Genomic DNA, 144,179 nt, shown 5'->3' with positions numbered 1-144,179 from the left:
CCTGGGCAGAAGGCTGTATTGGTACAGCCAGGTCCTGAACTTACCGGGAAGTCCGGATCTGTCAATCTTCTTCAGCCATTCGTCTGTCTACTTCACAGCACTGGTGGCATTGGCCCCATCTGTCAGTGTCACATTAAACCACTTCCCCAAGCATTTTATCGGGTTATCTTCGATGGAAGAGATGACCTCACCCTGAACTTGGAGGCTAAACAAATAATTGGAATGGTCAAGGAGTCTTTAAAAAATACAGCCTTGGAAACAGACCCTTCAGCCCATCTAGTCCCTGCAAAACTATTTAAACTGCCTACTCCCATTAACGCGCACTCGGACCATTGCCCTCCATACCCCTACCATCCATGTACAAATCCAAACTTCTCTTAAACACTGAAATCAAATGTGCTTGCACCACTGGCAGCTCATTCCACACTCTCATAACCTTCTGAGTGGAGAAGTTTCCCCTCATGTTTCCATAAAACTTTTCACTTTTCATCCTTAACCCATGACCACGGGGTGTAGTCCCAGCCAATCTCAGTGGAAAATGCTCTTTGTATTTACCCTCATAATTTTGTATACCTCTAACAAATTTCCCCTCAATTCTCTACACTCCAAAGAATAAAGTCCTGACATACTTAGACTTCCTTTGTAACTCAGTCCTCCAGCCCTAGCAGCAATCTTGAGTCTTTTTCTGTATGCTTTCAACCTTACTAACTTCCTTCCTGAAGGTAGGTGTCCAAAACTGCACACAGTTTTAGTCACTTGCAAATTAGTCACACTCCAAATTAGGTCTAATCAACTTCAACATAATATCCCATCTCATATATTCAATACTTGATTTACGTAGGCCAATGTGCCAAAAGCTTTCTTCATCTATCGTGTTGACGAAGGGCAAGTTTTACTTAGCGTGTACGTTATTGGTCATTGAAGAGAATGCATGACTGGATGCACATTAGCAATCACATAGGTTTCAAAGGTTCAAAGGTTCATTACCAAAGTAGAAAACTTGGAGATTCACCTTCTCCAGACAGCCATGAAACGAAGAAAGAACATGAAAGTCATTCAGAGAGAAACAACAAACCCCCACACCCGCATCAAAAAAGTATGACATTCCGATCATCAACTCTCAAAGTCCCCCCCATACAGAATAGACCAAGAACATCAACCTCCAAATCCCATCCCGACACAGAAAGACCAAAAATATCAACCCCCAAATCCCCTCCCCACACAGAAACATCATCCCCCCAAATCTCCTCCCCACACAGTATGGACCAATGACATCAACCCCAAATCCCCTCCCCACACAGAATGGACCAATGACATCAACCCCAAATCCCCTCCCCACACAGAATGGACCAAAAACATCAACCCCCAAATCCCCTCCCCACACAGAATGGACCAATGACATCAACCCCAAATCCCCTCCCCACACAGAATGGACCAAAAACATCAACCCCCAAATCCCCTCCCCACACAGAATGGACCAATGACATCAACCCCAAATCCCCTCCCCACACAGAATGGACCAAAAACATCAACCCCCAAATCCCCTCCCCACACAGAATAGACCAAGAACATCAACCCCCAAATCCCCTCCCCACACAGAATGACCAAAAATATCAACCCCCAAATCCCCTCCCCACACAGAATGGACCAAGAACATCAACCCCCCCCAATCTCCTTCCCATTCAGAATGGACCAAGAACATCACCCCCCCAAATCACCTCCCCACACAGAATGGATTAACATCACCCCCCCCCAAATATATATATATATAGTTTTTTTCCAGTTTTTGTCTTGTTTCGAGGTAATTATATATATATATAGCCACCCTCAGACTAAACACAAAAGAAAACGGTGCAGGACCTCAACTCCAATACTACTTAAAAAATATTTCAACACCCTCTTTAAAAAAACTATGACCTATGTAATGTATAGATCTATTTCTTTTAGAACAATGACTCCCCTTAGCACTACATGTAATCTGTTGTCTATGTTAGTGCATCTCTCTCTCTCTCTTTCTCTCTCTCTCTCTCTCTCTCTCTCTCTCTCTCTCTCTCTCTCTCTCTCGCTCTCTCCCCCCCCATTTAATTTATATGTAGTTGCGCATAAACACAATAAGTTGGCAATGAGTACAAACCTGTATGTCAGGAAATATCATGAACTGCACAGACATTTACGAGACAAAACAGCAAGAAAAAAGGGTTAAACAGTATGGAAGACTGTCTTGGACACTGACAAGGTGATGCTTAAGTACACTGCATAGTACACAGTGAAAGACACACAACTAGCAAAGTTAAGGTGAAATTAACATGTCGATGGCTTTAGTCAGGAAAGCTGATGAATTTGATAGTGTTAATGAAGCTGGGAGTTGTATATCGAGAGAGTTGAACGATGTAAGGCGAACAACGTGGCTAAGCAAAAGAATGCCCCCAAGCTTCTTAGCTTAATGGGTGCAAGGACACAGTCTCTTACACAACTTAATAACCCCTGAAAAGCCAGCATGCAAGATGTTCAATGTAATTGTTACAATTTTGCAAAATCACTTGAGCCCTAAACCACTGGTAATAGCTGAGAGAATTGATTTTAAAAAAGGAACGAGTCAAAGGATGAAAACATTTCTGAATACATTGCAGAACAGCACAAATTTTCCCAGTACTGTGACTTTAGAAGTGGACTTTCTACTGCATTGAGGAACAGACTTGTATGTGGCATACATAGCCAAAGCGCTCAGAAGATGCCCCTTTCGGACCTCAACACAGAATGGTATTGATCATTGCAATATCATTAGGGATGGCAGCAAAGGACTCAGCAGAACTACAGAAAAAGAGTTTAGAATGTGTATCACCCAAAATGTCCCTGAATGGTGTAAAAATCCAAAAATATTCTTGATGTGGCAATCCTTCCACGACGTAAATGACTGTTAGTTCAAAGAAGAAGTTTGCAGAAAGTGTCACAGCCAAGGTCACATAGAGAGAGTGTGCAAATTTCACTCACAAAACTAATCAAGTGCAAATAAAGTGACCGAATGTCAAACAGAATCAAACAACACAGAGTCTGATAAAGGGGAGCTATCATGCCTAGAACTGCGTAGTATAACTGAAGCAGATCACAACATCAAATGGATCACAATAGATGTGTCTGGCATAAAACTGAAAATGAAGCTGGACGCAGGGAAGAAACAAGAGAAAATCTGCAGATGCTGGAAATCCAAGCAACACACACAAAATGCTGGAGGAACTCAGTAGGTCAGGCAGCATCTATGGAAAAAAATACCATGGATGTTTTTGGCTTCGGCAGGACTGGAGAAAAAAAGATGAGGAGTAGATTTAAAAGGTGGGGGAGGAGAGACAGAAAGTCTAGGTCAAACCAGGAGGGAGGGGGCTGAAGTACATAGCTGGGAAGTTGATAGGTGAAAGAGCTGAATGAATACTTAATGAATACTTTGCTTCAGTATTCACTACGGAAAAGGATCTTGGTGATTGTAGGGATGACTTACAGTGGACTGTAAAGCTTGAGTGTATAGACATTAAAAAAGGGGATGTACTGGATCTTTGGAAAGCATCAAGTTGCATAAATCACCAGGACCAGATGAGATGTACCCCAGGCTACTGTGGGAGAGGAGGAAGGAGATTGTTGAGCCTCTGGCAATGATCTTTGCGTCATCAGTGGGGACAGGAGAGGTTCCGGAGGATTGGAGGGTTGCAGATGTTGTTCCCTTATTCAAGAAAGGGAGCAGAGATAGCCCAGGAAATTATAGACCAGTGAGTCTTATTTTAGTGGTTGGTAAGTTGATGGAGAAGATCCTGAGAGGCAGAATTTATGAATATTTGAAAAGGCATAATATGATTAGGAATAGTCAACATGGCTTTGTCAAAGGCGGATTGTGCCTTAGAAGCATGACTGAATTTTTTGAGGATGTGACTAAACACATTGATGAAGGTAGAGCAGTAGATGTAATGTATATGGATTTCAGCAAGGCATTTGATAAGGTACCCCATGCAAGGCTCATTGAGAAAGTAAGGAAGGATAGGATCCAAGGGGACCTTGCTTTGTGGATCCAGAATTGGCTTGCCCATAGAAAGTAAAGAGTAATTGTAGATGGGTCATATTCTGCATGGAGTTCGATGACCAGTGGTGTGCCTCAGGGATCTGTTCTGGGACACCTTCTCTTCATGATGTTTATAAATGACCTGTATGAGGAAGTGGAGGGATATTAGTAAATTTGCTGATGACACAAAGGTTGGGAGTGTTGTGGATAGTGTGCAGGGCTGTCAACAGTTACAGCGGGACATTGATAGCATGCAAAACTGGGCTGAGAAGTGGCAGATGGAGCTCAACCCAGATAAGTGTGAGATGGTTTATTTTGGTAGGTCAAATATGATGGCAGAATATAGTATTAATAGATGATAGTGTGCAGTGTGGAGCATCAGAGGGCTCTTGGGGTCCGAGTCCAGAGGACACTCAAAGCTGCTGCACAGGTTGACTGTGTGGTTAAGAAGGCATATGATGCATTGGCCTTCATCAACTGTGGGATTGAGTTCAAGAGCCAAGAAGTAATGGTCAGACCCCACTTGGAGTACTGTGCTCAGTTCTGGTCACCTCACTACAGGAAGGATGTGGAAACTATAGAAAGGGTGCAGAGGAGATTTACAAGGATGTTGCCTGAATTGGGGAGCGTGCCTTATGAGAATAGGTTGAGTGAACTTGGCCTTTTCTCCTTGGAGCGACAGAGGATGAGAAGTGAATTGATAGAGGTGTATAAGATGATGAGAGGCATTGATCGTATGGATAGTCAGAGGCTTTTTCTCAGGGCTGAAATGGCTAACATGAGAGGGCACAGTTTTATAGTGCTTGGAAGTAGGTACAGGGGTGATGTCAGGAGTAAGTATTTTACGCAGAGAATGGTGAGTGCGTGGAATGGGCTGCTGGCGATGGTGGTGGAGGTGGTTACGATAGGGTCTTTTAAGAGACTCCTGGATAGGTACATGGAGCTTAGAAAAATAGAGGACTATCGGAAACCTGAGGTAATTTCTAAAGTAAGTACATGTTCAGCACAGCATTGTGCACCAAAGGGCCTGTATTGTGCTGTAGGTTTTCTATGTTTCTATGTTTCTAGATACAGGGCTGGAGAAGGAGGAAGTCTGATAGAAGAGGACAGAAGACCATGGAAGAAAGAAAAGGGGGGAGGAGCACCAGAGGGAGGCGACGGGCAGACAAGAAGATAAGGTAAGAAAGGGAAAAGGAACTGCGGTCTGTTGAAGGAGAGGGCAGGGGAGGGGTCATTGCTGGAAGTTTGAGAAATCGATGTTCATGCCATCAGGTTGGAGGCTACCCAGACGGAATATAAGGAGCTGTTCTTCCAACCCGAGTGTGGCCTCATCGCGACAGTAGAGGAGGTCATGGACTGACATATTGGAATGGGAATGGAAAGTGGAATTAAAATGTTTGGCTACTGGGAGATCCGGCTTCTGGTGGATGGAAGGTTGGTGCTCGGCAAAACCGTCTGCCAATCTACGTTGGGTCTCATTGATATACAGGAAGCCACACCGGGAGCACCGGACACAGTATATGACCCCAACAGACTCACAGATGAAGTGTCGCCTCACTTGGAGGGACTGTTCGGAGCCCTGAATGGTAGTGAGGGAGGAGGTATAAGGGCAGGTGTAGCACTTGTTCTGCTTGCAAAGATAAGTGCCAGGAGGGAGATCAGTAGGGAGAGAAACGAGTTAGCTTTTCTATAATTTCAGAGGCTGACAACAATAGACTGTTTTTTAAGATACCATTAGAGAAGACCTCAGTGATGCTTAAGACCTGCACAGTGAAAAAGTGTCTCCCAAATGCAAACAAAGTGAATGTGATGTATAAAGGCCAAGCACAACAGTTAGAGCCAGCACTTTTCAGACATGAATGGTAGAGAAAAATCCAACTTGAATGGCACTCAATCAAAGCTCTCAATGTGGCATTAATTGTTTGTACTTGTGCAGACAAAGCTATTTGGCTTCCACAATCTTACAGGGTAGATAATTCCAGAGATTCCGTACCCTCTGTGAGAAAAAAATGCTATGCACCTCAATTTTAAAGAAGTATTTTTTTTGCACTTGTTTGATACTGTGAAATTGGGTATAATAAAAACCTATTTTTAGAAAATTTGAAAAATAAATTTGCGTGCAGTAACCTGAAAGTTCCACTGTATCTAACGGACACCACCTTCTAGAGCTAATCAAGTCCTCTTTTCTGGAAATAAATGAAATGTGGCGAAGAACACTGGTAGCTCCATTATCTGTGCATGGAACATCATTGCCAAAAACTGAATGAGGATTAAGGCTGGAAAGGTGGCAAGAAAGGTAAATGTCACTGGTTGTATTTTGAGCTATTTGCTCACCACAACAGATCCATTGTTTGCAATGTTTGGACTGATGATTCCATCACTAATTAATTATAGGAGAAATGACCCTCTTATCCATAGCAAATTGTAGGAGAGATGGCCCTCCTGTCCATAGGAAATTGTAGGAAAGATGGCCCTCCTGTCCATAGGAAATCATAGGAGAGATGACCCTCCTATCCACAGCAAATAGTAGGAGTGATGGCCCTCCCATCCATAGCAAATCATTGGAGAGATGGCCCTCCCATCCATAGCAAATCATTGGAGAGATGATCCTCCTATCCATAGCAAATTGTAGGAGAGGTGGCTCTCCTGTCCATGGCAAATTAATCATAAGATACAAGAAGATATCTGGATGGAAATGAAATGGGAAAAATAAGCAAATTAAATCCATGGTGACAAAAGAAATGGAGAACCATATCACGCAACCTAGTACTTCTGGACTTCTATGGTTGCGCAGATGCCTGGTCACACAGTAACTCCCATGCACGTAGCCTTTAGTGTCACACATGGAACTTTCTTTTATGTAATGCTAATATAATTTTGAAAGTTATGTTAACATAATTGTGAAATCAGAATCAGAATCAGGTTTATTATCACTGGCATGTGTCATGAAACTTGTTAACTTAGCAGCAGCACTTCAATGCAATACATAATATAGAAGAAGAAAAAAAAGTAATAATAATAATAAATCAATCAATTACAGTTTATGTATATTGAATAGATTAAAAAATGTGCAAAATGAGAAATAATATATTTAAAAATTGAGGTAGTGTTCACGAGTTCAATGTCCATTTAGGAATCGGATGGCAGAAGAGAAGAAGCTGTTCTTGAATCACTGAGTGTGTGCCTTCAGGCTTCTGTACCTCCTACCTAATGGTAACAGTGAGAAAAGGGCATACTCTGGGTGCTGGAGGTCCTTAATAATGGACTCTGCCTTTTTGAGACAATGCTCCTTGAAGGTGTCTTGTGCACCTTGTAGGCTAGTGCCCAAGATGGAGCTGATTATATTTACAACCCTCTGCAGCTTCTTCCGGTCCTGTGCAGTAGCCACCTGCCCCTCCCCCAATACCAGACAGTGATGCAGCCTGTCAGAATGTTCTTCATGGTACATCTATAGAAGTTTTTGAATGTATTTGTTAACATACCAAAATCTTTTCAAACTCCTAATGAAGTATAGTTGCTGTCTTGCCTTCATTATTGCTGCATCAATGTGTTGGGACCAGGTTAGGTCCTCAGAGATCTTGACACCCAGGAGCTTGAAACTGCTCACTCTCTCCACTTCTGATCTCTCTATGAGGATTGGTATGTGTTCTTTCATCTTATCCTTCCTGAAGTCCACAACCAGCTCTTGATAACAAATGCCCTGATAATTATATTAATGAATATTATCTATAAGTTTTCTAAATAATGAATGTACCACAGCCTTTATTTTGAAACATTTTAGAGCTTCTATCCACTTACATTGTCAGTGTTTCAAGTTATAACACTGTTACAAATTGTAAAAATAAACCCAGAATGGAAGTCCGTAGCTCATTGCTTATAAACTCTGGCCCACTGAACACAGCAGGACGGTGTCGGCATAACAGATTGCTGTTAGTTACAGTAAAAATTAATAAATAGTTTACATAGGACATAGAACAGTACAGCACAGTACAGGCCCTTCGGCCCATAATGTTGTGCTGACCCTTAAACTCTGCCTCCTATATAACCCCCCACCTTAAATTCCTCCATATACTTGTCTAGTATTCTCTTAAACTTTACGAGTGTATCTGCCTCCACCATTGACTCAGGCACCAACCACTCTTTGAGTAAAAAACATTTCTCTAATATCCCCCTTGGACTTCCCACCCCTTACTTTAAAGCCATGTCCTCTTGTATTGAACAGTGGTGCCCTGGGGAAGAGGCGCTGGCTGTCCACTCTATCTACTCCTCTCAATATCTTGTATACTTCTATCGTCCTCTTTCTCTCCAGAGAGTAAAGGCCTAGCTCCCTTAATCTCTGATCATAATGCATACTCTCTAAACCAGGCAGCTTCCTGGTAAATCTCCTCTGTACCCTTTCCAATGCTTCCACATCCTTCCTAGAGTGAGGCGACAAGAACTGGACACAGTACTCCAAGTGTGGCCTAACCAGAGTTTTATAGAGCCGCATCATTACTCCACAACTCTTGAACTCTATCCCTCGACTTATGAAATCTAACACTTCATAAGCTTTCTTAGCTACCCTATCTACCTGTGAGGCAACTTTCACTGATCTGTGGACATGAACCCCAAGTTCCTTCTGCTTCTCCACACTTCCAAGTATCCTGCCATTTACTTTGTACTCTGCCTTGGAGTTTGTCCTTCCAAAGTGTACCACCTCACACTTCTCCGGGTTGAACTCCACCTGCCACTTCTCAACCTATTCTGCATCCTATCAATGTCTCTCTGCAATCTTCGACAATCCTCTACACTATCTACAACACCACCAACCTTTGTGTCACCTGAAAACTTGCCAACCCACCCTTCTACCCCCACATCCAGGTCGTTAATAAAAATCACAAAAAGTAGAGGTCCCAGAGCCAATCCTTGTGGGACACTACTAGTCACAACCCTCCAATCCGAATGTACTCCCTCCACCACGACCCTCTGCTTTCTGCAGGCAAGCCAATTCTGAGTCCTCCTTGCCCAACTTCCCTGGATCCCATGCCTTCTGAATTTCTGAATAAGCCTACCATGTGGAGCCTTGTCAAATGCCGAAGTAATAAAAGACGAATATTGAGGTGATGTTTGTGGGCTCATGGACCATTCAGAAATCTGTAGGTAGCGGGGAAGATGCTGTTCTTAAAATGTTATGTGTGGACCTTCAGACTCCTGAACCTCCTCCCTAAAGATTATTACAAGAAGAGGGCTTGTTCCAGATTGTGAGGGTCCTTAATTACGGATGCTGTCAACTTGAGTCACCACCTTTTGGAAGATGTCCTCGATGGTAGGGAGGCTTATGCCGGTGATTGTCATGGTCCAGTCTGTGGTCCACTTTCCGGTTCATGGTCCGATCCATTGATCCTTGTTCCGCGTTTTCCTGGTTTCTCCCTTGTTCTGTTGGGTGCCTTAATTGAGGCACCTGATTCTCATTTCAGTCTGGCACATAAATACCTCTGCAAACCAGGGATTGTTTGCTGGACTGTTCCCTTCCCTTCCCCTTCCCCTTCCTTCTGAAGTCTTGCCTGCATCCCTGTCAAGTTCAACTGCCGGAGTGAGACTGGAGCTTTCTATCGTTCAGTTTGGAACTGTCTCTTTGTGTCCCCGTGTTTAGTGTCTGTGTCAATGAAGACTCCTGGCCCTAGGTCCTGTTCCCTAGGAGGGGTCCCGACTCTGCGTAAAGCCCCGGCCCTAAGTCCTGTTCCCAAGGAGGGGTCCCGGCTCTGTGTTCTGTGTTCCTGTGTTCCAAGTTCTAGGTGCCACGTTCCAGTCCTGTCCAAGTCAAGGCTTCATGTTCTCATCCAGTCCAGGAGGCCCTCGGCAGTTCCCCTGGCAAGTGTCCCCAGCAGTCATCCTGGCCCTGCACTCCTAGGAGGAGTCCCGGCTCCATACTCAAGAGTCTAACAAAGCCGAATCCAAGAGCTGAGCCAAACCGAGTCCAAGAGTCTTGTCCTGCGCTGGAGTACCTCGTCCAGTGCAAGTCCAAGGCTCTGAGCGTCCAGTCCAAGTCCAAGGCTCTGTGTTTCTGTGTTCCTGTGTTCCAAGACCAAGTCCAGACGCTGTGATCCAGCCCTGTCCAAATCTGAGCTTCATGTCCTCATCTAGTTCCGGTGCCTCGCCCAGCCCAGGAGTTCCTCACCCAGCCCGCTGCTGGAGATTCCTCGTCCTGTCCTTGCCAAGATCCTAGTCCCGGGTCCTTGTTCCTAATTCTATGTCCAGGTCCCGTGCTTCTAGCCCAAGTCCTAGCCCAGGCCCTGAATCCTAGTCTGGTCCAGGGCCTGTGTCAATATGCAGCGTCATTTCTTCCTGACTCCCCTTGCTTCCTTGATAAATTCATTGCCCAGTTCCTAGTACTTCAATGTCTGTGTCTTGTGTTTGGGTCCGCTCCCAACACCCCCTTGTAACAGTGATGGAGCTGGCTGACTCTGAAGCCTATTGCAACTCTGTGCATTAGTGTCCTATATCAGATGGTGCCGCAACCAGTCAGAATGCTCTCCACAGTACATCTATAGAAATTTGCTGAAGTCTTTGGTGAACTACCAAATCTCCTCCAATCCCTAATGAAGTATAGCCACTGCATGTCTTCATCATGATTGCATTAATCTGGTGGGTCCAGGATTGATGCTCAGAGTTGTTGACACCCAGGAACTTGAAACTGCTCACCCTTTCCTCTGCTGACCTCTCTATAACTATTAGTATGTGTTTGCCTGACTTCCCCTTCCTGAAGTTCACAATCATTGTTCCTACTGACATAGAGTGCGAGGTCATTGTTGTGACATCAGTCAACCTGCTGATCTGTTCCACTCCTCATTGCCACATGAGATTCTGTCAATGCAGAGTACCCTCCACCCATCAAGCAAGCAATAGCAAAGCCCCCAATAAAGACGATGATCTGCAGTACAACAGAAACTAATCATTCACTCAACAATTCAACATGCCACAGGCTCTCTCTTTCTCTTCCCTAATGAAGGGAAAAAGAGGAGTCCCTTTCACAGTGAGAAGGGAGATATAACAAAACAAGGCATCTATGTAAGTTACTTCCATATCCCTATATTAGGTCCACCTAATAGGTGGAAATAGCAATCTCTTTATATTCGATCTATCGAACTAATGGAATCATTTGACTATCAATAAAAAAATAGTCAATCCTGGTATAAGAATGATGAACATGAGAGAAAAAAGAATACTCCCTGTTAGTCGGATGGAGAAAATGCCAAGCATCAACTATGCCACACTTAGTTAGAAAGGATTGGATAAACAAAGCTGATTTATTAAGTGTGGCTAGTTTAATAGATGAGCAACCTAATACTGGATCTAGCCAGCAGTTAAAATCTCCTCCCATCACAAGGGAGTAAGCACATAAATCTGGCAAAAATGAAAATAGACATTCAAAAAATCCTGGATTATCTATGTTGGGGGCATATACATTAGCAAAAACAATCAACTTACTGTCTAAACTCCCTGATACAATAACAAATTAACCATTAAGGTCCGAAACAACTTTATGCTGAACAAAGAAAACTGTACTATCTACAAAAATTGAAACTCCACGTGATTTTGCATTAAACAAAGAGTGGAATTGTATATCCTTCCACCAAGTTAAAAAACGTAAGCTATCACAACTACGTATGTGTGTTTCTTGTAAGAAAATAATGGGTGCTTAATATAAGCAAACACTTGGTTCCTTTTGATGGGGTGATTCAGCCGTTTCACATTCAAACTAAATAAGTTAATATTTTGGACCACTTTAAATACCTATCAACATGTAATTAAAAGATCTGGCCATAAGTTATTAAAACTAGAAAGCAAACCATAAGGTAAGGTATTCAAACAGACAATCATATATTCAACCCAACACAGCTCCCAGAGAAAAATAGGTCCTACCCCCTCCCCCAACCAAAGCGAGAAAGCTGACCAATAGACAGTCAGCGAGCTAAGAACTAAGTTCCCTCCCCAAAAAATCCTGTTGACAGAAAAAACTCCAAGTCCTGTAAGGTCATTATGTCCCTACCAAGACACAACATAAAAAGAAAAATATCTCAGTATTCAAAAATATGAAAGGATCAGTTTAAACAAATTCAAAGAAAGCTGTATTAAAATAAAGCCTCAAAAAGGGATAAAATAAAGAAGTATCAAAAAATATATAACAAAAGACAATATATGAACAGCTAGAACATAAGCTTAATGAAACCTTATTTCAAATTCATATAACAGAAGAAAAAAAATTGATCAAATAAGAAATGTAACAGTTTTAGACTTCATTCTTCAGAAACTCTTTTGCTTCTTCAACCGACTTTATTCTTTTTCACAATCTGTTCTTCAAAACAATACTTAGATGGGCAGGGAACGGAAGGGATGGTTTATATCCTTTATTGTAAAATTCCAACATAACTTCTTTATACTTCATGCGATCAGCCATAACTTCAGGCGAATAGTCTTCCACAAATCTAAACTTGTAATTTTGGAAATCGATCATTCCTTGTTAACGGGTATGGTGAATTAAAAGGTCCTTAATACGAAATTCATGAAAGTTTAGTATGACCGACCTGGGCCTCGCCGCCGACGACAATGGCTTCGAAGTCAGAGAGCGATATGCTCGATCAAGCTTCAGTTCAGAAGTGAGTTAAGCAGGGAAAAGCTGCTTCAGAAAGTTTGCAAAAAACTTCACAGGGTCAGCGCCTTCAATTGATTCTTCAAGACCCAGAACTCACAAGTTATTTCTCCTGTTTCTATTTTTGAGATTGATGATCCTTTTCAGCATTTCATCATTCGATAATGATAACTCTTTGCAGAGTTTAATTGTATCATCAACGTCCTCTTCAAGTGTCATCAACTTTGCAGTATTTTTCTGAATTGGGTTCTCATGCTCAGATAAAGTTTGTTGAATTGTATCCAATTTGCCATTAAGTCGTTGAAACTCCTCAGAAAATTCGGATGTTTGCCATTTAAGAAAGTCACTGATTGGATCCAAAGTGACTGGGGATTCATCTTCTGTATCTCTTTCTTTTGCAGATGCTTTGGTTCTTTTCCCAGCCATAGTAAAGCAGTATTAAAGCATCATAATAAGGTTTCAAAAAAAAGACTGGTAGGAGACAATTAAGTAAACAGAGTAGGAGCAATCTAAAAATGATGTTACTCCATCAGCTGCCAACAGGGCTCTGATTTCTTCACCACAGAGTCAACCTGTGCAACAGCATTGAGTGATCTATGGATTCGGACCCCAAGATCCCTCTGATTCTCCACACTGCCAAGAGTCTTACCATTAGTATTATATTCTGCTATCATATTTGACCTACCAAAATGAACCATCTCACACTTATCTGCAGGTCTTTTAGAGTATGCAGGCCTCTCCTTCACATGTTCTACCAGTCTGTTGTCACCAGTACAATCTTCTATGCGTGGTGTGCTGGGCAATGGGATCAGCACGGGTAATGCCAACAGGCTCAATAAACTGATAAGAAAGGCTGGCTCTGTTATAGGAGTCAAATTGGACACAATGGAGACAGTGATAGAACAAGGTACCCTACAGAAAATCCTGGCAATTCTGGACAATGTTTCTCACCCTCTGCATGCCACCTTGGCTGAAAAGAGGAACACTTTTAGTTTTAGACTCAGGCAACTGCACTGCTCCAAAGAGCGCTGTACATAGTCATTCTTACCCTCGCCCATTAGGCTCTATAATGATTCAACCTATACCCAGGGAAGTGATGACCCTTCCTGTTAGACTGTTTGAGGTAGCTTATTTTTTATTCTCTTCTAATATCTGTATATTTGTATATCTGTGCACTTGTAATGCTACTGTGACACTGTAATTTCCTTTGGGATCAATAAAGTATCTATTTATCTATCTACACACATCAAAGTTGCTGGTGAACGCAGCAGGCCAGGCAGCATCTCTGGAAAGAGGTACAGTCGACGTTTCAGGCCGAGACCCTTCGTCAGGACTAACTGAAGGAAGAGTTAGTAAGAGATTTGAAAGATAGATTTTATCTATCTATCTGTCTTCAGGTTAGTACAATTGACTTTGTTTTGAATGCAAGCCTTGAATGGTAATCTCATTTACTGACTTATGCTTCACCTTCATTGAGTAGTACCAGTAAACTAGCCTATGAAAATGCTTTTCCCACTGCCCAATTTGGAATTGCTTTGTATCTTATTTCTTGAAAGAGAAAAAGTTCTTCTTCCCCTGAAGCAATATTAAATTGTCAGGTTTCATGACTCAAGTTCCAACCGTGATTTTTGACATGTACCTTACAAAAGCAAATAGAATTTTAAGCACATCGAGTTTAAATATGCCCATTGTCACTCACTCATCACAATGCAACAAGCCATATTTTGGAATTGAACTAAAGGTACTGACAAAAGATGAATGCTTTATAAAATTCTGCTGTTATCTATTTCTCCCTCTCTTTTCACTTCTCCCCTTCCCTTTAAATGTTGAGTTCTTTATTCTGCCATATAAAAAGACAAAAAATACTCTCATGAAAATGAAAATTATGTGCTGACAGAAAGCTCAGAAGCCATACTCACTAAATGCCGCAAGAACTTCACCAATCATGGCAAAGGTAAAAACGACAGTAAGAGACTGAAGTCACTGTGATCTGAGCATTAGGAGTTGCCATGTAGCAGACAATTAAGTAAATTTTCAGACGATAACTGAAATGATCAGACACCAATTATAATACCAGCTGGTGAAGAAGGACAGAGCAGCAGCAAATTTAAAAAAAGCATTATTACCAAAGATCCCAGAGAAAATTTCTGGTAGCATTTTCCCATAATGTCAGTGGTCTAGGAAACTCTCAACAACTTGTGATGTATACACATACAAAAGTCAGTCAGTGGGTGCCGTCCCAAATCTGGGGTCGGTGGCTATGCACCTCCATCTTCTTCGATCTTGCGCTCTTTTTGTGGCCTCAGCATAACTCAACCCAGTCCATGGCCTCACATTATCGTACCAAGTGGTTCAATGCCTTCCTCTTTCCCTCTTTCCTTCTATCATCCCTTCCAATAACAATTTCTGCAGTCCACCACCTCTTAACAAGTGCCCGGCATATTCCAGCTTCCGTTTCTGCACATTCTTCAGCTACTCCTTTTCTCCCCTCGTTCTCTTCAACACTTCCATATTACTGACCTTCATCACCCATCTAATTTCCTGCATTCTCCTTAAACACCACATTTCAAATGCCTCCAGTCGTTGTTGTGCTTCCTTGCATAAGGTCCACGATTCGACTCTATACAACAGACTGCTCCAAACGTAGCATTTCCAAATTCTACAATGCTGCCCAAAGTCCAGCCTCTTGCCACACAGCACGTCACTCAGGCTCCAGAACGTTGATCTTGTAATCTCAATTCTTCGTCTAATTTCTGTATCACATTTCCCATCCTCTGTGACCATCCGTCCCAAGTACACAAACTTCTTGACTTGCTCTATGCCTATGCCATTAATTTTGATACTGATTTTGGGGACTTCTCTCTTCCATGATACTACCATCATCTTCGTCTTTGCAGCATTTATTTTCGTTCCAAATCGTTCTCCTTCAGCATTTATCTTATCTACTATTCTGAGTAACTCGTCCTCAGTCTTGGCTAACAACACTGAATCATCTGCATACCTCAAGTTGGTCACCATCACTCCACCAATTTGGACACCAGCTTCATCATTCAACACCCTGAAGATTACCTCTGAGTAAATGTTAAACACATATAGCAGGTTTAAAAATGGAAACCCTTGAAGATACAGTCAGTGATTCCTGTTCCTTCACACCACGTGTCCTTTGCAGTGTAGTCTTCAAAAGTCACTGGTTTGACAGTGGGACGATTACAACTGGAGATAGAAAAGTCATGTAAAAAGGGCACTGTTATGATGTTAATGGGGGATTTAAATATGCAAGTAAGGTTGATGCTGTATCCCAGGAGAAGGAGATTATGGAATGCCAATGAGAAACCTGTTTTGAGCAGCTTATGGTCAAGCCAACTAGTGAAATGACAATTCTGGGTGTTCCATAGTGAACCAGATTTCATTAGCAAGCTGAAGTTGAAGGAATACTTAGGAGGCAGTAATCATAATATAATAAAATTCACCCTGCAGGTTGAAAGGGAGACTAAAAATCAGTATTAGAATTGAGTAAAGATATCTAAAGAGGTATGAGAGAAGAGCTGGCTAAAGTTTATTGAAAGTGGGCACTAGAAGGGATGACAGTAGAGCAGCCATGGCTAGAGTTTCTGGAAGTAATTAAAAAGATGCAGGATCAGCTTATCTCAAAGAAGAAGAAGCATTCTAATGGAGAAATAAGGCAACCATGGTTGACAAGGGAAGTCAAAGGCAGCATAAAAGTAAAAGAGAAGACATGCAATATAGCAAAAAACAGAGAGAAAATGGAAGATTGCAAAGCTTTTACGAACCAATGGAAGGCAACTAAAAAGCAATAAGGAGACGAGATGAAAAATGAAAGTAACCAATTCAATAATATAAAAGTGGATATCAAAGTTCTTTTTTCAGGTATATAATGAGTAAAAGAGAGGCAAGAGTGGATATTGGAATGCTGGAGAATAACACTGGAGAGGTAGTAATGGGGAACAAAGAAATCACAGACAATCAGTTTAAGTACTTTGCACCAGTCTTCACTATGGAAGATACAACTAGCATGCCAGAAATTCTAAAGTGCCAGGGTACAGAACTGATATTATGAAAGAGAAGGTGCTTGAGAAGCCAGAAGGTCTGAACGTAGGTAAGTCACCTGGACCAGAACGACTACACCCCAGGGTTCTGAAGGAAGTAGCTGAAGAAGGTGTGGAGACGACAGTAGTGATCTTTCAGATATCATTAGATTCCACACCCTCTGCAGCTACCTATTTCAAAACCCTGGGTGTAGTCAGTCTGGTCCTGGTGATTAGTCCCGGAAGGCTGGAAATTTGTAAACGTCACTCCACTCTTTAGGAAGGGAGGGAGGAAAAAGCCAGGAAATTAAAGGCCAATTATCCTGACTTCAGTGGTTGGCAAGATGTTACAGTCCATTATGAAGAATGAGGTTTCAGCAGTACAGACAGACACGGTAAAATAGACTGAAGTCACCCTGGAGTCCTTAAGAGGAAATGCTGTATGACAAAGCTTTTGGAATTCTTTGAGGAAATAACAGACAGGATAGACAAAGGAGAGTCTGACCTTTGTTGCTTATTTAGATTTTGATGCCCTGGTTAAGAAACAAAGGAGGTGTATAGCAGATATAGGGAGGTTGATGCACCTTCAATTACTCCAAAAGACTGAAGTAGGGTAAATACTGAAAGGCTTTTATTCGCAGTAAAATATGACTTCCATGCTGAGTGTCTGCCCCTGGACTGAGGAGGAGGAGCAAGGCAAAATCACCTTTATTCAGGGGTCTGTGGGAGGAGCCACAGGGGCAGTCAGCAGAGGGGTGTGTCCAGACAGTTAACCCAGTTACAACATATATATATATATATGGTTTACCACAGAGGTAGAAACAAATGAAGTACTTATGGAGTATAAGAAATGCAGGAGAACACTTAAGAAAGAAATCAGGAGAGCTAAAAGAAGGCATGAGGTTGCCTTAGAAGACAAGGTGAAGGAGAATCCTAAGGGATTCTACAGATATGTTCATAGCAAAAGGATTAGTAAATTGGTTCTCTGGAAGACAAAAACAGTAATCTATGTGTGGAGCCAAAAGAGATGGGGAGATCGTGAATGGATTTTTTGTATCTGTATTTACTTGGGAGACAGACACAGAATCTATAGAAGTGAGGCAAAGCAGTAGTGAGGTCATGGACATTATACAGGTTACAGAGGAGGAGGTGTTTGCTACCTTGAGGCAAAGTAGGATGGATAAATCCCCATAGACTGACGAGGAATAAATGCATAGACTATTTTCTCAACAGTGAACAAATTCAGATATTGAAGGTACAAAGGGATTTGAGAGTCCTATTGCAGGATTCCCTAAAGGCTAACTTGGCAACTAAGTTGGCCAACTTGACTAAAAGCACAGCAATATTTACACTCCCTGCTTGTCTTCATCCTTGTTTGGGAAAGAAGACAAACATTTTGACAGATGCTATAAAGGAGCGATATTAATTTAGCTTTTTGTTATTTCTTCCAGCCACAGTGTTGGCATTTAACTCTCAGTTTGAGAATTTTGTTAACAGCCCTGTTGGCCTAGCATTTATTGTTTTTCTTTTCCTTTAAATTCTGCAGCAGTACTCATTAGAGTCAGTGAACTTTGACCCACGTCAGTGTCTCTCTCTCTCTGCACTTAGGACATATCCTATTGCTTTGATAAGACACTGGGGTTGAAAGAGAAAATAAATCAGCCATGATTGAGTGGTGGAACAGACTCAATGGGCTGAATGGCCTAATTCTGGTCCTGTGTCTTGTGGTCTTATGACACAAACTTCAGATACCAGCAAACCATTTGCATTGCAAAGAAAACCTGAAAATGTTACTCTTTGCTGCCTGAGGTGCAGGTGAATTTTAACTGTCTTTCACATTCATAATAACCTCCCTGGCCCCAAGTAATTAATTCAATATGTCTTGACTTTTATTCCCATCAATCAAAATATTATTATATCTTCTGTTTTTTTCAACGTTTTCTGACATTTCAGTATCTGCCTTAATACGTTCTTTTTTTCAAAGCTGATGCATCTTTTTAATCTCCAGTGTACCATAGACAACAATTCTTCCCATTAATTGGTGACTTAGTCTGGATGTTGCTATCATTGTTTCTGAACACCACACATCTTCTAGCACTCATGCCCAACACCAATGGGTATCAAAGGAACTTTATTCCAGTTTAGTGGTGATTGCTATTGTATGCTGTTGACTACAGAATCTGAGCCATTCTATCAGCCTTCCAGCTCAGACACTCCATGTGCAATGATTGTCCTTTTGCCTTTCCATCATGTGGAGCTATTTGGCTTTTTTTTTTTGCTGCCTACATAAATAATCCACCATTATGTTCTGCAACAGATTCAATTCCAAAAAGCTGCAGATGCTGGAAACCTGAAATAAAATCAGAAGATTCTAGAAACCTTTAGCAGGTTAGGCAAAATATGTAGGAAGAGAAACAGAGTGAATATTTCAGTTCAATGAGCCTTCATCAGAATCTGGACAGAGAGAAAACATATTAATTTGAAGCTACAGAGAAAATTAGGGATGCATAGTTTGAAAAGTTTGTTTCTGAAATAGTGAGGCCCAAGTTGCTCTGATCATAAATTGCAATGATCATCAAATTAATAGAGCTAATTTGGGAGAACGAAACTGAACAAAAGCTCAGAGCTGAGAGCTGTGGAGAGTGAATGAGTAGCTGAGCTCCACCATTGAGGGAAGCCTTCCCAGCAGAAATGGCCTGTCATATACAGACAGAGAAAGCCATTCATCCAAAATTGTAGAGCTTGACAGAGAATCGAGAGGGCAGCAAATTATCCAGATGGCACATGAATTGCAGCTCCTCAAAGCTTCATATAATCGCGCTGGAGACCATAGTGATCCAGAGATCAGAGCAGGACTGGCGTGGGGACGTAAAGTGCTACAGTTCCAGTGATGTTTATATTACTCAGCAAAGCCCATGAGTGGGTTTACAGTCAATGCCGGTGGATATTGTATCTCCTGAAATGGAGACTGAGATCTAGAAAAGGGAGAGTAGTGTCACAGACAGTTCACATGAGTTTGAGAGCGGGGTGGAAGTTGGTGATGAAGGTGATTAAATTGATTATTTCTGCATGGGTGTAAAAAGCAGCACCAATACAGTCATCAGTGCAGTGAAAAAGAGTTGGGGAGTGGTACAGGAAGTTTGGAACAGTGACTTCTGTGCATAGCCAGCAAAAAGACAGGCATGGATGAAGCCCATGCTGGTGCCCATGGCTACACCTTTGATTTTTAGAAAGTGAGAGGAGTCAAAAGAGAAGATGTTTAAGGTAAGTACAAGGCCAGCCAGGCAGAAGAGTGTGTTGCCGAAGTGGTACTTGCTAGATCTTTGTGGTAGAAAGAAGCAGAAGGCTTTTAGACCTTCCTGATGGAGGATGAAAATTACAAAGATGATGAAGACTGGCGATCATAGAGAAAATGAAGTTTTGGGGGCCAGGGAATTGGGAGTTTTCCAGCTGGTGGTGGACATGCGAGGTGTCCCGGATGTAGATGTGAAGGGACCAAACAAGGGGAGACAGGATGCCAGGGGCCCAGTAAAGCATGTGCTGTTACAGTGAATTGTAACAGAAAAAAACTAGCTGTAATTATACTTTTTATGGCTTGTGTTTACCGACAATTAGAAAACAGACAGTGGATAGCCTGAATAGAGTTGCCATCATGTATGAGATCTGGTAGAGGATAAATGGTCTTGAAACGACGTGTTTTTCCTTGAAATTTCAAATCCTTTACCCAGTGATAATATTTGCGATCTTTGACAGGTCCCTGCATCACTGTTGGTTGAAGAACTCCTTAAAATCCTGAGGGGCGTTGGTGTACAAGTCACATCCTGCACAGTACTCAATTCTCCAGTCCTGCAGCAGCAACAGAAGGCAAAGCCACCAGTCTTCACCTGCAGAGCACATCTTAACATCAGTTTTCGTTTATTGTCATTTAGAAATGCATGCATTAAAAATGATACAACGTTCCTCCAGAATGATATCACAAGAAAGACACAGGACAAACCAAGACTAAAGCTGACAAAACCACATAATTATAACATATAGCTACAACAGCGCAAAGCAATACCATAATTTGATAAAGAGCAGACCATGGGCACGGTAAAAAAAAAGTCTCAAAGTCCTGATAGACTCTTCATCTCACGCAGGCGGCAGAAGTGAGGAACTCTCCCTGCCATGAACCTCCAAGTGCTGTCAACTTGCCGATGCAGCACCATTGGAAGCACCCAACCGCAGCAGACCCTGAGTCCGTCCAAAAACGTCGAGCCTCTGTTCAGCCCCTGCGACACAGCCTTTCCGAGCACCATCCTCTGCTGAGCGCTTCAACTCTGCCCTGGCCGCCGAGCAACAAGCAAAGTCAAGGACTCGGGGCCTTCTCCTCCGGAGATTCTGGACCACAGAGTAGCAGCAGTGGCGAAGCAGGCATTTCAGAAGTTTCACCAGATGTTCCTCCGTGTTCTCACATCCGTCTCCATAAAATCAGGATTGTGCACAGCACCCTACTTGACAAATAACAGACATCACCACCGGAGTGGCCACTGCGATCTGCGTCGTGCCGCCATCTTCCGCCTTCCTTCAAAGGGGAGCAGTATGCACTATCTGCACACTTACCCTGACACACCTGCAGAGCACATCTTAACATCACTCCATAACCAGTGAGCACTATGCACTATCTGCACACTTACCCTGACACACCTGCAGAGCACATCTTAACATCACTCCATAACCAGTGAGCACTATGCACTATCTGCACACTTACCCTGACACACCTGCAGAGCACATCTTAACATCACTCTACAACCAGTGAGTATTATGCAGTATCTGCACACCTACCCTGACACAAAATCTTCCAAAAGAATCTGTGCCGGGGAATCAACTATCCACCAAGTTTATGAGTGACTTGGATAATGAGATAAAATGCCATATAATCAAGTTTATTGATCATGTGATAAGCAATATTAGATGTAGCATAAAGTTTCAAATGTATATTAATAGATAAAGCAAATGACCAAGATTGTGATATATGGATTTTGCAACAAGTCATTTACTTTGTTCCCTGAAAGATTAGGACAGAAAACAGTACCCTTCCCAAATGTCAGGAGCAATTTTTCAGCGAAAGCAGTCATTGATGGAATCCACCTCTACTTTCGATGCACCAGCACAACCTTTAGTTGAATGAGAAAAAGGAATGCTGGATGAACAAGCGCTCAGATTTAGCACACAAGTTGAAGTCTACACACAGCAGTAATCCCTGCCTTCCAATATGTTCCAGGACCTGAGCAAACAACTGCAGGCACTCACCTCACTGGTAAAATACCACAGATGTTATCTGCAAGATCCTCCAAATTTAATGGAGTGTGCCTTTCCTGACCAATGTCCCTATTTTTGAGGCCTGAATTACACTCAGTTGACTACATAAGGTGGGTCATTTTGTTCACATGGATGACAACAAACTCCAAGAAAAATCATTCTGTTCTGAGCTCTAATTTGGATAGAGATAATCAAGCAAATGGAAGATTCAAGGATGTACTCAGAGCTTGCATTCAATGCAACAACTCCACTGACTCGTGAGAATTCCTGGACCACCCTCACTCTGCGTGGAGAAAGAATATTCAGAATGGATTATCTCAAGAACATGTAGCAGGAATGCAAGAAGTCCTCTGTAAGCAGCACAAGTAGTGAGCACCTCAGAAACCTTCTAATCTGCCTGTTGAGTTAGGCAGTTCTTGCCCTATCTGTATAAGAGCATGTGGTTCCCCTGTGGCCTCATCAATTGCTCAAAACTCACCAAACTAGAGTGGAAGCAGGTCATCCTCAACTTGAAGGACTACTGGAGAAGGGAGACCTTCTAAAGTCAGAAACTGTGTGGATCCAAAGAGACACAGGGATTCAAATGTATCGGATATTACATTGTCATGTACAGTATAGAAAATAATCTAATCAAAGAGTGGCAGTTTTTATATCTGTCCATCTGGAATCCAGGAGGGTGGAGGTTGTGGTACAACATGGAAAATAATCAGGAAGCTATGAATGCCAGCATTTATATCTGAAGGGTGAATGTTGTCCTATATCTCTGATTAAACCTCACCACAGCCTTGGGAGATGCATTGGTCTTAAAGAATCACTGTGGGGATTTACTGCAGAGACACTTGGACTTTATGTGTTACACCAGACATCGATCTTCTCACCCAAGTGCGCTTAGCAGATTCTATTGCCACTACAGAAAAGAGTTGGGACCTGCTGCTCAGGGTGTTCAGTGACAGAATTTGCTGGATTTGTGCAATACAGCTTCAGGTGAAAGCAGAGAAGTGATTGCAATGCATTCCAGTCTAGTGTTATTTACAGTTGGCGTGAATTTTTTGGACAAGAGTAACCAGGCTTTCTGACCAAGCATTCTTCTATGGTGTAACTGTAGCCATTCTGGAGATCATCAGTAACAGCCTCACCAAGTGAAGTCTGCTTTGATCTTCCATTTTCCAGTAAGGGCCAATGTTCAAAAGGGAAGGTTCTCCCTTCGTGGCATTTCAATTAGAATGACATTTGTTTTCATATGTTTAGCTTTCCATTAAAGTATCCAACCTCTGATATTGCTATCAACTCTGAAGATAATAGAAAACCTCTACACCTATTGTATAATCGTTGGCTTCAGAGGACAGATGGACATTAAAAGATTTATCCAAGTTTTAGAAAAATACTGTCAATATTTTTGGTCAAGTTTATAATTAAAGTCTGTGCCCCTCAGCTGTGCACTTCCAAGGCTTTGAAAATACTCCTACTAAGACTTTGCCTGCCCTGCGGAGTATTTCCTATGGTTAGAGTCCTCTCTCCAGCGCTCCCGTCCCTGTGGTTGCACAGGGTACACTGAGTGGGAAGTTCACATACATTTACTTTGGTCATACTGTAGGTCAGCTTTTCTCAAACCTTTTGGCCTGGAGGAACCCTCAAACTAACTTTCAGGTCTCAGGGAACCCCTGCGTAAAAATTATTATATCTACAGCTCACAGTACGTTAGCGTGGTCAGTAAGTTGTAGATACAATAATCCAAAAATAATTGTCAATGCCCTTTTGAGTAGAGAATGAAATTTTAGCCAATCTTTCTTCAAAAAAGACAGATAGAAAACCTTTCCTGAAATTAATCCTTTCTTTCCCTTTCATAAATTTTAAAAACTCATAAGGCAAACATAATAAATTTCCATTAAATAGCTGGCTTAAGCCAAAATGAGATATATTTTTTAAAAAAAGGTCAGCTCAGTAGATTTAATTTAAATAAAGGTTGTAAATTGATTTTAATTAATGCTATTTACAATATGAAAATGTATTGACAATGTTGAATAATGATGATGATGGCTGGTTCTTTGCTTGTGAAGATCACAAGGGAAAACTCCATCACTGTTGGGCTTCTCTTCCCACGTGTGCTGTGTAGGATTATAGTGAGGATTGGTGCATGTGGACCAATTCCACTCTTTAGGTTGGGGGACATTCCACAATGGCACAGCGAGCTGTGACGACTGTGGCGACCACAAGGCTATAGATTGAGTATCAGAGTTTTCCTTCTCCTACCTGGCAAGGCTAACAAGCCTCATCTACCCACGTTTGGAATCAGAGTTGTCCTTTTCCTAGGCTGGCTGCCAACCAAAGCTGTTGAGCCCAGCACGCCTGCCCATTTATTCCGCTGGACACTTGCTCACTCCATGACATAGCAAACTCAGTAAGAACAGGGGTGCCACATGAAGGTGTTGCTATGGGCACAGTAGTGTAGGAGAGGCCATATGCGAGTGACCTCCTGTATGGTCCTGTGGCAATCACTACACCTGGAAAGGAGAGGCTCTGGGAAATGCTCCACCTTCCTTAAGTGAGCAGGGCATCCAGCCCAGGATACACCTGGCCCCAATGTTGAATAGTATTGTTACTAAAAGCCAAAGCAAGATAAATAAAAATACAGCCTCAGACCCAATTTTATACAAGACTTTGAAAAAAGCATTTTCTTACTAAGTGACATAATCAGGCTCAAGTATAAACCTAGCATATGAAACTTGTGCTTGTTTTATTGCAGCACAAATACTCAATTCTGGGTCGAACTTGAGATAAGCAGACATAGATTCCACCTTCAACTGAAATGAGACGATTTCTATCCTTGCTCTTCATGCTTGTTAAACAAGAAAAAGCCTGCTCATACATGTAAGAAGTTGAAAACTGCAGCAAAATGTTCATTGCTTTCAATGAATGGCAGGATACTTGTCTTTCACAGAAATCCAGAACTTGTCTTAAAGTCAAATTCTCAGGCTGAGCAAAAGATTCAGAGAAAGGGTCATTCACTCAGTCATACACTTGTGTCGAAAAGAAGGAAAAATATTCTTCAATTTTGTTTTGCCCATCTTCCAGGTGGTTTTCAATAAGACTCAAGACTTTCTGATATCCTTCCTCACTCTCAACCTGAAGCATCATGCAGAACTTTTTTCATTACATCTCCAAGAGTTTTTGATGTTAGTACCTTTCTGAGAAGATCCCTCCAATTTTCTACTACACCAGTAGAGTTTGTTCGCTCCCCTAAGTCAGTCGGTGGCGCGCAAGGGGAAGTTGGGGAAGATAATTCTGGAGGAAAAGGCTGACATCACAGCTCAAGTTGAATAAGTCCATTCAATGCTCGGAAAACACACTTCACACTCCTTATAAGTCTACTGTCCTCCCCTCTGTACAATGGAGCGCTCACCAGTTATCAGTCTACTGTCCTCCCCTTTGTGCAATACAGCGCTCACTAATTATTAACAGCCTCCCTATCTCACACCAAAAACTGAGAATGGACACAACCAAATAAACCCATTTCTACTGTGCACTGCCACACTGGGCTGAGAGATCTCTAGTGAGATTACAGATTTTTTTTATCATAGTCATAGTCATACTTTATTGATCCCAGGGGAAATTGGTTTTCGTTACAGTTGCGCCATAAATAATAAATAGTAATAGAACCATAAATAGTTAAATAGTAATATGTAAATTATGCCAGTAAATTATGAAATAAGTCCAGGACCAGCCTATTGGCTCAGGGTGTCTGACCCTCCAAGGGAGGAGTTGTAAAGTTTGACGGCCACAGGCAGGAATGACTTCCTATGACGCTCCGTGCTGCATCTCGGTGGAATAAGTTTCTGGCTGAATGTACTCCTGTGCCCAACCAGTACATTATGTAGTGGATGGGAGACATTGACCAAGATGGCATGCAACTTAGACAGCATCCTCTTTTCAGACACCACCGTGAGAGAGTCCAGTTCTAACCCCACAACATCACTGGCCTTACGAATGAGTTTGTTGATTCTGTCGGTGTCTGCTACCCACAGCCTGCTGCCCCAGCACACAACAGCAAACATGATAGCACTGGTCACCACAGACTCATAGAACATCCTCAGCATCGTCCGGCAGATGATAAAGGACCTCAGTCTCCTCAGGAAATAGAGACAGCTCTGACCCTTCTTGTAGATAGCCTCAGAGTTCTTTGACTAGTCCAGTTCATTGTCAATTCGTATCCTCGGGTATTTGTAATCCTCCACCATGTCCACACTGACCCCCTGGATGGAAAAAGGGGTCACCGGTACCTTAGCTCTCCTCAGGTCTACCACCAGCTCCTTAGTCTTTTTCACATTAAGCTGCAGATAATTCTGCTCACACCATGTGACAAAGTTTCCTACCGTAGCCCTGTACTCAGCCTCATCTCCCTTGCTGATGCATCCAACTATGGCAGAGTCATCCGAAAACTTCTGAAGATGACAAGACCTCTTGTCATCTTGTCATCATGATCTCTTGTAGAAACCCTAGTAATCTCTCGTAGAACCCCAGTTAAGAACCCCTGCTGTAGGTGTTCCACTGCAGTCATTGGATATTTTTTCAGTACACTGTCATCCGTTAGAGCCGTTGCCATGTCTCCTGCTACACACCCTAGGCCCTAGAGTACAGGAAATATTTTGTAAACCTGTAACTGTACAAATTGAATGATATATGTGTGCATTTGATTAATTGATTGCACAAGTGTCATTCAGTGACAGTTCAGACAGCAGCACGTGTAACTATAACAGGAGTTTCCTCTTTCTTTTTCAAAAAAACTCACTTTTACTGTTTTTAATGGTCTTCTCATGTTAATAATACAGTCTTAGAATATTCAATGGTAAAAATGAAATTTGTTAGATCTGTCATTGGTAATTAAAGTGCAAAATCCCACAGGTAATTAACTTTGAAGTGAAAACAGAAGAAGTTGGAAATGTTCATTAGTTCTGTGATTGCAGACCCAGTTTCAGTGGCTGAACAGGTGATATATTGACAAGCCCAGCTCCTTTCCTGTTTCCTCCACCTTTTCTGAGACTGGCCTGAATTTTAACCCTCCTGGACAGGTGATTAGTGTGAGATAGCTTTAAATCAAACCACTGCAAATAGACCTGGGGAATTTACCTTCTACAAGCTGATTTATCCCTTCAGACAACCACACAGCCACAAAGCAGGCATAACTATTACATGCCAACCAAGATATCCATCTAAGTTTGACCCATCTACCTGCTTTTGACGCATATCCCTCTGAACCATGTATCCTTCTAAATGTGTCTTCTAAACTATACCAAGAATGGTTCTCACCCGATGTTGAAGTGTACTCTACCTATTGATGCCATAGGTAAAATTTGGTATGAGTAAGAGGGAGAAATGAGGTGGCCAAACCCGCCCCCCCCCCCCAAGATCCTTCTGCCATTCAATTGCATCTTATTTGATCTTTGCTTTAATTTGTTTGGCACTCAGTTATCGTTTATATGGAAGGATAGTGGGACAAGAAAACTCTTGAAAGCTCAAGAAATTTCTTGCAATTATTTCCAGTGTTTTAGACAAAATCATTTGGTAGGCAAGGTAACTTCTATGAATTAATCTTTGTTTATCAGCATGTGGAGCACTTATGAAACCCAGCTGGTATTCGCCCACAAGCAAACATAACTTCGGAGTACCTCCTGAGTCTGTCACTCAGTAGGGTTACAGCAAACAGCTGGAATTCCATGTCCCATCCAGAGTCAAAATATACATGTTCTTTTTCTCTGTCTGTAAAGCAGGCAGTTTAGTTACATCCAGAATTATTTCTCCAGTCTGCTCAACAGGTCTACTAATCATTCACTTCCTACTCACTTCCAACCTTTCAAGAAGTTTAGTTCCATCCTCTGGATGTAGATTTTGACATATAAATTGCTTCCTATACAGTCTCCAGCCCAGCAGGTAGTATATACACATCACCTGGACAGAAAATACTGGTTAAAGATTTGGGAGAAGGACAGACTGGAACAGAAAAATGAATCAGTTGCCACTTTGTCCATCATTACTTGAAAGGCTTGCAAAGGCTGCAGATGGCCTGAACACAATGCTCTTCCTCAGCATAGGGAAACTCCATTTCTTTAATATTATCTCATAGACTTCATCTGGGGCAGAGACCACCACCAAGCATGAAATCAGAGCCACAAATTCAGATGTGTAGTGCTCTTTGTGTGAGTTCTACACCTCTGAAAATTTAATCACCACAGAACGAGAAGTGATAATGACCATTCACAGTTAATTCCACATGCTGCAAATATGACCAGTGTTTGTTGCATTTGTGGCCATCTAATTAGCTGATACCTCTACAATGCTTCTTTTGGCAGAGTAGGATCCCATTATATCTCACTTCCCTTCTATCCTTGAACTTCACTACTACATTTTCATAGTATAGTACCTAAACCCCCAGCTTCCTCCCACTAATCTCCAACCCTTGACCTCTGATTCAAGCTCAAATGACACAACCACCAATCTTCCTTATAACCTTTCATTTTCTCAGGCCTCAAACCACTCCTCGTTTCCTACTACCATCTTCTGATGTTCAAAGGCATTACCATAATTAAGTCCATCGCTGTCAACATCCTGAGAATCAAAATTGACCAAAAAATACAAGACCAGCAAAACAAATATCCTGACAATAAGAGCAGGCCTATGTATCCTGTGGTGACTGACTCATCCCTGACATCCCTAGGCCTTTCTCACCAAGTTAAATGCTGAATGTTTAATCACAGCAAACCAACTTTTCCATTAAACCCGTGACTATTTTTTATGGCTTTGGTCACATTGTATGTCGACCATTTTACAAGGCTAGGTGTAAGAGAGTTTTCATCCATAGGGAGTGGAGATCACTTTTGTTCCTGAAGTGTCATTTTCACCTTCACCCAAAGAGTGCATGGAAAAATGTGCCTGAAATATTCTAAAACACAGAGGATAAACTAATCACACCCCTTTCTTGTTTATAAAGTGATGTGTGCATGAACACAGACCTGCAGAAGCTATTTCAGTTTCTGCAGAACAAGAGTTCACTTTCTCTCCAGCTGCCATTACAGCATTTAAATTACATCCCATTTTCTGTGACACAGCAAAGTGGCGGGGGGGGGGTGTTGTGGGGGGAGTCCAAAGGGACTACTGGTGAGAGCCAGGTTGTGATAAATACAAGTTGAGCTGATTCACCTCAAGAAACAGCATGTCCAGCCTCCTCAGCCTGGTTTGTATGGTCCTAGTTCAAATCCACAAACCTGTGTATAGGGCAGTTCATTACCAGGCAGGGGATCATGCTGGAATCATCAGCTAGCTGTGCAAGGGAAGAGTCACAAGCCGAGTGTGCAAGAAGTCCACAAGTAACAGACGGTGCTTGTCTTGAATGGGTGGTGATGAGTAAGAAGGACTGGTGCCCTCATGTTTGCTTCTTGTATCAGAAATCAATTTAAGACGGTATGCTTTCAGTCAAAATCATCCTGGTCTTTCATCAATGCTGGATCTAAACCCCTGCCTATCATCTCTGTGGGAGTCTCTCCATCAGGTCAGCAAGGTGGCCCACCATCTTTTCCATGTCAGTTTGGGATGGGAGATAGCAATGTCCAGACCCCAAAATAAATAAACTAACTAATATGGATTTTTTTCTCTTTTTCTAAAGACAAGTTTTCTGCAAGTCAAACTCAGGAGAGAAGAATCATTTCCATACCTATAGTTTCCATCTGGTGCCCTGATGAGTGAATCCACATGCTCATTGATAGCTCCTGGTGCCCACCCCTTTATCAGTAACATTCTTGAAAGCATCATCGAACATTACCGTCAAAGCTGTCCAAAGCCTTCTATCACTTTTCCCTGAATCTGTCCAACTTGTTGGTAAGTATGCAAATAGTGTCACAAAATGTCACCAACATCAGGCCCATTGAAAGGAGAAATGATGGTTAAATGTGGAAAGAGCATGCGTCCAGAGCCTGATCATTAAAGATGTAGTACTGACCAAATCTACAGCATTTAGATGCAGCCCACTGTATCCTACCCAGGGAAGCACATGATTAACACAGCTTGCTATTCACTCTTTAGCTCTTTTGGGGACTATCATACTCACAGAGTGATAAATCACACAACGGTCATGTCTATAGAACTAAGAAACTACCCAGAGCTCAGCTCCTAAGAATCACAGCACATGAAGTGAAATAAAATTAAACAGCAGTGTGGCTCATAGCCGGACTAAAAGGAACTGTGACAAGCTATCTCTGCTCCAGGCATGAACGTTGTTATCTGTGAGAGCGGTGACACCCAGCTGAATGCAGCAAGACAACACTTGTTGTCATGCTGCTACTATTCGTGTTTTTCCACCAGCTGTACATTTATTCTGCCCTGAGTGGGTGAGAAAAACATTAACCTCAGCAGGCAGTGGACCTTAATATCATCACATGAGACTGAGCTTGCCTCCTGGCAGAAGTCAATTAATTCAGCTCCAAGGCTGGACCTTTTGAATCTGTGTGATCTGTTTGACAAAATCTGTGAGAAGATCAGCCCGTGCACAGGGTATAGTTGTGTTATATTATGTTACATAGTAAAGTAGAAGCCTTGCCCAATTAGTTAATTAGATAAATTAATATTAAAAGGTTATCAGTGATGGTGATCATGCAGCATGAAATTGTGCTGTAACCTGCCTGGTTTATTAATATCCTATAGGCAAGGAGATCATATTCACATTGTCTGGCCTATACGTGACTGCAGATTTACAATAATGTACTCGGTTCTTCCTGCACCAATGAAATAACCCAGTGTCCCACTAAATTGGTGTATGTTCCTGAAGTAAGTAGGGATCTATGAGCTTGGTGAGCAGCTCAAGGAAGTTCTTAGAATATTATTCCAAGAAGACTGACATGAAGATCTCCTTCAGAAAATGACAAAAACTTGGAAATTGCAACCACAATTGAAAATTGATTAGTGTTTTGGTGATGTGGTGACATTCTCTGTAAAATCATTTTCTTCAAGAAGTGCTTATATAGAATATCTACAAACAACCTGAATCTGTGAGCAAGTCTAAAGGTTAAAGGTTAAAGGTGACGGGGCATGTAGAAAATATGATTAAGACAACCTAATGAAAGGTAGCTACTGTTGTATTATCTTTATAATTACATCAATATGTTGGACCCAGAATAGATCTTCAGAGATGTTGACACTCAGGAACTTGAAATTGCTAACTCTTTCCATTTTTGCTACCTCAGTGAAGATTTATGTGTGTTCCCTTCACTTACCTTTCCTGAAGTTCACAATTAATTGCTTGGTCTTACTGAGGTCGAGTGCAAGGTTGTTGTTGCGACACCACTCAAACAGCTAATCTGTCTTACCCCTGTACTCATCATCGTCTGAAATTCTGCCAGCAATAGTAGTGTCATTAGCAAAGTTACAGATGTCATTTGAGCCGTGCCTAGTCACGGGTGTAGAGCGAGTAGAACAATGGGCTAAGTACACATCCTTGAGGTGCACTGGTATAGATTGTTAGTGAGGAGGAGCTGTTATATTTCCCAACTGCACTGACTGCTGTCTCCTGGTGAAGAAGTCAAGGATCCAATTACAGAAGGAGGTACAGAGGGCAAAGGCCCAGATTCTGCAAACTTATTGATTTGTAATAAGGGCATGGTGGAGCTGAACTCTGAGTTGTAATCAACATACAGCAGCCTAATATAGGTATTAGTATTCTCCAGGTGATCCAAGGCCAGGTGGAGAGCCAGTGAGATTGCTTCTGCTATAGGCCTACTGTAGCAATAGGCAAATTGCAGCAGGTCCAGGTCATTGCTAAGGCAGGAGCTGATTCTGGCTAACCACCCAAAGCACTTCCTCACAGTAGATGTGAGTACAACTGGGCGATATTTGTTGAGGGAGCTGATCTTGCTCTTCTTGGGCACTGGTATGATCTTCACCCTTTCGAAGCAGGTGGGAACCTCCGACTGCAGCAGTGAGAGATTGAAGTTTTGCTTGCACACTTCCGCCAGTTTGTTGGTACAGATTTTCAGTGCCCTACTAGGTACACCATCAGGGACAGATGCCCTGCAAGGGTTCATCCTCCTGAAGGATGTTCTGATGTTGGCTTCCGAGAGAGAACTCACAGGGTCACCAGATACTGCAGGGATTCACACAAGTGTAGTTTCATTCTCAATTTCAAAGCAAATATAAAAGGTGTCGAGCTTACCTGGGAGCTTATGGCCGTGGATTGCAGAAAACTATTTTGCATACCAGAAGTAGATAAAAATAGAGGATATTTTCTTAGAGTAATGGTTAAGATATTGAGAAAGGATTTGAGTGGTTTGTACCCGAAATACATTTACTAAGAGTGTGGTGGAAGAAGAGTTGTTGACAGCATTTGAGCAAGATCTTTGTGAGCATTTGAATCACCTTGACACAGAAGACCCCAGGTTGAATGCTGGGAGATGTGGTTACTATGGATGTGTGATGTGTGCCACTGATTAGCGTGTATGTATGGGCTGAATGCCCTGCCTTCATGCTACTTAACTCTATAACAATCTGATTCTATCAGGTTTACTTCCTTGGCAAATGGCTTATGGCATTTCAAAGAGGAATAACGAGAAAGTAAACATCAGGACCATAAAAGGAGCAGAAGAAGAGATGATAAAAATTTTTGATCAAGTGAGTAAAAATTTCTGTAGGAACTTAAACAGGGAAAGAATGGTAAATTAAACATCAAACACACCCTGATATGTGTATCTTGAGTCGCTTATAATGCTATGTAAATCCAACAAACCCTATATTAAAACTCAGAATTGATTGTCTATTAAATCTAAAACACACTATGATATCTGTACCTTGGATCACTTTCCTCTGTGTGCCGCGGATTGATGTGGAATCTTTTGTTCAATAGCATGGATTGTTCTAGAAAGGCAGCTTTGTAGATTCTCCGAACAAAGGTCTCTGATGTCCGTTGTATTCTGTTGACATTCTGGGTCCACACATAGATTGATGTGAAAATGAGTCCAATCCACCAGAGTGCCCCAGCAGCTCCCACTAATCCAACACTGACCATGTCTACTAAATCTCCCTGCTCGCAGATACCGCGAATGATTTCTGAAAAAAGGATATTTACACCAACTGTTTCATTTACCGCAGCTCTGGAATTGGCACAGAAATCTGAGATATTAAAATTGTTGTTTGACTGCAGAAATTCATTGTAATAAATTCTGAAAACTACCAAGAAAAAGGTGAGTATGACAGGAGTATTTAGGATCAAAGGAAGACCAAAACTTCGCTTCACTGCATGGATCTTACATGCAACACCCCCAAACCAGGAACAAAGCACTGATGCCACAGCCTGCATTCCAAAAAGGCCCAGGATTATTCTGATTTCGTGAGATGCCACATCACTGATAGTTGCCCACTCCAACTCTCGAATGGGTATCAAAGCTCCTACAACACAAGCAGTGACAACAATTCTCACTACACTGATACACAGGCTCATCACATTCCTGGATTTATCCAAGTCATATCTCAGATGTCTAAATATTGGATGCTTCCAATTTGAGATAAAGTTTTCCCACCAGGTTAGGGAAGTTAAAACTGAGAATAATACAATCAGACCCAAGTACACCCCGTCATGTTTCTTCAGATAAAATATCTGGACAAATAGGAAGAGACCGTAGGCACACAAGAGAATGAGCAGCCCAGCCAGGGGAGCTGTGACTTTGAACCGATGGCTGATGCCTAAAGAGATCACTTGTAGGACCGATGAGATGAGATAAACACTGTTGGAAGTGAACACATTGGTCAGGATGTCGTATTGAGGAAGGCAGATGACAACTAGCATTGCTGTACCAAAGGATGCAACTGCTTCCAAGAGGCACACCTGAAAGGAGAGCAAGAGGCGTTAGACATCTGGTAAAGAGAAACCTGATAATCAAAGGAGGTTCTGAATAAATCAATTGGAATTTACAGTTAAAAACACACAGGTATTGCTGTTGATCCTCTTTCTCGTTAGTTTCAAATTTCTTTCTTGGGAGCTGTCTGTGTGTTTCCGACCAGCTAAACCATGTCTTCCTAGGAGGATAAAAAAAAACTCATGGTATTATTTAATGCACATCTGGGTGTTCTCAGTCAACACAGTGGACCACAACATAAAAGTGTTTATTTATATTCTACTTTACTGTAATGAAAACCTCATCCATTACTAAGAACTCTCATCACCCAGGGCATGCCCTCCTCTCATTGTTACGGTCAGGTAGGAGGTACAGAAATCTGATGGTACCCACTCAGCGAATCAGGAGCAGCTTCTTCCCCTCTACCATCTGATTCCTAACACTATCTCACTTTTTAATACATATTATTTCTGTATTTATTTTAAATCTATTCAGTATACATATATATATACTGTAATTGATTTGTTTTTCTTTCTATACTTTCATGTATTGCATTGAATTGCTGCTGCTAAGTTAACAGATTTCATGACAGATGCAGATGATAATAAACCTGAATCTGATTCTGATTCTACTGTCTCTAAGATGGTGAGGCTTGAGCATCAAATCCCCTCCATTTTTCCCTTCATCCTTTTACTCTGACCCAAAGTGTTCCTTCCAATCTCGTGCTTCAGTATTTTTCTTCATTGTCCCCTCTCTGAAATCATTGATCCTCAGCTATGGCCCCAGTTTCACCCTCAATAATCAGCAATTTTAACACAAAATCCCTCTGTTATCTCTCTGTTTTCCTTTCTCCACTGGCCACTTTGACCTGGTTGATACATGTGTCCTGATGGAGAGTCTCAGCCTGAAATGTTGACTGTTTATTTTCCTCCATAGATGCTGCCTGGCCTCAAGTACCTCCGGCATGTTGTGTGCTGCTAAAGATTTCCAGCATCTGCACAACCTCTTGTGTCTCAGTTTATCCGGACTCCTCCACCAGGCTACTAACCTCCATTCTCTGGTTGCCAATTCACCAAGTATTTCCAACATTTACTGTTTATTTTCCAGATATCTAACAACTGCTTTTCCTTTGAGAGAGGTGAAAATATGTTCCAATGTAGTTATTTTCTAAACTTCAGAATTAGAATCAGGTATATATACAGCCAGGGTGCCTAAGACTTTTGCACTGTACTGTAGTAATTTTATCTATTGTACTGTATTGCTGCAAAAAAAAATTCATGATGTATGTGAGTGATGATAAACACGATTCAGATATGGGTCTCTATTGTGGACTGGGAGTGGGAAGGGGGCAGCGAGAGGGAAACTATGGTTGGGAAAGGGGGAAGTGAGAGGGGACGGAGTGGGAAGCACCAAAGAGAGATTCTGTAATGATCAATAAACCAATATTTTGCAATCGAATGACCTTCCCTGGTGTCTCATGGTTGGGTGTGTCTGCATCTATGCCACCGCTGCCCCTGGTACCCCTTCTTTTCCACCTGTCCCATGGCATTCAACCTCACTATTCCCAACATCCTTTGTTCCCTCCAGATTTACAAGCACACTCTCAGCTCCACGTGTTACGCAAAAGTCTCAGGCACCCTAGCTAGATAACTGTGCCTAAGACTTTTGCACAGTACTGTAAATTATGAAATAAACAAATAATGCAAATGAAGTAGTGGTCATGGGCTCACGGACCATTCAGAAGTCTGATGACGGAGGGGGAGAAGTGCCTAATAAATGGAGCATTGATTCAGGATGGAATGAGAGTTTCCACAGACACTTTATGACTGTCAGAATGCTGGGGATTTATCAATACGCACCCAAGAACTAGGTGACTGAAGGGCTTGTTGGTAAAATGCATAGACACATCACCTGTGGCTGAGATTATTAGAAGGGAAACCAGGAGAGAACACAACAGTGCATTTGTTAGCAGGAATGCACGTTGAGAGAGGAAATGTCACACACGTCAGTCTTAAATAACTGGTCCCTTATTTTGGATTTTTGTCATTTTGTTTATCACTGTTGCATGGGTGGAAACATCTCAACATCTACCTTGTCAAGTTGCCTGAGCATATATTTGAATAAGGTCATCCCTCATTCTTCAACGCCAACTCTTGATAGGACAGTTTTCTCATTTGAGTCCCTTTCTGCTGGGTGTGGTGAAGATAAAGAAATGTAATCCAATAGAGAAATGGCGAAGCATTGTAGAAATTACCACATTTCAAATGTGCAGATGAAGCAGTTTTGGAATTAATTTATTGATCCTTCTCCACTAAGAACCACAGCTCTCTCCACCACATTCCCTACGAGATTACTAATCATTCACCATGTGACAACCCTCAATCTAGTACCAGCTCCAATCTTCTACAAAAAGAAATAAACATGTGAGAGCAAAGATCATTTTAGTTTGTTCTCAAGGTTGGCTTCCTTGCTGTAGTTCAGTAAATTTGCATCTACCTGATGTTAGCCTAAATCTTTAGGCTATCATCTTGTGGAAAACCATGAGTACAAAGTATCAGCTATTGCCCCTTGCTGCAGCTTGCAGTACATCCCCACATAAATTAATGCTTTTATATGAACTCAGATAACAGGGAATCCATTCAAGAGCACAGAGACCTATCCTGATCTTAAAAACAATCCTCTTGGAATTCTTTTAGACAGAATAGATTTGATTTAAATTTAGTAAGCTTTTTTGGAATGGTAACATATTAACTTTTCTTAGTAAAACAGCCTCCATTTGAAAAATATTACTGAAGCAATGTTTCAACTCACCTTGCTAAGGAAAGCAAGACCCAGCACAAAGAATCTAAGGCCCACACAGCAAAAGAACCCCATTATTCCCTTTAACATTATTTGATTTTCTTCTTCATCACAGTTTTATGGATGTTAAGTAAATTCCAAGTATTCCTGTTTAAAATATTTTTTTCTTTAATGAGAGGACTTCAATAATTTTGATATACAGTAAGCTGCAGTAATGAGGATTTAGATTTATGTGTTAGTGGGGGAGTACAGGGTCAGAAGGACATGGGGTGACGAGGCTGAGGCCTGAACTCAAATTGGACCAGACTAGCCGGCCTTTGGATGACAAAGGAAGCTGGGAGATGCACATTGTCCTTTCAGGGACAGGAAGAGGCACTACAGATTACATAAAAGTCAAAACAAAATATTACAAATCAAATATAAGCTACTACATAGCAAAAACCCAGGTATGAATTTGTGACAATTTTTTGGGGTCCCTATGGATTTGCAAAGATGAAGTCTTAATTGTCACAAAGAATTGCGTGTATATATCCCATAAAAACCATTATTGAAAGGAGAATCCCAGACTTTCTATCTGGTGATGCCCAAATCACTTACAATACAGAGAAACTGGCTTGAGTTTTTATAAAGCCACTTCAGTTTCTCAGGCAATGCTTTACTTGTGACTGTCCTGGGGATTGTTTCCTCGGAAGTGACTGATTTAGGTTGTTTAGAAGCTGACTTCAGCACTCCACAGGTTGTCAGTTTAGTTCAGCACAATCTGACCTGAGCCTTTGCTGGAGCCTGTCCCAGCATGGTTGATCAAAGGCTGAACCTAGTTGTAACCTGAATTTAATTTGCTTCAATTACAGTGCATCAGATGTTGGTCTGATTAGCTGACCATTCACTCATTCAACTGGATATTTCAAATTATAAAAGGAGTGGATCCTTTCACATGTTGGTTGGGGATATTCTCCTGAAACACATACTACTCAAAATTCAATCACTGGAAGAGATTACCAGGCTGAAGAAAAATCCAAAGACACTCAGATAACAGTGGAGATTTTCTATTTTTCTTTAACTTCTGTTCATTAGATATGTGAAGTCACATTTCAGAACTGTCTGTGGTGTGGAGAACCTTCTCATCGCCAGGGATCCTTCCCAGCCTTGTGGAACCTTCCATTTGTGACATCAAAAAAATTTCCTATTTCAGAGGCTTTCAGATTTTGGAATTTTAGATAAGGGGGTGCTCAACCTGTATTATTGCATTAATATTATTTTATGTATAGTATGTGATATATGTACTGCGTTGTGCACTGTGGTTCCTGAGGAACATTATTTTGTTTAGCTGCATGCATGTGCACGACTGAATGACAATAGACTTGAACTTGTACTTAACTGTCGAGGTTCATGAGCAGTGGCTGTTCAACGACAAAAAGGCAGGCATAGTTGGGACCCATGCGAGCACATAATTCTCCGGAACTTCCACCATCATCAACAGGATCCCACCACTAAGCACATTTTTCCCTCCCGCCCCCCCAACGCTTCCTGATTTCCGCAGGGATTGCTCCCTACGCGACTCTTTTGTCCATTCGTCCTTCCCCACTGATCTCCCTCCTGGCACTTATTCTTGCAAGCGGAACAAGTGCTACACCGGCCCCTACACCTTCTCCGTCACCACCACTCAGGGCCCCAGACAGAATCAGAATCAGGTTTATTATCACCGGCGTGTGTCCTTCCAGGTGAGACAACACTTCACCTGTGAGTCTTTTGGGGTCACATACTGTGTCCGCTGCTCCTGGTGTGGCCTTTTGTATATTAGTGAGACCCGACATAGATTGGGAGACTGCTTCAGTGAGCACCTACGCTCCGTCCACCAGAAAAAGCGAGATCTCCCAGTGGCCACACATTTTAATTCCACTTCCCATTCCCATTCCAATATGTCAAACCAGAGCCTCCTCTACAGTGCGATGGGGCCACACTCAGGTTGGAGGAACAACACCTTATATTCCATCTGGGTAGCCTCCAACCTGATGGCATGAACATCGATTTCTTGAACTTCCGGTAGTGACCCCCCCCCTTCATCATTCCCCATCCCCTTTTCCCTCTCACCTTATCTCCTTGCCTGCCCATCGCCTCCCTCCGGTGCTTCTCTCCACTTTTTGTTCTTCCATGACCTTCTGTCCCCTCCTATAAGATTCCCCATTCTCCAGCCTGGTATCCCTTTCACCAAACAAATTCCCAGCTATTTACTTCATCCCTTCTCCGCCCAGTTCCACCTCTCACCTTGGGCTTCTCTCTTCCCTCCCCCCACCTTTTACATCTACTCCTCATCTTTTTTCCTCAGTCCTGCTGAAGGGTCTTGGCCCAAAACATTGACTGTACTCTTTTCTACTGATGCTGCCAGGCCTGCTGTTCCTTCAGCATTTTGTGTGCGTTGCCCATTCATCTTTCTCTGGTTCTCCACGTCACTCCCTTTATTTCATGGTCTACTGTCCTTTCTTGTTTGATTTCTTCTTCAGCAGCCATTTACTTCTTCCACCTAACATCTCCAAGGTTCTCACACCATTCCCTCTCCTCCACCCACCCACCTTCCCCCCCATTGGGTATCTTTTGCCAGCTTGTACTTCTTCCCCTACTACCACCATTGTATCCTGGCTTCTGCCCCTTCCTTTCCAGTCCTGAAGAAGGGTCTCAGCCCAAAATATTGAAGGTTTATTTCCCTCCAAAGATGCTGCCTCCAATATTTTGTGTTTCCAGAATCTCTTGTGTCTCTGTCTCATATATTATGCCTTCAAATTTTATTCACGGAATTTAAAACTTAAGTCGGCAGTCTATTGCAATATTTTGTACTGCAGTATCAAAGGTCGATTCCTTCTGATGACATTGTCTGCTCTCTCTAATATACATGAACGATTCAATAAAAGCATTTTAAAAAGAGAGAAATTAACTGTAGTAGCCTGACCAATAAAACATTTTGAGAAGAGAGAAACTAATTGTTGTAGCCTGCCCAATATTTATACATCACTCATCTTTACTAAAAAGGAAACTATCCGTTTGTTAGCCCATTGCTGACCGTGGGAATAAGCAGGTTTAAATTGACTATAGCATGCCAACATTACAGCAATGGCTAGTCCTTGATTGGCTGCGAAGTTCTTTGGGATATCTTGAATGGACTGTGGCAGGTGACTGTCTAAATTCTTTTTAATTTTTTTTTGTTTTTGACTTAACTCTAATTAAATAAATTTCATTCAAATATGCAGGATAAGAGAAAAGAAATACATCTACAGTATATGTGGAGAATATGAACAAACTGGACATAGCCCAAAAACATGCTGGAAGTTAATCGTCTCCTGTAGTGTAAGCGGGCAGAGGAGAATAGGGAAGGAAGGAGAATTGAGGGGCCTGGTCTGGCATAGATGCATTGGGCTGAATGATGTAATAAAAAATAATTAAAAATGAACCTGCAAAATGCTTATGTACTTCAAGCTGTTATTAAATACTCTTTCAAAATTAACATCATAATTCTTGGAAGCTCCAATTAAGCCTACAGCTTTCTGATGCTCTGAAATTTTTTGGCAATGCTTCATCATGCTTACTGATGGTTTGGATTATGGTGGTGCGTTGTAAATTTTGTTATTAATTTAAATCTTGTTCCAAATTATTATTAATTTGTTTCGAAGAAAACCATTATGGTATTTTGGCAACATATATTTGAATATAATCATTTTATTTTATAAAACAATTCTTTATTAAGTCTCCGAACTGCTGCATCTAGAAAATGCAACCAACAATGTCATTTTTTATGAATAAATAAAGTTTTAGATTGCTTCAGAGTTTTTGCATTTTTTGCAACCACGAGTGACGCTGTATGTGTATGTGAGAGGTTGCAGCTCTATTTGAATATCTGAAGGGAATTGCCCTTGTGGTGACTATGCTTCAGACTCACACCTCTGATGTTCAGCCACCCGGTGCAGAGGGGTACAGACCACTCAGGAGATCTCCTGTAGTCGGTTTGATCCTAGGCTTGGCCATGCTGGCTATTCATGAGTCCAGGCTGCTGGAGTTTATGCAACTAAATGCAGACATCCCACCTCTCCCGGAAGTTCCGGGAGTCTCCCGCATATTGATAGTGGCAACCTGATACCTGCAAATTATATACAATATCCCGGAAATCGATTTTTTTTTTAGAGCGAGCGAGGGAGAGAGAAAGCGTGCCATGGTAGAGTGTTCCAAAAAAAGAAAATACAAAACATATTTCATCCCAGACTGCACCAAAGTGTACCCCTGCCTAATAGCCTTAGGGGTAAAAAATAATGACAGTGTTGCTCAGTGCACTGTTTGCAACAGTGACTTTTCTATTGCCCATGGTAAGACTGTAAAAGACATGCTGAGGTGAGTTTAACAGGTGTCATTCATTCATTAGCATAGCTAACATTATTTAAACTAGCTGGCTGGCTGCTAAGGAGCTACTCTATTGCCGACATCCCACCTCTCCCGGAAGATCCGTGAGTCTCCCGCAAATTGATGGTGCTACCTCCTTGAAAAGAGTTTTTGCAAGGCGGGATGTCTGCAAATGCCTGTCCCTCTCCTGGCTTTATGTCCGTGCCTGGGTGTCCCTGAGAAGGAGCATATGACCTCAGTCCAGAAGTGCAATGGGGATTTTCCTGGATGGGGTGGGGGGCACCTCAGGACGCAAGTGTGCTTTGGGCAGTGATGACCGTATTATAATTTGAAACTGCAAAGTAGTGCATATTATGAAGTCATGTAATATTGTATAAAGTTATATTTTCATGGTACTGTAATGATTTGAATAAAGTTTTGTAATAAAAATAAGTTTTCTACAGGCTTCCCACACGGTGGGCTTAACCGCAAGAGAGAGTCTTGATTAACATTTTAGAAGCTGAGGTATTTATATGCATAGTTACTGATTATCCACTGACAGCATTTCATTAGTAACCTTTTTCAATATTAATTCCCCATTCTCATCCCCACAAGGATAAAGTTTTATCCCATCTATTCCTTTGCATGTACTTGTACAAGCTCTTAGTTTCTGTTTTTAGATTTTTCATGTGTACTTTCACTATCAATTTCCTCGTTATATTCTCTCATCCCGTATCTGAGATTCTCCCAAACTTCTGTTCATCCAGCTTATTTTCACAGTTTTAAGAGTTCTTCTGACGGTGGCCTTACCTGTGATATCAAATTACTCACACACCCTTTATTCTTCAAAAAAATAAGCTTTTATTTTGAATTCTAAACTCTTTAAAAGTCTGCCACTGACTAGCAATTCCCAAATAAATTCTTTTTTAATTCACTGTATTCATTAGAATTTTTATTAGAAATCAACAGCAATCATCCAGATTTTCAGCACCAAATGAAACAATATTTTAAGCACCACTTAATTCATAAAAATAGTAAAATAATTAATATTAAATTATTGATTTAATTGTAACAAAGATGCAGAATTGGGATCTTTTTTCTAGGAAAAAAAACAATGATGGAACGATCCATAATGAAGTTGACTGCTTTGAAGAAAGTGCATGGTTTTATGATAGATTTTTGAAAGCAATATCCAAACCTAAATAACTTTTCTCCCTGAATGTAAATAGATTAGCACGCGCCTGCAAGATTTCTTTGTTTTGGTCATAGATTTCCAGCATCAGCAACATTTGCTTTTGCTTAAATAAAAGCAATTGTTTACTCTTGCAAAATCCAATCTAATTTTCATAGGCCATTCTGCCCAACTGCTCTCTGCTGGTATTAAGCCTCCTTCCATTTCACTTCATCCAGTCCTTTCCCTCCCATTGGCCTGTTGTTATTTTCACTCAGTTTTCATCAGCTCTGAGTACCTCTTGATGCTTGTGATTGTCGCAATAGACATTTTTTTCTTCTCACTGGCTTCAACGTCTTCTTCTAAAAGAAAATAAATATTGTTTGTTTGACTGGATTTTTGTTACATTTGTAATTCACGAAAACACCAGTTAAATTTTCAGTCACACCACATGATAACAAGAATAATGGAGCTTAAATATTAATTGCCCACCTCCATGATTTTAGTTTATATATTACTCTTCTACAGTAACTGCGTTCAGTAACTTTACAAAGGAGGTCTCAACTAACAATAATGCAAATCCCCACAAATACTGAATGGAATCCTGTTAACTTTCAACATGTAAATGTCAGTCCCAGTTTTCTGTTAGCAGCAGGCTCATCCTCACTATGGATGCCCAATCCCGCTCTTCCTCTATGCCACACCTAAATTTCCCGATGCCCCTTCTCTTCTTTCTTGCTCCACTGCTCCACCATTTTCCTTCACCTGGCTGAACTCATACTTACTTTCAACAATTTTTCAACAACTTTCATATTCTATAGCCCAAGCTGCACTTACTTTTGCTTTGGATAGATAGAAAGCTCTTCATATTCCTGCTTCAAACGCTTTCCCTCTTTGCGTGGATAATTGTATTGCTTAAAGCAATTGTGCAGAACGCTGAAGTTTGATTAGTAATACACCATTTTTCACTTTGCTCTCACTTCTACATGGTCCATATCTGACCCCTCCTTTCCCATTTCTATCTCCATTTCAGGGGATAGATTGGTGACCAATATCCATTAAAAGTTCACCAACTCCCAGAGGTATCTTGATTATGTCTTCTCCCACCCTATTTCCTGTAACAATTTCAGGCAAACACTCTTGTCTATCACTCTCCAGAGTAATGGCTGTACCTTTTAACTTTGCTGTGTTGAAAATATTGATTTTTTGATTCAATTTGTTTCTTTTTCTTTCTTTTCTGTCTCCAACTATCAGTGATTTAAATTGTTTCCTTCTTATCTTTTGTTCCCACACAATAATAGGTCGTCCCTTGGTGTTCTGCACACCCCTCCTGCTCTGCAGCTTAAAATATCTCCATTTCTTTACGTTCCGCAGGCTTCTGACCTGAAGTCTCAGCTCTGTTTGTCTTCCCAGAGAAGTTGCTGGAACAGTTGAGTGCTTTCAGCATTTTCTGCTTTTGTTTCATATTTTCAGCATCAGCAGCTTTTTTTTGCTCCAATATCAAGACCTTGACAATTTCCCCCAAGAAACATTGTTTATTGAAGAAATTTTCAACACAGCAAAATTAAAAGCATCCAAAGTGGATATTCCTGCAAACATCTGACCTTTTCAGTTCGTCTGAATTGCTATTCATACTTTTAGCACAAGGGTCAGGAGTTCATAATCCTAGTTTAGGTAATGACATTTTAACATCTACCTGCTTCATCCCTTCACCGAATCATATGCATATCTCTTACGCGCCCTCACAAATACAGATACACATGGACGCATAAGGAGTAGATACAAATGTATGATGGCATAATTACATGCAAATGTGTGCATGCATCACAAATGAAGCTCTCATCGAACTCTGACAATCATGTCATTGCAAGACTTTGAAATTAACTTGTATTACTACCTTCCATAAAGTTGACCATAATGCACATCTATCAGAATAAATCTAGAGGGTGGGGGTCTTATCTAGCCCCAAGGTTCAGCAGACAGGAGGAGTTAATCCTACTCCATATGAACACTGGGGGAGTTTCCCCTATAGGTAGAAAATTGAAGTATCTATGTTATGAAAGTGTCTACGGACTTATCCTGTGCTCTCCGCCCTTAAAGTAACAAGCAATCTGTAGATATCTATCTACATGTGTACCATGCTTTGCAGCTCATACGCTCAAATTTCAAAAGTTCAAACTAAATTTATTATCAAAGTAAATATATGTCACCACATACAACCGAGATTCATTTTCTTGCGAACGTTCACAGTCAATACAAAGAAACATAATAGAATCAATAAAAAGCTGCACACAAGACAGCGAAACAACCAATGTGCAAAAGACAACAACCTGAGCAAATACAAAAAGAAAAAAAACTAACAAAATAATCATAAATAAATAAGCAAAAAAATCAAGAACATGAGATGAGCCCATGTGTTGTGCATCGTTGTTTATTGGATCACATGTAATTTACCCTTATCACTGCAGAGTTTCACACAAGGTAGACAGCCTCCAAGCAACACTTCATCCCCCCCACGCAGAACTACCAGTCCAAAAGAGAAGAGAAGGAAATGGAAGAGGAAGCAAGTGCCTATTTACATACAGGCTTTGTGAAGGTTCAGCAAGCTAAATTAGATGGGTACATTCCATATAGAGAGAGACAACTGACATTTTCAATGGCAATTAGCTCCTAATCTGCCTCAATGACAAGAACAGCAGCCTTGATATTCCTAGTAAAACACACAAAATACTGGAGGAACTCAGCAGGCCAGGCAGCATCTATGGAAAAGAGTACCATCAACGTTTCGGGACGAAACCCTTTGGCAGTCCCCCCAGCATTTTGTGTGTGTTGCTTGGATTCCCAGCAGCTACAGGTCTTCTCTTGTTCGTGACTGATATCCCTAATAAGGATTAGAAGCAAGGGTCTTACCTTCCTTAAAGGCGTTTGAATGATGTCCATGTTTTGATGGTTTTGATTCAGTCAGAGCAATTGATATCAAATGGATAACAGCATAAACTCTGTGAATTAAATAAAAATATAATTACAATAAATATGATACAAAAGATCCATTAAAAATTGAAACCTAAGTCATCACTGTTTCTCAGCTATCAGACTGACATAACAATATAGCTAAGAATGCTAGTCTTTCCACTGATTGTAGTATAAATTAACATTTAAAATAGTAATGCATGAAGATGCAGTAGGTTGAATCAATGTACCCAATGTTGCTCTGCTTCCACACATACTATCAGAGGAAATGTATAATTGCAAAATGTTTGAGGCTTTTTTTTTGAATCCTTCAAACATTAAACAAAATTAATGTCAATATTTCCTTATAGTATTATAGTTAGTAGGTAGCATCATATTGAAGGAGTTTTACACTGCCAGAAGTGCCATCTTTCTCATGCTTTACTGAGGATCTTTCTGCTTCCTTAGGTGATCTTAGAATAACCCACCGCAATATATTAAACAGAGTCTTCTCCCTGGGAATTATTTATTGACTGAAGTGGATTATCAGATAATTATCTCACAGATATTTGTAGAACTTTATTAACTGGATTCATTTTTTTTTATCTTAAACTGATTTTAAAATCCCTTGAGGTAGCTTGAGGGCATCCAAGACAATATTCAAGTTTATTTGCATCTGTTGTTACAGGCTTCAATGACACTAAAGCATCAAACTAGGTCTGCCCTTTTGGGGGAAGTGGTATACTCAGAGAGGTTCCCATTTGTTTTCCCCAGTATTCTAGAATTAGAGTGAAGAATGGCAGTTGGTGTTCCAGAATTAAATCAAAATCCCTTTGAAGTGCAACACAGCATTGCACAGCTAAGTAAGAACTGCACTTGTTCCTTTCATGCAGAGATCCCATTATTGAAGCAATAACATCAGCATTCCTTCCACCAACATGTTCCTCCCCAGCAAAACTCCAATCTTGGTCAATAGTTATCCCTCAACTAAAAATTAATCCAATTTATGGTCTTTGTTACATGCTGTGTCAGTCCTTAAACTGATTATATTTCAAAAATAGTTAGCCTGAATTATTTTGAGTTCAAGGGAGGTGTTTACATATGTCCTTCTTTTCTAAGAAACAAGTTAAATAAGAACTGGAAGATGGCTTTCATAAAAGGGGATTTTTAAAAAATATTTTTTCCCTTACATTCAGTATTATTTAGACTATTCATTTGTGTTTATGCAAAGAAAAGGCTGTTGGGGGAAATCCATGGGTCAGGCAGTATCTGTGGGTAGAAAGGTTTTTCAACACAAAACACTGGCATTTCCTTTCTCCCCACAGAAGCTGCTTGATCTACTGACTACCTGCTGCACCATGTTTTTTGTTCCTGATCTTTAACATCTCCAGTCTCTTATTTCAAATTTCTCTTTATGTTTTCACTGTTCTCAAATGAAGTCACAGAAGAAGATTAGTAAAATGAAGTCAAAAATTGCATACCTGTGGTACAGCATTGTCAAAAATTGAATAACAAGAATAAGTGCAAAAGAAATTAGGAAGATGATTCCAAGGGGTTCGATCTCAATGTATTCTTCAGGTATAATTTCTCCATTGTAAAATTTTGGAACATAGATTTGAAGTGTGGAACTCATCAGTTGTAGAATAAAAGTTCCCACAAGCCATACCAAATTGATTATGACATAAGTGAAAACAGCCTGATGAGAAAAAAGGTAAAATCTTAAGAGTTTTGTGAAAACATATATATATATATATATATATATATATATATAAAATTCAAAAGTCTGATTTAAGACTTCTACAATTATGTAGCAATTTTATGTTGTCATGTAGAAACTCCCTACTCAAGGTTTCAAATTTATTTTGGCATTTACTTCTGTCAGCATGAAAATCAGAAGCACTATTGTTTTGACTTTGTTTGACTTTTAGGTGTGGCTCTTTTCTTTTCTTTCTCAGTCACAGTGCCATTTGTTACCAAAAAAGAACCGGTTTGTGAGCCATCATAAGTTGGGGAGTTCCACTCTACTTTTGTTATCGTTGCCAATCTGTAATTACCTAAGTGCTAAAATAAAGAAGAAGTTTCTTTCCATGTCTTGTGGTAGATCAGGTGACAACCTTGATGTTTCTTTAGCATTTTTGTCTGGTTTTTAATGAGGCCAAGTTATTAGCCTGAGTCGACATAGTAGTAGTAAGTTATTAGCTTAACACCCAACCAAGGACAGATGGAAAGCGTGCAAGGAGCCAGTTGGATTTGAACTCTGGACCACTCAGCTCAAAGTACAGTGCAGATGCCACTACACCACTGGCCAGCTGGAATTCACTGGTAAATGAATAAACAAGTAGCATAAGTTATTGACTAGAGATGTGAAAAGGCCTTAAGATCTCTATAAGTTTTTTTTTACTCTGTTAACGCATCTCCAGTAGGACAGTCACTATTTTAAACCTGTCATAAATACTAGAATCAGTCATCCGCAGGCAGTCACAAGGATTATCGGTTGTGGCCACGAGATGTTGGAGAATCTTTTCAAGACTAAGTTCATAGTTTGAAGTTCAAAATTACAATATGAACATTAAAAATTTTAAATTACTTTCTCCCAATATTAAAACCACTGAAAATGTACATTAGGTCAATTCTTCAATTAGGTCAATGAGTTTGCAGATTTCAGTGCAGTCTGTGCATTTGTCTTGTGCAAGGTGAGCGAGCGTGGAACATTGCTATTCTCCATTATACAGTGATCCCAGCTAGGAGCAGCTGCAGAGCTTTCCAGTGCTTACTATCTTTTCTAGTGTGCTAAATAGGTCTATTTGAGCAGGTGGTAAAATAGAAGTAATGCCGTTGATCAGTACTCCCGCATTAGCCAGTCTTTATAGGATGGACAGCAATGCATCAAACTGAGTTGGGACCCATAAGCTGAGTAATCATATTTGTTAGCATAGGGTGCCATGCTAAGGTGTCTTCATTTAATAATGGAACTAGCCTAAGGATTTCACTAAGTACCTGATGACAGCGGGCAGTTGCATTCATTATTCATTCTGACCCGACCGAGCAGAAGGCAAAAACTTTGGTGCACTTACCTTATTCCTCAGAGACAAAAGATCATTTTTGGCCTGTTCTATTTGGTCTTTATTATTTTTAATAGGTTCCAGATATCCCTTAATCATCTCACTCCAAAATGAGGATTCATCCTACAGTGAAAGAAAAATAAAGTATGTTCTCCTCGATTCATGTTTCCATTATTTTCAAATGACTTCACTGGATAATCATCAATCAGATTTTACACAACAAATAACTCTGATAAATTTGATTTGGTGAGGTGCTACCTGCTATGACAATTGTGAAAATATCAAAGAGTAAAGAGTGAGACAGCCCCTGTTGACATTTATGTAAAGAAAACATGGGTTTGCTTATTCCATCTCTACTTCATTATTCTCTGTGCCAGCTGCATGAATGACTGCCCCTCCTTTCAAACACACCCTTTTATGTGTTTTGCACAAGTGCATCGCCATCCTCACTTCTAGAATGTCGCCCTATCTCTACTGGAAAAACTATTCCTTAAGGGGAGAATCACACGATTGCAATGATATTTCACAAGCAAGTATATGAGGTCATCTTGCACCAATGATCAATCCAAATTATCAACAACTTCTATGTTCATTAGTCAGAAAATGTGGCATTTACTTGTCAAAAGGCAGTTTGTACTCTATATACGCCATTTATTTTTCATATTTTTAAGTCATAGGGGTCCATTCAGCCCATTGAGTCTCTGCTGGTTCTCAGAACATCCCTATTAATCATAATTCTGATTTTCTGGTCACCTGCCTACACTAGGGATAACACAAATCAGACAATTAACCTACCTTTGAGGTTTGAGTGTAAACCAGAGCACTGAAGAATAGCTCACAGTAACAGAAGGACTGTGTAAATTGCACTTAGGGAACAATCTGTAGTCAGGGTCAAACCCAGATTGCTGGACCATTGTAGCAGTCTGTACCGCTCTTCCTCCACCAGGTCTGTCACCTCCTTTAAGAATGTCCTCATTTGCCAGCTCTATCTTCTCTAACAAATTCAGCAATTGCAAATTCAATCAGTTCTTTTTTTAAATTGAGCAGGTAACAAGGAGGGTTTGATATCTCATGAACAGAATTTAACAAGACTTAAGACAAGGTCCCTCATGGTGGCTGGTCAAAAAATGTATCATCAAGGACCCAAGGGAAAGAGATCAGTTGGACAGAAATATGGCAATTAGAATTTAATACAGAGAAAAGTCAGCTGATTCATCCAGTAAGGTTGGGTGGTGATGCGGATTTAGGAAATGGTGGGATTTGAGGATGGTGTTGTTGGTGGCTATCAGAGACGATGCAACAAAGCAATACACAGAACAACCTTGGAGGTTATGTCCATAGGTTGTTTTCCTCTATTAGCTGAGGGGCAGAACATGATAGCAGAGAGGTTTTGCTAGAACTGTTCCTAAGAGTTGTGTACAGTTCAGATCACCATATTGCAGAACATACGGGATTCCAGAAAGAGGAAAATGGAGATCCATAAGAATATAGAACTCAAGATATAGAAAATGAAGGTTGCAGAATCAGTTCAGTGTAGAGGTGAGTGATGTTATCCATGCTGGTTCAGGACCCTGATGGTTGAAGGGTAACATCTGTTTCTGAACCTGGTTGTGTGGGACCTATGGCTCCTGTACTTCCTTCCTGATGGCAACAGCAAGAAGAGAGCATGATTTGGATGCTAGTAGTCCTCGATGATGCATGCTGCTTCCTTATGGCAGTGCTCTTCATAGATGTGCACAATGGTGGGGACAGTATTTCCCGTGATGGACTGGACTGTATCCATCACTTTTTGTAGGCATTTCAAAATTATTCAATGTCTTGCATACAATGGATAATCAGCTTACAGGGCCATGATGACATTTACAAAAATAAATGGATTAAGCACTGGAATTATCACCTGAATATAATAGATACAAAAAACATCTTTTTAAAGTCAGTCAGTTTTAGTCCCTCACTTCTTTAAGATTTGTTTATGCCTTATTCAAAGATAATTTTTACCACCCACAAATGGAACATCTGTTTTATGTGGTAAGATCAGTCTGATTTCCTACTGGAATTTTTTTTAATCTATGTAGTTGAAGAAAAACTGAACGGGCTGAAAGGCTTTATAAAGGTGTTTATACAGGTAGATTGGTAACGTGGAATAGCTATTAGGAAGGGGTGACTCCAGATCTAGCAGCTGATGTTTAAGAGACTTGCAGTTGATTACACTGGTGGTAAATCACATTAAAATGCTAATGGAAACATAATAATACCTCTTCCATCTCATCCTCAATGAAACAAGTATTGGGCATTGCATTTGTTAATTCAGAGATCCAACCTATGAAACATTAAAAAGAAAGAATTATCCATGAATTCTGAACATTCTATATTTCCAGGACTATTAATGTTTAAGCCTAATTCTGGAGATATAACATCGATTGCTACGCACAGGCTCACAAGGATCACATGACCTGTTTACCCATATTATTAATTTAGTAACACAACACCTAAAAGTTCTGTTGACCTTTTGCAAGTTTATTAATATTACGTCACTTTTATAGAACAGTTTTATCCTTACTTGACCTCAAACGTAAGTCGGTAATTAACTGTTTGCAATAGAACTTAATATCATTGGAGTCACGAATCTTGGAAGCGGCGTGGCACAATTAAAAACTAGAAGGAAATTAATGACTGTGCTCTTTAAAAAGTGGTTTTAATTGCAAAACCATGCCATTAGTAAATGTCCAATTTAATTTAATAAAAGGGCAATCCAAAAGGAATGCAGGATTGATATTTACCCAGCGTATGAGATTACGCCTGGGCCAGTTATCTAACAAGCAATATATAACGTATGCTTCACTCACAGTGTTGCAGAGGTAGATCTTCTTCTTTTACTTCTTTGGTTGTATTTATGCTGAGAAATCAGAAGAATATATTTGTAACAAAACAGCTAAATGCCGCCATCGCGGTATTTGACTATTTACGCGTTCAATACAAAAACCATAATTATAACTTCGTACAACTGCATAAAATAGATCACTTTATATTGTCAGCAACATACACAAAATGCTGGAAGAACTCAGCAGGTCAGGCAAAATCTATGGCAATGAATCCACAGTTGACGTTTCAGGCGAAGACCCTTCTTCAAGACTGGAAAAGAAAGAAGATGCAAGAATAAAAAGGTGTGGAGAGAGGGTGGAAGACCAGCTATAAGGTGATAGGTGAAGCTAGGTGAGGAGAAGAGGTAAGAGGACAGAGTAGGGAATGGAAGCAGAGGGAAGTGGGAGAGGAAACAATTACCGAAAGGAGAAATTGATGTTCATGCCATCAGGTTGGAGGCTACCCAGATGAATATGAGGTTTTGCTTCTCCATCCTCAAGATGCAGAACCATCTTGGAGAGGAGATCATGGACAAATGTGTCGGAACGAGAATGCGGCTAGGCCTTAAAATGGTTGGCCACCAAGGAATCTGCAGACATTCTTGTAACTTATACTGTTCATCATTTTACGCATTTTCCAATTTCATTACCTCATGTGAGCAAGGAACAAAATGTCATGGTACTACCTAATCCAAGATATTGTGAGGGGATAGAGAAAATTGTAAGTCCCCAGCCATTTTCCTGATGGGTAATAATGCCACTTATGATGGGAAAAATTTTCTCTGGGAACCCAGATTTAAATTTCGTGACATTCCAGTTAAATGTTTGGGTGGTGGGGAGGGGGATAGGAAGTGAAAGCAAGAGTCATAAATACATATGGAGATATAAAGAAAATGTAAATATAGGTGAGCTCATTTATCTAGTAAGGTTATGTGGTAAGGGGGTTTAGGAATAATGAGACATAATGCGAAAGAGAAATACAAGTATTGGAACTAGTAGAAATTAACTTTGATCTGTTATTTCTCATGTATCTAAGCTGTCCAGAATGCCCTTCCAAAAGCATGAGAAACATCAGAAACACACATAAAAATTGCTGGTGAACGCAGCAGGCCAGGCAGCATCTCTAGGAAGAGGTACAGTCGACGTTTCAGGCCGAGACCCTTCGTCAGTACTAACTGAAAGAAGAGATAGTAAGAGATTTGAAAGTGGGGGGGAGGGGGAGATCCAAAATGATAGGAGAAGACAGGAGAGGGAAGGGATGGAACTAAGAGCTGGAAAGTTGATTGGCAAAAGGGATACCAGAGGATCATGGGATGGGAGGCCTAGGGAGAAAGAAAGGGGGAGGGGGGAATCCAAGAGGATGGGCAAAGAGTATAGTGAGAGGGACAGAGGGAGAAAAAGGAGAGAGAAAAAAATATATATAATAATAATAAATAAACAAACAAACAAACAAATAAATAAATAACGGATGGGGTACGAAGGGGAGGTGGGGCATTAACGGAAGTTTGAGAAGTCAATGTTCATGCCATCAGGTTGGAGGCTACCCAGATGGAATATAAGGTGTTGTTCCTCCAACCTGAGTGTGGCTTCATCTTGACAGTAAAGGAGGCTGTGGACAGACATATCAGAATCAGTCCTGACGAAGGGTCTCGGCCCGAAACGTCGACTGTACCTCTTCCTGGAGATGCTGCCTGGCCTGCTGCGTTCACCAGCAACTTTGATGTGTGTTGCATATCAGAATAGGAATGGGATGTGGAATTAAAATGTGTGGCCACTGGGAGAAATATCAGAATTTGCTTTTGAATATTAGCTTTAGTAATATGAGGTTCACCACCACTGAATTACCAATGATTCAAATTTTTAACACATTTTTTGAGTGAAAATGGTAGCTTATCTTTAATCCAATCACTTGACAACTCCAGTGATCAGTGATTGTGGTTCCATTCCCACCATCATCCGTAAGGAATTTGTACATTATCCCTGCGACCGTGTGTGCTTCCTCCAGGTGCTCCAGTTTCCCCCCAAAATTCCAAAGATATATGATTAGCATTAGTAAATTGTGGGCATAATATGTTGGTGCTGAAAACGTGGCAACACTTTCAGACTGCCGCAGCATAATCCTCAATGATTTGATTTGACACAAAATAATGCATTTCTCTGTAAGTTTCAATGTACGTGTGACAAATAAAGCTAATCTTGGTTTTGCAGCATAGTAGATGACTGAACTTGATGAATGGTCTAACTTAAAATTTGTTCTGTGTGCTGGTAGGATATGCATGAAAAGTCAATCAGGTTCAAGTTGATTCAGAGAAGCACTAAAGATGGCAATAAATGTAAGAACTGCTCCTCACGTTTGTAGAATGAGTTATATTTGAGAACAGCCAGCACAACAGTAATCAAAGGCACTATGCATTTCTTTCTTAAGGCAGACCTTCTATTGATGAGCAGCAATTACTAAAAAATGTAATTTACATACATCAGATTTTTGAAGGTAATTGGAAAACCATATCATGAGAGTTTTGGAAATGAGTGCACCAATTTATTTTCTGAACACAAATACTTTCCCTTTATGAATCCACCAATTAGGTATTAAAGCTATTATATTAAAGCTGTCATATCAAATATGCTGATTTCCAATACTGCTTTGAACATAGTAGTGTTTTCTTTAAGTTAATTGTTTATTTAATTGAGCTCTGAAAATATGCAGTTTTCCAATACTACAACTAGATTATCAGGTAAATACAAATGAGGGGTATTGTTCATCCAATTGGATGAAAAATAAAGAAAAATCAGCCACTGGAAATCTAAAATAAAATCAGAAAATTCTGGAAATACTCAGCATATCAATCAGTATCTGTGGGAAGAAAACAGAGTTAATATTTCAGTTTGAAGACCCTTCACCAGTCAAAGGAGCTCTGTGTCCTGAAATAGTCCAAGTTGTGATTATAAGTAGTGATTAGTCCAAGTCATTTAATTTTACTAAAAAACTTATTGGTGGAAACCAATCAAATTAATTATAATGGAAATGAGGGAAAGTGCAGACTGAAAAATTAATAATGAGTCCTGGCAAAAATTAATTTAAATTAAGATTGGTATGCCATTTTGATTCATTATTAGGTTATTAAAAAGAGATCTACTATATTTGCCTGAAGGGAAGATGCTAATGTGTTAGACATAGAATTATAACTGTCACTGGCAGTAAATGCTCCATAATTATGTCAAAATAAAACACCTTAAACAGTTAAATCAATGCACACAAAATGCTGGAGGGACTCAGCAGGCCAGGCAGCATCTATGGAAAAGAGTACAGTTGAGTCCATCGAGAGTACAGGGCCTTCATCTCAGTTTGAAACATTCACTGGTTACTCTCTTCCATAGATGTTGCCTGACCTGCTAAGCTCCTCCAGCTTTTTGTGTGTGTTGCTTAGATTTCCAGCATCTGCAGATTTTCTCTTGTTTGTGATTGAACAGTTAAATTAATGTCGGATAGATTAACATGCACCTTATAATCTGTCTGCATTGCACTTGCTCTGTAACTGCAACACTAGTTTTCAGTGTCATTGTACTAAATGCATTTTGGGAATGAATTGATTGTGTGAATGGTATGCAAGACAAATGTTTCACTGTCGTTTGGTATATGTGACAATAATAAACCAATTTACCATATTAATATAGGGTCATAGAATCACAAATGACATAGTACAGAAACAGGCCCTTTGGCCCAAATAGTCCATGCTGATCACAATGTCTTCCCTGCTAGCCACAATTACCTGTGTTCAGCCCATTACCCTCCAAGCCCTTCCCTTTATTTACCTATCCAAATGACTCTTAAATGTTACAATTGTACTTGCTTCGAATACTTCCTCTGGCAGCTCGTTCCAAGTACTCCCTACCCCACACGTAAAGAAGTTCCCTCCAGGTTTCTTCTAAATCTCTCCCCTCTCATTTTGTATCTGTGCTCTCTACTTTTGGATTCCCAACCCAGGGGAAAAATTTATAACCATCCAGCTTATCTGTATCCCTCATTTTATAAACTTCCATGATGTCACCTCTAATTCACCTGTGCTCCATGCAAAAAAGATCCAGTGTGGCCAAGCCCTCCATATAACTCAGTTTCTCTGGTCCAGGCAGCATCCTCATAACTCTCTTCTGCACCCTCTCCATCTTGACAATTTATTTATTTATTTTATGTTGAAATACAGCATGGTAACAGGCCTTTATGGTCCAATGACCCTATGCCGCCCAATTACACCAATGTGACCAATCAACCTATGAGCACACACATCTTTGGAAGGTGAGAGGAAACTGGAGCACCTGAAGGAAACCCATGCAGTCAGAGAGAGACAGTACAAACTCCTTACAGTCAACAGCCGACCTGAACCCAGATCACTAGCACTGTAATCGCGTTTCACTAACTGCTATGATGCCAGTGTCTTTCCTATAACAGAAAGACCACATCTCTACACAATAGCAAGTACAGTGACTCACCAGTGACTCATATAACTGGAATGTAATGTCTCTACTCCTAAACTCAGTGCCCTGGCTGGTGAAGGCCAGTAAACTATATGCCTTCTTCACCACATTGTGTACTTGTCTAGCCACTTTCAGCAAACTGTGTATTTTTACTCAAACCTCTCTCTGTTTCACAACACCCTTAAATGCCCTGCCATTCACTGTATCAGTCCTACCCTGGTTTGACTGTCCAATGACCATGATCTTACACTTACCTGAGTTGAAAACCATTTGCCATTCCTTAGACTAACACCCTAGCTGATCAATATTTCTTCGTAATTCATTGTAACCTGTTTTACTATTAACAAGCCCCTCTAATTTAATAGCATCAGTAACCTTGCCAATTTTGCCATGTACATTCACCTCCAAATTATTTACATAAATGACAGAGGTCCCAACATTGACCCCAGGGTCACTCCACTAGTCATAGGCCTCCAGCCAGAGAATTGACCTTCAATCAACACCCCTCTACTTCCTATCATGAAGCCAGTTCTGAATTGATCTCACAAGTACCCCCAAATCTCGTGGATGTAATGCTCCAGAGCAGCCTGCCATGCAGGGCCTTGTCAAAGGTCATACTAAAGTCCATATAGGTGACATTCACAGCCCTTCCTTCACCTATCCCCTTAGTTAGCTCTTTGAAAAACTCTAAAAGATTAGTCTAGCATGACCTCTCATGCAGTAAACCATGCTGTCTATTCCAGATCAAGCCCTGACTATCGAAGTGATGGTAGATCTCGTTCCTCAGAACTCTCTGCAGTAACTTTTCTGCAGCTGAAGTCAGGCTCACTGGCCTGTAGATCCCTAGACAGTCCTTGCTACCCTTCTTGAACAATGGAACAACATTAGCCACCCTGAGAAGACGAGCTGAAAGTGAGTTATATGTCATGAACTTAGCTCGGTGTAGTGGTGAATGAAGTATTCTATGCTGATTCAGGAGCCTGACAGCTGCAGGGTAATGACTGTTCCTAAGCCAGGTGGTGTGGGCACCAAGGCTTCGGTACCTCCTGCCGAATAGTAGGAGCGAGAGGATGACATGGCCTGGATGGTGAGGGTCTTTAATGATGGATGCTGCTTTCTTGAGGGAGCACGTTACGTAAATGTGCTCAGTAGTGGGGAGGGCTTTGCCGATAATGGACTGGGCTGTATCAAGACTTTTTCTAACTTTTTTTGGTTCTGAATATTTGTACTTCCAAACCAGGCTATGACACAACCAGTTAGAACACTCTCCACTGTGCATCTCTAGAAGTTTGTCAAAGTTTTTGGTGATGTGCTTAATCTATGCAGACGTCTAAGGAAGTAGAGGTGCTGCTGTGCCTTCTTTATGATGGCCCTTATGTGCTGACTTGAAGGCAGATCCTCTGATATGTTAACACCAAAGAACTTAAAGGTGCTAACTCTCTCCACCTCCATGTCCCTAATGAGGACTTCAAGGTTGCAAATACCTCCATGTTCGTAATATGTATGTTTTCCAAGACCTTGCTACTTATTGCCCTCCTTTCTCTACTATGTTGATAATAATAATAATCTTTTTGCAATTACACTTTTTTTCAACCCAATAATTCTCCTGTTGAAAATGCAGTGCAGACTATTGAAATGTTTTGATCTGATAACTTTATGAGGGGGAAAGGCTCTAGCATACTCATATCTTGCCGTGTGTTCTGAAGGGAATGGACACCTATCTCCCCCTCAGAGCTCAGCTCTCCTTTCAATGTGCACATGTGCGCAGATGCAGAAGTGTCAATGTCAGAGACATGCTGGAAGTTAGATGATGTCATGCTTGAACTTAATACTCCACCACAGCTCATGAGTCATACAAGCAGTTAATCATTGAAGTACTGACCGGAGTGCCTGGAGCACTTCTCGTCACATTTGCCTCAACATTACACTATTGCTTGCTGGATGCAGCATGGCCCACTTTACTAGAGGGGTCAGCGACTTGCATACTTAGTGCAAGTCAGTGGTTCGCTTGTTTTTCTTTAATTTGGTTTGGCTTTACCTTTTAAATTAATTTTTGAAATTTAGGATGTTTTTAATTAAATTGATGATTTCGTAAATAACTTCTTTTAGTTATAAATATCAACTATTACCAGAGTGATTAGAGCAGCTGCCTGGCAGCTTCATATCCACATCTCAGTCCTGATTTCCAGATGCTATTTGCATGGAAGTGTGTGATCTCCTGTGATCTCATGGGTGGTCTGGCACTTCCACCCCACCCTCACATCAACACCCCGAAGACATGCCTGTTGGTGGATCTATTGACCCACAATCTGCCCCGAGTGTAGATGGGTAGCAGGAGAATTGGGGAGAGTTCAGGAGCATGTGGGATAGAACAAGTTACATGGAGAACTGCGGATGATGGGATTGTTCTGAAAGCTGACAAAGACTCAGTAGGCCAAATCTCTTTCTTCTATGCTGAAAGGAAATATCGAATGAAAGACCACTAGTTTTGTGGCGTTCCAGGTCAGGTATGAAGGACCAAAGCAGAAGGTTCTCTGCACCTCAGTCAAGTGAATCACAAAACACCAAGGTCAGTGAGTTTGAGAACAATAGGAATTTTCCAGAGTTCAGTAAAACCTAAGGAAACTCATATTTGTTCAGGTCAGTAGTTTTTATTCCACTTTTAACGATTTAGAAATAGTAGTATTGGTGTTTAATGATGATCGAACCAGCAACAATTGTATTTTGTTGACACTGATGCTGATTGGTAGATAATGGTAGAATTAAATAAACTTTTGGGGAGGGACTGTACATGAAAATAAAGCTAAAATCTACCTGTACTGTGTCACTGCCTGGGCTATATATCTCAAACCATAAGCAAAGGGCAAAGGAAGGCCACCAAAGCAGCTATCCAGCCAGTCAGAAGTGAGATTTTGTGACATATAACCCATCTCTAAAGCAGATGCCAGGGTCTTAAAGTACACGGCAGGGAGGTCATTTGTTGGAAAAGAAACAGTAAATGGAGGTAGATAGAGTGGGTGAAAAAGGAGGGCACGTTTATGTGACATAATATTGATTTCATCACATATCTTTTGGTCTCCAGGGGATTACAAGACCACGTGAATGGGAAGTTGTACTATACCCCAACTAGCAGTACTTGACAGAACAAATGTATTTTTCTTCAAGTCATCTATTTTGTTTGCTAACAACAGCATTATAAAGGTTTGACTGCAAGGAAATGAGGATTAATAAACTGACTGATGAACAAATTGATCTCTATAAATCTCATGAAATAGAATTGATAATTGAAATTCAATTGACAACCAATACCTTGCTGGAGTTTCCAGAAGCACGGATTCATTAGGTTTCTGGCGGGCTCGAACAACACAATCAATATACCAGGAGTAGTATTTCCACTGTTTGTAGAACTTAATCTTTGACGTATCATTATTTCCATCTTTGTTTTGGCTGCTTGTTGCAGACTCCCTTGTGCCCCACGAAGTAATATTTAAATTTGTAAATGTATAAATTGCCAGGACAAGTGCACTACTTGGAATACATATGAAGTAGAGTGGACCATAGGCTATAAGTGGAAACTCCATCGGATGTAGTACTGCACTGACAAAATACAGAAGCGTCATCGATGTAATAAAGATACCAGTTGGTGTTAGAATTGTTCCGTCCAACAATATTAACCCTACAAAAAAAGCAAAAAAAGTTACAGAAGGTAATGCCCCCTATAAAGGTTGAATAAATTGTAAAACACTAAGTGTAGCCTATGAGGTGTAGCTTCAACCAAAACTATGGCTGTGTGAGATATAAACATTTAAAGTGTCCTAAACCCTGCCTCAGCTGCCCTAATCTGCCCATTTTTGATTTTAATGCAGTTGGATTGGAGGATAAACAGTTTATGTACTGCCAGGAGGCAGAGTTCCATAACAATGCTGATTGTCACATACATAGGCTGTCTGCCACATTTAACTCCAATGCCTTAGAATAATGGGAGTTGAGGAATCATGGGTGGAAATTATGAGATAGGTGTGTTTTGTGCATTTTTTGAGATGAGAAAGAAAAGGCCTGCTTCCTCCATGTTCTTAAAGTTAATATATTTCACTGCCATCAAACACTAGATGCCCATCTGTTCTTCCCCTGCCTTGGTTTTAAACTACAATACTGGAATACTTTGCTATCAATAACTTCAGGAGGGGTGATCACCACAAGGTACTGGTGCCCTGTACCCCTCCTGAAGTTCCTGTTAATACCGCTATGCATTCTCCACCAGGCTCTGGGGCTGCTGCTTACTTTGGGGCACTCCCTGACTGCCAGGAAGCCAGGCTATCCAATAGCTTCATCTCTGAACATATTGCTGGACTCCAATGTCACACACTAAAACTGCCTAGAAACAAATTCCTTCTCCTTCCTGATTACAAAACATAATCCATTGCCAAGAAATAATTATAAAATCAACTTATCATAGAAATATAGAAATCATAGAAACCTCACGTACTCAAGAACTTACACTTTTATTTTCTTTAAATATTTATCTAATTCATTCTTAATTCAATAGTGAACCATACATTAGAACACTTGTATCTCATGATCTATTTGTCCTTGTATGAACATTTTCTTTTGCTTCCCACCACCCTCAATCTCCCTTGGCATTTTTCATTTGACCTGACATTTTTTTAGAAAGAATATACAAGAATCAAAAAACTTAGACTGTTTTGTGATTGCAGATATAAGCCAAAGTTTAGATTTCCTCATTAGCTAATTTTGTGCAGAGTGTTAATTTGTTGGAGCCAGATGTTCTCAACATCTGATTTTGTCATGCTCCTTGGAGTGCTGGAAAGCAAAGGCCAATAAACTGACTGAGTGAGGGGCCAGTTGACACTAGACACCTACAGAACTCTCCTGACTGACTTAAAAAGTTGTAAGATTAAATTATTTGTAAGAAATTAAAGGGCACTTAGGAAAAAAATTACATTGAAACTGTACACTTACCAATTATACTGAAAAGTGCTGCAATCATTAGGAAGGCATACAACAAGCTTAGAACTGCACCCACTGCAATCTGGGTGTCTGGCTTTGTCGTCAAGCAGATAATCAAGTAGAATGTTGGAACGACTATTGAAAATATCAGAGAACCAATGGGATCCCAGTTGAATACATATGTCATGACAACTGCAGAGATAAAGAGAATGAACTACTTATTGTTGAGGAAGTATCTGAAAGTAACTACTCCTAAGTATTAGAATCCAACTAATACAATTCATAGCCTTTGTGTATGGACAATCTCATCCCTAATCCGCTCATCCACTGTACGGGCATATGATCCACTTGATCCATGGAATGAGCCTTATGGCTTACAATTTGGTCACCTATGTGAGTGTACAGAACAAAATAAGAATCTGTCCCTTCATATAAATTGTAATTTCAATAAATCCCAGAAGAACCGGATACTTTTCTATTTGACCTGAGTGCATAGTCAATTGTAAAACCATCTATAAATAATTTTATATAATGGAGCAAATTGCCAAGTCTCCAACATTTCAAAAAAATTATATAAGCTGCTGTGTTTATTATCTCTACATTGTGACTTCCATTCTGAGAACTTTATTAAGGAGTGAATTAAAACTTTAGGTCTACTTATTTGTCGGTGTCTTTCTAAGTCTTTTAACCACTCACATTACCACTGCTCTCCAGCTGTACATCCCCCAAGGGTTACCATTGTCAAGGAGAAGTTCATTAGAGCAAACAAGTAAATGTCATAGCCACACGTGGGACAGTGGATCAATATATTCACCTTCCAATTCCACTACATCTATTCACCAATTACAAGATACAAGTCAGTTTAACCCGACCCTTCCCTGAGGAATTGAGGGTTATATGGAAATGGCACAACAGAAAGGCTGAAGCCAGCATAGATCAGACATGATCATACTGAGCAGTAAGCAGCTTTTCAAATCTATGAGTGGCCTAGGACACCCTGGGTATTTACATGCAGGTTCATGCTCTATCAGAATATTACCACCATACAGTTCCAGAATATTACCATCATACAGTTCAGGCTTCTGTCATTTATCAGTATATACATTTTAAGAAAGACAAAAGTTTTTTGTTTCAGAAAATATCATATCATACAGAGTTCCCTCACCCTGAGAGATTTACAATCATGTTACTAGGAGTGAAGGGTCTGAGTGATCAGGAAAGATTGGATAGGCTTAGAGTGAAAGAGACTGTCTCATAACATGATAGAGGTATCATGAGAGGCAAAGGTAGGGTAGATATCGATCAGTGTGTGTTCCCTGTGGCAGGGGTATCTGAAATTAGAATCTATAGGTTAAGGTGAGAGGGAGGAATTTGAAAGGGGATCTTTCCGACTCCATGACTCTTACAGTGCCACAAGCGACCCTTTGGATATTTGCTACTGGAAAATTAATTGTTCACCTCAGTTTAATCACCTTAAAAGTATAAAGTTACCTAAAATTGTTAAAATCTTTCCTCAGTTTAAAACGTAAGGTAAGACCGAGTGCATGCTACTGCTCAGATTTCAGTGAAACATGGTGATCTTGTCCTGAAAGACCTGGAATGTGTCCACAAAGGTCTTTTAGAGGGAGGTGAAATTCCAGTGAGGAGTTGATCATTAAAGGCAAGAGAAGTTCTGTAGTAATTTATAATTGAAGAAGTAAAAGTTTCATGTACTCTCTGAGAATAAATATAGCAGCTTTCATAGCAGGATCACACCAACAGCAAAGAAGTCACATGATACTCTCTGAAAGGGAAACATCAGGAAGCACATTCAACTCTTCCTCAGTGAATACCATGGCATGTTTAATATTTAATCATAAGATTACACCTTCAAGAATGTCATCTTCTTTCCCCTTCCATCTGGAATACTACCAATACCGATCATTGTGATATCCTGGGACAGCTTTATTTGTGGATATGAGGCAGATGACAGATCACAGGAAGGTTACAGAGCAGGGTGGTGGTGTGGGAGAGGGTGGGTGGAGATGCTACAACACAGGAATGGGCTGGTCCCAGCATACCTTATGCAGCAGAGGTGGGCAGCTCTCAAGGCAGACCACAGATTGCTGAACAAGGTAGGGTCAGGGGCAAGTGGTCAGATCTCAGAACAGAAGTCAAATGTGTTGTGGATTGTCAGCCTATGTCATGGCCCATAAAATGGATTGCATTTTAGGTTTAATTCAGTCTGTGCTGGAATTTAAATATTATTTCTTCAGGTAGCATGTTAAAATCAAACCCGTTGTACACTTGTATGACAGCATGCATGCTTTGACCATGTTGAGTAATGTGAGGGTGGTGCCTTCACTCGGCCCTTCATGTACATGAAGTGATTCCATTTCTCTTATTCTGCATTTATTGCTTCAAGCACTTATAGAGGGAAAGCAGCTCTGACTCTGTTGGAAACGAAAGGGAATGTACTCACCTCCTACCATTAAGCAGACTGTAGCCGGAGCGATAAGAGATGCTATCATAAAAATGATCTGATAAAAGAGGAATAGTTTTGAAATAGATGGGTTTTTCTTCGAAGTTTCAAATCCTCTACCCAACATGTCAATGGTATTTGCGATTTTTGACGGGTCCCAGCGTCGCCGTTGGTTGAAGAACTCCTTGAATTCCTGAGGGGCGTTGGTGTACGAGTCAGATCCAGCGCAGTACTCGATTCGCCAGCCCTGCTGCAGCATTAGGAGGCAAAGCCACCGGTCCTCACCTGTGAGGCACATTCACATCACAAGGTGAAAATTATAAAGGCTGAGTATAGAGCATTTGTACAGTCCATTTCATAAAATTAGGAGATCTCAAAAAGTCAAGTAAGGACCAGCCTGAGGTGTGGGGGCAGGAGCAGGTCATGAGGCCAGTTAACACTGGCATGGAGATAGGTAGATCAGAGTCGTCTCCAGTAGAGGAGAGCAAAGATACTGAACTGGTTATCATAGGGCAGAGATGGACAGATCACAAAGAGGTTACATAGGGCATGGGTCACAGGAACTATAATCAGAAAGGAAATTAATAATTTAGGAAAGCTAAATCACAATCAAACATCATCAACATAATTTTATAAAAGGAAAATCATATTTGACAAATTTCCTTGAATTCTTTGAAGATGTCACAGGAAGAGCTGGTAGATGGGTACTTGTAAGAGGGAACATTTGGATTTCTGAAAGGCATTTGACAAGGTGCCAAGAGGCTACTGTATAGATTACACATTCTTGTTCTTACGAGAAAATGAACGGGTGCTGATGAGGAGCATGTTACTTGCTGTGAAAGTTGACAAATAGAAGACTGTAAGTTACATTCACGTGTGGAAGGCTACTGGTAAGTAGTTTATCCCAAGTTATATAACATATTCGAGATTACCAACAAAGAAGCAAATGAGGAAGTCAAGTTTACATGCACATGATTTAGCAACCAAATTACATTTTAGAAGACTCCATAGAAGCAATAGAAGCAGACTTGATAGGCTAAATCATCTACTTCTGCCCCTATATCTTATGGTCTAATAAAATACTCTCATGGGAGGAAGGACATGTTCCCATGTTACCTTCATCACCCTTCTTAACTAACTGCTCTTTAAGAGTTTAATGGAGCATCTGCAAGCTTGATGGGGCATCAGATATAATAAGGTGATAGAAACACTCTTGCTTTGAAGTGCCTATCAAGTACATTGATGTAAATATTCAGCTAACCTTGATCATATTGTAAGTGATCCATTGCTTTGATCGGCTTCTTTGTATATTTTTTCAGCACGTTGTCATCCATTAGAGCCGCTGCCCTGAACAAGCTGAAGCAGCCTGGACTACACAGCACGCAGCCTAACACGTGTTCAGCTGACTTCTGGAGCCAGTGACCAATGGCATATTCAAACTTCTGGTACCACACCATGGGGCCTAAGTCGCAAAAAAAAAGCCATTAACTAGTGCTATAAATAAGGTATGCTTCTAGATTTATGTTGCTGCCCATACTTGAGAGAGCATAGCTAATGCTAATAAAGCACAATTACCAGAAGGTTTGCTGTAATAAAATAGTGTTAAACCTCATTATTTAATTAAAATGTCCTTGATGATATCAATGCAGGCCAGGAACTTTGAACAAACAAAAGCAGTAAAACTGCAGCCAGGCATATTTGAAGTACGTACAATTTGAAAGTAACACAAGACTTCCTATCTTTAGTGGCCTGGTGTACAGACCTAGGCAAGTAGATTGATTTAAGATACATATCCTTTGAAAGTTATGGCCTATTACATAATAATTCACCTCCTGCTAGCAACTTATAATTCGAATTAATAAACTTGCATAGTAGTAAATGAATTACATCTGGACTTTGTTATTTGATCCCAGTGTAGTTATCTGGACTAACTTCATTATTAGATTTCTTCATTGCAAAAAGGATTACTGCTGTGTTATGAACATACAGAACTATTCCAGATTTAAAATCTGGAAAAATGTATAGAAAGCAAAGCTGCAAGAAGAAATCCTTATAGCACAAGTCAATGGATTTATACTGGCTCAGTATAAACGACTGTTGTACAGAGAACTTGAAATATGAAGTTGCCAGAAACAGGAATTGCAATTTACTGCATTGGAGATAACTTAAATTCCTGATTCTCATCTAATGTTGATGACCCATTGGAACTTCAACACTAGGTAACGCTTAATGTTGAGGCCAAAAGGTTCCATTTTAATCTCACCTGACCACATCTGCCTTTTTTCAAATCTGACTCTTTCTAAAGTCTTCACAGGGAAGGATATGCTTTCTTCAACAGTACATGTGGCGTAAATCTAATACTGCACATCAGCCAGGTAACACCATCCCTACTGTAAAGTATGGTGGAGGTAGCTTCATGCTATGGGGATGCTTTTCAGCAGTAGGGACCGGAAATACGGTCAGGATTGATGGGAAGATGAATGTTGCTACATAAAGAGAAAATCTGGATAAAAACCTGCCAGCATCTACAAGAAAGCTTAAACTGGGGAGCAAGTTGGTCTTTAAGCAGGACAATGACCCAAAGCACACTGCAAGCGCAACCATGGAGTGGCTTCAGATGAAGAAAATTAATGTCCTTGAGTGGCCAAGTCAGAGTGCAGACTTTAACCCAACAGGACGTCTTTGGCAAGACCTCAAAATTGATGTGCACTGCTGCTCCCCAACTAACCTGGCACAGCTTGAGCAGCCTGCAAGGAGGAATGGGAAAATCTTGCTCCATTGTGTTATGGAAAGCTAATAGAGATTTATTCAAAAAGACTACAGGCTGGAATAGCTGTGAGAGGAGATTCTCCTGAGCAAAGGGGGATGAATACCTTTGACCTGCTGATATTTCAGTTTTTGAATTTTTAGTTTATCATGGTCTTAAATTTTCCGTTTTTTGGACTTTGTGAAAAAAGGAGCATGTAAATAAATAAAATTTCACGTATAAAAATTCTCCTCTACATTGCTCAGAATCCCTGGTTGCTATATTTATTTATGTCAACAAAGGGTTGGACGCTGACTAATTTTTCAAAGCACCGTACTTCAGGCCTCAGTAGCAAATAAAATGGGTAGCAATCCTGAGATCACAACCTAAATACTTGATATTCTTCAAAAGTCTAAATCTTTCCTCCTCCCTGTCAAATACATGGCCAGTTATAGTATACCCTGCTATATAGACCTGTTCTGCAGATTAAACGGGCACGTAGACCCCACAGCAGAGTCAGTGGTTGTGATAATATTGATCGCTTTATCTTGTTTGTTCTTTATGTAATTAGAATCAGACTCAGAATCAGAGTGTGTGCCTTCAGGCTCCTGTACCTCCTCCCTGACGGTGGCAATGAGAAAAAGGCATGTCCTGGGTGGTGGATATGCTTAATGATGGATGCCACCATTACTCCTTGGAGATTGTCCTGGATGCTGGGGAGGCCAGTGCCCATAATAGAGCTGACTGAGTTAACAACCTTCTGCAGCTTATATTAGCTCCCCCCACCCCTGTCCTGATTGGGATGCAGCCAGTTAGAATGTTTTCAATGCTAATCGGTAGAAATTTGCGAGTGTTGCTGATGACATGCAAAACCTCCTCAAGCTCCTAATGAAATATAGCCACTAATGTGCCTTCTTTGTAACTGCATCAATATGTTGGGCCATCTGAGGATAGACCCTCAGAGATGTTGACACTCAGGAACTTGAAACTGCCCACCGTTTCCACTGCCGATCCCTCTATGAGGACTGGTGTGTGTTACCTCATCTTACGCTTTCTGAAGTCTGCAACCAGTTCTTTGGTCTGACTGGCATTGAGTGCAAGGCTGTTGCTTCGACACCACTCAACTAGATGATAGACTATGTCTTGGATTTTAATTGCCAGTATATTTTCATGTCATCTCATAGCATTTCTAATCACATCCCTACACTTCCTACACTCTTCTTGGCTTTCTGCAGATTTGGGCTCTCAATGGTTGATGTAAGATGCTTTATGTTATCCAGGGTGCTCCAGCCTCTTTTTCCTGGGACCCTGTGAATCTGCTTCCTGAATACCAGGCAATAATAAGCAGGTAGCCTGACGAACAAGACCTGTGCTTCGTCAATGCTGTTGAATTCACATCTATTGTCAGAAATGATACCACTGGATCCAGACACTTGGCCAACATCTCACATAAGCAAGTTACTGAATACCTCTTTGTCAAGGCTGACTTTTATATTATGTTTGCTTAGAAGCAGGCCAGTCAGAATAAAGATGGCTTCCTCCCACTTTCTCCAAACTTGAGTGGTAGCTATGGGGACTCACAGGAGCCCAAGCTATACTATACCTGCTTCTTCATCAGCAATGTAGAACAGACTATATTCAAAGCCTTTCCGGTTATACTCCCTAATTCTTCCTCCACTACACTGAGACCTGCATTGGCGTTGCTTTATGCACCCATTCTGAGTTCATCAATTTTATAAATTTTGCCTCTAATTCCCAACCTGCCCTTAAATTCACTTGGTCCATCTCTGACACCTCCCTCCATTTTCTTGATTTCTTTGTCTCCATTTCCGGAGACAAGCTGTCAGCCAACAACTTTTATAAATGTACTGATTCCCATGGTTAGCTCAGCAATACCTCTTCCCACACTATCTCCAGTAAAAATGCTATTCTCTTTTCTCACTTCCTTTGCCTCTGCAGCATCTGTTCTCAGGATACGGCTTTCCATTCCAGGATGTCCTCCTTCTTTAAAGAATGGGATTTCCATCCCTCTTCTATTAATGCTGCCCTCACCCCTCCTCCTCTATTTCCCATACATCCATACTCACCTCATCTTCCTGCCAATGTAATAGTGATAGAGTCCCTTGTCCCTACCACCCCATCAATCTCTGCATCCAACACATTATCCTTTGCAACTTTCACCATCTCTAAAGGGATCCTAGTATTAAACATATCTTTACCTCCCAACCACTTTCAGCAGGCATCATTCCTTCCTTGATTCCCTTGTCCATTTGCCCCTCTCCATAATCTCTTTCCTGGCACGTTTCTCTGCAAGTGGTCTAAGTGCTACACCTGCTGATACACCTCCTTCCTCACCTCCATTCAGGGCCCCAGGCAGTCCTTCCAGGAGAGGCAACATCTCATCTGCGAACCTGCTGGAGTCAATGTGTCCATTGCTCCTGGAGCGGCCTCCACTACATTGGTGAGACCTGTCATAAATTGGGGAACTGCTTCGTTGAGCACCTCCGCACCATCCGCCACAAGCTGGACTTCCCAGTGGTCAAACATTTTACCTTTGATTCCCATTCCCATCCTGACATGTCAGTCCATGGCCAACTCTTGTGCCAAGAAGAGGCTACTCTCATGGTGGAGGAGCAACATGTTATATTCCATCTGGGTGCCCTCCATCCTGGTAGCATGAATAACATTTTCTCCTTCCAGTAAACAAAATTTCACCCCAACCTATTCTTCATTCTGACAACACACACCAAAGTTGCTGGTGAATGCAGCAGGCCAGGCAGCATCTCCAGGAAGAGATACAGTCGACGTTTCAGGCCGAGATCCTTCGCCTTGTGTTTACATTACTTCATTCTGACATTTCACTTCTTCTCACTGCCTATTATTTCCCCACAGGTCCCCTCCTCCTCCTTTTTCTTACATTGTCCATTCTCCTCTCCTATGAGATTCTTTCTTCTCCAGCCTTTAACCTTTCCCACCCACCTGGTTTCACTATCACCTTCCAGCTGACCTCTCTCCCCTCCCCCCACCTGTTTTTATTCAGGCACCTTCTCCTTTCTTTCTCAGTCCTGAAGAAGGGTCCCAGCCCAAAATGTTGACTGTTGACTCTTTTCCACAGATGCTGCCTGACCTGCTGAGTTCCTCCAGCACTTTCTGTGTGCTGCGTTGGATTTCCAGCATTTGCTGACTTTCTTGTGAGAACGAAGGTAGGGGCAGATCTGTGGAACACACTGATTCCTTATAGATGCAGATTACTTTTTATTACAGATCACTTTGTAATATTCATTAATGACTAAAGACAAGTTTAAAAGGAGGGATAAATCTGATTACAAAAGCACATACTTGAGAAATTAATCCATTCTCTCAGCTCGTGTGCTGTGCCCAGTTGCCAGCACATCTGCTATCCACCACCCACACCCAAGTGAACAGAGCTCACAGCCCTCTTTGATGCTCTCTCGCTCACTTAGACATCACAATGTGCTTACTCCTGAAGAGTAGATGTATTGGAAATTGATGGATTCAGATCTGGCACCCACTTTCTGCATTAACCTATTCATGGTTAAAGAAGAGCAAAATCAAACACATCTCTGTGAGTGGACTACCTAGCTACATGGTTTTAATTTATTTAATTTACAGTAAAGCAAATATTTGCAGAAATCCTAATGAAGCAGCTTCCATTTCTCCTAAACAAAAGAGCTCGGCAAATTTTGAATGAAGTTTTACATTACTTTTTGTCCAACATGATAGCTGTTTTCTCCAAAAGCACATAACTTTTAGAAAAGCAAGTTGCAATTTCAGAATCAGAATCAGGTTTATTATCACCAGCATGTGTCGTGAAATTTGTTAACTTAGCAGCAGCAGTTCAATGCAATATATAATGTAGAAGAAGAAGAAAAAAATATATAATAATAATAATAAATAAATTACAATTGTGGGGTAACAATTGCTCTTGAACCTGGTGGTACATGTCCTGAGGGATTTGTACCTTTTACCAGATGGCAGCAGCGAGAAAAGAACATGGCCTGGATGATGAGTATCTTTGATGATGGATGCTGCTTTACTACAGCAACGTTTCATGTAGATGTGCTCAGTGGCTGGGAGGGTTTATTATATGTATATCGAATTATGCAAAAAACAGAAATAATATATAGTTAAAAAAAGTGAGGTAGTGTTTACAGGTAGTATATATATGTATATTGAATAGACTAAAAATAGTGCAAAACAAAATAATATATATTTTTAAAAATGTAGTGTTCATGGGTTAGAAGTCCATTTAGGAATCAGATGGCAGAGGGGAAGAAGCTGCTCCTGAATTGCTAAGTGTGTGCCTTCAGGCTTCTGTACCTCCCACCTGATGGTAACAGTAAGAAAAGGGCATGCCCTGGGTGCTGGAGGTTCCTAATAATGGACACTGCCTTTTTTAATATTAGCTTGTGGACTGTGCTACAAAGAAATAATATAATCTTTGATTGCACGTAGGGTTTTTCCAAATGAACAACTGAATTGATAGTTGGTAGAAATCTCAGGCGGAATGCGGGGCAGGTGCTGATTTATCTGACTTACCAAGCCCTGTTGGATGTATGCGACCACAGGCAGCTCCGACTTTGGGGTATCTTCTAAGTCTGTCAATCAGTTGAGTTACAGCATTTGGTTGGAATTCAGTGTCCCCGTCCAGTGCCAAAATGTATGTGTTCATTTTCTCCCTCTGTTAACACAAAATAGATCACGATAAAGAATCTGCATTTCCTTTCTTATACTCCTGTGTTTCAAAGTTCAAAACAGTTCAAAATAAAATTTATTATCAGAGTACATAAATGTCACCACATACAACCCTGAGATTCTTCTTCTGCGGGCATACTTAGCAAATCTATAGAGCAAGAACTGTAAACAGGATCAGTGGACAACAAGCTGTCCAAATGCAGATATAAATAAATAGCAATAAAAGACAAGCATGAAACAACAAGATCAAAAAGTCCTTAAATGAGAGTAGTTATCCCCTTTTGTTCAAGAGCCTGATGGATGTGCGGTAACAATTGCTCTTGAACCTGGTGGTACATGTCCTGAGGGATTTGTACCTTTTACCAGATGGCAGCAGCGAGAAAAGAACATGGCCTGGGTGACGAGTATCTGTGATGATGGATGCTGCTTTACTACAGCAACGTTTCATGTAGATGTGCTCAGTGGCTGGGAGGGTTTTACCCATGATGTACTGGGCTGAACCCACTACCTTTTGTAGGATTTTACGTTCACATGCTTTGGTGTTTCCAAACCAGGCCATAACACAGCCAGTCGGCACACTTTCCACCACACATCTATAGAAGTTTGCCAAGGTTTTTGACGACGTATTGAATCTCCACAGACTGCTGAGGAAGTGGAGGCAGCATTGTGCTTTCTTGGCAATTATTTTTATATGATAGGTCCAGGACTGGCACTTGCTAAAAGTGTGAGTCTATAGACAGTAGATACTTCCTTGCTCTGTGACTTTCAGCATGCGCTTTAAACTCGCTGGTGTATTACTGGAGGAATGTAACATTTCCAGATATGAAAATTAACCCTCGGCCCAATTTGCCCTTTTGGACCTTTACAAAATAAAACTCAAAATACTTTCTGAAAGAGAAGAGAGGAATTTACTCAAAAGAAACGCAGAAATCATCAGATTACCTGGTTAGTTAAAATTATTGGGATTACAACTGTGATCACACCCCATCTCAAAAAAAATTAGCAATGTTTGAGGCCAGGTAAGTATTGTATGATTGTGTATTGTTTTATTTGATTCTATATGTAGTCATATCATTGAGGTTAATCCTATTGTTAGGCCTTGAATAATGCAAATTTATAACTAAATTAACCAAGCCACACTTGACAGCAGGAACAACTTTCACTCCCTGAACAGCAGATGTTCAGATTTAAAGCAACATTTATCCTAATGATGTTTGTCAGACATGGCCCTGACTAAAGATCAAATCTTAAATGCTAATCAGAGCATTTTTTTTTATATTCAGGATTAGGAATCATAGGTATTGTAGAAGGAAGCTACCTTATTTTCTTCATTGAATTCTTACTACATGGATGAAGGCCAGACAGCCATTCCTGTTTTCAATTTCTCTGACAGCTTTGCTCCACCCAAAATAACTGACCTTCTTGAGTATAGATTAGAAAAATAAATGAATACAAAATTAAAGGAGTTATGGGATACACAGAAAAGGCCAAACAGCATTTGTGGAGAGAGAAATACAGTTAATGCTTAAACATCCATGGCCTTTCTTCAGAAGACTCTGGAAGCTTTCCACAATTACCTCACCGTATGAATCTCGGGGTAGTGTGTGATTTATTAATTTATTTCACACTTCCTGCCACCTCCAGAGATGATACACCCAAGTTCTTCCACTCCTGTACATCCTTTAGATGTGTGCTATTTAGTCAATGATTTTCCTCACTCTTATTTCCCCCATTTCCTGAAATTAAAATTCAGCTGCCTATTTAATCAGTATATCTACTGTATTTATTCTCAAAACCTGTTACTGTCTTCCTAATGGTTTATCACACTTCCAGGATTTTGTGACAACTACACATTTGAAAGCAAATATCCTGTAAACCTCTGTTTGAGTCAATAATATACAGTATGTCTAAATATAACAGTGCCCACTCTCTGCCATCCTCCAGTATGAAAAACAACAGCTCGTCACACAGTCTACTCTTTAAAGAATGAGTGTTAATTTATAATCTCAATTTAAGCAATGCATGAAAACAAATAACTATTTAGATATCTCAGTGAGGTCTAATTGGTAAGTACATGTGGACTTATTTCATGGGAGCTAATGTTGCAATAGATCTTGTGTAGAGAGGGCATCCTCCACATGGGAAGTAAGAATCTGGAGGTGTAGTTGGGAGTGGGTTAATACACTGGGATGTTCTTTTATTTCCCAATAGTCAGAGAGAAATTATACCAGTGGTCATGACATTCTCATAATATGTACAGTATAATGCCTCACTATGGCTTTAACTTGCCTGAAGAAAGACATAGGATCATAAAATATGGGAGCAAAATTAGGCCATTTGGCCATCGAGACTTCTCCACCATTCGATCATGGATGATTTATCTTTCCCTTTCAATCCATTCTCATGCCTTCTTCCTGGAGTCTTTGACACCCCTACTAATCAAGAACCTATCAAACTCTTGCTTCAAGTACTCCCAAACTCTTGGATTCCAAGGCCATCTGTGGCAATGAATTCCATTGGCTCACCGCCCTCTGGATAAAGAAATCCCTCCTCATCTCAATTCTTCATCCTTTTATCTGAGATTGTGCTCTCTGGACCTAGACTTTCCCACTACTGGAAACATCCACCCCATGTCCACTCTGTATTTTGTTCTCTGTTTCAATGAGATAACTCCTCATCCTTCTAAACTCCAATGAGTACAAGCCCAGAGCTACTGTATCAAATGCTCCTCATACTCTCATACAGGATAAACACAAGGGATTCTGCAGATGCTGGGAATCCAGAAAATGCTGGAGGAACTCAGCAGATCAGGTTCCATCTCTATAGACAGGCTGTCCGCTCTCACCACCATTCAGGGCCCAAAACAGTCCATCTCAATGAGGCAGTACATCATGTGCAAGTCCGTCTGGGTCATCTACTGCGTCTGGTGTTCCAAGTTCAGTCTCCTCAATATCAGTGAGACCCGCATTAGATTTGAGAAACCCCTTTTCTGGAGCACCTTCACTCTAACTGCAAATAGGAGGATTTCTTGGTAGCCAATCATTTTAATTCCATTCCCTATTCCCATTCTGACATTTCAGTCCAAGACCTCCTCTACTGCCACAATGGGGCTGCTCTCAGGGTTGGAGGAGCAACACCACATGTTCCATTTGGGTAGCCTCCAAATTGATGGCATCAATATCAATTTCTCCAACTTTCTCTACTTTCTTCCCTTTCCCATTCTGCCTCCCCTCTTACCCATTCTCTTCTGCTCACCTGCCTATCACCTTCCTCTGGTGGCCTTGCTCCTTCCCTTTCTCCTTTGGCCCACTGTCCTCTCCTATCAGATTTCTCCTTCAGCCATTTATTTTTCTGTTAATTCATTCCCACCTCCCCTATCCACCTACCTCCCCCCTCAGGCTTCATCTATCAACTTCCAGTTTGCTCTCCTTTCCCTCCCCCCACCTTCTTAATCTGGCTTCTTTCCTCTTCCTTTCTAGTCTGGATGGGGGGTCTCAGCCTGGAAAGTCGACTCTTTGTTCCTCTCCATAAATGCTCCCTGACCTGTTGAGTTCTTCCAGCACTTTGTATATGCTACTCCTCATATATTAAGCTTTTCATCCTCTGGATTAATGTTTAAAAAAACTCTTCTGGAGTCTCTCCACTACTTTCCATAGATATGCAGCCCAAAACTGCTCACAATAGTCCAAGTATGGCCTGACCAATCTTCTATAAAGCCTCAGCACTCCATCCTTGCTTTTATATTTTAATCCACTTGAAATGATTGCTAAAATTTCATTTGCCTTTCTTACTACCAACTCAACATGCAATTTAAGCTTCAGGGAATCGTGCACTAGAAGTCTCATGTCATGTTGAACATTCTATTTCTGAATTTTCCTCCATTTAGAAAATAGTCTATACCATTATTCTTTCTACCAAAGTGCATAACTATACACTTCCCTGCGTTGTATTCCATTTGCCATTTGGTACATGAAGCTGAGAAAAATAGAGGGCTACAGGTAACCCTAGGTAATTTCTAAAGTAAGTACGTATTCAGCACAGCATTGTGGGCTGAAGGGCCTGTATTGTGCAGTAGGTTTTCTATGTTTCTATGTTCTCCACTTTGTTCTCCATTTTCCCAACCTGTCCAAGTCCTTCTGCAGATTCCCTGCTTCCTCAACACTACCTGTCCTTCCACCCAAAGCTTTGTATCATCCATAAACTTGGCAATAAAGTCATCAATGCTGTCATCCAGATCATTATCATATCAGGTGAAAAGTAGAAGACCCAACAGTGGCCCCTGGGGACCACCACTAATCACCAGGAGCTAACCAGAAAAGGCTTCCTTTAATCTTACTCTTTTCTTTCTACCAGTCAGCCAATCTTCCATCTATGCTAGTACCTTTCCTGTAATACCACGGGCTCCTATCTTGTCAAGCAGCCTTATGTGTGGCACCTTGTCAAAAGCCTTCTGAAAATCAAGTAAACAACATCCACTGACTCTCCCTTGTCTATCCTGCCTGTTGCTTCCTTAAAGAATTCCAACAAATTTTTTCAGGCAAGGTCTCCACTTGAGGAAACCATGCTGACTTTGGTCTATTTTATCATGTGCTTCCAAGTAACCCAAAATTTCATCCTTAATAATAGACTCCAGCACTTTGTCAACTACTGAAGTCGTTAACTAGCCTGTCCTTCCCCCCACCCCCTTAAAGAGTGGAATGACATTTGCAATTTTTCGGTCCTCCGTAATGATTACAAAATCAAGTGATGCTTAAAAGATCACTAATAACACCTCCACAATCAGTTCAGTTACCTCTTTCAGAAACCTAGGGTGTGGTCTATTTGGTCCAGTTGAATTATCTACCTTCATATCTTTCAATTTCCCAACCACCTTCTCCTTAGTATTAGGGACTTCACTCACATCTGCTTCCCTGACACTCAAATTCTGGCATACTGCGGTATCTTTCACATTAAAAACTGACATAAAATACTTATTCAGTTTGTCTGCCATTTGTTATTTCCACATTACTACTTCTCCAGTGTTATGTCCACTCTTGACTGTCTTTTACTCTTTTCAATAAAGTTTTGGAATCCTCTTTTATATTATTGGCTAACATACCCTCATAATTCATCTTTCATTATGTACAGCACAGAACATTATAGCACAGTAAGGGCCCTTGATGTTATGCTGACCTCTTAACCTACTCTAAAATCAATCTAACCCTTCCCTCCTACATAGCTCATAACCATACATTTTCCTTTTGTCTGCATGTCTATCTAAGAGTCTTTTAACTGTCTTTTATGTATTTGCCTTTACCACCAGCAATAAGTTCCAAGCACCCACAACTCTGTGTAAAAATCCTACCTCTGTCTTTTTCTTCACTCAGTAGTTTTTTTTTAGTTGCCCTCCATTGATTTTTAAAAGCTTCCCAGTCCTCTATCTTCCCAGTAGGTTTTTCTAGACTGTATGCCCTCTTTTGCTTTTATGCTACTGTTGACTTCTTTGTCAGCCACAGTTGCCTCATCCTCCCTCAGAATGTTTCTTCTTTGGGATGAAATGACTGTTTGTCTTCAGAATTACTCCTAGAAACTCCTGCCATTGGTGCTCCATCATCATCCCTGTTTGGCCCCCCTTCCAATCAACTTTAGCTAGTTCCTCTGTAGTTAACAATGCCAATACATCCCATTTTAGCTTCTGTCTGTCAAACTGAAGCAAGAGTTCAATCATATTTTGAATACTGCTTCTAAAGGTACCTTTACCTTAAGCTCCCTAATCAAATCTGGTTCATTGCACAACACCCAATCCGAAATTGCCTTTTCCCTGGTGGGCTTGATCACAATCTGCTCTGAAAAATTATCTCATAGACATTCTACAAATGAATGATCTTCTCAAGTTTTCTGTATAGTTAAAACCAATTCACTACATATCTCTTACCTCTAAATAGGAATGAAGTTTGTCTTTGAGTTCTGGATGCAATTGCTTAGATATATAATGCTTCCTGTATAGCTTCCAACCCAGAAGATAATACATATACATCACCTAAATAAAAAATAATGCATGAGTCTCAGTTAAATTGGGGACGTCGATGCAAATAGAGTTTTCACATACTGTACATGTATATGCACATGATAATACACATCTATAATGTTCATGTCTTCATGGCAGCATCTCACTTAATGACCAAATTTTCACAGGTGTGCTTTTCTGTTTTCTGCATTGTTTAATTTTTTCTATTTTAATACTTAAAATAAAACCATTAAATTTCAAGCAACCTTGCAATGTTGCTGTTGTTTTATTTCTCACTACTCAAAGTTATGGCATGCAAGAGAACTAAAGAAGATCTAAATTTTGACAACCATCACGACCAATACCATTGCTGAAGGTCCTGAATGTTCCACCCCTCCATGCTCAACATCTGTTAACCATACCTCACCCTGTATCTCTCCAGCCCACAACCCCCTGTTGCCAGTATGATTTGTGCGAGATCCAGAAACAGACATCCCCTCTACCCCATCCTCCCTCACCACCATGTACCAGCCTGCTGTCCTGAGAAGGGATGAAGCAGGATTCATTTCCACAATCACATAAAGTAGCTATGCACTTCACCTGTGACCATCTTTTACGATTTCGGATAAGTTGCTTGTCTTTCAGATGGACATGTAGGCCACTTCCACAAGGTAAAACGTAAGATAGTCTTCCACCATAAGGAGTGGAGATCACCTTTACTGAAGTCATCCTGTCACCTTCTTTAGAAGAAGATATTCCATTTTTACCTTGAAAAGCCCTATTAAATGGAAAAAATGCGTTACCACTGCAAGAAATACCTTAATTTGTCAAAGACCAACCAGAAACTGATTTTCTAGCGGGATATCAAGAGTCATCTTCAAAAAGGGGCATCAGAACTTAAAAAGCAAAGCCCTCTTTCTTTCTTTCTCAAAAAGAGCACACATATCAGTACAGAACATCCTCTTTCCAACATGTTCCTTTTAAAGGGAAACAAACATTTCGTTTTGCTGCTGGGATTTGTTCCAGCCTAGATCTTCTAGAAAGTTCATGTTCAAGTTTAATTGTTATTTAACCATATCTGAATACCCATAAATGCAGCAGGACTAAACAGTGTGAAAAATACAGTACTAATAATCATACACAGCACAAGGCATGTACAGCACATATACGATAGCAGCAAAAATCTGTCACACCAAAAAAATCATCCAAGTCCCTGAGTCCATGAATGTTGAAGCAGTCTGCAGATGAACACAATACACAATACTCTGCACAAGTCAAGCACATATATCAGGTCAACTTTAATCAGGTCCACAGTTCAAGGATAAAAGGTAGGAGCAGGTCGTGGTCGTGTAATAGAGCTTTGACCAGTGACCATTCAGCATATGGGATTGATTACAAAGAGCAAATTAAAGGAAAGCAGCAGCAGTGGCTAGTGTCACAATGACTGTTGCCTGAATGGACATGGTTAAAGTGGTGATTGTAAGGCTTTAGCTCTTTGAGACTTCAGTGAAGGGAGGCTTCACTCAGAGAAAGGAAAGGAAAGAAAAGAAGTTTTTTTCAGTTCTCTTCTTTATATCTGCTCAGCTAGGTCAATAGGGATGACAGACAGGGTAGTGAAATGCTCCTCTTGCGAGATGTGGTAAGGCAGGGAGACCGCCAGTGTCCCAGGTGACTGCAAGTGCGAGAAGTGCATCCAGCTGCAGCTTCTAACAAACCCCGTTAAGGAGTTTGATCTGGAGTGGGATGAACTCCTGATTATTTGAAATGCTGAAGTGGTGATAGATAGGACATATAGAGAGGTAGTTACACCCAAGGTGCAGGACACGGGAAATTGGGTAACAATCAGGAAGGGGAAAGGGGTTGAGGAGTCTGTGGCTAACCCCCTTAATAACAGGTCTATCACTTTGGGTACCGTCGGGGGGATGACCTACTATCCCTGATGTAGATGGAAGAGTTTGTCATTGAAACATCAGTTATAATCGATACTCATACCCAGCTGGAAGCCCAAGAAGATTTATTCATCATATTCACTGGGAAAGCACGAGATCCTATTTCTTACAGAGGAAAGTCACAGTGGTCGGGTCTCTGGTACTGACTGTGACTCAGAAGGGGGGGTAGGTAGAAGAGGCACGCTGTGGTGTTAGGGGATTCATTAGAGAGGGGAATGGACAGGAGGTTCTGTGGGTGAGAACAAGATTCCAGATTGTATGTTACCTCCAAGGTACCAGGGTCTGAAATATCTCAGATTGAGTCCTCGGCATTCTTAAGAGGGAGGGTGAACAGCCAGACGTATACAGATTAGGAGAATGGCCAAAGAAATGATAGATGGAATACCCAGTGTCAGAATGGCTGCAGGCAGATGACACTACTGCTTGCAGCCAAGTCCTCACTATGACCAAGGCAGCCCAGCTCCTCCATTGTCCAACCCGGCTATTTGACAATAAACCAATGAAGCATTCCACACGATCAATGTCTAACTGAGTCATGCGATCACAAGAAAAGCGACAAAGCGATCACTCAGTGTTAGACTGCACATTGCCTTTGCACACAGACGCCTCTCTGTCACAGGCAGCATCACAGTCCACAGTGAGTCCATCTCCTTCTGTTTCTCCACCAACAAGCAACTTACTGATAGCATAGACCTGCAATATCAAGTTTTTAATGTCTAGCTGAGTCTTGCAATCATAAGAAATACGTTTAAGAAAGACAATAACACCTTTGATTGACCCTGTAGAAGCCGCTGTGTCCAAGCACACTGCCATCTTACTGGACATAAGTAAAGCTTCTATCCTTAAAAGAGCATGTTGGGAATCTACCATCTGCTTGGAGGCTGCCAAGAATTGCATGGAGATAAGTTACAAAACAAACAGGGCCTACTGTCGCTTTGAGCCCCAAGTGGACACAGAGTCATTAGGGTTCTAACCTGAAGAAAGAGTCAGTTACAGTTGTCTTCCAAAAGAGAGCATGTAGGAAACAACACTGAAGAATAGGAAAGGCATTTCTGGCCAGGGTTAATTAGGTGAATACTCTGTACCATCTTTTCAGTTCTGACAAACATTGCATTGTTCTGAGCAACGAGCCCACAAGATGTAAAATTGAATTTTCCATCACAGCTTCACAGATTCCAAATTAAATTAAACAATTTCAGGTAATGTTTTTTTCACTCCCTGTTTTTATTTCAGATTTCTGAGTTGGTTAATTTTCCTTAATGTCATTTCAGATAATGATTTTCCTTCTTGTTCCTCCTCAAGACGTATATTGTTTTGCCTGTCTTGTTTCATGAACACTCTCTTTTACCCTCACACTAATTCCATTTTGCTCCCCGCTGCTACTGCATAACCTGCTAAGATATTTCCAAAGTCGTCTGTTTTACTTCAGGTTTTCAGCATGTACCATATTCTCCGTTTGAATTCAGTAAATATAATTAAAAGCTGTGTGAAATGCAGATAATGCTTTAATGGCCATCAGAACTAGAATCTAATTTTTGATTGTGTTTGATACATTAATTTGGCGTAGCAAGAAGATAGGAGCAGCATTACTATGACAACCTACAAATGTTTGTAGCTACTTGCAATCACATCACTGACTTGTATTTACATTTCTTGACAAATTTCCGTCAGGCAGTTTCTTTACACTCAGTGTGACTTATGAAAGTAACTTGTATTGTCATAACAAACCATCAAGTATTTATGTACAGAACAGAAAGAACAAATTTCAGAATAATTAAAATCACACCTGTAAGTTTTATTTATCGCTTCGATAAGTGATTCCAGGAATTCATTAATAACCCTCTTCCTTGTGCCCGCCTCTCTATCTGTGACATTCGTGAAAGCGTCATCAAACATGATGTGGACTTCAAAATCAAAGCTGTCATCACTTTTATCTGATGTTGCCCAATGCTGTTCCTTGAATCTGTCCAATCTGTTAAGAAATAATTTGTGTAACAATCACAAAATGCTGGAGACATTCAGCAAGTCAGGAGGCAAATGAACAGTTGTATCATGAAATTTCTTAACTTTGCAGCAGTAGTACAATGCGATATATAATAGAGAGAAAAAAGAAAACTATGTATTAGAGTAAGTATATATATAATAGTTAAATTAAATAGGTCATGCTTACATTTACATTGTTTACATTTACATCATTTACTATTATATTGTAATTTGTCCTTTATTGCGCCTATTGTCTTGTTTATTACTGTACTGTCTTGCACTGTTTTGTGCACTTCATGTAGTCCTGTGTAGGTCTGATGTAATTTTGTGTTGTTTCACGTAGTCCAGTGTAGTTTTGTGTTGTTTCATGTAGCACCATGGTCCTGGAGGAACGCTGTTTTGTTTTTACTGTGTACAATACCAGCAGTTGTGGTTGAAATGACAATAAAAGCAGCTTGACTTGACTTGAAAATGTTCTAGAATGGAAAACATCCTGAGAACACTGTGGAGGAACTGAGAGAAAGGAATAGCATATTTACAAGTGACTGGTGGGAAGAGGTAAACTCAATACAACTGTGAGACTCAGTAGGTTTGTAAAAGATGTCAATGATTGCAACAACAAGATTGAGGAAAGGAAGATCAGTGCCAGAGATGAGCCTTGTAAATTTGACGGCAGGGTGCAAGTGGGAGGAAAAATTGATGAGCACAGTGTGGGTGCTGAATGTAGTGTGGAAAGAGTTAAGGGGTATTGTCAGTGTATGTTTTGAACACATAGCCGACAAAAAGGCAGGCATAACAGGGACCCATGCTAGTGCCCATGGCTACACCTTTGGTTTAGAGAAAGTGGGAGGAGACTAAGGAGAAATTGTTGAGAGTAAGAACCAGCTCTTCCAGATAGAGGAGGGTGGTGGTCAAGGAGAACTGGCTAGGTCTGTTGTCCAGAGGGAAATTTAAGGCCTTCCAAACAGGAACAGAAGCATCATAGGGACTGGAAATCCATTTTGAAGATATGGTGATCTGGGCCAGGCAACCAAAAACAAATGAAGTGCTGGAGAGCATACGAAGAGTTACGGATATAGATAGGAAGTGATTGAACCAAGGAGTCTAGATACTGTATGTGCACATGAGTTCAGAGGGACAAGAGCTGGCAGAAACAAAAGACCTGCCAGCTCATTCAGGTTTGTGGATTTTGGGTAGGAGGTAGAATGAGCAGTGTGGGATACAGGAACAATGAGGTTGGAGGCAGTGGATGGGAGATCTCCAGAATCAATAAGGTTGGTGATGGTGCAGGAGACAATGGCCCGGTGCTGCTTAGTGGAGTACTTGGCAAGGGGTGTGTGAGAGGAGGCAGCTGAGAGCTGCCATCTGGCCTCAACAAGTCCGCCAGGCTACAACAGTAACCGCATAACCCCCCCACCACTGCCCATCAGTGAGTTAGATCGTGAGGTTGAGACTGGTGCGGAGAGAGCGGAGGGCAGTGAGATACAAGGGGATGAGAATAGAATAGGAGAGAGTAAGAGTTGATGTCTCATCACCTAGAAGAGGAGGTTCAGTAGGCAGTGGGGAATCCTTGTCAAGGAAGTAGGTTCAGGGACAGAGACAGTGGAAGAAGAGCTTGGCATCAAGATAGGCATGGAACTCATTATTAGTCACAATTTGACACTCTTCTCATAGCAGTAGATTAGATCAGATAACATTTAATTTATAACTGAACGTTGCAGTCACATGCAACGTGTGGTTTTTGTTGCCAATGATAAGCCAGTGAATAATTAACCACAAAAGCAAAATATTGTGGATGATGGAGATATGATATAAAGAACATCACGTGATGAAAATAGTCATCAAATCAGGCTGTGTCTCCCTTGCCAGGGGGACCACTCTCTACCTTCCTACAGTATGAAAACAACAGTTCACCACACATTCTACTCTCTACAAAGAATGAATGTTAATTTATTATCTCAATTTAGACAGTGCAAGAAAACAAGTAACTATTTAGATATCCTACAGAAGTCACAGGGTTGTGGATTTATCTCCGAGGAGGATAGAAATGCTGCAATAGGTCAAGTGGACCATAAAGAGGGCATTTTCCTTGTGGAAAATAAGGATCTGAAAACGTAGTTGGGAGTGGGGCAGCAGGATTGGATTAATACACTGGGAGCTCTTAATTTTCCAATAGTCTGAGAGAAATTATACCAGCAGACATGACATTCTCAAATGCCTCATTGGACTTTAATATGTCTGGTGAAGGTTATAAGACCTTAATATATGGGAGCTGAATTGCGCCATTTGGCCCATCAAGTGTGCTTTGTGATTTGATCATAGCTGATTTATTTTCCCCTCTCAACCATATTCTCCTGCCTCCTCCTACCTTCTCCCGTCAGCCTTTGACACCTTTACTAATAAAGAACCTATCGACCTCCACTTTAAATTTACCCAGTCACTTGGACTCCACAGCTATCTGAATTCCATTGATTCACCAGCCTCTGGCTAACCCTCTTCATCTCAGTTCTAAAGGGACATTCTTTGATTCTGAGGTTGTACTCTTTTGTCCTAGTCTCTCCCATTACTGAAAATATTCTCTCCATATCCACTCTATATTTCTTTCTATGTTTCACTGAGATACCCCCTTATCCTTCTGAACTCCAATGAGTACAGGCCCAGAGCCATCAAATACTCATCATACATGAACCTTTCATCCCTTTGATATTCTCATAAACCGCTTTTGGACCCTTTCTACATCCTTCCTTAGATTCTCTCCCATTTTGAAAATATTCTACACCTTTATTCCACTACCAAAGTAGATAACTACACCCTTCCCTAGATTGTATTCCATCTCTCACATCTTTGCTCATTCTCATAATCTGTACAAGTCCTGCTGCAGACTTCCTGATTGTATTCCTCCAGGTTCCCTGAAACCTCGTCCTTGATAATGGATCCTAACATCTGACCAACAACTGAAGTCAGGCTAACTGGCCTATAATTTCCTGTCTTTTGCCTCCCTCCTTTCTTAAAGAGTGGAATGACATTTGAGATTTTCCAGTCCCCTGGAATCAGTCCAGAGTCTCGTGGTGCTTGAAAGTTCACCACGAAAGGCTTCACGATTTCCAATTTTCCAGGGAAGTGGAAAATGGAGCAACCTCTTTCAGAAATCTGGAGGGAGAAACAGTTAACATTTCACATGGAAGAATTAGGAAAGAGAGATAAATAAAGGAAGGTAATTTTAATGGGAAAACAAAAGATGCTAAGGAGATGGATAGGACAAAGAGAGGGTAAGATTGTATTAAGTAGTTTATTAAGAGCATCAAAAGTGCAATTGTTCTTCCTTGTCTGTGTTTTGTTGTTAATAGCAATGCTGTGGGAAATGCCTAACAGATCAAGCTGGACTAATGGAGCAAGAAAAACTGAGCTAATGACACAGCTGACTGACATCCAGCAGAAATATCCAGTTTTCCTACAGATAAAGAAACAACCTTATCTATGTATGAATGGAGAAATCAATATTGAGCCTGAAAGTGTGCCACCATATCCAGATTGGATGTTTTTTGGCATTTTTTGTAGATTCAGTGCAAGAAGCCATAGACTGACTGGTCAGAGTAGGAGTGACAGAAGATTTGACTCCCTTCTGGCTTCTGTTTTGTACCTCTATACCTTCTTGAGGAAGAAAATTAAATCCTGGCACAGATAACCGCATCTCAAGGAAAAAAAAACGAAAACTGAAGGAATTAGAAAGGCAAGTAATATTTAGTTATTCTTGTCTAAACAAAAACAAAACTCGCAGGCCAATAATTGCTGAGGATTATTATTGAACTTGTAAATATCTTGTATTTACCTGAACAATGATGCTATTACCCGTATCATTTCCTCTGGTGTTTCATGCCACATTGTTGCACAAATATAAATCATCATTTTTTCTTTCTTCCTGTGAATTTGAATAAAACCATTTTGACATAATGTATAAAACAGCATTTAACACTGCAACCTGCTATATATTGAAATAAATATGAAATAGTCTTATGTTTTATTAGTAGTCAAATGTCTGATAATAAATAAAGAAGTGGCTGTAAATAATTATAGGCAACGAATACAGTTTTGAAATTTAATCTAAAAGTCTTCAGTCATTGGAATCAAGTTCAGGGTTCAATGAGCATATACAACCATGTCCAGATATGATGCTTAAAACAGGGGCAGATTTCCGGGCAGATTTCTAACCAGATACGCTTTTTAAATAAACCTGTGCTATAAAATAATGGTATGTAAATCCAACAAAACCTGTATCAAAACTCAGAATTGATTGTCTATTAAACCTAAAACACACTATGATACCTGTACCTTGGATCACTTTCCTCTGTGTGCCGCGGATTGATGTGGAATCTTTTGTTCAGTAGCATGGATTGTTCTAGAAAGGCAGCTTCGTAGATTCTCCGAACAAAAGTCTCTGATGTCCGTTGTATTCTGTTGACATTCTGGGTCCACACATAGATTGTTGCAAAAATGAGTCCAACCCACCAGAGTGCCCCAGCAGCTCCCACTAATCCAACACTGACCATGTCTACTAAATCTCCCTGCTCGCAGATACCGCGAATGATTTCTGAAAAGAGGATATCTACACCAACTGTTTCATTTACCGCAGTTCTGGAATTGGCACAGAAATCTGAGATATTAAAATTGTTGCTTGTCTGCAGAAATTCATTGTAATGAATTCTGAAAACTGCCAAGAAAAAGGTGAGCATCAAAGGAGTATTTAGGATCAAAGGAAGACCAAAACTTCGCTTCACTGCATGGACCTTACATGCAACACCCCCAAACCAGGAACAAAGCACTGATGCCACAGCCTGCACTCCAAAAAGGCCCAGGATTATTCTGATTTCGTGAGATGCAACATCACTGATAGTTGCCCACTCCAACTCTCGAATGGGTATCAAAGCTCCTACAACACAAGCAGTGACAACAATTCTCACTACACTGATACACAGGCTCATCACATTCCTGGATTTATCCAAGTCATATCTCAGATGTCTAAATATTGGATGCTTCCAATTTGAGATAAAGTTTTCCCACCAGGTTAGGGAAGTTAAAACTGAGAATAATACAATCAGACCCAAGTACATCTTGTCATGTTCTTTCAGGTGCAAAATCTGGCCAGTTATAAAGGGAATATAACCACAGATTAGAAACAGAAGCCCAGCCAGTGGTATTGTAATCCTTAGTTGGTGGATGAATTTCAGAGAGATCACTTGTAGAACCGATGGGATCAGGTAAATACTGTTGGAAATGAACACATTTGTCAGGATGTCAAATTCAGGAAGGCAGATGACAACCAGCATTGTTGTACCAAAGGATGCAACTGCTTCCAGGAGGCACACCTGAAAGGAAAGCAAGAGACATTACTCTTACAATATACTTCAAATAAATTTTGAATGATCTAGTGGTACCAAAGCCAATTATACTTACAAACCACATTCTCATGTCAATCTTTTGTTTCATTAATTTACTACTACTGTAGTTGTTATGCTTCCAGTATTGTTCCAGATTTTGAATCAAATTTATGGTTTTGTTTATGACAATGTTACAATAGTCAAAGGGGAATTCAATATGCAGGTAGATTGGGAAAATCAGGTTGGTGCTGGATCTCTAGAGGGCAAATTTCTTCAGTGCCTACATAACTAATTTTTAGAGCAGCTTGTGGTTGAGCCCACTAGGGGATTAGCTATTCTGGATTGTGTGTTGTGCAATGAACCAGAATTGATTAGAGAGCTTAAGGTAAAAGAACCCTTAGGGGCAAGTGGTCATAATATGGCTGAATTCACCCTAAAGTTTGAAGAAGAGAAGCTAAAGTCAGATGTATCAGTATAACAGTGGAGTGAAGGGAATTATAAAGGCAGGAGAGAGAAGTTGGCCAGAATTGATTGGAAAAGAACACTAGAAGGGATGATGGCAGAACATCAGTGGCTAGAATTTCTCAAAGCAATTTGGAAGTACAGGATATATACATCACACAGAGGAAGAAGTATGCTAAAGAAAAAATGACACAAATATGGCTAATAAGAGAATCAAAGCCAACATAAAAGTCAAAAAGAGGGCATAAAATAGAACAAAGAATAGTGGGAAGTTAGAGAATTGGGAAGCTTTTAAGGAACAACAGAAGGCAACTAAAATGTCATTAAGAAGGTAAACATGGAATAGGAAAGTAAGCTAGCCAATGATATTAAAAAGGATACCAAAAGGTTTCAGATACATAAACTGTAAAAAGGAGGTGAGAGTGGATATCAGACAGTTGGAAAACGATGCTGGAGAGGGAGTAATGAGGGACAATGAAATGGCCGATGAACTGAATAAGTACCTTGCATCGTTCTTCACGCTGGAAGACACTAGCAGTACGGTTGAAATTCCAGGTGTCAGGGGTCATGAAGTGTGTTAAGATACCATTACTAGAGAGCAGGTTCTTGGGAAACTGAAGGATCTGAAGATAGATAAGTCACCTGGATCAGATGGTGTACACCCCAGAGTTCTGAAGGACGTGGCTGAAGAGTAATAATCATTCAAGAATCAGTAGATTCTGCAATAGTTCCAGAAGACTGGAAAATTGCAAATGTCACTCCAAGAAGGGAAAAAGGCAGAAGAAAGGAAACTATAGGCCAGTTAAGTCTGACATCAGTGCTTGGGAGGGTGCCAGAGTCAATTATTTAGGATAAGATATCAGGGTACTTAGAGGTACATGATAAAATAGGCCATAGTCAGCATTGTTTCCTCAAGGGAAAATCTTGCCTGACAAATATGTTGGAATTATTTGAAGAAATAACTAGCAGGATAGACAAGGGAGAATTGGTTGATGTTATGTACTTAGATTTTCAAAAGGCCTTTGACGAGGTGCCGCACATTAGGCTACATAAAAAGCTACAAGACTATGGATTTTAGCATGGATAAAACAGTGACTGATTGGCAAAGATTGGGAATAAAGGGAGCCTTTTCTGGTTGGCTTCCAGTGACTGGTGGTGTTCCACAGAGGTCTGCGCTGGCGTCGATTCTTTTTACAAAACATGCCAATGATTTAGATGATGGAATTGGTGGCTTTCTTGCAAAGTTTGCAGGTGATATGAAGATAGGTGGAGGGGCAGGTAGCTTTGAGGAAGCAGAGAGGCTGCAGAAGGACTTATACAGATTAGGAGAATGGACACAAAATGGCAGATGAAATACCCAGTGTTGAGAAGTGTATGGTCAAGCATTTTTGTAGAGAAATGAAGGGGTTGGCTATTTTCCAAATAGAGAGAAAATACAAAAAAAACTGAGGAACAAAGGGACTTAGGTGTCCTTGTGCAGAATTTCCTGAAGGTTAAATGCAGGTTGAGTCAGTGGTGGGGAAGCTAAATGCAATGTTAGCATTGATTTCGAGGGGACTACAATATAAAAGCAAGGATGTAATGCTGAAACTTTATAAAGCACTGGTGAGGACTCACTTCGAGTATTGTGTGCAGTTTTGGGCCCCTTATCTTAGAAACTGAGAGAATTCAAAGGAGGTTCACAAAAATGATTCCAGGATTATCATATGAAGACCGTTAGATGACTCTGGTACTGTATTCACTAGAATTCAGAAGAATGAGGGGTGACCTCATTGAAACCTATCAAATGGTGAAAGGCCTCGATAGCATTAATGTGGAGAGGATGTTTCCTATAGTAGGAGAGTCTAAGATCAGAGGACACAGCTTCAGAATATAGGGGCATCCTTTTAGAATGGAGATGAGGAGGAATTTCTTTAGCATATGGGTGGTGAATCTGTGGAATTCTTTGGCACAGGCAGCTATGAAGGCCAAGTCTTTATATATATTTAAGGCTGAGGTCGATAGATGCTTGATTGACAGGGCGTGAAGGGATACGAGGAAAAGGCAACATATTGAGGCTGAGACAAAGGGAACTATGGTGTTATGAGGGAGGAGCTGGCCAAAGTTCAATGGAACAACACCCTAGCAGGGATGACAGTGGAACAGCAATGGCAAGTGTTTCTGGGAATAATGCGGAAGGTGCAGGATCAGTTCGTTCCAAAGAGGAAGAAAGATCCTAAGGGGAGTAAGGGAAGGCCGTGGCTGACAAGGGAAGTAATGGACAGTATAAAAATAAAAGAGAAGAAGTATAACATAGCAAAGATGAGTGTGAAGCCGGAGGATTGGGAAACTTTTAAAGAGCAACAGAAGGTAAATAAAAAGGCAATACGCGGAGAAAAAGTGAGGTACGAAGGTAAACTAGCCAAGAATATAAAGGACGATAGTAAAAGCTTCTTTAGGTATGTGAAAAGGAAAAAAGTAGTTAAGACCAAAATTGGGCCCTTGAAGACAGAAGCGAGTGAATTTATTATGGCAAACAAGGAAATGGCAGACAAGTTGAACAGATACTTTGGATCTGTCTTCACTAGGGAAGACACAAACAATCTCCCAGATGTAATAGTAGCCAAAGGACCTAGGGTAATGGATGAATTGAAGGAAATTTATATTAGGCAGGAAATGGTGTTGGATAGGCTGTTGGGTCTGAAGCCTAATAAGTCACCGGGACCTGATGGTCTGCATCCCAGGGTACTTAAGGAGGTGGCTTTAGAAATCGTGGACGCATTGGTAATCATTTTCCAATGTTCTATAGAGTCAGGATCAGTTCCTGTGGATTGGAGGGTGGCTAATGTTGTCCCTCTCTTCAAGAAGGGAGGAAGAGAGAAAACAGGGAATTATAGACCAGTTAGCCTGACGTCGGTGGTGGGAAAGATGCTGGAGTCAATTATAAAAGATGAAATTACGACACATCTGGAAAGCAGTAACAGCATTGGTCCAAGTCAGCATGGATTTACGAAGGGGAAATCGTGCTTGACTAACATTCTAGAATTTTTTGAGGATGTAATTATGAAAATGGCCAAGGGAGAGCCAGTGGATGTAGTGTACCTGGACTTTCAGAAAGCCTTTAATAAAGTCCCACATAGGAGATTACTGGGCAAAATTAGGGCACATGGTATTGGGGGCAGAGTACTGACATGGATTGAAAATTGGTTGGCTGACAGAAAACAAAGAGTAGCGATTAACATGTCCCATTTGGAATGGCAAGCGGTGACCAGTGGGGTACCGCAGGGTTCAGTGCTGGGTCCGCAGCTGTTTACAATATATATTAATGATTTAGATGAGGGAATTAATAGTAACATTCGCAAATTTGCCGATGACGCAAAGCTGGCTGGCAGTGTGAAATGTGAGGAGGATGTTATGAGAATGCAGGGTGACTTGGACAGGCTGGGTGAGTGGGCAGATGCATGGCAGATGCAGTTTAATGTGGATAAATGTGAGGTTATCCACTTTGGTGGTAAGAATGGGAAGGCAGATTATTATCTAAATGGAGTCAAGTTAGGAAAAGGGGAAGCACAACGAGATCTAGGTGTTCTTGTACATCAGTCACTGAAAGCAAGCATGCAAGTACAGCAGGCAGTGAAGAAACCTAATGGCATGTTGGCCTTCACAACAAGGGGAATTGAGTATAAGAGCAAAGAGGTCCTTCTGCAGCTGTACAGGGCCCTGGTGAGACCACACCTGGAGTACTGTGTGCAGTTTTGGTCTCCAAATTTGAAGAAGGACATCCTTGCTATTGAGGGAGTGCAGCGTAGGTTCACAAGGTGGCCTGGGATGGCAGGACTGTCATATGTCGAAAGATTGGAGCGACTGGGTTTGTATACTCTGGAATTTAGAAGGCTAAGAGGGGGTCTTATTGAAACATATAGGATTATTAAGGGATTGGACACACTGGAGGTTGGAAGCATGTTCCCGCTGATGGGTGAGTCCAGAACCAGAGGCCACAGTTTAAGAATAAGGGGTAGGCCATTTAGAACGGAGTTGAGGAAAAACTTTTTCACCCAGAGAGTGGTGGATATATGGAATGCTCTGCCCCAGAAGGCTGTGGAGGCAAAGTCTCTGGATGCTTTCAGGAAAGAGATGCATAGAGCACTTAAAGATAGTGGAATCAAAGGTTATGGGGATAAAGCAGGAACTGGATACTGATTGTGGATGATCAGCTATGATCACAGTGAATGGCAGAGCTGGCTCGAAGGGCCGAATGGCCTACTCCTGCACCTATTGTCTATTGTCTATTGAGAGGAAAACTGGATCAGCCATGATGAAATGGTGGAGCAGACTCGAATGGTCAAGTAGCCTCATTCTGCTCCTATAACTTATGGTCTTATAACTGTAAGATGTATAACTGTAATTACCTTTCTTTCTTTCTTGGTCTGAAGAAATGTTGAAAAGTTAACTCTATCTTTCTTCTCAGAAATGGTGCCTGACCAATAACCTGGAAGTTGCAGGCTGGAACATTTCCCAAAACCCCTCTAGCAGCTACAATTTTTTGCCATCTTCAACAGGATTCTATCACCAAACACATCTTTTCCTCTGCCCCACCACTTTCTTCTTTATGTAGAGATCACTCTCTCCCATGACTCTCTTATCTATTCATCCCTCCCCACTAAACTCCTTACAGGCTCTTATCACTGCTAACAGAAGATGTGCTGCACCTGTCCATTCGGCTCCTCCCTCACCTCCATTCAGGGTCCCAAACAAGCCTTCCAGCTGAGGTAACACTCTACCTGCAAGATGGTTGGGGTCATCTACTACTGTATATCCAGTATTCCCAATGCTGCCACCTCTACGTTGATAAGACTCATGAAGATTGGAGGGATCACTTTGTCAAGTACCTTCTTTTTAACCACAACAAGCAGGATTTCCCAGTGGCCAACCACTTTAATTATCATCCCTATTCCCATTCCAACATGTTGGTCCATGGCCCCCTCTGCTGTAGCAATGAGGACATCCTCAGTTGAAGAAGCACATATATTGTGCCTGCACAGCCTCCAACATGAGACATGAACATCAATTTCTCTATCTTACAGTAATTTTCGCCCCTCCCTCTTCACACTTCTTCCATTTCCCACTCTGGCTTTCGTCTTACCTCTTCTCTTCAGCTCACCCACCTTGCACATCCTGCTGATGTTCCTCCTCCTTCCCTTTCTTTCATGGTCCACTCTCCTCTCCTATCAAATTCCTTTCTCTTTACCTTCTCCACCTATCTCCTCCCAACTTCTCATTTCACCACCCTCCCCCCCCTCCCCATTCACCAGGCTTCACCTTCTAATGTACTCCTTCCCTCCCCCCCCCCCACTATTCTAGTCTCTTCCCTCTTCTTTGCCAATCCTGATGAAGGGTCTAAGCCTGAAACATTAATTGTTTATTCCTTTCTATAGATGCTGCCAGACCTGTTGAGTTCCTCTAGCATTGTGTATGTATTATTCTGGATTTCCAGCATCTGCAGAATTTCTTGTGATTACAAAATAAAAGCTTAGGTGCTTCTGAGGACATGCGAATGGGATTGAACATTGTGCAATGAATAACAAGAATAATCAGTTCTGACCTTATGAAGGAAGAAAAGTCATTGATAAAGCAGCTGAAGATGAATGAGCCTTGTCTATGACCAGAGGAACTTCTGCAAGGTCGTATGATTCTCCATTAAACAACACAAATTTGTCTCTTTATGTGACTTCAGATCACAAATGGAATTTGTTGAAGGGCAGCTTTATGATGATGGCAACCTTAGTAGAAGCTGAAATGAACCATCTCTTGCCTATGGATTCCACATCTTAGTTTCATTCATTTATGAGGATTGGCATCCACTCTTTCTGTCAACTGTTTAATTACTCACTACCATTCATGATTGGATATGGCAGCAACACAAGATCATTTTTGCGGCTGCTAACAAAGTTTGATCCTATCTCTCCACAGGATAATCTGCCCTGGCTACACCTGACATCAAATGTCATCACTTCCTTCTAACCACTCCTTCTCTTTTTCCAAGGTGAATTGCTCATAGTTTCCCAAAAGCCAACAACGAGCAACATCTTCAGGCCTACTTTCCTGCCTTTAACTGTCCATAGCTCACCAGCAATGAGACCAAAGAACTAATAGCAGATATTTACTCACAATATCCACTGGAACCATCTACCTGCTTCCTCAATATTCAGCTGCTAATTTGTACTCTGCACTCGTGTCATGTCCAGAAATGCACCATCTTTGTTTAGTTCCTGTGCTTGCATACAAGAGCTTAGTTATGTTAATAAAAGATAAGAGGCTGCAACTTTCCACTAATGAAGACAGAATAGTTTAATAAAAATCTTTCATTAATTCCCAATTTGCTTACAATTATCAGGCTGCTTGCAGGAAGCAATGATTCGGAACGGAATGTGAGGTTCCACAGACACTTTGCCGCCGTCAGGGTGCTGGGAACTATCAGCACGCAGCCAAGAATCAGATGACTGAAGGGTTTGTTGGTAAAGTAGACAGAAGCATCACTTGTGGCTGAAATTATCAGAAGAAGAGAAACCTGGAGAGAAGACAAGTGTTAGAAATAATGTAACAAATGCTAACAAGATTACACACCCTACATCCATCTGGAATTACTCAGAATGTATAGCACAAAAATAAGCTACCTGATTCAGCAGCTCTATGCTGGAGTTAGGGCTTCTTGGAAACCTGCTTTTGCCCCCCTCCCCATCCCTTGTCATCAAACCTTTATGTGTTTATCTAGCTTGCCACTGAAAGCATCTTTATTTCTTTACCTCATCTGCTCCTCATAATTATGAGTTTCACATTCATGACATTATTTTTGCCTGAATGACTTGGGAATATTGATGAACTTCTTATAAATGTTCACTCTATTTTTCTCCCTTCTTGAATAATTCTACATTTGTAATACTTTCCATCCCTGGGTCACCAATTATTTTCAAGGGTGATAAATGAAATATTTGACTTTAGTGGAAAGCCAATGGGAGTACAAATGTAATACAGTCTTGTTGAGATTGCATTGGGTTTTATTGAGACTGGGTGCAGTATTTACATTCATATTTGTTTTGTAGTCAATCCAATAGAAAGACTGAATAGATTTTGGAGATGAGGGGATATCCTATCTTTGTAGTTCTAGACCTGGAGAACTGTGGAGTCTCGATCTCTGAGTGCTTTGAAAACAGGGGTCTCTAGCTTTCTGGATATTAAGGAATATGGAGAATTTGAAGAAAAGGAGTATTATGGCAGCAGATAACCATGATCATGATGAATGCAGAGCTGTCTCAGAAGGTCAAATAGCATGCTCCTTGTCATATTGTTTACATACTTGTCAAATAATTGCCCTAAAGTACCTGGGGCTTAGAAGAAAAAAATGATTCAATTAATAAAAGCAAAATTCTGAAAGACATTGACAGGGTGAGTTCCAGTGCCACTGTTGTGAATCCAGACCCTGGCATCCTGCCATGCCCTCCTGTCCCACCAATCTCAGGGATCCTGGTGGAATATTATTGTGTCTGAGTAAAGCTAGTTTTGTAAGGTCCACACGGATGTGTATGACTGGCTCATTGGACAACTGGAAAGACACAGGGAGCTGGAGAAAAGCTCCAGCTTTAAGCAAAGGCTTAAAACTCCTAGACCACATTCATATTACAAACAAAATCAAATTTTTGGCAAAAATAAACAAGTAAAGGAAGAGAAAATACCAGGTCTAAACTAGTGACCTTCAAATGAGGCAGAGAAGCGAATAGATGAAAAGCAGATTCTGATGATCCAGGCTCATCAACAACAATGATGAAACAGCTTCTTACACAACCTATCATGGTCCCAGAGCATGTCCAACGCAATCAAGAAAGCTCACCAATGCCTTTGCTTTCCAAGGAGGCTGAAGAGGGCTGGACTATGTACATCAATACTCATGTCATTCTACAGGTATGTAGTAGAGAGCATCCTAACATGCTGCACCACTGTATGGTATGGAAACTGAACTATGGCAGCAGAAAGGTGATGGAAAAGGGCCAATAATATCATGAAGGATCCCACTCACTTTTCCCATGAACTGTGCATTCTACTCCCATCAGTTTACATAGCATCCACGCCAGTACGTCCACACTCAAAAATAGTTTCTTTCCCTAAGAATTGAGGTTGATCAACACCTCAATTTTATCATTTACTGTCAGAGTCACCTTACGTACAGACAATCCTCTGTTCAGTGTCACATTATGGAGAATTATAGAATCGATCAATGTATGATACAGTCAATCTATGTATGTAAGCCGTTTCAAGTATTTTTATTATAGTGTTCTTCATCTTATTGTGCTTTTTTGTGCTGTATTGGACCCACAGTAAGAATTATTTTGTTCTTTTCTACACACGTACTGGAAGTTACATTAAACAATCTTGAATCGTGAAGATGACAAATGCCTGGAAATGTACAACTGCAGAACACAGATTACCAGAAGAAGTGGCTTCATCTCATAGGTAGAGAATTCTATCAGAGCAGTTATGAAATATGAAAAATTAGGCACTGTTCACAGTTGATACAACCAGAAAATAGAAATATCTTTACTTGTGGCAGTTGCTAATTCACTTTAACAAACGAACTTACCTTGCTTAGTAGAGCAAAGCCAAGCACCAAGGCAGCAAGAAGAGTGCAGCAGAAGAACTTAACTATAGTCAAGCCTGTTGAGTTGGTTTCATCTTCAGTCTTAACTGCACTAGCTTCAAACTGATCCCAGAATTTTCTATTCAATAACAGTAACATAGAATTTGAAACAGTCACAGGTCAAGTTTATCTAACTCAGCTAACAACAGTAATATTCAGAACAGAACATAAACTTCTTCAGCGTTATTGCTGAGTTAGAATGCAACACAAACAGTAAAGCAGACTTAAGCTTGTACAGTGTTAGGGACAAAGCAATGACTTCAAATGTCCTAATTCTGATTTTCCAATTAACACATTATCATGCATGGCTTTACATTCATAAATACCAGCTCTTATTGCTTAAGGTGTACTGCATGTTGCATTTCTCCTGAATAAATGTGGAATTCATTCATATAGTGATCAATTCAATAACATTCTTACTGAAGCATTTTTACTGTGAAAATTTACACCATAATATGTTTAGGAGAAAAGAAAGCGTGAGCTATATTTGCATAGAACCTTTCATTACTTCAGCATTTCCCATCACTATGAATAAAGTTCTATTAAAATGGACCCAAAGTTGTTCCATATGAAATGTAACAGCCAACTTGTTTGACATTGTACCTTATTCTATGCCTGCACTGCACTTTCTCTGTAACTGTAACATTTTTTTCTGCATTCTGTCATTGTTTTACCTTGTACTATTTTAAGAACAGTATACAAGTTTTTCACTCTACCTCAGTACCTGTGACAATAATAATAAAACAATTTTAAAGAGCTCTTCCACCCCCCCCCACCCACTGACAAATGACAATTAAATAATTCATGAGATTCTTGTAACTTTATCATTTCCTTTGATGTTCTTTGAACACTCCAACCCATTGCTTGGGTGCCAACTGGGCACCTTACAGATTTGGTACCCAAATACAAAATACCAAAGACAGTTTGTCTTTTTTTGCACGTTGCTTTTTATCAGCCTTTGTTTGTGTTTAGTTTTTCTTTGATTCTATTGCTTTCCTCCATTCTACTGTGAAGAAAGTGAAACTCAAGGTGGTATATGGTCACATGTACATACTTAGATAATAAATGTACTTTTAAATTTGAGATACTCCCCTGGAGCAATTTATTGTGATATGAACAATGAGCTTAGATCTACATCTGGAGATGGTCCAGAAATGTTAGCCTGGAGCAAGCCAAGTAACTCCTGGGCACTGTGGTGGCAATGAAATTCCTGACGTAACATGATTCCACTATCTGATAAATTTCTGTTGTAATGAAGAAAGGAATTTTCTATCTAGCAACTTTTAATTGCAGGTAATGACTGATTTTACACTGTAACAAAGGACCAAAATCAACCTTCCAATTATTTTGATTGGAACCACTTATAGTTTAGTCCTTACTCTTAATAATTTCTCCTTTGGCTCCTCCCACTTCCTCCAAACTAAAGGTGTAGCTATGGGCACCCGTATGGGTTCTAGCTATGCCTGCCTTTTTCTTGGGTTTGTGGAACAATCTATGTTCCGTGCCTATTCTGGTATCTGTCCCCAACTTTTCCTTCGCTACATCGATGACTGCATTGGCGCTGCTTCCTGCACGCATGCAGAACTCGTTGTCTTTATTAACTTTGCCTCCAACTTTCACCCTGCCCTCAAGTTTACCTGGTCCATTTCCAACACCTCCCTCCCCTTTCTAGATCTTTCTGTCTCTGTCTCCGGAGACAGCTTATCCACTGATGTCTACTATAAGCCTACTGACTCTCACAGCTATCTGGACTATTCCTCTTCTCACCCTGTCTCTTGCAAAAACGCCATCCCCTTCTCGCAATTCCTCCGTCTCCGCCGCATCTGCTCTCAGGATGAGGCTTTTCATTCTAGGACGAGGGAGGTGTCTTCCTTTTTTAAAGAAAGGGGCTTCCCTTCCTACACTATCAACTCTGCTCTTAAACGCATCTCCCCCATTTCACGTACATCTGCTCTCACTCCATCCTCTCGCCACCCCACTAGGAATAGGGTTCCCCTGGTCCTCACCTACCACCCCACCAGCCTCCGGGTCCAACATATTATTCTCCGTAACTTCCGCCACCTCAACGGGATCCCACCACTAAGCACATCTTTCCCTCCCCCCTCCTCTCTTCATTCCGCAGGGATCGCTCCCTACACAACTCCCTTGACCATTCGTCCCCCCCATCCCTCCCCACTGATCTCCCTCCTGGCACTTACGCGTGTAAGCGGAACAAGTGCTACACATGCCCTTACACTTCCTCCCTTACCACCATTCAGGGCCCAAAACAGTCCTTCCAGGTGAGGCAACACTTCACCTGTGAGTCAACTGGGGTGATATACTGCGTCCGGTGCTCCCGATGTGGCCTTTTATATATTGGCGAGACCCGACGCAGACTGGGAGACCGCTTTGCTGAACATCTACGCTCTGTCCGCCAGAGAAAGCAGGATCTCCCAGTGGCCACACATTTTAATTCCACATCCCATTCCCATTCTGACATGTCCATCCACGGCCTCCTCTACTGTAAAGATGAAGCCACACTCAGGTTGGAGGAACAACACCTTATATTCCGTCTGGGTAGTCTCCAACCTGATGGCATGAACATCGACTTCTCTAACTTCTGCTAAGGCCCCACCTCCCCCTCGTATCCCATCTGTTACTCATTTTTATGCACACATTCTTTCTCTCACTCTCCTTTTTCTCCCTCTGTCCCTCTGAATATACCTCTTGCCCATCCTCTGGGTCCCCCCCCTTGTCTTTCTTCCCGGACTTCCTGTCCCATGATCCTCTCGTATCCCCTTTTGCCTATCACCTGTCCAGCTCTTGGCTCTATCCCTCCCCCTCCTGTCTTCTCCTATCATTTTGGATCTCCCCCTCCCCCTCCAACTTTCAAATCCCTTACTCACTCTTCCTTCAGTTAGTCCTGACGAAGGGTCTCGGCCTGAAACGTCGACTGCACCTCTTCCTACAGATGCTGCCTGGCCTGCTGCGTTCACCAGCAACTTTGATGTGTGTTGCTCCAGTTATAGGAACTAGCTTTTCTGGATCTTAGTCAAACATAGTGCCTTAAGACTTTCACATTTGTAATACAAAAGGTTGACATTTCGCCTTTAAACTGGTTCTGTTACACTGCTCAGATAACCACTTCACTGTACAGTATGTGCAGAGGTATCAAAACTAAGGAGTAAGCCTATATATCCTGTTTAAATCCAAGTTACATAAATTTTCCAACCTTCAAAGTGTCCTACTCCTGTAGTTACCTACCTGTGAGTTACTCTAACCCTTTTTAAACAAGACAAACCACAGATGAGACTGTAGATGTGACCACCAATCACTGGCACAGTCAGTGAAGGGAAGCTACAGTCTAGCTCTCATTGCCCAAAGGTCACAGGAAGACCGTATTCTGAATTCCAGAGAATTCAGAATGACTTTTCTTGCTCAATGTGTAATTATCACAGACCTTTATAATGTTCCTCAGGTAACTTGGCTTATAGTGCCTTGAAAACTTATTCTGCCCGTAACCCTTTGTTCACATAAATGAGTGTTACAAACAGGGATTTTGATCAATTAAACTGAGAATTTTTATTTGTGAATTACATGCTCATTTTTCACCGTAGAGCCAAAAAAACAGGGAAAACCTTAAAGCATGAAAAACTAAAAATTCAAAACCCGAAATGACAGCAATTCAAAAGTATTCATTATCATTTGCTCAGTACTTGGTTGAATTACCTCATATCAATTACAGCCAGTCATCATTTGGGGTAAGTCTCTACTAGCTTTGCACAACATGATTCATCCATTCCTCTTTGCAAAATTGCTCAAGCTGTGCCAGATTAGTTTGGGAGCAAAGGTGAACAACACTCTTGCCAGAGATGTTCACTCGGGTTAGGATCAGGACTCTGACTGGGCCACTCAAGGAAATCAGTTTTCATTTGAAGCCATTCCATGCTTGCTCAGGCAGCATGCTTTAGGTCATTGGCTTGCTGAAACATAAACTTCCTCCCCAGTTTAAGGTTTCTGGCAGAGGCTAGCAGATTTTTATCTAGGATTTCTCGGTCTTTGGCAGCATTGATCTTCCCATCAATCCTGACTATATTTCCAGTCCCTGCGACTGAAAAGCATCCCCATAGCATGATGCTACCTCCACCAGCAGGAATGGTGTTATCCAGCTGATACACAGTATTGGACGTACACCACACATACTGCGTGGTGTGGAGACCAGACAGTTCCACTTTAGTCTCATCTGACCACAGGACCTTCTTCAACATCTTTACAGTAAGTGACACTTTACAACGTTTTTACAGGTGCAGCCCCCCTGGCCACCCTCAGGGTCGCTCAGCTCGCTGTCGTCTAGGGAAACAGCCTCGGCCCCGCCAAACTGGGTAATTCGTTTGTGTGGATGCTGTGTGAGGTACCCCACCCCGCCCAAATAACAGACAATACACCAGATGCAATTAAATGATTTACAGTTTATTGATATTACTGGAACTATATAATTAAAAGAGAATAAAATATAAAAGGAAAATAAAAGGCGCCACACTTATCAAAGTTCAATCTCTTCGTGCACAAAAACCGTTGGAGCTCAAGGACCTTCTTCTTCACCCTGTGACCCCTCGGACCACCTCGACCGGCCGCCTGGGACCAACAACGGTGGTCGACCAGACGCTCCACACGAGTCCGTCTCCGTCTCCTCGCCGAACGTCCCGCTCGGGGTCCGACCCCATTAGCGGACTCACAGCACCTGGTCCATTCTCTGTCTCGCTCTCCCGCCTTCTGCCCCAAAACCCCGCGCATACAGTATCTTCAAATACACCAAAACCATAACAACTATCCCAATTGGTTAATAGCACCCTCTTATCACCCTCTAAACCACAATAAGCTGCTAGCGCAAACTTTCTCAGCGTTAAAGCACAACAAAGTCGCATTCCCCAGATTAACATAACAAAAACGCCATTCTAATTAGCCTTCCCAGTAACATAAAAATTGAAACCCCCTTACACAGGCAAGGACATGCTCGCTTTTTAGTGGTATGGGTGGTGTAAATCTAATTTAGCATAATCACTTTTAAGAATATTTGCCAGGAACGAGCATGGACTTCAGTCTGGGATTAAGTTCCAAAAGCAGAGATTTGTTTGAGGAAAGGTCAATGAAGGGAACTACAGAGTACAGCACAGCAGTGTAGTGGTTAGCATAATCATGGTACGGTGCAAGTGATTACCAATCAGGGTTCAAATCCAGCTGCTGTCCGTCAGGAGTTTGTACGTTCCCCCTATGACTGCGCAGGCTTCCTCCAAGTGTTCTAGTTTCTTCCCACATTCCAAAACCCTTTGGTTAGGGTTAGTGAGCTATGGCATTCTATGTTGGCGCCAGAAGCGTGGTAGCTCTTGCAAGCTGCCTTGGAGTTGTGGAGATTGTTGATACAAAACAACATATTTCACTGTATATTTCAATGTGCATGTGACAAATAAAGCTAATCTGTATTTTTTGGATAATTCTGCTTTAAGGAGAACCAGTTTTATCCAGACAGCTGCAGGAAATACAGGCTACCACTGGAAGATTATCATTAAGAGCTTGAAATTAAAATTGCAACTGTTCCTAGTCCTTAGGTCATATGAAAGAAGAATCCAGAACCAGACACTCATTACAGGAAGGCCCATTTTAATTAATTAATATCTCTCTAATTACAGGAGTGGCACCTATCAGTGTCCATGGCTCATCATCCACACCGAAACCTTGTAACATCGGTCTCCCAACCTGACAACCCTTACGCCATGATTACTGTTCAAATCCTGATGACCTTATACACTCAGTGGACACTTTATTGGGCACCTCCTGTACCTAATAAAGTTGCCACTGAGTGTATGTTCATGGCCTTCTGCTGCTGTAGCCCATTCACTTCAACGTTCATGTTCTGTGTTCGGAGATGCTCTTCTGCACACCACTGTCGTAACCTGTGGTTATTTGAGTTACTGTCACCTTCCTGTCAGCTTGAACCAGTCTGGCCATTCTCCTTTGACCTCTCTTATTCACAAGGCGTGTTTGCCCACAGAACTGGCACTCATTGGATTTTTTGGTTTGTTTTTCACACCACTCTCTTGTAAGTTCCATGGTCAAAGTCACTTTGATTAAATTTCTTCACCATTCTGATGTTTGGTCTGAATAACAACCTCTTTATTTTATTTTGTTATAACGCGGAATAGGCCCTTCCGGCCCTTCAAACTGCACCAGCCAGCAACCTCCAACAACCCTGATTTAATCCTAACCTAATCAGGGGGCAATTGACCCACCAGTAAGTCTTTGGACCGTGGAAGGAAATCAGTGGACCCAGAAAAAAAGTCTATGCATTCCACGGGGCAGATGTGCAGAGACTCCTTACAGAGAACGCTGAGATTGAACTCTGAACTCTGAACTCCAAGGCCCTGATCTGTAATGGTGTCACACTAACAGCTACCCTACCATAACGTCCATGTGATCCTCTTGGCCATGCCGGCATACTTTTATGTATTGTGCTGCTGCCACATGACTGGCTGCTTTAACAAGCAGGTGTACAGGTGTACCTAATAATATGGCCACTGAGTGTGTATTCCCCAATATCATCTTAACAATCACCACCAAAAACTTGCTGCCCTAACTCCTTCAATACAATCCCTATTGATTCCTCTTACATAATCCCAGCCTGACTCATCTCTGAAGCTCTCTGCCTGACTCTTTTACTACATTCCTGGACCTCTCCCAGGAACAGAAAAGTCTACAAAATGTGGTTAATACAGCTCCATCCATCACAGATAAAACCCTTTCCTTTACTGTAAATATTTACAAGGAGCACTGCCACAAGAAAGCACCATCCATCATCAAAGACCTCCATCATCCAACCCATGATCTCTCCTCATTGCTACCATTAGGAAGGATATACAGGAGCCTTAAGTCCCACACCACCAGGTTTAGGAACAGATATTACCCTCCAACTATCAGGTAGCTGAACTAATGTGGATAACTTCACTCACTTTAATGCTGAACTGCCTCCATAACCTATAGACTCACATTTAAGGACTCTACAGCTCAAGTTCTCAGTGTTATTTATTTACTTATTACTTGTATGATTTGTCTTCTTTTGTAAACTTGTTTCCTTTAGAGTTAGAACATATCTGGCAGATCAAAACGGTTGGTGATCCATCAGGAGCTGCAGAATCCGGCAGTTACCTCATTCTATCACGATTACTGAACCGGGAGATGTTTCTTGGACATCACAGTAAGAGATATGGTTAGTAATTTTGTTAATGACATAAAGATTGGTGGTGTGCTTAATAGTGAGGAAGTTATCCTTCAGCTAGAGAACAATACTGATCGGTTAGTAAGAGGGGCAGAAGGAACTTAAATCTGAAAATTAGGAAGTGATGCAGTTTCAGAGGACTAGTAACATTGAGATGTTTGCGAGACCTATAGAAACAGAGAGACTTCAATGTATTCAGTGACAGACTTCAAGGATTCTGAAGGCAGCAGCACTAGTAGAAAATGTTTTAAAAGGCATACAGGATACTTACCTTCATCAGTTAGAGAACATAGAACATTACAAAACAGTACATGTTTCTCGGCCAACAATGTTGTGCCAACCTTTGGAATGTAGAACATTGAACTGTACAGCACAGGAACAGGGCATTCGGCCCACAATGTTGTGCTAAGAAAGCGAAAAAGTAAATCAAAAATACCCAACACTAATCCTTCCTACCTACACCATTGTTCGTATTCCTCTATCTTCCTTACATGTCTGTGCCGATCCAAAGATCTCTTAAGAGCCTTCAATATATTCTAGCATCCATGAATCTCTGAGTAAAAAACTTACCCCTCACATCCCCCTTGAACCTACCCCATCTCACCTGCAATGCATGCCCTCTGGTATTAGACATTTCAACTGTCGGAAACAAGTACTCTTTGTTCACTCTGTCTATGCCTCTCATAATCTTGTAAACCTCTTATCAGTTCTCTCCTTCACCTCCGGCACTCCAGAGAAAACATCCCAGTTTATCCAGCCTCTTGTGATAGCATACTCCCTCTAAACCAGGCAGCATCCTGGTAAGCCTCTCTTGCACCCTCTCCAAAGCCTCAACATCCTTCCTACAGTGGGGTGACCAGTGATGTATGCAGTACTCCTGATGTGGCCTATCCAGAGTTTTATAAAGTAGCAGCATAACCTCTTGACTTTTGAGCTCAATGCCTCAAATAATAAAAGCAAGCATTCCATAAGGTGCCTTAACCACCTTATTGACCCTGTGTGGTCTCTTTCAAGGAGCTATAAACCTGGATGGCAGGATCTCTCTGCTCAGCGACACTGTTCATGATCTTGCCATTAACAGTGTACTGTCTCCTTGCATTTGCTCTATCAAAGTACAAAACCTCACATTTATCTGGGTTAAACGCCATCTAGGGTATACTCTATGATACTAGACTAGTATCATTCTAACCTGTTCCTCCTACATAACCCTTCATTTTTTAAATTATACGTGTGTCTATCTAAAAGTTTTGTGAATGGCCCTAATGTATCTGCAGTTACCTCCACCTCTGGCAGGGCATTCTATACACTCACCACTCTCTGTGTAAAAACTTATCTCTGACATTACCCCTTTTACTTTTCTCTAATCACCTTCAAATTATGCCCCTGCAAAAGATATGAAGATAAATGTAGGGGCAGGTAGTTTTGAGAAAATAGAGAGATGATGGAAGGACTTAGATTAGGAAAATGGACAAAGAAGTGGCAGATGGATTACAGTATTGGGAAGGTATGGTCATGCACTTGAACAGAAGAAATGAAAGGATTGACTATTTTCTAAATGGAGAGAAAATACAAAAAACTGAGGTGCAGAGGGACTTGGGAGTCCTTGTGCAGGATTCCCTAAAGGTTAATTTGCAGGTTGTGTCTGTGGTGAGGAAGGCAAATGCAGTGTTATCATTCATTGAAGAGGACTAGAATATACAGGCAAGGATGTAATGTTGAGACTTTATAAAGCACTGTTGAAGTCTTACTTGGAGTACTGTGAGCAGGTTTTGGCCCCTTATCTTAGAAAAAATGTGATGAAACTGGAGACAGTCAAAGGAAGTTCCCGAAAATGATTCCAGGATTGAATGGCTTGTCATACGAAGAGCGTTTGATAGCTTTGGGCCTTTATTCACAAAAATTCAGAAGAATGAGGGGTGACCTCATTGAAACCTATCAAATGGTAAAAGGCCTCGATAGACTGGATGTGGAGAGGATGTTTCCTATGGTGGGAGAGTCTAGGACCAGAGGACACAGCCTCAGAATAGAGGGAAGATGGGAAGAAATTTCTTTTACCAGAGAATGGTGAATCTGTGGAATTCTTTGCTACAGGCAGCTGTGGAGTCCAATTCTATATGTATATTTAAAGGCAGAAATTGATAGATTCTTGATTAGTCAGGAGATGAAGGGATACAGGAGAAGGCAGGAGATTGGGGCTAACAGGAAAATTGGATCAGCCATGACAAAATGGCATTGCAGACGCAAAGGGCCAAATGGCCTAATTCTGCTCCTATATCTTATGGTCTTCTGGTATTATCCATTTTTGCACTGGGAAAAAGTATTCGGCTATTCATTTATCATCAATATCTCTTATCATCTTGTGTACATCTATCAAGTTGCCTCCCACCTTCCTTCTCTCCAAAAAGAAAAGCCCTAGCTCACTCAATTTATTCTTATAAGACATGCCCTCTAGTTCAGGAAGCCTCCTGTTAAATTTCTTCTGTACCCTCTTTCAAGCTTTTACATATTGGTAACCAGAATGGAACACAATATTCCAAGTGTGGTCTAACCAGGGTTTTATAGAGTTGCAAAATTACCTCACAGCTCTTAAAATCTATCCCCCAACTAATGAAGGCCAACACACCGTATGCTTTCTTAACAACTCCATCAGCTTGCAACTTTGAGGTATCAATGGAACAGACCCCAAGATCCCTCTATTCCTCTCTACTGCTTATGGTCATGCCAATAGCCCTGCATTCTGCCTTCGAGTTTAACTTACCAATCATTTCACTCTTCTGCTTCTGCCACTTCACAGCCCAGCTCTGCACCCTGTCAATGTCCCATAGTAATCTACAACAACCTTCTGCATTATCCACAACTCAACCAATCTTCATATCATCTGCAAACCCACCCTTCCACTTCCTTATCCAAGCCCTTTTTAATAGTTAAAAGAGCAGAGGTCCCAGAACATGCCTCTTGACTTACTGAATGAACCTACCATGGAGAACATTATCAAATGTACTACTAAAAGCCATATACACCACATCCATTGCTCTATCAACATCAGTGTGCTTTGTCACGTCCTCAAAGGATTCCTCAGACTCTCGAGCCACTCACAAAGCCATGCTGACTTCCCTAATCAGATTATGCATCTCCAACTGCTCGTAGATCCTGTCTCTAAAAATCTTTTCGAGCAACATTCGGAAGGTGGTGTGTGCTTTCATGCAGACCAAGGGTCCATCGAGTGAGTTAAAGACAACTCCTAGATGAGCTCCAACTTATGTGGGTTCGGGTAGGCAAGACATCCCAACCTCACGGGATACATCTCCCTTGATATATGGAGTCTGAAAAAAGTGGTTTTCGCACCACTGAGTCCAGTGGCTGTTAGCATGGGGCTAAAGAGCGCACCTCTAGAGACACCCAGTGAAAAAGGGTTTCCCAAGTGCTATCCCTAGAACTTATCTTGAAAAGAAGAATAACATATGTCACCCTCCAAACAACAGGTACTACAGCTGTGGGTCATAAGCACACAAATATCATCGTCAAAAGCACAGCAATCTTTTCCCTTGCTTCCCGTAATATTCTGAGTATATCCTATCCACCTCGGGGCTTTATCTATTGTAATGATTTTCAAAAACTCCAGCACCTCCTCTAATTGACATGTTCTAACATGTCAGCCAGTTTCATGCTATCCTCGCAAACATCAAGATCCCTCTCACTCATGGATACTGAGGCAAAGAATTCATTAAGGACCTCCCCGAATTCCTCCAACTCCAGGCGCATGTTTCTTCTTCTATCCCTTTTCGGACCTACCCTCTACCCATTCTCCTATTCTTCACATACATGTAGCATGCCTTATTCCTACTCACCAAGGCCTTCTCAAGACCCCTTCTAGCTCTCCTAAGTCCATTTTTCAGCTCCTTCCTGGCAAGTTGTAACTCTCTAATCCTTGCTTCCTAAACCTTAAGTAAGCTTTCTTCATCCTCTTATCAACCATTGTTAGACCATAAGATATAGGAGCAGAATTCACCTCAGGTTCCTTCACCTTACCATCCTTTCCCTGCCTCAGTGGGACAAGCCTTTCCAGAACCCATGGCTCCATTTAGCTGATACGTCCATCCCCAATTTATGCTTCCAAGTTCCTACCTATAGCATCCCTTCTCGCAGTTAAATTATTTCCCATACTGTCTGCTCCTATCCCTCTCCAAGCCAAGGTAAAGATCAGGGAGTTGTGGGCGCTATCTCTGAATGCATTGCCTCGCACCAGATCCAGTATGGCCTCTCCTCTGGTTGCCCTATCTACATATATTGTCAGGAGTCCTTTTACCCCACCTAAGCCTTTTGCATTGTGGAGTTATCAATCAATATTAGAGAACCTGAAGTCACCCATGACAACAACGGTGTTATTTTTGTATTGTTCCAAGACCTATCTCCCAATCTGTTCCTCAGTGTCTCTGTTACTATGAGGATGTTGGGTGGGGCAGGTGTGGTCTACAGCATAGACCAAAAAGAATGATTGCTCTCTTCTTATTTATGACTTCCACCCACACTGACTCAGAAGATAATTCCTCCATGACACCCTTCCGCAGTTGTGGCACTCTGCAGTTGGGGCAGCTAATGGTTAACTATAATAAATCTATAATAAATCATAGTCAGTCTATAGCTGGTGGACTGTGGAAAGTGCTTGGCACCACATTAAGAGAGGGAGAAGTTGCACTGAAGAGGATGCAGAGAAAATTCACAAGGATGTTACCAGGACTGGAGTATTTTAGCTATGCAGGAGGTCACTCTTAACCAGAAACTGAACTGGACCAGCTTCATAAACATGGCAGCTAAATAAGCAGACAAGAGACTAAATATCCTGTGGTGACTGGTTCACCACCTGATACTCAGAGACTTCCCACCAGATACGAGATTCAAATTGGCAATGATATGGAATATTCTCCAGTTGCCTGGTTGAATTTAAATCCAACAGCATTTTAGAAACTAGAAGCCATTCAGGTAAGACAACCTAATTAATCGGCATTTGATCCATTGCATAACCATTCATTCTCTCCAGTACTAACTGTAACCTAATCTAATCTAATCTAATCTAATGTAATCTCATACCTGATATACAAAATACACTGCTGTCATTTGCCTCAGCTACTCAACAACTCCTTCCAACACCACGATCTCTACCACCACAAAGGGCGATATTTCAGATGCATGGAAAACCCTCCAAGCTATACATCATCCTTTCTCGGACATAAGAGATTCTGCAGATTCTGTAAATCTTGAACAAAACACACATAACGCAGTAGGAACTCAGCAGGTAAGACCTCATCTCTGAGAGAAATAGACAGACATCGGAATATAAGGTGTCTGCCAAAAGCAGAACTTCCCAGTGGCCAAACATTTTAATTCCCATTCCCATTCCAATACGTCGGTCCATGGCCCCCACTTGTGCCAAGACGAGGTCACCCCCTCCTCCCCTCTTCTATTCCCCACTCGGTCCTATCACCTTCACCTAGGTCTCCTCCTCCTTCCCATTCTGCTATGATCCACTCTCCTCTCCCATCAGATTCCTTATTCTCCAGTCCTTTATCTTTCCAACCCACCTGGCTTCATCTAGCGCCTTGTAGCTAACCTCCTTCCCCCCCTCCACCCCATCTTTTTATTCTGGTGTCTTCCCCATTCCTTTCCAGTCCTGAAGAAGGGTCTCGGCCCAAATATCAAATATTTATTAATTCCCATAGATGCTGCCTGACCTACTGAGTTCCTCCAGTACTCTGTTTGTGCTGGTTTGACGATGACCCACTCTGTCAATGGTGCACTTAATGGTCCGTCTATATTCATGGAAAATTTTGAAAAAGAACTCAAACTCACCGACTCCTGCTGCAGAGACAAGATTGTGATCATTCTGTCAACGTTAAAGCCTTATTAATCAATTAAAATTATTCACTACTCACGTTTCTTCATTATTTTTATTCTCCATACTTTCCCTGTCCAGATTTAGAGAAGCTCTGTTGTTCACATGAGATCATTGAAGTATGTTCCCTTTCTCAAATGTGACAGTTTTTATCCTCTTAGGGCTTTGGCACGCCCTCACAAATTCATTACATTCTTGCATTTATGTAAGGAAGCAGAATCAGAATCAGGTTTACTGTTACTGATACTCAGTATGCTCTGAAATTAGTTATTCTGTGGCAGCATTACAGTGTATTATATAAAATAAATTACTGTGTTACAATAAGAAATATATTAAAATAGTAATGCCAAAAGAGAACAAAAGGCAAGGCTATGTTCATGGGTCCATTCAGAAATCTGATGGCAGAAAGAAAGAAGCTGTCCCTAAAACATTGAAAAATGTCTTCAGGCTTCTGTACCTCTGCCTTGATGGTAGTAATGAGAAGACACTTTCCTGGATGGTAAGTGTCCTTAATGATAGATGCCACTTTCTGGAGATGCCACCTATTGAAGATGTCCTTAATGGTGAGGAGGCTACAGCCCATAATGGAGCTGGCTGAGTTTACAACCCTCTGCGTCTTTCTCCGATCCCGTGCTTCGGTACCTGTGATGCAACCAGTCAGAATGTTATCCGTGGTACTTCTGTAGAAGTTTGAGTCCTTCGTGATGCACCAAATCTCCGCCTATGAAATATAGCCACTGGCCTGACATCTTTTTAATTGCATCAACATGTTGGGCCCAGGATTGACCTTCAAAGATGTTGACACCCAGGAATATGAAGGTGTTCACCCTTTCCAATACTGACCTCTTGATGAGGGCTTTAGCCAAAGAGTGGACATTATTGCCACAGATGGTCGTGGAGGGCAAGTTGTTGAGTATATTTAAGACAGAGGTTGATAGTTTCTTGATTAGTCAGGGCATGAAGGGATATAGGGAGAAGGTAGGAGATTGGGGCTGAGTGGGAAAGTGGATCAGCCATGATGAAATCGTGCAGCAGATTCGATGGGCCAGATGGCCTAATTCTGCTCCTATATCTTATGGTCTTATGGACTGATGTGTGTTCTCCTGACTTCCCCTTCCTGAAGTCCGCAATCAATTTTTTTTACAAAGTGCCCACAAGTAGGGCATGCTCATGCAATCCCATGATAAGCTGCATTTACAGTTACATTTCAGGCAACGTTGGTTTTTGCATTAAAGTTCTAATTCCATCCCACCTGTCGCAATATTTGCAAGTGGAGCACACAGAAACCTGCCTTGAAGGAAAATAAATTAGATAGGTACAATTGTCTCAGATTAATTTGTCATCAGTTATGACTCATGGAATAGATGACACTATTAACTTAACTGAATAAATGTAATAAATAAGAGCAGGCGGAGAAAAGAACCCCTCAAGCTTGCAAACATGAGGAAATCTGCAGATGCTGGAATTTCAAGCAACACATGTAAGGGTTGCTGGTGAACACAGCAGGCCTGGCAACATCTCTAGGAAGAAGTACAGTCAACGTCTCAGGACAAGACCCTTCGTCAGGACTTTGCTAGTCCTGACGAAGGGTCTCAGCCTGAAACGTTAACTGTACCTCTTCCTAGAGATGCTGCCTGGCCTGCTGCATTCACCAGTAACTTTTATGTGTGTCTCTCAAGCTTGTTCTAGTATTCAATAGAGTTGTCAATGACTTGATCTTAAGCCTCAATTCTACTCTCCTACCTCATTCCCATGATTCTTAATCCTCCCACAACCCAAAGCCTTCTTACCTTAGGCATTAATGTACTTAATAGCCTCCCAATCAACTCTGATTGACCAATGGAGAACAATGACCATAAAAGAAATCATCATAAACCCATTTATTACAATTCTACTTCCCTGCTTTTCCTAAGTCTCTCACCTATTTGGTTCCTCTTTCATTTCTAATATCACCAGTACCCCCTTTTCTCTCCATGATGTGTCTGATGGTGGGATCCCAGTGGAAATGGTGGAAATGGTGAAGATTGATAGGCTGGTGATAGAGGTTGTTGGGTTGAAGGTGAGAACCATGGTATTCCCATCTGTGCAAAGGAAGGGGGGAGTGAGAGCAGACAAGAATGGAATGGAAGAAATATTGGTGAAGGCTCCATCAGTCATTGCAGGTGGGGGGGGGGTCACATTTTCTGATGATGGAGAACATTTCAGAAGTTCTAGATTGAAACTTTACCTTGAGAGCAGGTGTGGCAGAAGCAGAGAAATTGAGAGAAGGGGGTGGCATCCTCACAGGAGACTCATAGGGAGGTGCAGTAGGCAAGGTAGCTGTCAGAATCCTTAGGTTCATAGTTGATATCAGTGAATAGTTCTTGAGATAGAGATAGAGAGATCCAAAAAAGGAAGAGAAATGCTGGAATAATCCAGGCAAATTTGAGGGCAGGGTGGAAATTGATTGCAAAGGAATTAAAATAATGAGTTACACATGAAGTGAGGAAGCAATCCCAATGCAGTCATCTGCATAATGGAGAAAGAATTGGGGAGGAATGACAGAGTTAGGTTTGGAATGTCCACTAATCCACGTAGCCTAGGAAAAGCAATGAGAAGTTGGGGTCCATGCCAGTGCATGGCTACATCTTTGACTTGTTGAAAGTGGGAAGTGGGAAGGTTGTTCAGGGTACAAATAGGCTCAGTCAGGCATAGGAGAGTGTTAGCCAGAATCAGAATCAAAATCAGGTTTATTATAACCAGCATGTGACTTGGAATTTGTAAACTTAGTAGCAGCAGTTCAATGCAATACATAATACAGAAGAAGAAAAATAAATAAATCTTATTCCGTATACTTTTTACAATATACATATATTGAATAGATTTAAAATTGTGCAAAAAACAGAATTAATATATATAAAGTGAGGTAGTGTCCAAGGGTTCTGCCATGGTCCGGTCCGTGAAGTCCGTATTCCAGTTCACAGTCCGGTCCAGCGACCCTTGCTCCAGGTTTTCCTGTCTACCCTGTTTCTGTTCTTGTTGAGCTCTAATTGAGACAGCTGATGCTCATTGGGGCTGGCTACATAAATACCTTCAGAGAGCAGGGCTTGGCTGCTGGATTGTTCTTGTCCTTACTCCTTGTATCCCTTCCTCTGCCTTCTGTTTCCTCACCTGAAGCCTTGCCTTGTCTTGCCGGTAACTCTCGCCTCGCCTGAAGTTCTCGTTTCGCCTTGCATTGCCTGAAGCCTTGCCTGGTCTTGCTGGTAACTCTCGCCTCGTCAGGCTGTCTTGCCATTACCCTGCGGCTGGTTCTGTCCCTTCCTATCCTTTGCCTCTGTTGAGTAAGCCAGGTCGTATTTCTGTTACCTACGGTTGGGTTTGTCCCTTCCTAACCCTTGCCTCCATCGGGTAAGCCAGGCCGTCTTGCCGTTACCTGTGGTTGGTTCTGTCCCTTCCTGTCCCTTGCCTCCGTCGGGTAAGCCAGGCCATCTTGCCGTTACCTGCGGTTGGTTCTGTCCCTTCCTGTCCCATGCCTCCGTCGGGTGGTGATCCGCGCCCTGCCCAGGAGGAGCCTGCCTAGCCTCAAGCCTGAAGACTCCAGCCTCCTGCCTAACCTCAAGCCTGAAGACTCCAGCCTCCTGCCTCGCCTCACCTCTAGCCTCAAGCTTGAAGACTCCAGCTTCCTGCCAAGCCTTGCCTCTAGCCTGAAGACTCCAGCTCGTCCTGCCTGCCTGCCAAGCCTCGTCCTTGCCTAGTTCTGGGGTCTGAGCCAGAGGCAAGACCCAGGTATTGGGTCCTTGTCCAGTCTCTGGCTCGGAGTCCAAGCCCGGGCTCCTAGCTCTCTTGTCCAGTCCTGTTCCGGGTTCCCGGTTTTCATGTCCATGTCCTTGCCCTCACCCTGTATCCTTGTCCTGTCCCTAGTCCTTCAGTGTCTGTGTCTTGCACTTGGGTCCATTCCTAGCCACCTCCCTATGACAGGTTCAATCTCCATTTAGGAATCGGATGGCAGAGGGGAAGAAGCTGTTTCTGAATCACTGAGTGAGTGCCCTCAGGCTTCTGTACAGTGAGAAAAGGGCATGCCCTGAGTGTTGGTGGTCCTTAATAATGGATGCTGCCTTTCTGAGACACAGCTCCCTAAAGATGTCCTGGGTACTTTGTAGGCTAGTACCCAAGATGGAGCTGACTAAATTTACAACCCTCTGTAGCTTCTTTTGGTCCTGTGCAGTAGCACCTACACCCCCCCCCCCCACCACCACCAGACAGTGATGCAGCCTGTCAGAATGCTCTCCACAGTACATCTATAGAAGATTTTGAGTGTATTTGTTGACATACCAAATCTCTTCAAACTCCTAATAAAGTATACCCACTGCCTTGCCTTCTTTATAACTACATCAATATGTTGGGACCAGGTTAGATCCTCAGAGATCTTGAAAGTGATCAGAGATATTTGTTCCAGAAGGAAATGGAGAGCTGTAAAAGCTTCCAAGTGGGGGATGGAGGTGTAGAGAAACTGGATGTTCATGGTGAAGATGAGTTAGCTGCAACCATGGAGTTGAAAGCTATCTAAATAGTGGAGGCCTTACAAATTATCCCAAATGTAGGTCAAAAGAGTCTAAACAAGGGGAGAGAGTAGAAAGTTGAGGTATGAGGAAATAAGTTCAGTTGGGCAAGAGCAGGCATGAACAATGAGCCCACCAGAACCTTCCTGTCTGTGGATCATGGGCAGGGTTTGCAAGGCTAAGGTTGGGCACACTGTTGAAATTGAACTTTGAACTTTGGTCTGCAGGACAGTGGCCTTGTGTTTGTACATATAGTAAACTTCAATTTGTCAAAAGTTTTACTGCATAGTCCAAGACCTGTAGTCCCAGAATGATTACCCCTCATTCTGTGCTTGGAGTCATATTTTATTTCCATTTTCGTAATTAAATCTTCTGTAGCTTCCTTCACTGTAAGGCCGTAAATTCATTTAGTGTTAAATTTCTCAAATTTTGCATTTTTGTGGATCCATCAATCACTTTACATAAATCTTTTAGGCATTCAGTCTTCATACCTTTACCCATGGGATTCCCTCACTAAACCCTTCTTCTCTCTACATGCTTCTTCAGTTGGTCAATATAATCTTTTGTATACTCCTATGAATTGCAAAGGGACTTCTTAGAGTATTAATGTGTTACCATATTGAAATTACTTTGTTTCGCCAAATGGTACTTAAATCTACATCCTGATTCAATATTTAAATGCAGTATTTGTATAATTACTAAATTTATTTGTAGAATCTACAAAATCTCACCAGTAAGCGATGCTGGAGGGAGTGAAAATAAAGGTCTTCTTTATTACTATATGAATGACATACGTGCAGGCTATAATTTCCATTAATTTACAGGTTACACTGGTGCCACGGTGACGTAGTGGTTAGTGCGATGCTATTACAGCTCGGGGCATCAGAGTTTGGAGTTCAATCCAGATGTCCCCTGGAAGGACTGTACATCCTCCCTATAGAATGCATGAGTTTTCACCTGGTGAACCATTTCCCTCCCGTGGTCCAAAGTCAAGTTTAAATTAATTTGCCTACAGGAATGGGGATACATAGTGGATATAAGATTGAGATGACAGTGCAGTCAAATATTGAAGTCATTGTAGACATTGTAAACAAAAATAGGGGCGTGAAAAGATAAAGAAGAAGAATGCAAGGCTGAATTGTATTCTTTTGATGCAAGTAATTCACTTGGTGAGGTATATGAAAAGAGTATTAATCTGCACATGAATATGATGTTGTTACCATGACTAAAGATATGGTTGAAAGAAGAGCTGAACTGGCAGCTCAACATTCCAGGAGCAGGACATGTCCAGGGTAATGTAAAAGAGGAGGGGGCACAGAAACGTTGATTCAGTCCATTACTGCAGTAATGAGAGGATATCCTAAAAGGCTCTTCAAATAAGGTCACTTGGGCAGAGCTCAGGAACGAAAAAGGAGGTGACTACTTTATGGAGGGTGTACAGCTGACCTCCTTTTGATAAGTTGCGGGTGGGAGAATGCTACATTTCTTGACAACTGAGGTGGCTTCTGGTGAAGATGGAACCAATGCAAGCTGGACAGAAGAGATTGAGAAGTCACTGGCAAATCCTAAAGCTATTTATGTGTGCTGTATATGAAGAGCAAGAGGGTAACTGGGGAAAAATAGCACAAAATCAAGAATCAAAATGGGAATCTGTATGTAGAGTCTTAGGTGAGGCTTTAAATGAACACTTCCCATCTGGAGAAAGCATTAGGTATCTTAATGGGCGCAAATAGTTTGATGAGATGTATCCTGGGCTGATATGGGAGGGAAGGGAAGAGAATGCTGGGATCTTGACAGAAATTTTTAAACCTTCACAGACTACAATTGAGGAGCTAGATGACTGAAGGCCAACAAAAGTTGTACCTTTATTGAAAAAGGGATGCAGCCTGTTACTACAGGCCCTGGAGCCTACTGGCACTGATGGGGAAGTTATTGGAAGAGGGACTGGATTAATTTACACTTGGAAATTCAAGGATTAATCAAAATTAGTTGGCTTGGCTTGTAAGGAGAGGTATGCCTAATTAACTTGATTGAATTTTTAAGAGTTAACATAATGTGTTCCTGAGGGCAGTGCAAATTAAAAGATAATATTTCATAAGGGCTTTGGCAGCCATGCACAATTTCACTATTATTCTATGAGGTTAAAGCTCATGGGACACAAAATAGTCTTGGTGATAGGATACAGAGATATAGATTCAATTTTGTGACTGGAAACGTGAAACTTGTGGTGTACCATGATGATCAGTGCTGGGTCTCTTTCCTTTTTTTCATGTACTTTAATGATTTGGATCTGAACGTAGTAGGCATGATGACTATAATATGGAAATTTGTGCTAATGCGATAGAGTCATAGAAACATGAAGTATGGAAACAGGCCCTTCAGGCCATCGAGTCCAGCCCAAACACCAATCGCCGATTTACAATTAACAATATTTTATTCTCTCCACATTCATATCAACTCCCCACAGTTTGTACCCCTCCCCCAAACACTGGTGGGAAATTATAATCATGGGAAGTTGACAAAATAGTAGACAATTAACCTATTAAGCAACATGTCTTTGAGAAGAAACTGGAGTAGTTGAAGGAAACCCACGTAGCGAATGTGCCAGATCTACATTAGTACCAAGAAAAAACTTAGTACTGAGAAAAAACGGAATTTCATGTATATGTAAAGTATAGACCCAGGAGGCTCTGAGACTGAACTGTGAATATTAAATCTTCTTAGATTCATGGTTTTGACAGGTTTGTCAGAGCCCAAGTATACAAATTAGATACTATTGTCTTGGGTACTGATTAAATCTTACATATCTGGATTAACCAGTGAAACAAATAGTTTCGTCTTACTTCTAGTTGTCAAGTTGATATTTTGATCTTTGTCATCGTACAACAAGCCATACTTTAAAAGCATCCCGTTCAGAACATTGATCATCTGTAACATGCTTTGTTGGGGTTAGGTTTCCAGGTGTAATACTTATTGCTGAGTCACTCTTTCACAATGTGATGATGCATCTGAATATCTTTAATTGCAGGTTTAAGTACCGCTAAACTGCAAGTCAACAACATAGAGATAAAGGCTGACTAGCTATGACAATGTGACCAATTCCCCACCCCCCCACCAATCCCTGTGAACCTGGCCTGCTATTCTCTTTGCTTTTCCTGGATTCCCAGCGGCTGCAGCTAAGCTCCTGGCCAATACTCCCTCGCAGTGGAGAAGGCTGTGTCTGGCTGTGAAGGACAATGGTGAGCTGCTCTGAGCATGGTTTTGGATTGCACCATCTCATCAACTGGATGACATGCAAGTGAGTGGTTGTGAGGGAGGAAGAGTAGGGCCAGGTGTGGCACTTGTTCCTCCCTCACTATCATTCAGGAGAACATGTGTCACACCTGCCCCTACACCTCCTCCCTCACTATCATTCAGGAGAACATGTGTCACACCTGCCCCTACACCTCCTCCCTCACTATCATTCAGGAGAACATGTGTCACACCTGCCCCTACACCTCCTCCCTCACTATCATTCAGGAGAACATGTGTCACACCTGCTCCTACACCTCCTCCCTCACTATCATTCAGGGCTCCAAACAGTCCTTCCAGGTGAGGCATCACTGCACCTGTGAGTCTGTTGAGGTCATCTACTGTATCTGCTGCTCCTGGTGTGGCCTCCTGTATATGGGTGAGACCTGACATAAATTGGGAGACCACTTCATCAAGCACCTATCCTGTGCTCTGTCCGCTAGAAAAAGCAACACCTCCTAGTGGCCACCCATTTTAATTCTACTTCCCATTCCCATTCCAACATGTCAGGCCTTTACTGCTGTGACGAGGCCACATTCAGGTTGGAGGAGCAACACGTTGTAATCCGTCTGAGTAGCCTCCAACCTGATGGCATGAACATCAATTTCTCGAACTTCCAGTAATTGACCCCTCCCCCTTGCCCTCACCATTTCCCATTCTCATTCCCTTCTCTCACCTTATCTTCTTACCTGCCCATCACTCCCTCTGGTGCTCCTCACCTTTCCCTCATTTCCATGGCCTCCTATCAGATTCCCCCTTCTCTTGCCTTTTACCTCTTTCACCAATCAAATTCCCAGCTCTTTACTTCACCCCTCCCTCTCTCCTGGTTTCACCTATCACCTACTACCTTGTACTTTTTCCTACGCTTGCCCCCACCCCCCCCCCCCCCACCTTCTTACTCTGATTTCTCATTTTTTTTCTCCAGTCCTGATCAAGGGTTTCGGCCCAAAATGTCGACAGTTCAATCTTTTCCACAGACGTTGCCTGCTTGCTGAGTTCCTCCAGCACTTTTGTATGTGTTGCTTGGATTTCCAGCATCTGCAGATTTTCTCTGGCTTGGAGAGGGGAAGGTGATAGCTTGAGAGGCAAAGGAAAAATGTTGATGGCAGCTTCGAATGGTGTCAGTGAGCCATGGTGACATCCTGAGGGTTATGTACAATTCTTTTAAATATACCCCTTCTGAATTACTCTCATTGCTATCTACAGCATGTAATTTTTCTCTAAGCAATGTACACTTAAGTCAACAATGATATACAGATTTCACGATCGTCTGAAGGACTCAGCAAACCAAGCAGATATGCCACCCTTAAGTGAGGCAGGGTGGGGGGGGGGGGGTGGTGGACTCCAAAGCAGGCTAAAACGCAAAGGAATGAAGCCCCTCTACCCAGCATCTCATTAGCAAATGTACAGTCACTGGAGAACAAAACTGAAGACCTGAGGGCAAGATTACCATATCGGAGGAAAATGAGGGTATGTTCTACGTCTGAGCAAAATATGGCTTTTGCCTAGAACGCGTGATACAGTGCTCAGGCCAGAAGACTTCTTAGTTCACAGAATAGCTCGAACTGTGGATTCAGAAAAGGCAAAAGGTGGAGGTGTGTGTGTTTCATGTTTAACTCTATGTGGTGCTCTGATGTAGCGGTTTTGTCGAATTAGTGTTCCCCTGACTTTGAACTTATTCCAGGGTTGGCCCATACAGGAAAAGCCAGACAATAATAAAGTTGTGCTTCTGTCTCAAAATGTAGAGCAAACCTATTTCAATAATTATCCCAGGGTTGACAAATACAGGAAAAGCCAGACAATAATAAAGTTGTGCTTCTGTCTCAAAATGTAGAGCAAACCTACTTCAATAATTATCCCAGGATTGGCCCATACAGGAAAAGCCAGACAATAATAAAGTTGTGCTTCTGTCTCAAAATGTAGAGCAAACCTATTTCAATAATTATCCCAGGGTTGACAAATACAGGAAAAGCCAGACAATAATAAAGTTGTGCTTCTGTCTCAAAATATACGGCAAACCTACTTCAATAATTATCACCTAATTAGTCTTCTCTCAACTGCACAGATTTCAGCACAACTAATTGCCTCCAGATCTTTTCAGAGCTTTTGAAAGGGATGTTTTTAAGAGGCGAAGTGAGAGTGGCAGGCCTTGATAGTGAGGCAGTACTTAATCAAGTACGGCATCAAGAGGCTTTGCTGAAAATGAAGTCAATAGGCATCAAAGAAAAAACACTCCAGTGATTGGAATCATACATCACACAAGGCAGATGGTTGATCGTTGGAGGTCAATAATCACTTCCGGAGCTCTTTAGGGTAGTGTTCTTCATCTTCAGCTGACCTTCCTTCCAGAATAAGGTCAAAGTGATGAAACTGACTTGTGATCACACGCTTCACCAAATAAAAAGAGTTCATATATTTGCATGCAGCAAGATTTAGCCCTAGACCTTCGACAGTGGTAACCAAGATAACAATTTTCATGCACTGGGCAGTGAACTTTCTGCCTTCAAATTGGTGATGGAAACAATTGGGAATTGCACCAATTAAGTTGCTGTGGACAACTGGGGGAATAGGATTACTTCACTAGGAGCCAACACTGACTAAGGGGGCTCCTTTCTAACAATTTGTTCATATGTCCTTAATATTGCCAGGCAATGACCAACTCCAACAAGAGTAAGTTTAACTAATCATCTACCCTCAACATTACCAAATCCACTGAGTTGTCATCCTGGTTGTCACCACATACCCAAAAGTCAGAAATATAAATAGTGTGGTGACACAAGAAAGTTGGAAGCTCGGTAACCTTTTGAGTAATTTACCTCTTGACTCTTCAAGAACTATCCACCATCTACATACACAGCAGAATTAGGAGTGTGATGGACTACAGCAGTTACCTGAATAAGTGCAACTCCAACAACTTTGAAGAAATGTTACTTACCCAGCAATCTACTTGGTAGGTACAGCATCTGTCATCTGAACATTAATTTCCTCCTCCACTAATATATGAAGGTTTCACTGTGTGCGATCCATAAAATGTTCTGCAGTTATTTGCAGTTACTTCACTAGCAGCTCCTAAAACTACAACCTCTACTGTGAGGGAAGGGACTCGTGCACCCTGCAGTTCCTCTCTTAGTTATGCACCACCCTGATGTGCTGTTGTTCCTCCTCTTCTGGAACTCCGACTATACCAATATTGTGGAAGTACCTTCACATGAACAACTGCAAAGATTCAAGGAAAAAAGTTCACCAGTATTTCTCAAGGGCTGTTTGAAATGGCCTTCTAGCAATTCCAGATTTTAAAAAAAGGAAATGGGCAGGTATAGTCCTGGCGGTACTATGTCCTGAAACTATTTGTTAGGCACATACCAGTTTGGATCATTTATCAAGTGTGTGTAACGCAACTGACAACTTAAAGTACAAACATTTGTAGTTCAAAACCTTTGGCCCACAACGCTGTGTCGAACATGTCCTTACCTTAGATATTACCTTGGGTTACCCATAGCCCTCTATTTTTCTAAGCTCCATGTACCTGTCCAGGAGTCTCTTAAAAGACCCTATTGTATCCGCCTCCACCACTGTCACCAGCAGCCCATTCCATGTACTCACCACTCTCTGTGTAAAAAACTTACCCCTGACATCTCCTCTGTATCTACCTCCAAGCACCTTAAAACTGTGCCCTCTTGTGCTAGCCATTTCAGCCTTGGGAAAATACCTCTGACTATCCACATTATCAATGCCTCTCATCATCTTATACACCTCTATCAGGTCACATCTCATCCTCCGTCACTCCAAGGAAAACACCCGGGTTCACTCAAACTATTCTCATAAGGCATGATCCCCAATCCAGGCAACATCCTTGTAAATCTCCTCTGCACCCTTTCTATGGCTTCCACATCCTTCCTGTAGTGAGGCAACCAGAACTGAGCACAGTACTCCACGTGGGGTCTGACCAGGCTGCAATATTATCTAGCTACAACATTACCTCTCGGCTCTTGAACTCAGTCCCTCGGCTGGTGGAGGCCAATGCACCGTATGCCTTCTTAGCCACGGAGTCAACCTGTGCAGCAGCTTTGAGTGTCCTATGAACTCAAACCCCAAGATCCCTCTGATCCTCCACACTGCTAAGAGTCTTACCATTAATACTATATTCTACCATCATATTTGACTGACGAAAATGAACCACCTCACACTTATCTGGGTTGAACTCCATCTGCCACTTCTCAGCCCAGTTTTGCATCCTATCAATGTCCCACTGTAACCTCTGACAGCCCTCCACACTATCCACAACACCCCCAATCTTTGTGTTATCAGGAAATTAATGAATCCATCCCTCCATTTCCTCATCCAGGTCATTTACAAAAATCACTAAGAGTAGGAGTTCCCAGAACAGATCTCTGAGGCACACCACTGGTCACCGACCTCCATGCAGAATATGACCCATCTACAACCACTCTTTGCCTTCTGTGGGCAAGCCAGTTCTGGATCCACAAAGCAAAGTCTCCTTGGATCCCATGCCTCCTTACTTTCTCAATAAGCCTTGCATGAGGTACCTTGTTAAATGCCTTGCTGAAATCCATATACATTACATGTACTGCTCTACCTTCACCAGTGTGTTTAGTCACATCCTCAAAAAATTCAAACAGGCTCGTAAGGCCATGTTGACTACTCCTAACCATATTATGCCTCTCCAAATGTTCATAAATCCTGCCTCTCAGGGTCTTCTTCATCAACTTATAAACTACTGAAATAAGGCTTACTGGTCCATAATTTCCTGGGCTATCTCTACTCCCTTTCTTGAATAAGAGAACAACATCTGCAACCCTCCAATCCTCCGGAACCTCTCCCATCCCCATTGATGATGCAAAGATCATTGCCAAAGGCTCAGCAATCTCCTCTCTCGCCTCCCACAGTAGCCTGGGGTACATCTCATCCAGTCCTGGTGACTTATCCAACTTGATGCTTTCCAAAAGCTCCAGCACATCCTCTTTCTTAATGTCTATATGCTCAAGCTTTTCAGTCCACTGTAAGTCATCCCTACAATCGCCAAGATCCTTTTTTCCTAGTGAATACTGAAGCAAAGTATTCATTAATTATCTCTGCTATCTCCTCCGGTTCCATACACACTTCTCCACTGTCACACTTGATTGGTCCTATTCTCTCACGGCTTATCCTCTTGCTCTTCACGTATTTGTAGAATGCCTTGGGGTATTCCTTAATCCTGTTCACCAGGGCCTTCTCATGGTTCCTTCTGGCTCTCCTGATTTCATTCTTAAGGTTCTTCCTGTGAGCCTTATAATCTTCTAGATCTCTATCATTACCTAGTTTTTTTGAACCTTTCATAAGCTCTTCTTTTCTTCTTGATTGGATTTACAACAGCCTTGTACACCACGGTTCCTGTACCCTGCCAACCTTCCCCTGTCTCATTGGAACGTACCTATGCAGAATTCCACACAAATATCCCCTGTACATATGCCACATTTCTTCCATACATTTCCTTGAGAACATCTGTTCCCAATTTATGCTTCCAAGTTCCCGCCTGATAGCTTCATATTTCCGCTTACTCCAATTAAACGCTTTCCTAACTTGTCTGTTCCAACCCCTCGCCAATGCTATGGTAAAGGAGATAGAATTGTGATCACTATCTCCAAAATTGTGAAAAAAAGCACAGCAGCACCTTTACTTCCTTAGGAGTTCGCGGAGATTCAGCAGGACATCTAAAACTTTGACAAACTTCTATTGATGTGTAGTGGAGACTGTATTGATTGGCTACAGCATAGCCTGATATGGAAACACCCATGCCCTCGAACAGAAAATCCTACAAAATTAGTGGATACAGACCAGTCCATCATGGGTAAGCCCACCCAACCATTTAGCACATTGCATGAAATGCTGTCACAGGAAAGCAACATCTATCATCACAGACCCCACCACCCAGGACATGCTCTTGTCTTGCTTCTGCCATCGGAAAGAAAACACAGGAGCCTCAGGACTCACACCACTAGGTTCAGGAACAGCAACCATCAGGCTCTGGAACCAACGGGGATAACTTCACTCAACTTCACTTGCCCCATCAGTGAAATGTTCCCACACCCAATGAATTCAGCTTCAAGGACTCTTCATCTCATGTTCTTGATATTGGTTGCTTTATTACTATTACCATAGAAACCATAGAAACTACAGCACAGAAACAGGCCCTTTGGCCCTTCTTGGCTGTGCCGAACCATTTTCTGCCTAGTCCCACTGACCTGCACACGGACCATATCCCTCCATACACCTCCCATCCATGTATCTGTCCAATTTATTCTTAAGTGTTAAAAAAGAACCCACATTTATCACCTCATCTGGCAGCTCATTCCATACTCCCACCACTCTTTGTGTGAAGAAGCCACCCCAATGTTCCCTTTAAACTTTTCCCCCCTTCCCCCTTAACCCATGTCCTCTGGTTTTTTTCTCCCCTTGCCTCAGTGGAAAAAGCCTGCTTGCATTCACTCTATCTATATCCATCATAATTTTATATACCTCTATCAAATCTCCCCTCATTTTTCTACACTCCAGGGAATAAAGTCCTAACTATTCAACCTTTCTCTGTAACTGAGTTTCTCAAGTCCTGGCAACATCCTTGTAAACCTTCTCTGCACTCTTTCAACCTTATTTATATCCTTCCTGTAATTTGGTGACCAAAACTGAACACGATACTCCAGATTCAGCCTCACCAATGCCTTATACAACCTCATCATAACATTCCAGCTCTTATAATACTTTGATTAATAAAAGCCAATGTACCAAAAGCTCTCTTTATGACCCTATCTACTTGTGACGACACTTTTAGGGAATTTTGTATCTGTATTCCCAGATCCCTCTATTCTACTGCACTCCTCAGTGCCTTACCATTAACCCTGTATGTTCTACCTTGGTTTGTCCTTCCAACGTGCAATACCTCACACTTGTCTGTATTATACTCCATCTGCCATTTTTCAGCCCGTTTTTCCAGCTGGTCCAAGTCCCTCTGCAGGCTCTGAAAACCTTCCTCACTGCCTACTACACCTCCAATCTTTGTATCATCAGCAAATTTGCTGATCCAATTTACCACCTTATCATCCAGATCATTGATATAGATGACAAATAACAATGGACCCAGCACTGATCCCTGTGGCACACCACTGGTCACAGGTCTCCACTCAGAGAAGCAATTCTCTACCACCACTCTTTGGCTTCTTCCATTGAGCCAATGTCTAATCCAATTTACCACCTCTCCATGTATACCTAGCAACTGAATTTTCCCAACTAACCTCCCATGCGGGACCTTGTCAAAGGCCTTACTGAAATCCATGTAGGCAATATCCACTGCCTTCCCTTCATCCACTTTCCTGGTAACCTCCTCGAAAAACTCCAATAGATTGGTCAAACATCACCTACCACGCACAAAGCCATGTTGACTCTCCCTAATGAGTCCCTGTCTATCCAAATGCTTGTAGATTCTGTCTCTTAGTACTCCCTCCAATAACTTACCTACTACCAACGTTAAACTCACCGGCCTATAATTTCCCGGATTACTTTTCGATCCTTTTTTAAACAACGGAACAACATGAGCCACTCCCCAATCCTCCGGCACCTCACCCGTAGACAGCGACATTTTAAATATATCTGCCAGGGCCCCTGCAATTTCAACACTAGTCTCCTTCAAGGTCCGAGGGAACACTCTGTCAGGTCCCAGGGATTTATCCATTTTAATTTTCCTCAAGACAGCAAGCACCTCCTCCTTTTCAATCTGTACAGTTTCCATGATCTCACTACTTGATTCCCTCAATTCCATAGACTTCATGCCAGTTTCCTTAGTAAATACAGACGCAAAAAACCTATTTAAGATCTCCCCCATTTCCTTTGGTTCTGCACATAGCCGACCACTCTGATCTTCAAGAGGACCGATTTTATCCCTTACAATCCTTTTGCTCTTGATATACCTGTAAAAGCTCTTTGGATTATCCTCCCTTTGACTGCCAAGGCAACCTCATGTTTTCTTTTAGCCCTGCTGATTACTTTCTTAAGTATTTTCTTGCACTTCTTATACTCCTCAAGCACCTGATTTACTCCCTGTTTCCTATACATTTCATACAACTCCCTCTTCTTCTTTATCAGAGTTGCAATATCCCTTGAGAACCAAGGTTCCTTATTCCTATTCAATTTGCCTTTAATCCTGATAGGAACATACAAAACAAACAATTATTATTATTTCTTTCTGTATTTCTACAGTTTGTGTCTTTTGCATACTGGTTGAACGCCCAAGTTGGTGGGATATTCATTGATTTTTTTTAATATAAAAATCAATTGTGGATTTATTAAGTATGCTTGCAAGAAAATGAATCTCGGCATTGTATATGGTGACATATATTTACTTTGAACTTTGAGACGAGGTAGAAGTAAAATGGTACTGTAGGCAGACTGAGTGACTGGACATCAATGCAAGAATCTGCTTTGGATTGAGAGAATTTGGGTGCCAGTAAGAACATGTAGTTGTCAGTGGGGTTGCCAAGAGAACAGTGAGTGTTTGATTCACAATGAATATGCTTGAAAGGTGTTGAGAGAATTTGAGTAGCAGGAAAATTATTTCAGTTTATGCAGCAGTGAGAGGTTACTCATGGTGTTAAAAATGTTTCCATTGTTTTAAAGGAATTTGAAAAGCAACTAGAGAACATGGAGAGCATACTGAGACGCTGAGTGATAATGAGAAAGACTGCATGCCAGTGAAATAATTCAAGCAACAAGATCAAAGAGCAGTGAGAAAGCTTGATTGGCAGTGGAAGACTTTGAAAGACAGTTTAGATGGTAATACAAGAGACTTCAAGTATGGGATAGTTTAGAGACAAAAGAGACTGTGGATGTTTGAATTTGGATCATCAAACAAGAATGGTCAGGTCAGGCAACATCTATGGAGGAAAATTAAAAGCTGATGATTTCGAAAGAGGGGAGATAGTCGGTAGAAAAGGTAGATGAGTGCAGTGAAGTTGGAGATTGCTTGATAATGAGATATTCTACATGCATCAGAGATAGTTTGGACAGTGGTGACAGAGCTTACTGCAGTAAAGAGATTGTAATGAAAATAAATTAGAAAATGGCATTAGAAATGATCTTTCAAAAATCATTGGACTCTGGCATGGTGCCAGAGGACTGGAAACTTGCAAATGTCATTCCACTCTTTAAGAAAGGAGGAAGGCAGCAGAAAGGAAATTATAGACCAGTTAGCATGACCTCAGTGGCTGGGAAGATGTTACAGTCAATTGTTAAGGATGAGGTGATGGAGTACTTTGTGACACAGGACAAGATAGTACAAAGTTAGCATGGTTTCATTCAGGGAAAATTCTGCCAGACGAACCTGTTGGAATTCTTTGAGGAGATTACAAGTAGAATAGATAAAGGGGATGTAGTGGATGTTGTATATTTGGACTTTCAGAAGGCCTTTGACAAGGTGCCACACATGAGGCTGCTTACCAAGTAAGGAGCCCATGGTATTACACGGTTAGAGCATTGGCTGATTGGTAGGAAGCAGCGAGTGGGAATAGAAGGATCTTTTCTGTTTGGCTGCCAGTGACTAGAAGTGTTCCACAGGCGTCGGTGTTGAGACCACTTCTTTTTAAGCTGTATATAAAGGATTTAGCTGATGGAATAGATGACTTTGTTGCCAAGTTTGTAGATGATACAAAGATTGGTGGAGGGGCAGGTAGTGTTGAGGAAACAAGTAGGATGCAGAAGGACTTAAACTGATTTGGAGAATGGGAAGAAAGTGGCAAATGAAGTACCATGTTGGAAAATGCATGGTCATGCACTTTGGTAGTAGAAATACATGTGCGGACTATTTTCTAAACAGGGAGAAAATCCAGGAATCTGAGATGCAGAGGGACTGAGGAGTCCTTGTGCAGAACACCCTGAAGCTTAACATGCAGGTTGAGTCAGTGGTGAGGAAGGCAAATGCCATGTTAGTATTCATTTCAAGAGGTCTAGAACACAAGAGCAAGGATGTGATGCTGAGGCTTTATAAGGCACTGGTGAGGCCTTACCCTGAGTTTTGTGAACAGTTTTGGGCCCCTCATCTTAGAAAAGATGTGCTGGCTTTGAAGAGGGCCCAGAGGAGGTTCACAAGGATGATTCCAGGAATGGAAGGGTTATCATACGAGGAACGTTTGATGGCTCTGGGTCTGTACTCACTGGAATTCAGAAGAATGTTGGGGGGAATCTCATTGAAACCTTTTGAACGCTGAAAGGCCTAGACAGAGTACATGCGGAAAGATGTGCATGGTGGAAGGGCCTAGGACAAAAGGGCACAGCCTCAGGATAGAGGGGTGTCCTTTCAAAACAGCGAACCGGACAAATTTCTTTAGCCAGAGGGTGGTGGAATTTGTTGCCACATGCAGCTGTGGAGGCCAGGTCACTGGGTGTATTTAAGGCAGAGATTGATAGGTTCTTGATTGGACATAGCATCAAAGGTTATGGGGAGAAGGCCGGGAACTGGGGTTGAGGAGGAGATAGAAAAAAAAGGATCAGCCATGATTGAATGGTGGAGCAGACTCAATGGGCCAGATGGCCTAATTCTGCTCCTATGTCTTATGGTCTAAATGAGGTGAATGGTAAAGAGGGTTTGTGGGTAGACTTTGAATGGTGGAGACTGGGTTTGGTTTGCAGTGTAATTGTTTGTATAGAAGAGAGAGAGAGAGATTGCTTGGCAGTGGGAGGGTCTGCGAGGCACAGAGATGGCAGAGAGGGTATGGATAGAGTTGGGAGACTTTGAGTGAAAGAGAGTGAGGTGGACGCCAATGAGAAAATTAGGATGGTGGTGAAAGTGGGGGAATTCTTTTGAGCAGCATTGTAAGATTTCAGAAATTAGTGAGGAAGTATGCAAAAGTCGTGAGAAAGTTGTTGAGAGAGCTTGGAAGGCAGAGTCAGAAATTGAATGGCAGCGAAGTGTTTGGACAGCAGCAATGGAATTTAGATGGAGAGTTTACCGTTCAGTGGAAGTGCTCAGTTGTCAGTGGAATTGGTTGGTTTGTACAGCCATCAGATAAATGAATGGAAGTGATCATATTATGACGGTAAAGAGTGAGCTTGCTTGGTGCTGAGAATGTTCACGTGGCAGTGAGAGAGGACTTGTGTGACAGCAGAAGAATTTTCATGGCTGTGAGTGAAAATGCTTGGCAGCAAGATGACACTTTCCAAAACAGTGACTGATCTTGAGTGAGATTGGACTGCATTTTCGCATTCATTTCTGTCAGGTGTCATTGATCTATGGTGAAGGAGCAACACTGATTTTGAGATCAAGTGATCAACACCTGCGATCACCTGAGATGTCCTCTTAGCAATATCTAAAATCGTTGATGATGTGGAAGTAGTAAAGCCAAAGCATTTCCTTCTGGATCAATACTGGATTGATGGTGGTGAGCTGAATGACCTGTATAACACTGTCCCTGGGTTTCTTTCAATGAATTTTTCATATGGAACAGGGCCCTGTGTTCAAACTGGCAGAAGATAAACAGAAACAGAAAAAGATGAGAATATGTGAAACCTAATTAAAAAAACAGAAAATACTAGAAACCTCAGCAGGTTAGGGAGAGAAAAACAATTAACATTTCAGTTCAGTAACCTACGAATGAAACTTGGTAATTTATTGTCAAAATGGTAGTAAAGGCTTGAACTGGTGTTAAAAACTAGTGAAAAAGATAAAATAATTTTATAAGCAATCAGAAAGATGGTTGTTATTGTGTGACTAAATATTGGGCTTGATAAGCAAACATGAATATTAACTTGAAGCAACAGAACATGGAGCAGAGTTCAGAAAATACAAGAACTCCATCTAGTGTTTGTCTTCCTACTTGCGCTCTTATACCTGCAGGAAGGCTCTTTGCAGCACTTTAATGAGTTGAATGTGAACGTAGGAAGTCGTCATCGTCGTCGTGGCTATCCCTCGCGGTCAAGGATGATGGTCTTCGTTCTGAAGAAGTGGCCCACAGAGTGAAGACGCCCGTGTGTGTATTTGTTTAACGCGTACTTGATGTTGCACTCCAAGAAGCACACGATACTTCACAAATCAACCAACTGATTCCAATGGCATGGAAACCACGACGATTGGAGCTGATGGATTTGTTGCAGCGTTCATCTGCCTTCACAGCCGTTGAGTTCGAAGTAACTTCGTCCGCCTGTTCCACCGTAGATGTCTTGGTTGGATTGTTCTTTGTCAGGAACCTCGCTCTGGACCTTAGCGCCATGGGTGACCCTACCAGGAGCATAGCTCCAGACAGCATTGCTCTCGGGATCTCAGGACCACACAAGCTTCTCCACCACGACAAGATGACAATCCACGGAGAAGATAGGAAGTATGACTGTGAGGTCGGTAGTGTTCTGGGTAGCAAGAAAAAGCTGTCTAACACAGCAAAAGGAGATGGTTCAAATGGGCAATTGGGAAAAGCTTTGGCAGATGGAGTTTAATCCCTACAAGTGAAAGATTCAAGATTAAAGACTGTTTATTGTCATTCTTTAGCACACAAGTGTAAAGGAGAATGAAATGATTGTTAATCTAGATCTAATGCAGCATTAAAAAACACAATAAGCATAAAGAACACAATAAAAAACAAAAAAACACAATAAATATAAATATAAAAGCAATCCTATAAATCTCCAGGGAAGTAACTTTTATATACATAGACTGATTGTATGTACATGAAATGACAATAGGTGATGTTTATTTAGTTGTGGTGCATCAGTGGGATGGGTTAATGGGTGGAGGTGTTGATCAACATGATGGCTTGGCAGTCTGAACTGTTTTTGAATCTAATGGTCCTGACGTGGATGCTGTGTCACCTCTTCCCTTTTGGGAATGGGACAAACAGTCCATAAGCAGGGCAGGTGGGATCGTTCAGGAAATTGCTGGCCCTTATCCAGCACATTTCCGTATATATGTCTTTAATGGCAGGAAGATTTGTTCCAGTAGTGTTGAGCTGTTATATCTACCCATTGTAGGGCCCTCCTATTTGCCACAGTGCAGTTCAGGTGAAGCAAAACACATGTGCACACTTACAATAAACAGTAGAGCCTTAAGGAAGATTAATGAACAGAGACACCTTGGGTTCACGACATAAGCTAGTGATATTAAGCCAGAAAGTGGTGAAAAGGGCATAGCTGCCAACAACTATTGTTGGCGGAATTTCAGATGGTAACAAGTGGGCATACAGGAGCAAGATATATCAGCTAGTTGAATGGTGTCGCAGCAACAACCTTGCACTCAATGTCAAGAACTGATTGTGGACTTCAGAAAAGAAACACACACCAGACCTCAGAGAGATCAGAAGTGGAAAGAGTGAGCTGTTTCAAGTTCCTGTGTGTCAAATTCTGAGGATGTAACCTGGACCCACCATATTGATGCAGTGATATTTCACCAAAGGCTCTCACAAATTCCTACAGCTGTACTGTACAGAGCATTCTAACTGGTTGTATCATAGTCTGATATTGGGTAGGGGCGCAACTGCACAGAATCAAAATAAGCTGCAGAGAGCTGTAAATTTAGTTCCATCATGGGCACTAGCCCCCAAAGTATCCATGACATCTTCAAGGAGCAATGTTTAAAAAAGGTGGTATTCATCGTTAAGGACCCCCGTCACCGAGGACATGCCCTCTTCAGAAAGGAGGTACAGGGGCCTGAAGGCACATATTCAACGATTTAGGAGCAGCTTCTTCCCCTCTCCCATCTGATTTCTGAATGGATATTAAACACAAACTCACTACTGGTTTTATTTTTATTTTTGCTCTATTAATTTAATTAAACTTTAATATTTATATACTTGCTGTAATTCACCTTGTTTCTCTCTATTATGTATTGCATTGTACTGCTGCTGCAAAGACAACAAATTTCACACATATGCCAGTGATGTTAAACCTAATTCTAAATTATGAATTCTGGCACACTTGCCTTCATAAGTCAGAGCATAGAATATAAGTGTTGGGATGTTATGTTGCGACTTTACAAATCACTGTTTAGCTATACTTAGAGGTATTGCAGTTTTGGTCACCACACTATAGGAAAGAAGTGGTTGCTACAGATGTACTGTATAGACCATACACTCCTAGACTTGAGTGCTTTGACTAAGACAAAAGATTGAATAGGGTGCGATTGTTTTTCCTATGGCATTCAAAGCTGAGGGGTGACCTGACAGATGAATATAAGATTGTGAGAGGCATAGATAATGTGGAGAGAATCTTTTTTTCTATTAAAAACAGGAGGAGCAAGGTATAAGGTGAGAGGAAAGAGCTTTAAGTGGTATTTGAGAGGAAATTTCTTTACACACGCAGTTTCTGTTTTACCTGCCTCCTTTTTTTGAATAAAAAGGTTAATTATATTTACAATGGCAAAATTTGCAGGCACATGCATCAGACTGGTTAATTCCTTCAGAACATTTGTTGAATGCTCTCTATGTAGCCAGACCCACATTTTCTTAATATTGTTCAGCCCTTCATTTATCATCTGATGCATTGATCTGTCATCGACGGTATCTCCAACAGGAGTGTAAATCAGAGGTCAGCTTCACTGCTGTGATTCAAAGCAAATAAGTGATTGGGAATCTACACAGAAATTCTCACAATGGAGCAAGAATGCCACCCATTATCTTCTTTCCTAGTAAATTCTTTCAACAGCTGGGGAAAGCTATGTGGTAGTTCTTTGATTTAGAAGCGTAAAGGAAAGGAACCCCCAATGTTTGAGAGGGAGAAGCTAAGATCAGATGTATCAGTATTACAGTGGAGTAAAGGGAACTGCAGAGGCATGAGAAAGGAGCTGGCCAAAGTTGATTGGAAGGGGTTACAAGCAGGGATGATGGTAAAACAACAATGGTTGGATTTTCTGGGAGTAATTTGGAAGGTGCAGGATAGATACTGTACATCCCAAAGAAGAAATATTCTAAAGGGAGGAATGGACAATGATGACTGACAAGGGAAGTTAAAACCAGCAGAAAAGCAAAAGAGAAGGCATATAATATAGCAAAAATTAGTGGAAAACTGGAGGATTGGGAAGCTTTTAAAAACTAACAAAGGCAACTAAAAAAATATATATATATACATATATATATATATATATATATATATATATATATACACACACACGTACATGTACATACATACACCCGTAGTGTGCCAGAAATTTTTAGAGATTCAGGGAACAGAAATGAGTGTGGTTGCTATTACCAAGGAGAAGGTGCTGAGTAAGCTGAAAGATTTGAAGGTAGATAAGTCACCTGTTCCAGTTGGAATGCACCTCAGAGTTCTGAAAGAGATAATTGAAGATACTGTGGAGGCATTAGAAATGATCTTTCGGGATTCACTAGATTATGGAATGGTTCTGGAGGACTAGAAAATTGCAGAAGTCACTCCTCTCTTTGAGAAGGAATAGAGGCAGATGAAAGGAAATTATAATCCAGTTAACCTGTCTTCAGTGGTTGGGAAGATGTTGCAGTCTATTAAGGATGAGTTTTCAGGGTGCTTGGAGGCACATGATAAAATAGTCTGAAGTCAGCATAGTTTCCTTCAGGGGAAATCTCTCCTGACAAATCTGGTGGAATTCTTTGAGGAAATAATAGGCAGGATAGGCAAAGAAGAGACAGCAGATGTTGTTTATTTGGATTTTCAGAAGACCTTCAACAAGGCACAATAGATAGAGAGATAGGTTAGGTAGAATAGATAGATACTTTATTGATCCCAAAGGAAATTACAGCTTCACAGTGGCATTACAAGTGCACAGATATACAAAGGTTAAAAGAGGAGTAAGAAAGAATAAAAAATAAGTTACCTCAAACAGTCTACCAGGAGGGGGTCATCACTTCACCAGCTATAGATTGATCATTATAGAGCCTAATGGCCAAGGGTAAGATTGACCTCATATATATATAAACCTGCTAACCAAGAAAAGAATGGTATTTCAGGAAAGATACCAGCATTGACAGAATATTGGCTGATTGGCGAAGACAAAGAGTGGAAATAAAGGAGGCCTTTTGGAGGCCTATTTGTTGTTGACGGGTCATATTCTGCATGGAGGCCGGTGACCAGTGGTGTGCCTCAGGGATCTGTTCTGGGACCCTTACTCTTTGTGATTTTTACAAAGGACCTGGATGAGGAAGTGAAGGGATGAGTTAGCAAGTTTGTTGATGACAGAAAGGTTGGAGGTGTTGTGGATAGTGTGGAGGGCTGTCAGAGGTTACAGCGAGACATTGATAGGATGCAAAACTGGACTGAGAAGTAGCAGATGGAGTTCAACCCAGATAAGTGTGAAGTGGTTCATTTTGGTAGGTCAAATATGATGGCAGAATATAGTATTAATGGTAAGACTCTTGGCAGTGTGGAGGATCAGAGGGATCTTGGGGTCCGAGTCCATAGGATGCTCAAAGCAGATGCGCAGGTTGACTGTGGTTAAGATGGCATACGGTGTATTGGTCTTCATGAATCGTGGAATTGAACAGGAGCAGAGAGGTAATGTTGCAGCTATATTGGACCCTGGTCAGACCCCACTTAGAGTACTGTGCTCAGTTCTGGTCGCCTCACTATAGGAAGGATGTGGAAGCCATAGAAAGGGTGCAGAGGAGACTTACAAGGATGTTGCCTGGATCGGGGAGCATGCTTTATGAGAATAGGTTGAGTGAACTCGGCCTTTTCTCCCTTGGAGCGACGGAGGTTGAGGGGTGACCTGATAGAAGTGTATAAGATGATGAGAGGCATTGATTGTGTGGATAGTCAGAGGCTTTTTCACAGGGCTGAAATGGTTGCCACAGGAGGACACAGGTTTAAGGTGCTGGGGAGTAGGCACAGAGGAGATGTCAGGGGTAAGTTTTTTACTCAGAGAGTGGCGAGTGTGTGGAATGGGCTGCCAGCAACGATGGTGGAGGCGGATACGAATACAATAGGGTCTTTTAAGAGACTTTTGGATGGGTACATGGAGCTTAAAAAAATAGAGGGCTATGGGTAAGCCTAGTAATTTCTAAGGCTGGGACATGTTCGGCACAACTTTGTGGGCCGAAGGGCCTGTATTGTGCTGTAGGTTTTCTCTGTTTCTATGTTTTCTGGTTGGCTGCTGGTGACTAGCAGCATTCCATGGGGGTTAATTTTGGGAATGCTTCTTTTCATGTTTTATAGAAACCATAGAAAAAGTACAGCACAGAAACAGGCCTTTTGGACCTTCTTGACTGTGCTGAACCATTTTCTGCCTAGTCCCACTGACCTGCACACGGACCATATCCCTCCATACAACTCCCATCCATGCATCTGTCCAATTTATTCTTAAATGTTAAAAAAGAACCCGCATTTACCACCTCATCTGGCAGCTCATTCCACACTCCCACTACTCTCTGTGTGAGGAAGCCCCCGCCTAATGTTCCCTTTGAACATTTCCCCCTTCCCCCTTAACCCATGTCCTCTGGCTTTTTTCTCCCCTTGCCTCAGTGGAAAAAGCCTGCTTGCATTCACTCTATCTATACCCATCATAATTTTATATACCTCTATCAAATCTCCCCTCATTTTTCTACACTCCAGGGAATAAAGTCCTAACCTATTCAACTTTTCTCTGAAACTGAGTTCCTCAAGTCCCGGCAACATCCTTGTAAACCTTCTCTGCACTCTTTCAACCTTATTAATATCCTTCCTGTAATTTGGTGACCAAAACTGAACACAATACTCCAGATTCGGCCTCACCAATGCCTTATACAACCTCATCATAACATTCCAGCTCTTATACTCAATACTTTGATTAATAAAGGCCAATGTATCAAAAGCTCTCTTTACAACACTATATACCTGTGACGCCACTTTTAGGGAATTTTCTATCAGTATTCCCAGATCCCTCTGTTCTACCGCACTCCTCAGTGCCTTACCATTTACCCTGTATTTCTACTTTGGTTTGTTCTTCCAAAGTGCAATACCTCACACTTGTCTCTATTAAACTCCACCTGCCATTTTTCAGCCCATTTTTCCAGCTGGTCCAAGTCCCTCTGCAAGCTTTGAAAACCTTCCTCACTGTCCACTACACTTCCAATCTTTGTATCATCAGCAAATTTGCTGATCCAGTTTACCACATTATCGTCCAGATCATTGATATAGTTGACAAGTTACAATGGACCCAGCACTGATCCCTGTGGCACACCACCAGTCACAGGCCTCCACTCTGAGAAGCAATCCTCTACTACCACTCTTTGGCTTCTTCCATTGAGCCAATGTCGAAAACAATTTACCACCTCTCCATGTATACCTAGCGACTGAATTTTCCTAACTAACCTCCCATGCGGGACCTTGTCAAAGGCCTTACTGAAGAACATTCACTGCCTTCCCTTCATCCACTTTCCTGATAACCTCCTCGAAAAACTCCGGTAGATTGGTCAAACATGACCTACCACGCACAAAGCCATGTTGAGTCTCCCTAATAAGTCCCTGTCTATCCAAATGCTTGTAGATTCTGTCTCTCAGTACTTCCTCCAATAACTTAATCACTACCGACGTCAAACTTACCAGCCTATATTTTCCTGGATTACCTTTTGATCCTTTTTTAAACAACGGAACAACATGAGCCATTCTCCAATCCTCCGGCACCTCACCAGTAGACACCGACATTTTAAATATATCTGCCAGGGCCCCTGCAATTTCAACACTAGTCTCCTTCAAGGTCCGAAGGAATACCCTGTCAGGTCCAGGGGATTTATCCACTTTAATTTGCCTCAAGGTAGCAAGCACCTCCTCCTTTTCAATCTGTACAGTTTCCATGATCTCACTACTTGTTTCCCTTAATTCCATAGACTTCATGCCAGTTTCCTTCATAAATACAGACACAAAAAACCCATTTAAGATCTCCCCCATTTCTTTTGGTTCCACACATAGCCGACCACTCTGATCTTCAAGAGGACCAATTTTATCCATTACAATCCTTTTACTCTTAATATACCTGTAGAAACTCTTTGGATTATCCTTCACTTTGACTGCCAAGGCAACCTCATGTCTTCTTTTAGCCCTCCTGATTTCCTTTTTAAGTATTTTCTTGCACTTTTTATACTCCTCAAGCACCTTATTTACTCCGTTTCCTATACATGTCATACAACTCTCTCTTCTTCTTTATCAGAGTTGCAATATCCCTTGAGAACCAAGGTTCCATCAACTGTCTCAACTTCACCACTCCTCTCTCCTGTTCCAACCTCACCCCCTCTGAACGCATTGCTCTCCACTCTCTCCGCACTAATCCCAACCTCACCATCAAACCTGCTGACAAGGGTGGTGCCGTAGTTGTCTGGCAGACGGACCTCTATCTCGCTGAGGCAAAACAGCAGCTCACTGACACCTCCTCTTACTTACCACTGGAACAGGACCCCACCAAAAAACATCAAACCATTGTCTCCCGCACCATCACCACCCTTATCAACTCAAGAGACCTTCCATCCTCAGCCGCTAAACTCATTATTCCCACACCCCATACCGCTCGGTTTTACCTCCTCCCAAAGATACACAAGCCTGACTGTCTCGGTAGACCCATAGATTCTGCCTGCTCCTGTCCCACCGAACTTGTATCTGCCTACCTGGACTCCATTTTGTCACCCATAGTTCAGTCCCTCCCCACCTACATCCAGGATACATCCCATGCCCTCCACCTCTTCAATAACTTCCAATTCCCCGGTCCCAACCGCTACATTTTTACTATGGTTGTCCAATCCTTATACACCTCCATTCCCCATCAAGAAGGCCTCAAAGCCCTCCGCTACTTCCTGGATAATAGACCCCACTAGTTCCCCACCACCACTACCCTCCTCCGGTTGGAGGAACTGGTTCTCACACTTAATAACCTCTTTTGGCTCTTCCCACTTTCTTCAGACTAAAGGTGTAGCTATGGGAACTCTCATGGGACCCAGCTACGCCTGCCTCTTCGTTGGTTATGTGGAACAGTCTGAGCTCCAAACCTATTCTGGTACTGCTCCCCAACTTTTCCTTCGGTACATTGACGACTACATTGGTGCTGCTTCCTGCGCCCATGCTGAGCTCGTCAATTTCATCGACTTTACTTCTAACTTCCACCCAGCCCTCAAATTCACTTGGTCTATCTTGGACACTTCTCTCCCCTTTCTCGATATCTCGGTCTCCATCTCTGGAGACAGACTGGCCACTGACATCTTCTACAAGCCCACTGACTCTCATAACTACCTCGACTATACTCCTTCCCACCCTGCCACATGTAAAAATGCCATTCCCTATTCCCAATTCCTCCGTCTCCGCCGCATCTGCTCCGAGGATGAGGCTTTCCATTCCAGGACATCTCAAATGTCCTCTTTCTTTAAGGATCGTGGTTTCCCTTCTACCGTCACCAATGATGCCCTCACCCGCATCTCCTCCATTTCCCACACTTTGGCCCTCACCCCATCCTCCCGCAACCACAACAGGGACAGAGTTCCCCTTGTCCTTACCTACCACCCCACCAGCCTCCGGATCCAGCACATTATCCTCTGCAACTTCCGCCACCTTCAACAGGACCCCACCACTAAGTACATCTTTCCCTCTCCACCCCTCTCCACTTTCCGCAGGGAACGGTCCCTCCGCAACTCCCTTATCAGCACGTCCATCCCCACGGATCTCCAACCCAGCACTTATCCCTGTAAGCGTAAGTGCTACACCTGTCCCTACATCTCCTCTCTTGCCACCTTTCAGGGCCCCAAACAGTCCTTCCAGGTGAGGCAACACTTCACTTGTGAGTCTGTTGGGGTCATCTATTGCATCCGGTGCTCCCTGTACGGCCTCCTCTACATCGGTGAAACCCGACGCAGATTGGGGGATCGCTTCGTCGAGCACCTCCACTCTGTCCGCCACAACAGACAGGATCTCCCGGTAGCCTCCCACTTCAACTCTGCTTCCCATTCCCATTCAGATATGTCCATACATGGCCTCCTCTACTGCCATAATGAGGCTAAACTCAGGTTGGAGGAGCAACACCTCATATACCATCTAGGTAGTCTCCAGCCCCTTGGTATGAACATAGAATTCTCCAACTTCCAGTAATTCCCTCCTCCTCCCTTCCTCTATCCCTATTTCACTCTGCCCCCTCCCCCAGCTGCCTATCACTTCCCTCATGGTTCTGCCTCCTTCTTCTACTACCCATTGTTTTCCTGCCTATGTCATCGATGCTTCCCCTCCCCCACCCCTTTGTCTTTCAAATTACTGGTCTTTCAACTGAACCTATAAGCATTCTTCAAATCCTTCCACCTCCTTCATTCTTCAGTCCTGACGAAGGGTTCCGGCCCGAAACGTCGACTCATCGTTTCCACTGATGCTGCCCGACCTGCTGAGTTCATCCAGTGTACTGTAAGTGTTGCTTCGATCACAGCATCTGCAGATTATTTTTTGTTTAAGGTTCCTTATTCCTGTTCACTTTGCCTTTAATCCTGTCAGGAACATACAAGCTCTGCACTCTCAAAATTTATGTCAATGATTTGGATGATAATGACCTATTAGCCAAATTAACTCCCTGGGAAGGAAAAGTAGTAAAGATGCTGAACCTCTGCGATGATCTTTGCATCATCAATGGGGACGGGAGAGGATCCGGAGGATTGGAGGGTTCTGGATGTTGTTCCATTATTCAAGAAAGGGAGTAGAGATAGCCCAGGAAATTATAGACCGTTGAGTCTTACTTCGGTGGTTGGTAAGTTGATGGAGAAAATCCTGACAGGCAGAATTTATGAACATTTGGAGAGGCATAATATGATTAGGAATAGCCAGCATGACTTTGTCAAAGGCAGATCATGCCTTACAAGCCTGAATGAATTTTTTGAGGAAGCGGCAAAATACATTGATAAAGGTGGAGCCGTAGATGTAGTGTATATGGATTTTAGCAAGGCATTTGATAAAGTACCCCATGCAAGGCTTATTGAGAAAGTAAGGAGGCATGGAATCTAAGTGGACATTGCTTTGTGGATCCAGAACTGGCTTGCCTATAGAAGGCAAAGAGTGGTTGGGGAGCATGCCTTACAAGAATAGGTTGAGTGACCTCAGCCATTTTTCCTTGGAGCAATGGAAGATGAGAGGTGACCTGATAGAGGTGTATAAGATGATGAGAGGCATTGATCATGTGCATAGTCAGAGGCTTTCTTTTTAATTAATAAACGCAGAGAGTGGTGAGTGTGTGGAATGGGCTATCAGCAACAGTGGTGGAGGAGGATACGATGGGGTCTTTTAAGAGATTCCTGGACAGGTATATGGAGCTCAGGAAAATAGAGTGCTATGGGGTAACCCCAGGTAATTTCTCAGGTGAGGACATGTTTGGCACAGCTTTGTGGGCTGAAGGGCCTGTATTGTGCTGAAGGTTTTCTACATTTCTATGTTTCTAAGCTGGAAATCCCAAAGCAATGTGATGAGACAGTAAAAGCACAGAATATAAAGATGAGGCAAAAGGAGGGATAGATGGGATCATAAGAGGAATGAAGATAGTGAAATGAAGATTCTGGAGAAAGACAAGATATAGAAAGCAACAAAAACAAAAAGATGTGTAAACACAAGGATCTATGCAATCAAATGGAAACACTGAGGAAGCATAAGGCATGAAGATCAGCAAACACAGGGAACACAGCCTCCACTTCCTTAGGAGCCTGCAGAGATTCAGCATGACATCTAAAACTTTGACAAACTTCTATTGATGTGTAGTGGAGAGTATATTGACTGGCTGCATCATGGCCTGATATGGAAACTCCTACAAAAGGTAATGGATTCAGCCCAGTACATCACGTGTAATGCCCTCCCAACCTTGGAACACATCTACATGAAACAGTGTCATAGGAAAGCAGCTTCCATCATCAGAGATCCTCACCACCCCAACCATCTTCTCTTCTTACCACTGCCATCAGCTAGAAGGTACAAGAGCCTCAGGACTCACACCACCAGGTTCAAGAACAACTACTACCCCTTGACGATCAGGCTCTTGAACAAAAGGGGATAACTACACTCTCTAGCCCATCCATTGAGATGTTCCCACAACCAATGATCTCACTTTAATAACTCTTTATCTTGGTATTTCATGTTCTTGTTATATATTGCTATTTATTTATGTAAGGGTTTTTTCTTTTATGTTACTGCTAAGGTGAATAAAATGGCTTCTCTATACTGTTAACTGCTGAGACAGTGGTTCTCTATAGCAGCGTGATTGGGTTATAATTAGAGATAACGGGACTTGTATTCATTTGCTAACCAATTGGGATAGATGTTATTCTTTCTGTCTGTGTGAAAGCTATTAGCTTGTGCGGGCTTCGGGGGAGAAGGCGCGAGGAGGATGAAGAGAGAAGAGGTGGCTTGAGGAGATGGTTACCAGACCCGCTGGGCCTGGGCTCGGGGCGGGAGCCCAGGGGACGAAGACAAGCGGAGGAGGATCAGCGAAAGGGAATCTGTGTGTTCCAACATTTGTGCACTGGACATGTTTATGAGATTATTGGCGCCTTTTATTTGTTTTCCTTTTCTTTTGTTTCTCAACTAACCCCATGAGTATAATATCTTAATCGTTTAACCGCACATTGTGGATAATGTTATTTCGGAGTAACTGATGTTACACAGGGGACACAACACACAGCATCCACACAAACAAGAATGCTAGAGGTTGGTCGGGGAGGGGCAGCCACCTCCGAGATCATGCCACTAGATGCAACGAGTCTTACAATGTGGGGTTACTCGTCCGGAATATGGATTTTTGTCAGGTGCTGTGTGTTCGCCCTGGCAAAGGGACTTGGGGGTCCTTGTGCAGGATACCCTAAAGGTTAACCACCAGTTTGGATCGGTGGTAAGGAAAGCGAATGCTATGTTGGCATTCATTTCAAGAGGAATAGTGTATAAGAGTAAGGAGGTGTTGATGAGGCTCTATGGGGCACTGGTGAGACCTCATTTGGAATACTGTGTGCAGTTTTGGGCCCCCTATCTTAAAAGGGATGTACTAATGTTGGAGAGAGTTCAGAGAAGATTTACGAGGATCATTCCTGGAATGCCGCGGCTAACATATGAGGAGCGTCTGTCGGCTCTTGGACTGTATTCATTAGCGTATAGAAGAGTGAGAGGGGATCTCATAGAAACATTTCCAATGTTGAAAGGATTGGACAGAGTAGATGTGGAAAGGCTCTTTCCCTTGGTGGGCGAGTCCAGGACAAGAGGCCACAGTCTTAGAATTAGAGGGTACCCATTTAAAACAGAAGTGAGGAAAATTTTTTTCCCCAGAGTGTTGTGGTTTTATGGAATTCGTTGCCACATACAGCTGTGGAGGCCCAATTATTGAGGGTGTTTAAGGAGGAGATTGAGAGGTATGTAATTAGTCAGGGTATCAAGGAATATGGGGAAAAAGCCAGAAACTGGAACTAAATGGGAGAATAATTTAGCTCATGGTAGAGTGGTGGAGCAGACTCGATGGGCCGAATGGCCTACTTCTACTCCTTTGTCTCTTGATCCTGTAAAATCAGTGCTGGTGTGACTCTGTGAGATTGTGGTTAGATATCTGTGCCTCTGTGGGATTGGGGTTAGTAACAGGCTTGAGTGGGGTGGATATTCGTACCCTGGATGAATTGTTAATTCGCTTTCTGAGTATGGTTAAAGCTGATGGCAAGTTTGAAATCATAGAGTGAAAAGTTGACAAAATGGCGGGCTCAGACCTTGCTTCAGCGCGGGCTAGTGCTGACGTCAGGGAAGTGGGATTGCCAGTGTCCATTGGTGCTCCCGGGTGAGGCAGAGCCAGGGGCTGTCCATACTGTCAGGAGGGAGGGGGGCGGAAGCATACGAGACGTGGGCGGAACAGATCTCTCAGTTGTTAAGATGAGTGGCAGTGCTCGGTTGAGGGAGAGCGTCAGGGATTGGTTGAAAGTTTGAGTAGGTGGGCTGATGACGGTGTTAGAACTGTCAAGGGCCAATTACCCCGTAGTGACAGCTGCCAGTTATCTGAAAACAGGGGAAAATGCATTTGGTTCGACCTGAAGTAAAATGCAGCACTTGGGGGGCTTTCCATACCTGTGTCAGGAGATTGGGGGTAAGTTTTTAGGGTACCTTCTCTGGCTAGGGGGGCAGATAAATTGCTTGCAGTGCCAGGGGGATCAGTTAAGGGGATCGTCCCCTCCCTCAGTTGTTCAGCTGATCTGGGAGGTGTCGGGAAACTTAATGGAGGCCCAGTGGGGGAATGGCTTGTTGTCTCTGGGGGAACACGTTCCCAGCAATGTACCAAGGAACTCCAGGAAGAAAATGATCCAATTTCTGAGGGCTCAGTGGGACCACGCTTCAGTGTGTCATTATGGATGGAGGGAAGCTATGCTGAGGCCATCCTCGACACTGGGGCACAGGTCAAGTTGTTGTACAGTTCGTTTTACAACCGGTATTTGAAGCATTTACCCTTGACACCATTCCGGGCACTGGAAAGTCAGAATATCAGTGCTGGGGATTATCCAGAAGACGATTATGGTTCAGTGAAACTGGAGTTCTCGGAGGCCAAGGTGGGGGTGTCTGAGGTTTGTGAATCGTTAGTGCTGATGTGTCCGGACACTGTTGAGATGGGCAGCGTTTCGATTCTGGAGAGGACCAACACCCCGCTGATGAGGAGGCGCATGGGGCCTGCCAGGAGGAGGCGGGTGAGAGCTGTTTGGGGGCGTTGTCTGTACACCCACTGTTTCGAGCTGCTTGTGAGGATGCGTGTAGCAGCATTGGGCCAGTACGCAATTTAAACGAGAGCTGATGGTGGTACAGCCTGGAGTAAGTATCTGAGGGTGAGACCCTCTTAATGGATGCTCCGACGTACCATGAGGGAGGGTAGTTGACCGCTGAAGACACCTCGGTGAGAGAGAGGTTGTGGCGACTGGCCCCTGTAGATGTGGAGGATACAGGCAGCGTGTGTGGGCTATAGAACCCTGAACAGGCGCACTGTACCTGACCAGTATGCGGTTCTGAGGGTCGGAGACGCGCTGGTCTGTCTGAGTGGTGCGAAGTGGTTTAATGTGCGGGATCTGAGGAGTGGATGTTTCCAGATCCTGATGAGTGAGGCCGACAAGGAGAAGATGGCCATTATAAGTCCCCTGGGATTCTTCCGATCCGAAAAGATGCCACAGGGCATATCCGGAGCCCTTGCAACTTTCCAGCAGGGCATGAGGAAGACGGTGGGGGATGTGGAATTGTTTGGAGTTTTGGTGTAGTTGGATGATCTCCTAGCATTGGGATTCGCCTTGGACAACTATGAAGCGAGGTGAGTGAGGGATCCCGGGTGACTAGGGGTTAACAAAGTAAAACTTCCTTTGGACAAGTGGCAGGTGTGAAGAACGACACAGCTCGTGAGTGTTCTGCTGAGAGAGGAGATTTGCACCGCTGAACTGAACGGTCAGGGTTGCAGACTGGAGACTGAGTGCCGCAATTTTGGGAGAAAGATTGAAGAATTGGAGTCTACGCTCAAAGTGGAGATGGGGAAAAGGGAATTCTGAGCAGAAACTGCGGTCATTTGCTGATGAAGTAATCCAGAGAGATGAAACAATGACCAACTTTCGAAAGGATCAACAGAAACTGGAGAAATTGATCCAGAACAGCTTGGAAGAAGCTGGTGGTGTAATTGCATCCCAGATAGAGATGAACATGAAGCACGAGTCCGAACTGCTGCGACTGCGGCTGGAAGCAGAGGAGTCAAAGAAGAAGCTGACGTCTCGATTACAGGACTTACATACAGGCCTCTGAACAGTAGCCAAGGACAATGCGAGATAGAAAAAGAAAGTAAAAGATGAGCAGAGTTTTGGTAGTCATGGGAGATAGGGAAAATCAGGTTGGAGCTGAACCCCAAGAGATGGAATTTGCAAAATGCCTACAAAATGATTTTTTTTTTAGAGCAGCTAGTGATTGAGCCCACTAAGGGAAAGGCAATTCTGGATTGGGTGTTGTGTAATTATCCAGATTTGATTAGGGAGTTTAAGGTAAAGGAACCTATAGGAGTTAGTGATCATATGATAGAACTCACCCTTCCGTATGAGGAGAAAATTACGTCAGATGTATCAGCAGTGAACTAAAAGGAATTACGGAGGCATGAGAGATGCTGGAGACCATTAATATGGATGAGGTTTTGTGGTCCTTGGAGGCAGGTAATAAAGTAGGCCAGTTAGCATGGTTACCTAAGGAGAAATATTGCGTGACAAATCTGTTGGAATTTGAGGAAATAACAAGCAAGATAAAAACAAGAGACAGTGGGTGTTGTTTGCTTGGATTTTCAGAAGGTCTTTGACAAGGTGGCACACACAAAGCTGCTTACAAGCTTAGTGCCCATGGTATTACAGGAAAGATAGTAGCATGGATGGAAAATTCACGGATAAGCAGGGGGGAAAGAATGGGAATAAAGGGGGCATTTTGTAGTTGGCTGCCAGTGACAATTGGTGTTCCACAGGGGTTGGTATTTGGCCCACTTCTTTTTACATTATATTTCAATGATTTGGATGACAGAATTGAAGTCTTTATGGCCAATTTTTTGGAGATGATACAAAGATAACTGGAAAGTGGTGTAGTTTTGAGGAAGCAAGGGGTCTGGAGAAGGGCTTAAACAGATTGGGAGAATGGGCAAAGTGGCAAAGAAGTGGCAGTGGGAATAATATGTGTGGGAAATGTATAGTCTTGTACTTTGATAGAAGGAATAAATGTGTAAACTGTTTACTAAGTGTCTGTCTGTCTAGGTACCATATCCAATGCGGACTTTGGTGACCATGGTTTTCCATATTGATCTATCCTTCATATTTTGTATGACTTCCATTTCCTCGATGTGTAGCCACCTGGCTACGCTTTTGATGTACATAAGCCGAGGTCTTCCTCTAGGTTTGCTCCCCTTGATCTTTCCAGAGAGTATGAGTTTTTCTAGTTTACCTTTCTGCATGATATCTCCTAGGAATCTGAGTTGTCTTTCTCTTATTGTTGGTATGAGTGATCGAACTACTTGGGTTCTTCTGAGAACTTCTTCATTTGATGTGTGTGTGGTCCATGACATTTGTAACATTCTCCTGTAGAACCATAATTCAGCTGCTTCTAGTCTCTTTTCCATTGCTGGAGAAATGGTCCAGCATTCACTTCCATAAATCAAGATAGAATAAATGTAGCACTGTAGTATTCTGTTTTTAGTGTACATGCTCATCTTTCTGTCTGCTAATATGGTCTTCATTTTTTGGAAAGCTTCTTTCGCCATTGCTCTTCTGTATTTGATATCTGTGTTGCACCTGCCATTACTTGTTATTAGGCTGCCAAGATATTTGAATTTGTTGACTTGTTTGATGTTTATATTTACAATCTTGATCACACATTGTGGGATGTTTGTCTTCCTGGAGATGA

At 41.7% G+C, this 144,179-nt stretch overlaps 2 protein-coding genes across 2 annotated transcripts; both read right to left on the bottom strand.

Annotated features, from left to right (window-relative positions):
• Window positions 1-58,960: 58,960 nt before the first annotated feature.
• On the bottom strand, window positions 58,961-83,317 carry LOC140202000 (chitin synthase chs-1-like; the record flags this gene model as incomplete). Its single annotated transcript, XM_072266868.1, has 7 exons — window positions 83,215-83,317; window positions 75,249-75,397; window positions 70,301-70,442; window positions 64,256-64,456; window positions 62,995-63,279; window positions 60,546-60,725; window positions 58,961-59,241 (listed from the first exon to the last, which is right to left on the bottom strand). Coding segments are annotated over exons 1-7 (1,341 nt in total), but the record flags the coding sequence as incomplete, so codon positions are not given.
• Window positions 83,318-83,469: 152 nt separating this feature from the next.
• LOC140201999 (uncharacterized) lies at window positions 83,470-127,776 on the bottom strand. Its single transcript, XM_072266867.1, has 4 exons — window positions 127,717-127,776; window positions 92,576-92,758; window positions 84,704-85,737; window positions 83,470-83,524 (listed from the first exon to the last, which is right to left on the bottom strand). The coding sequence occupies exons 1-4, from the start codon at window positions 127,774-127,776 to the stop codon at window positions 83,470-83,472; spliced, it is 1,332 nt and encodes a 443-aa protein (XP_072122968.1).
• Window positions 127,777-144,179: the final 16,403 nt, after the last annotated feature.

The sequence above is a fragment of the Mobula birostris genome, chromosome 8 (genome assembly GCF_030028105.1).
Source record: "Mobula birostris isolate sMobBir1 chromosome 8, sMobBir1.hap1, whole genome shotgun sequence".
Lineage (NCBI taxonomy): Eukaryota > Metazoa > Chordata > Chondrichthyes > Myliobatiformes > Myliobatidae > Mobula > Mobula birostris.
Note: the sequence above shows the minus strand (reverse complement) of the source record. Positions and strands in the feature narration are given on the sequence as shown.

Excerpts from the sequence above, each read along its gene's own strand:
- LOC140201999 (XM_072266867.1), bottom strand. The coding sequence starts at position 127,776 with ATGACGACTTCCTACGTTCACATTCAACTCATTAAAGTGCTGCAAAGA. Across the intron at positions 85,738-92,575 it reads CTGCAAGCAGCCTGATAATT|GTGTGCCTCCTGGAAGCAGT; the intron begins GTAAGCAAATTG and ends CTTTCCTTTCAG. Across the intron at positions 83,525-84,703 it reads ACAGAGGAAAGTGATCCAAG|ATTTCTGAAAGAGGTTGCTC; the intron begins GTACAGGTATCA and ends TTCTCCCTCCAG.